General features: G+C 55.0%; 3 protein-coding genes across 4 annotated transcripts; 1 reads left to right on the top strand and 2 right to left on the bottom strand.

Moving 5' to 3' along the window:
* Nucleotides 1-282: 282 nt before the first annotated feature.
* On the top strand, nt 283-32,465 carry CEP72 (centrosomal protein 72). Its single transcript, XM_060295380.1, is given in 15 exon segments — nt 283-361; nt 4,822-4,949; nt 5,484-5,676; nt 8,308-8,416; nt 15,756-15,802; nt 15,805-15,922; nt 17,279-17,412; nt 20,330-20,378; nt 20,530-20,617; nt 21,508-21,634; nt 22,768-22,832; nt 22,834-22,965; nt 29,595-29,721; nt 30,876-30,987; nt 32,118-32,465. Coding segments are annotated over 15 exon segments (1,722 nt in total). The 3' UTR covers nt 32,332-32,465.
* Nucleotides 32,466-37,723: 5,258 nt separating this feature from the next.
* On the bottom strand, nt 37,724-63,907 carry TPPP (tubulin polymerization promoting protein). Of its 2 annotated transcripts, none has more exons than XM_030856495.2 (4): nt 63,784-63,907; nt 48,193-48,510; nt 41,873-42,026; nt 37,724-41,735 (listed from the first exon to the last, which is right to left on the bottom strand). In XM_030856495.2, exons 2-4 carry the CDS (start codon nt 48,507-48,509, stop codon nt 41,541-41,543), a joined length of 666 nt encoding a protein of 221 aa, XP_030712355.1. In that variant the 5' UTR covers nt 48,510; nt 63,784-63,907; the 3' UTR covers nt 37,724-41,540. The 2 variants fall into 2 exon arrangements, with proteins under 2 accessions (XP_030712355.1, XP_030712354.2); XM_030856494.2 differs by having other exon boundaries at nt 48,193-48,513; nt 63,784-63,904.
* A 13,476-nt stretch (nt 63,908-77,383) lies between these two features.
* Nucleotides 77,384-113,904, bottom strand: LOC115853169 (probable palmitoyltransferase ZDHHC11B). Its single transcript, XM_070045075.1, has 15 exons — nt 113,816-113,904; nt 112,636-112,706; nt 111,097-111,183; nt 110,782-110,886; nt 110,569-110,585; nt 108,815-109,036; nt 103,591-103,769; nt 103,099-103,200; nt 101,987-102,111; nt 100,831-100,986; nt 98,138-98,250; nt 97,229-97,260; nt 82,012-82,075; nt 80,068-80,102; nt 77,384-77,429 (listed from the first exon to the last, which is right to left on the bottom strand). The coding sequence occupies exons 1-15, from the start codon at nt 113,902-113,904 to the stop codon at nt 77,384-77,386; spliced, it is 1,443 nt and encodes a 480-aa protein (XP_069901176.1).
* Nucleotides 113,905-116,388: the final 2,484 nt, after the last annotated feature.

The following is a 116,388-nucleotide window of genomic DNA, read 5'->3' on the forward strand; positions in this document are numbered from 1 at the left end:
GTGGGGCAGGTGCCCAGGTGATGCGAGGTCTCCAAGTGCGTCGAGTTCCCAGGTAAGCCCTGGGGCGGCACCGACTTCCCCTAACGTTTCCTCCCGGCAGCTTCGTCCACTTGCTCACACCCCCCACCCCGCAGAGGTCCTTGGCCACGCCCCTCCCCGCCCCCTCGGCCTCGATCCGCCCCCTGGCCCCGCCCCCCGGTCCCACCCTGGATCCTGGCCCCGCGCCTCGGCCGTCGGCAGCCACAGCACGCAGGCGCGGACAGGTGTGCGCCGTTTGAAAGAATGGCGCCGGCGGGGCGGCTGCTTCTGTGTGAAGAGAAGATCCGGGGGAAGACCGGGCTGGCGCCTCACCGCGGCCTGGGTGCGCGGCGGGCGGCGGGCGGCGGACGGGTGGGCGGCGCTGGCCGGGGGCGCGAGCTTCCCGCCGAGGTGTCGGCGGACCGGTCGGGCCAGAGGTGCCGAAACGCGACCGCGGTTCCCGAACGGTCGCAGGCCTGGGGGGACGAGGGTGAGGGGTGGGGAGCCCGGAGCAGCGGGGGGGTGTGAGGGGCAGGCCTGGGGGGCCCGAAGTGGGGGAGGGTGGGGGAGGGGCAGGGGTTCCGCGCTGAGGCCCCGGAGAGGTGGGGGCCAAGCTCGCCCTCGCAGACCGCCCGCGGGGAGCTCTTCGGAGCCGGTTTGCTGAGCCCTTGCGCCAGTGCTTTTCGCCTTGACCGATAAGGTCACTTGGGCTTTCTTTCCCCGTTAATAAGGTGCGTTAGGCGGATTTTCTGAAAAAGCTTGGCGCGCCTTCGTGTCTGGAGGAGGAGCGTGCCCTCCTTTAGTAGGACTCCAGGGCGTCCCGGCCCCTGCTCCTCCTGTGCTGAGCACCTGTGGGCCCATGTCCTGAGGGATACGGCTCGCTAGTTTTCTGTTTTCCTGTTTTTGTCTAGTTTTGTCGTCCGCGTAATGCCCAACTCATGAAGTAGTTGGTAAATTGCCCCCTCTTCTGTTTTCCAGAAGAGATTGTGTGAAATTGGTGCCGCTTCTTCTTTGTTTGATGGAGTTTTCCAGTGACCTTATGGGCCTGGAAATTTCTGTATTTGAAGCTTTTAAATGACAAATTCAGTTTCTCAAGTCATTATAGAACTGTTTGTATCATCACCTTCATCTTAGGTGAGTTATAGTTGTTTGGGGTTTTGCGAAACTGGTTCAGTTCATCTAAGTTGTTAAATTTATGTGTGTAGAGTTTGTGGTATTTCCTTATTAGCCTGTTAATGTCTCTGGGGTCTGTAGTGATACCCTTCTTCCGGTCCATGTTATTGGTCATCTCTGTCTTCTCTTTCTTGGTCTTTCTGGAGGTTTATGGATTTCATTAATCTTTTCAATGAGCCAACTTTTGTTTTTTCTCCATTGGTTTTCTGGTTTCAAATTTCATTGATTCTGTATAATTTTCTTCTTTCTGCTGCTTTGCATTTATTTTGCTCTTCTTTTTCTTGATTCTTGAGATGAAAGTTTAGATTTCTGATTTGAGACCTTTTTTAATGTAATATAAACATTTTAGTGCTATAAGTTTCCCTCTAAGCACAACTTTAGCTGAATCCACAAGTTTTGTTATGTTGTATTTTCATTTAGTTCACTGTGTTTGTGTATTTCCCTTGACTTCCTCTTTGACCTATGGATTGTTCAGAAGTGTGTTCTTTTCATTTTTGTGTGATTGGAGGTTTTCCTAGTTTGTTTGGTATTTTTTTCTTTTTGTTATTGATTCTGGTGTGATTCCATTATGGTCAGAAAACATACTCTGTATGATCTTAATTGTTTTAAATTTGAAGTTTGTTTTATGGCCCAAGATCTGGTCTATAATGTTCCAAGTGCACTTGGAAAGAATGTGTACTGTGTCATTGACTGGAGTGTTATATAAATGTCAATTTGATCTTGTTGACTTGTGACGTTGTTCAGTTCTTTTGTATCCTTGCTGATTTTCTGTCTAGTGATTCTCTTAATTACCAGAAGAGGGGTATTGAGACCCCTGACTCTAATTGTGGATGTATCTGTTTCTCTTTTCACTTAGAGATCCTAAATATGTATGCACCAAAGCTGTGCTATTTGGTGCATACATACTTACAATTTTTATGTCTTCTTGTTGGGGTGACCCTTGTAGCATATGTAGTATTATTCCTCCTTATCCCTGATAATTTTCTACAGTGAGATATCCACTTTATCTGATATTAGTGTAGCCACTCCAGCTTTCTTTGGTTTGGTGTTTGCAGGGTATGTCTTTACCCATCTATGTGCTATTTCACCTTTAAACCTACCTATATCATAATATTTGAAATGAGTTTCTTGTAGACAGTGTATACTGTATATCATTTTCAATCTACAGTACCAATCCCTATCTTTTATAGTGTATTTAGACCATTTACATTTAATGTGTTAATACAGCAGAGCTTAAGTGAGACATTTATTTTTTTTTCTGTTTGTTCCCTTTGTTTTTCTTCTTTTGTTTCCAATTTCCTGCCTTCCTGTGGTTTACTTGAGTATTTTTAGTATTCCATTTTGATTTACCTATTATATTTCTGAGCATATCTCTTTGTATAGCTTTTTTAGTGGTTGCTCTACAAATTACAGTATACAGTATGTGATTTAGCACAGTCTACTTGTGTGAACGGTTTATCACGTCAGGTCAATATAGAAATTTTACCACCATTTAGGTTTCATTATCTTCCCACTTTATAATTTAGTTGTCTAGACATTTCCCCTGCATACCTGAGAACCACAGTAATGATATGACGTTTTCTTTTTATAGTCAGCCAACAGTTTAAATAGCTTAGGAGGAAACACTGACCCACATGTTTACCTGTTTCATTATTCCTTCTTCATTCCTGATGTCCCAGGTTTCCTTCTTTTATCTTTCCTTAATGTTTGAAGATCTTTCTTTAGCAGTTATCTTAGGGAGGTGTGCTGGTGACAGATTCTCTTAGTGTTTCTTCATTTGAGAATATCTATATTTCACCTTTAGTCCTGAAGGCTGTTTTGGGTGGATATAGATTTCTGAGTTTAAAGTTCTTTTCTTTCAGCAATGGAAAAATGTGAGAGCACTTCCTTTGTTTCAGCACCATGGTTTCTGAGGAGTAACGCCCTGCCATGGGAGTTGTTTCTCCTTCTGGGTAATGCCTCTCTCTCTGTTGCTCTCAAGATTCTTTCATTGTCTTTAGTGTTCAGAAGTTTGATTCTGATGTGTCAGTTTTTGCCTTTATTCTGTTTGGGGTTTTCTCAACTTCTTAAATGTGTAGGTTTATGTGTTTTGCCAAATTTGGGAAGTTTTCAGCCATTATTTCTTTAACTTAAAATTTTTTATTTTTAGCCATACTGTTTTTCTTTTCTTCTTTAAACTCTGATTGGATCTCCACTGGGACCCCAATGACATGAATGTTAGATTGCTTTTTCTTCTTCCACAGGCCCCTGAGGCTCTGTTCATTTTTTTAAAGTCTGTTTTCTTTCTGGTGGTCAGATAGGACAATTTTGTTCAGTTTATCTTTGCATTTTCTCTCTTTGAATTTTTTCCTCTGTCATCTCCATTCTGTTATTGAGCTGCTCCCATGGTTTTTTGTTTGTTTCTTTCAGTTATTATATTTTTCATTTCTGAAGTTTGTTTGTTTCTTCTTTACATCTTCTGTTTCTTTGCCAAGAACCGCTATTTTCTTCATTCATGTTCATAATTGCTCATTGAAGTATCTGTATATCAGTTGCTTTAAAATCCTTGTTAGATAATTCTAATTTCTGTCATCTCATTATTGGTATCTATTGATTGTTTTCCCTCATTCAGATTGAGATTATCCTAGTTCTTGATCATTTTTGATTGGTCATTTTGATTGGGACTCTGCTTCCTATTTAAATCTTGTTACTCAGTACTGGCACTGCCTGGGTGCTGCCTTGTTGCTGAGGTGGTGGCCAGGCCCCTGTCACACACGTAGCATCTGCAGATGCCTCCTTACAGCCAGTCCAGGGCAGTAGTCACGTCCACTCACACTGCCCTGGTGCTGGCCACCGTGCGAGGCCAGGTATGCGAGGTACATTGTGTTTTCTTGGCGTTGGGCTGGAGTGGGGCTGAGGTTGTCGGGAGTCTGTCCTGCAAGGCCACCCCCCGGCCCTTTGACCACGGACAGCAGGCTTACCCGTATCTTTTGGTAGGTGTCCTTGGGTGTTTCTGGGTGGCCAGTTTCTCTTGCACTCAGATCGGGATGCACAGGAGACAGAACAAAACCAACCCTCAGTGCTCGACCATTTTCTTCAGGTCCCTAGACAGTCCCCACGCTTCAGAGTCGCCACGCTTCAGAGTCGCTTCCCGTGTTCTTGTCCAGGGTTTCTAGGTCTAATAAATGGGGAGGAATAGGGTGAAATATGTCTCCTCTGTCTTGTCTGGAACTGGAAGCCCAAAAACCAGTTTCATATGTAATCAAGATGTGTTTTAAAACAAAAGTTCCTGGGAAGATACTGGTGTATCCAGACACAGTGTCTTTTTCATTACAGAAGCTTACTTTTGTAGTGATGTTTGTCTAACAGCTGCTTACCGGGTGTGCCACGTAGAGGTGTTCGGTGCACCTCGTGTGCAGCTGGCCCTCACCTGTAACAGCACGGGTGGTCAGGTCAGCTACCGAGTGGGTTTCAGATTGCGATCCCTGCACAGAGGCCCACAGGCAATGGGGCTGAGCAGTCAGGTGTGGAAGTGGGAACCCCCTTAGGAGGGTTTCCTGGTGAGAGGGTTTTGGAGGGAGAATAAATTATTGCAGTAATTTATTTTCAATAAAATAATAAACTTAAAATCTCTTAATTTTCTATTCTTAGCTGAACTTCGGTCATTATCTCTTCCTGGAACTTACCAAGAAAAGATTACTCACCTAGGAAATTCTTTGATGAATTTAACAGATCTAAATTCTCTAGATCTCTCACGAAACTCCTTGGTTAGTCTAGAGGTAAGTTTTAGGTTTGTTTCTAGAAAGAAAATGTATTGCTGTCAATAGCAGTGGGTAGTACATTTATGGTAAATAAGGCAGTCTGTTTTATGACTCTGCTTCTAGTACTTGTAAGCCATACACTTCACGGTGATTGTAAGTCTTGCGCTGATTTTCTTGTGTTTGCTGTGAGCTGGATTTCTTATGCATCACGTTATGTCTTCGAACTACTTTAACGAGAAGTCATAGCTCTCTGATGAAGATGGTGTATCTGTAAGGGAAATAAGATAAGGCCCGAAAGAGGAATGTGTGCACGCCAGTCACCCTTCGTCCTTTATCAGCTGGCGTTCTCGTCGTCCACACAGCGGGCGTCGGCTGTCCTCTCCCCGCGGTCGGCACGCGCGGCCGTCTCACCGTGGGGGCGCAGGACTCCCAGCTGAGCAATACCTTCCCCCCCTTGCTCTCCCGGTGATGCTGCGTGTGCGTTTCGAGCGCGTCTGGGAGGTTGGGGGCTGGTTCGTGTTAATGGCTGTCTTGGCGTGTTTGTCCTGGCAGGGCATGGAGTACCTGGCGGCGCTGCAGCGTCTCAGCGTCTACCACAGCCGCATCTCCTCGCTGGCGGAGGTCTTCCGGCTCCACTGCTTAACGGAGCTCGCGGAAGTGGAGTTCCGGCTGCACCCTGTGGTGGAGAGCAAGTCTGACTACCGCCTCTTCGTGGTGCGCATGCTCCCGCGGCTGCGGCCGCTGGGTGGGCCGGCCGCACTCCGGGCCTCGCTTGGTGCTGCCCGATGGGTGTCTCGTGTTCTTGGGGTGATGGCGCTGTTGACCCTTCGGGAAAGGGAAGCTGATTTCCTCCTCTCACAGGAGAGCTGCCTGGAGGGTGGCAGGGAGCCCCTTCCTTGCGGCCACAGATGGCTGCTGGGCCACGGGCACAGGCATGGGCTGGCTCTGCTTTCTGGCTGTTCCTGGTGCCCTGTTTCCTGGCATGGTCTCCTGGGCATCGTCTCAGGCTCAGCTGGACACCTGGGTTCAACCTGGTTTTACGTCCACCTGGGAGGACACGGGCGAGAAGTTCATCGTGCCACGCCCTCCCCAGGTGACAGGCACGAGAGTGTGAGGTCCTGTTGGCAGGTGCAGTCACCACCTTGGCTCAGTGGCCCGTAGCCTTAAAAGAACCGGATCTCTCAGGCTCGCAGGCCGAGCGACCAGGGTGCCCACCGCCGTGCCCAGTCAGGAGGGTTGTGCTTGGGGAAGCCACAGCGTCTTCCCACCCACTGTCCCTGCTCTCAGGAGCCACTTTGCTGTGAGCAGTGTGGCCAGGGCACTGCTAATGCCGCCCCCATGTCGCGCTTCCCGGGGAGAGAGCTGGAGCGTGAGCCCGAGGGCATGCTGGCGTGGAAACCCTGGGGAAGGAGGGGCTTAGAGTCTCAGACCTGGGTCCTCCTGTGTGAAGTGCTGATTAGTGGTGCAGCGGTGTCTGATTGGAGGAGGGTGGTCCTTCTGTGCCCCCAGTGATCATGGCGTGTTCTCCGTCCTGAGGGCCCTTGACTGCCTGGGGAGGCTGGGGGGCTTTCAGGGCGTCTCCACCTCCCAGGCACTGAGCTACCCAAACCAAAATGAGACCCACATCATGGCAGCATCTGTCAGGTAAATGCTGGGCTCCATGGTGGGCAGGCCATGGCTCTTGTCCTTTCAGGGTCTACCAGGGCCTGTAGACACCCCACCGGCGGCACCTTTCAGCCGCACACAGCTTGTCTCATGAGCACCCCCGCTGCGCGCGTGCGTCGGCTTACCTCCTGGACCCCGGTCCTGGCGGGCCGCGAGCTCTGGGGAGCCTGGCCGCACCCTTAGGCTGTGCCTGCCTGGGCCTAGGGGCACTGACCCTCAGAGGCATGCTGTTTAGTTTCAAGCCTACTTAGAATTTCAGCATTTAATGTTAATTTTTAGATATTTGGGAGGATTAAGTGCTTGTGTTCTAACTTTTATTTGACTATTATGTGTCCTGTGAACAATTGAATTTGACTCTTTTTCAGAAGCGTGACAATCCTTATGGAAAGTTTTTGCAGTCTTCAGTCTTAAATCATTTGTTTCCGTTTGTGATGAAAGTTGTAAATTCAGTCTTAGACTGCTCGTATAGAGAAGGGGTTGTGAGAGCCTTCCCACGCGTGAAAGGTGCTTTCAGACGTGAGGCGGGAGCATAACTGGGGCCAGTCAGTGCGGGAGTGGGGGACGCTCGGAGGCCCTCTCTCCCAGCAGGGTGCCGCCAGAGTGATCTGCGGCGCCCTGGGCCGGGGTCTGGGAGAGTGCCGCAGTGAGGAGAGCATGCGGTCTGGGGGGCAAGGTGGGTTTGCGTCTGATTTTAGTCATATTGAGTTTGAATTTAGAGTGGAACCGTCCAGAGAAGGATGCTCAGAGTAAGGGACGTGGAACTGACGCGGAAGCGAACTTCAGGCTGGGCAAGTAGTCACGTGTTGTCGGCACGACGGCAGCGTCCAGGCCCTGAGACGGGAGGCCCCAGGCTGGTGTGTGGCGGATGGCGTCCCTGAGAGGACAGAGGGGCTGCTGTGCGGTGGCCACACCTGTGGAAGTGGGTACTGGGCACCTCCTTGTTCCCTCGTTGCTCACTGAGCTGGTGCACCTCCCGGGGTGCCGTGGGCTCAGTGCTCTCTAGGAGCTCTGTGGCAGCCATCCCGAGGGCCGAGCTCCGGCGTTCGGGAGGGGAGCCCCCCTCGGGTGCTTCTGAGGAGGTGCAGTTGTGGACGAGTGGGGTCTTCTTGGGCCCAGGGCACCCGCGGGGACAGTTTAAACTTGGCTCTGTCTCCTGTTCTGGTCCCAGGGATCTGAGGGTGTAAACCCTGGGCGCCAACACATGGCCAGGGCGTCTCCTCTCCAGTGTGTTCAGGCTCCTCGCCCGTGGACACTTGCTAGGGGTGTCAGTGTGGTTGGGAACCTCGCCCAGCACCCAGGATGTGCGTTAAGAGGAGATGAGAAGGACGAGACTGCGTGAGAACTTGCGTGTGTGTTTCCTTTCCTGCCTCCGGGGCATCTGAGGTGCAAGCCTGGTGCGAGCTGCCGGCCCTCTGGGAATCAGTGCTCAGCATTGCTGGGAAACCAGATGTAGCCCCCGGAGCCCAGCCTTGCTTTCCTGGGTCTGCCCAGTGATCTGGGGGATGCCGTGGTGGGGTCAGCCCTAAGGGGAGGGAAGGTCCCCAGAACAAGGGACGGCAGTCCTGGTCACGCGCACGCCATGTGTGGCTGGCTGGGCGAGGGGGCACCTTTAGTCCTGAGGGGAGGCCGGCAGGCACACCGCGGGGTTTGGTTTTGGGCCCTGCCACCTGCCTCGTGGCCTGCTAGTTCCTCTGCGGCATCTCCTCCCTAGATGACCGCCCTGTGAGGGAGAGTGAGCGGAGAGCATCCCGGCTGCATTTGGCTTCGGAGGAATCGCTGGACTCAAAGCAGAGCTTCCCAGCCGTTTTCAGAGTCGAAAGGTATGAACAGGAGTGGTATTAACTAAAGTGCTGATTGCCACCTAGAGGACAGACATCCAGGGGAGCGTGGGGAAGAACGCTGGATACCAGCTGGGGATCAAGGAGACTGTGGGACAGCCTCTCTTCCTGTCGTCCACATTTTCTATATGGTATTTCAAAAACATTTAAAATGGTTATTAAAGTGACGGACGTAAAATACGTAGCACAAAAGGCCTGCGGTGAGAGGCAGCAGTCCTTTCTCTCTACTCCTGGCCCGCTCCTCAGAGGCAGCCTCTTTCCCTTCTGTAGTTGGCTCTGCTTCCAGGTTCTGTTTCAGTTACTTTCTGATCTCTGAACAACGCAGATCTTGGCCATTTCTGGGTGTGAGCACTTTGAGCAGATCTGACAGCTGCCGGAGCCTCCTCTCCCCACCCTGGTGGTGGTAGTGCTTGGCTCTGCTCCTTCCCGCGTTCTCTTTCAGTGCTCTGTGACCAGGGCTCCCGCTCTGCTTTGGCTGGGCTGTGGGAGCCTGTGCCCGGCTTCTCACCACCTCCCAGCTCCTGCCGTCTGCATCTTTATGTCTAACTTTAGATTGTCAGGGTGGGTAGTGTTCAAATGTGCTCTGAAAGCATACAGTCTTCATGTGTGTGGTTGATTCTAAAGGGTAGAAGTCAGTCAGTGGTGTTTACCTTGCTTGTGATGTACGAGGATTATATACTCCTTCTTGTACACCATCTTGATTTGTTTGAGGCTTTTAATAGTTTTCTTTCTCTTGCACTGTATGCCTTAGCTCATCTGTAAATTTCTCTAATGTAGAGGTCGGCCGACTTTATTTGTAAAGGGCTGGGGAGAATATTTTCAGCTCTGCGGACCATATGATCTGTGCTTCAGTTTCTAAACCCTGCCTTTGTAGTATGAAAGCAGCTATAGGTGATACATAAACTAATGATTGTGTTCCAATAAAACTTTATTTACAAACACAGGCAGTGGGTCAGATTTGACCTGTGGGCCATACTTGGCCAACTTCTGTTCTAAGATCAGTTTCGAGTCTCTAGAATCTCCTCTTCCCTCGGATGCCTCCCTTGGAGCTCCCCTCCCCTCACTTCCCTATTTCAGATCAGACTACTTGCTGGGTAGACAGCTGCACGTGGACCCTGCGGAATGGTCTGTGTATCGTGTACCCCAGATTCGTATGCTGAAATCCTAACCCCCAGCATGATGGGTTTAGGAGATAGGGCCCACGAGAGGTGATTAGGTCCTGAAGGTGGAGCCCTCATGAATGGAATTGGTGTTCTCTTATGAAAGAGACCGCACAGAGCTTTCTAGCCCCGTCCACATTTGCCTGAGTTTTGTGAGTCACGTGGTGTCAGTCCTCTGACTTTGGCCTCCTTTAATATTGAGTTGCCAGTTCTGGGTCTTTTTCCTTTCCGTATAAATTTTAGAATTAGTTTGTCAGTATCCACAAACTACCTTGCTGGGATTTTGATTGGGATTGCATTGAATTACAGATTGAGTTGGGAAGAAACTGACATCTTGACACTATTGAGTCTTATCCATGAACGTGGAATATCTCTCCGTTTATTCAGTTCTTCTTTGATTTCATTTATCAGAGGTTGGTGATTTTCCTGATATAGATGTTGTACATATTTTGTTAGATTTATACCTTAGCATGTTGTTCTTTTGAGGCTAGTTTAGGTTTTTTAATTTCAAATTCCAGTTGTTCATTGCAGGTATTTGACTTGTGTACAGCTGATGGTGACAAAGTACCACGAACAGGGTGGCTTAAAATAACAGAAACTTACAGTCTTACAGTTCTTAGGCTACAAGTCTGAAATCAAGGTGTTGGCAGGGTTGCTTCCTTCTGGAGGCTCTGGGAGAGAATCCATTCTATGACTCCAGCTCCGGGTACTTTGCTGGCAATCGTCAGTGTTCCTTGGCTTGTAGATGCCTCCCTCCAATCCTTTTCTTCCTATGGCTGTCTTCTCTCTGTGACTTTTCACAGAACTCCACATTGTGCTCGCCTGTCCTGTGTCCAAATTTCCCCTTTTTATGAGGACACCAGTCGTATTGGTTAGGGCTCCCCATAATTTCCTCATTTTAACTCGATTACCTCTGTAAAGACCCTATTTCCAAATAAGGTCGCATTCTGAAGTATGAGGTGTTGGGACTTTGGCATCTCTTTTTTAGGGGACACAATGTGACCCGTACATCTTGAAGTTTACAATCTTGCTATAGTCACTTATTAGTTCCTGGAGTTTTTGTTTGTTTCTTGGTCGATTCTTTGAGATTTTCTACATAGATGGTTGGTATGTCATCTGTGAACAAAGACAGTTTTATATCTTCCTTCCCAATCTGCATACCTTTTATTCCCTTTTCCTGTCTTATTGTGCTAGCTTGGACTTCCGGCACAATGTTAAAAAGCCGTGGGTAGAGGGGACATCCTTGCCTTGTTCCTGATCTCAGCAGGATAGCAGCTGGTTTCTCCCACCAGGTGTGCTGTTAGCTGTGGGCTTTCATAGGTGTTCTTTATCAGGTCGAGGAGGTTCCCTTTGATTCCTAGTTTACTGACCACTTTTATCATGAATGGGTATTGGATTTTGTCAAATGCTTTTTCTGCATCTATTGATATGGTCATAATGACTTTTCTTCTTGAGCCCGTTGATGTGATGGATTACATTGATTTTTTTCAAGTATTGAACCAGCTATGCATACCTGGAGTAAATCCCACTTGGCTGTGGTGTGGACTCAATTTGCTGATACTTTGTTGAGGATTTTTGCATTCGTGTTCATGGGAGATAACTGGTCTATAGTTTCCTTGTATTGTCTTTGCTGGTTCTGGTATTAAGATAATGCTGTCCTCATAGAATGAGTTAGGGCGTATTCCCTCTGTTTCTGCTTCTGTCTTATGGAAAAGATTGTAGAGACTTGGTATAATTTCTTCCTTAAATTCACCAATGAACCCATCTGGACCTGGTGTTTTAGGAGGCTATCAATTATTGATTCAAGTCTGTAATAAATACCAGTCTGTTCAGATTATCCATTTTTCCTGGTGTCGGTTTTGGTAGATTGTGTCTTTCCAGGAACCATTCCATTTCATCTAGGTTATCACATTTGTGGGTATAGAGTGTCATAGTGTTCCTCTGTTATCTTCTTGTTGTCCATGGAACAGTTCCTGCTGTGCTCCTTCTTTTAATTCTGATATTAGTAATTTGCGTCATTTTTTCCTTAGGTAACCTGGTGGCATAGAGGTTTTTCCGTTTTGTTGATCTTTTTAAAGAACTAGCTTTTGGATTGGTTGATTTTTATTTTTTATTTTTTCCCCGTTTTCAGTTTCATTGATTTTTGCCCTAATTTTTATCATTTCTTGTCTTCCTCCTGCTTTGGATTTAATTTGTTATTGTCTTAGTTCCCTAAGCTAGAAGCTTAGATTATTGATTTCGGAGCTCACTTCGTTCCAATATATACATTCAGTGTTACAGATGCCCTTCTACGCGTTGCTTTCACTGCATCCCACAAATTTTGATAAGATGTATTTTCTTTTTAATTTAGTTCAAAATATTTTTATTTTGAAATATTTTAGTTCAAAGTACTTCTGAGATTTCTTTGACTTGTGTTATTTGGAAATACGTTGTTTAATCTCCAAGTTTTTTGAGATTTCCCAGTTATCTTTCTGTTATTTATTTTATTACTAGTTTAATTCCACTGTGTCCTGAGAACAAATATCATAGGATTTGTTTTCTTTTAAGTATGTAAAAGTGTGTTTTAGGGCCCAGAACGACTCTGTCTTGGTGAATGTTCCATGTGAGCTTGGGGGGAATGTGTACCCTGTTGTTTGGATGAGGTGGATGTCACTGCATCCAGGTGATGCGTGCTGCTGAGTCCAGCTGTGTCCTTAGTGAGTTTCTGACTGCTGGACCTACCCCTTTCTGAAGGAGAGGTGTGGAAGTGGGTCCATCCATTTCTCCTTGAGTTCTATCAGTTTTTGCACCACATAGTCTGATGCTGTCTTATTAGGCGCAGACACGTCAGGGGCTCTTATGTCTTCTTGGAGAACCGGCCAGTTGTCCTCACGTCACGCCCCTCTTTATCCCAGATCACTCTCCCTGCTCCGAAGTCAGCTCTGTCTGAAAGTGGTGTAGCTACTTTGCTGTCTGTTGATTGGTGTCAGCATGGTCTGTTTTTCTCTGTCCATTTACTTTTAATCCATGCGTCTTTATATTTAAAGTGGGTTTCTTTAGGTAACATGTAGTTGGGCCTTTTATTTTGATCCACGCTGACAATCTCTGCCTTTCACTTGGTACATTTAGACCATTGATGTTTAAAGTGGTTATTGATACAGTTGGATTAATAGCTGCATGTTTGCTGTTTCTACTTGTTGCCCTTCTTCTGATCGCTTCCTTCCTTTTGTGATTTTAAATGATCACTTTATGATTCCATTTTCTGTCCTTGGCATGTCAGTTATGCTTTCACTTTTAGTGGCTGCTCTGGAGGGCACAGGACAGGCAGACCTCGCTTTTTATGCTTTGCTTTATTGTGCTTTGCGGATATCGTGTTTCTACAGGCTGCGGGCTGTGGCAGCCCCGCGTCAGGCAAATCTCTTGGTGCTGTTCTTCCAGTGGTATTAGCTCACTTCATGTCTCTGTGTGGCATTTTGGTAATTCCTGCAATATTTCACGCTTTTTCATCTTTTTATATTGTGGTGATCTGTGATCAGTGATCTCTGATGTTGCTGGTATGACTTGCTGCAGGCTCAGATGATGGTGAGCATTTTTTAGCAATAAAACATTTTTAAGTTAAGGTATGTACATCGTTTGTTAACATAATGCTATTGCTCACTTAATAGACTACAGTACAGTGGAAACATAACTCTTAGATGCACTGGGAAACCAAGAAAATGGTGTGACTTGTTCTATTGCAATATTTGCTTTATTGTGGTGGTCTAGAGCTGAGCCCTCAATATCTCCAGGGTCTGCCTATGTACATTGACAAGTGCTCCAAGACCACTTCAGACACTCTACCACTTCACAGGTCGTGCAAGTCCCTTATAATAACAAAATATTCCTAATTCCTCCCTCCTGTCCCTTGTATCATTGCTGTCATTCATTTCATTTATACCCAAACTATAACCCTGCGTGTAATACCTGAGCATAACGTATTGAGTACATTGTTGCTATTATCGCAAACAAACTGTTGCCTGTTAGATTGTAAGAAAAATAGAAGTTTTTATTCTGCCTTCACTTATTCCTTCTCTGATTTGAGTTTCTGACCTGTGTCATCCTCTTTCTCTCTAAAGAACTTCTTTTAATGTTTCTTACCAGGCAGGTCTACTGGCAACAAATTCCCTCAGTTTTTATTTATCTGAGAAAGTCTTTATTTCTCCTTCACTTTTTTTTTTTTTTTTTTTTTTTTTGCGGTACGCAGGCCTCTCACTGTTGTGGCCTCTCCCGTTGCGGAGCACAGGCTCCGGACGTGCAGGCTCAGTGGCCATGGCTCACGGTCCCAGCTGCTCCGCGGCATGTGGGATCTTCCTGGACCGGGGCACGAACCACGTCCCCTGCATTGGCAGGCGGACTCTCAAGCACTGCGCCACCAGGGAAGCCCTCTCCTTCACTTTTGAAGGATAATTTTGCAGGATACAGAAGTCTAGGTTGGTAGTTTTTTTGTCTCCATACTGAGTCTTTCACTATTTTTGCTTGCATGGTTTTTCCCTCTGGCCTATTTCAAGATTTTTTTCTTTGTCTTAGGTTTTCTCCAGTAGAATATATTCCTCGCTGTAATTTTTTTGGCATTTACTCTGCCACTGTTCTCTGAACTTCCCGGTTCTGTGATTTGGTGTCTGACATTAATTTAAGGAAATTTTAAGTCATCTTCAAATATTTTTTTGGTTCCCCTCTCCTCCTTCTGGTGTTCTCAGATGTGTGTGTTACACCTTTTGTAGTTGTCCCACGATTCTTGGGTATTCTGTTCTGGTTTTTTTTCAGTCTTCTTTAATCTTCGCTTTTCAGTTCTGGAGGTTTCTATTGAGATCCTTTCCTCAGCCATGCCCAGTCTAGAGCTCATCAGAGGTGTTCTTTTCTGTTACAGTGTTTTTGACTCTAGCGCTTCTGTTTGCTTCTTTCTTAGAGTTTCCATCTGTTTACATCCCCATCCGTTCTTTCATGTTGTCTCTTTTTCCGTCCGATCTTTTAGCATTGTCACTCACAGTTGTTTTAAATCGGAGTCTGATTTCATCCGGCATTTCTGCCATATCTGAGTCTAGCTCTGATGCTTCTCTTTTTCAATGTTGTTTTGGCTATTTGGAGTCCCTTGAGATTCCAGACGCATTTTAGGATGGGTTTTTCTGTTTCTGCAAAAGACGTCATTGGGATTTTGATAGGATTGCACTGATTCTGTAGATTGCTTTGGGTAGTATTGACATTTTAACAGTGTTAAGTCTTCCGATCAGTGAACGTGGGGTGTGTTTCCATTTATTTATCTCATCTTTAATTTCTTTCAGCAGTGCTTTGCAGTTTACCTGTCCTTGATTATCCGCAGACTAAGCTACCACAGAGTTTAGGTGATCTGGTGCAATGTCCTATTATCCAGAGGTGACAATGGATACCCAGAGAGGCTGCATGTGTCCACTGTCAGGTTTCTGTGGTCAGACCCCGAAGGAGAACCAAGTCCCCTTCTTTCTGCAGGGATCTGGAACACTTTCAGTATGAGAAAATAAGGAATATCATTCATTGATCTCTCAAAGTATGATAAGGTATCATAAAATCAATATTCATAGTATGTGATTGAGTTCTATTTTGAAGAGTGATTTCTTAAGCTGCCTTTGTTGGAAATGAGGTGTGTACCTCTGTATGGAGGGACGTCCTATTCTAAAACCTCACATTTCAGTTGGTAGGGAAATGTTTTCACTTAATGTGAAAATAGAAAGTCGGAACACCACATCCTTGAACTTGCTTTTTTGTTGGTTTGTTTTTTGTTTTTTGGCCGCGCTACATGGCATGGGGGAATCTAGTTCCCTGACCAGGGATCGAACCCTCGCCCCTGCACTGGGAGCAGGGAGTCTTCGCCACTGATCCCCAGGGGAGTCCTCCTTGAACTTTCTTGATCGCACGTATGGCACTGTGGACGTGCTAGGAGATCCTAGCCCAGGGGAGCTTCTTGGGACTTCTGTCCTTGAATGAATCCTGGTGTGGCGACCAGCTGTCCTGGCTGAGCCGCTCCAGCTTCACTGTGGTAGAGACACCAGCTCCTCCTCCTCGGAGACCTTGTGGCCGTGCTCGCGGTATAGGCGTCTCCCTCCCGGGGTCTGTACGGCTGGAGTGCTCTGTGGGCTGCAGCACAGCACTGGGTTTGCTTTTCTTTGCAGACTGCATCACTCCGGAGCCAAGTGAGCTGCCCCCTCGGCCAAGAAGTGCTTGTCATGGACGTGGATGATGAGGCGGCCCTGAACCTCATTGCCGAGTGTGGGTGGGGCTTGAGCAGCCCTCCTGGGAGCACGAGTTCCAGCCAGCAGGAGCAAGAGGCCAGCTTCCAGCGCTCCAAGGTAGGCTGCTGCTCCAGGGAGAGGGCCAGCGCTTGCAGCCTTTCTGGGAGGTTGATGCCTTCTTAGAGAACTTACCTTTAAATGCAGAATCTTCATGAAATCTTGTGCACTTGTAAATATCAGTAATTTGGATCATGGAATTACAAAAGGAGAAGTCAGTGTATTTGAGGTGGATGTAGTCATGTTGCAGGGCTGTTTATACAGGTCCCTCCTCAGATCAGTTACAGGGATAGGGAAGAAGTGAGATGTCTAAGCAGACAGGGAGGAAGCGTCCTGTGCTGGAGGGAGTGAGTCCCTGCCGGCCACGAGGGGACTCCCGGCTCCAGCTGCACGTTGGTGAGAACGTGCACGTGAACTTCATGCCCTTTGCTGGGGCTCTTCCGCCAGGACGTGTGTGTGAGCTTCAGCTCCGTTGCTGCTGCTTCTGAGTTGTGGGTTCCTAAGAGCTTTCCATGAGGACGCGGCGGGCTGGGGCTTCCCTGCTGCAGGACCACCTCTGCCTTGGCGTCCCCGCCAGCTCCTGGGACTGTCAGTCTCTCTAACGCTGGCTCCCGTCCTGGGTGTATGGTGGTATCTCTTGTTGGTTTTAATTAGCATCTCCTGAAAACAAGTCACCACAGCCTCTCCATGGGCTCACATCTTCCGTGGCGTTTCTCTTCCTGTCTGTTCCCCTCCCCTTTTCTTTTCTTGGTGTTGAGGCATAAGACTTCTTCATGGTGTTTGAACACAAGCCCTTTCTCAGGTATAGTACTGCAAGTTTCTGCCCACCCTGTGGCTTGCCTGTTTTCTAAGCAGTGCTCCCTAGAGCAGTGTTATTTCAGTGAAATGCCGTTCTTCGTGTTTCCCTTCGTGGTCGTGCATTTCGGTGTGCTGCCCCTGCTTGTGGAGGGTTCCTCCCACGGACTGGTCCACGTGCTGGGGGTCAGTGCTTAGGTCTGAGAGCCGCTCTTTTGAGTGAATTTCGGGGTGTGGCGTGAGATAGTGGGTCAGGCTGCCTGCCTGTCCCCCCACGTATGTCCAGTTGTGCCAGTGCCATTTGTTGAGAAGACTGTCTTTCTCTTCATTTAATAACCTTGGCGCCCTTGTTAATTCAGCGGGCCGGAGTCTCTGGGTTCTGTTGACCGTCGTGTCTGTCTTGATTCCTCGGCCGAACAGTTTCTCCTGAGTGCGGCTGGGTCACCCTCCCCTGGGGCGCTGTGGGCGGTGACCGCTGCAGGTTCCCAGCAGGGTGGGCTGGTGTGTGTTATCCACTCGGCCTTCTTTTCCCGTTCACCCCACGGAAGGAGTAGACTTGACAGATACGGTACACTGTTGGGAGCCTGAAATAGAGCTTTTAGAATGTTTTTTAATGCAGCAGAGTCGCGGCACCTATTGAGTCCTGAGTCAGCACAGCAGCAGCGTGGGGACTCCCTGAGGAAGGGCCCCGAGAAGCGGAGGGGCAGCTCCAGCGGGGCTGGGCGGAGCCGAGGATGCAGGGCTGGTGCGTGGCGAGCCCCCCCCCCCGCGGCGCTTTGCCCCTCGTCCAGGCGGCCCCGGCCCCACTGCTTGCCCTCGTTCCTCTTCATTGTGTGTGCGCGCGACGCCCTAAGGTGTCTTAGGAAAGAATCTTCTCTATGAATGGAAGTTGACACTTGTAGAACACCTGTGGTTTAGGTTCCTGGTCTGTGAGTACACACTCTCACTCACACACAGTTTCTTCCGGATACATACATGGGCCCAGTTATGACAGTGGCTACTGTTACAGTTTAAAAAATGAAAGACAAGGGAAATTAAATAAGTTAATTGAGTGTTGTTTGCACGAATATGGAAAAGGCGTCAGAAACGTCCCAGTGTGAGCGAACCTAGCCCCTGCCTGAGGCTCGTGCAGGTGAGCTCGTGGGGACTTTGGTGGGTCGTGATGGTGGCTGCCCAGTGCCCCGTGGCCACTGCAGAGCAGGCCGTGGCATCGAGGCACCAGCCGCATTTACTCCACGTCCTGAGACCTCCTGCGTGTGTCCCTACACACGCATCTACACATGTATGTGTGCGTGGGGATGCGTGGATGCGTGTTCGGGTCCCGGATCCTGTCCGGCGCACGTGGCGTATCTTAGCGTCGTGTCTCAGACGCCTGTGAGCTGGAAGTGTTTCTGCGTCCTCCCATGGTCTACGTCCTGGAGGGTTTTGAAGCATTCAGACTGTGCTTCTGTGGGCCGGCCCCCAGTCCCAGTGTGGCTTGCTCTGCTGGCCCCTGGTGGCCAGGCTCAGCTGTGCTGTGTGGGTGTGGGCTCGTGTGGAGGCCCTGGGCTGGAGGTGGGGGACAGAAGAGCACAGGTTGCAGGTCAAGGTGAGGGAGCGCAGTGCCGCATGGTGGGGGGAGGCCAGGTCCCCGGGCTGGGGGCAGGGGACGGCATGGAGTGGCCGGTGGGCATTTGAGTTGTGGGGGGTGGGCAGTGGGTCCGTCTGAGTGGATACGGCAGACCAGTCCCAGCAAGGGGCAGAGGTGGCCAGCTGGTGCTGGTTGGGTGGACTTGGTGACGTATGCTGATGGACAGGGAACTGCGGGGGAGGGCTGTCCGGGTGGTCTCTGGCTTGGGCCGCCAGATGACAGTGGTGTCCGTCCGCTCAGGTCACGAGCACTTGCTGGGGACGCCCTGGGTATGGCCCTGTTCACGGAGCCCTGAGGGGAGGCCTGGCCAGAGGGCAGCCTTGTGGGGCAGATTTGAGCCTGGGTGCCTGCAGAGTCCACGTGCAGGAGGGTCCAGGGCGGTCAGGCTGAGGGGCCTCAAGAGGAGAGCCTGCCCTGGGAGGAGGGCCCTGGGCTGTGGGGTGCTGGGCCCCGAGGTGCCCGGGAAGTGGCTCAGTGGCTGGGGAGGGAGGGTCTCAGATCCGACGCGTCGACAGTGTCTCCGGTAGGAACAAGTTGTTAAACCCACTGTAACTTCCAGATCTTAGGTTGTCACCCACTTGACTCATCTTTGTTATGTATAGTTCTGGTGAGAGGACATACAGTAATCAGTCGATTCATTTGTTAAAGTTACTACTTCAGTTCTGTTACTCCTTGGTGGATTTTCCGTATTTGCGTGTGCGCGTGCATCCGTACACAGGCACACACATGCCTGCACACACGCTCACACACGCATGCATGTGCACACAGCTGTTTAACTTGCAGTGCCGGCCCCTGAGCCCAGGGCGCCTGGTGGTGAGGGCTCTGCCCCCTTCTCTGTTGCAGACCCCACGGACCCCACCCTGGCTCAGCCCCTCCTTCTCAGAAGACAAGTTTATTGACGCAAAAGGGGTTAAATCCCTTTTGCCTGCTCGGAAGAGCACAGGAAGCGAAGGGCGCGTGGCAGGATGCTCCGGGCCCCTGCAGACCAGGAGTGTCTGAGCTGCTTGGAGGAGGGCCGGAGCTGGGGCCCTGTTCCCGCTCGGCGGCCTGGGGGCCCGAGCAGCAGAGGCCGCACAGCGTGCGTGAGCTGAGCCAGGTGTGGAGGCCATGGGGCCGCCGTCCTCTGTCAGGCCGCGTCTTCCTTCCTCAGCGCTAACATGACCCCGAGGTGAGCGCAGCTCTTAGGTGAACTGCTCCGCGGCGCTGTCACCGCCCCGTTCTCTTAGAAGCGCGCTCCCAGGCTGCTCGCCTCTCCCCGTGGTGCAAAGGGCCTTGAGGTGGAAGTGTCCTCCCGGGGGCGCTGGCTTACGCGGCCTCCTCGTCCCGCTGGCTGGAGCCACCCACGGCGCCCTCGGGAGCGGGGGTCCTGGGCGTGCGTCCTTTGGCTCTCCGAAGACACGTCCTCGTTTGGGAGTGCAGGTTCTCGCCCAGAGTCGCCCAGAGTCACCCAGGGCGGTTGTGGACGGTGCTTCGTCGCCCTTGTCACTGGCCCCACTGGAGATGGAGACATTCTCAAAGTTTGGGGCACGAGTGAAGACCACCCAGCAGACAGTGGGTGGCTTGCCCTCCGGGCTCGCGGGGCAGGGGGCTGGCCCTGCCACGTCACTCCCAGGCGGGCGCGGGGGGAGAGCGTCCCAGCGGAGAAGGGGCGCAGGTGCCCTGACAGGGGCTGCGGCCCGGGGAGGCCGGGGGCTGGGGCTGGAAGGGGGCGTCCCACGAGGTTGGTGAGGGGAGCGCCTGGCCCCCTGTGGTTGGTCCTGAGCTGGAGACATAGAATCAGGGACGCTGGGCCCGTTGTAGGTGGTGGGTGGCTTCCAGCCGCAGGCCGCGGGGCCGAGCTCTGCTTTCACAGCTCGTCTGGCCGCTGTCTGTTCGCCTCTTTAGTCTCTCACTGGATTGAGTGAAGGAAGGAAAACGAGGACTTGCTTGAGTTGGGAATGTGCTTGGGCCTTGCCTGTCCCCAGATGGGTGTCACCCCGGGCGGAGCCTCACCTGACGGGCTGGCCCTTGCTGTGGGGTTGGGACCTTGCAGGAGGGGCGCTGCCTGCGGGGCCCCCTCCTCTGAGCACTCTGACCCTGTGGTGAGATTGTCCTCTTGGAGAGGGCACGACCCTTCTGCCGGGTGGAAGGCAGAAGCCTGACCACGCTGGGGACCGCGGCTCCATCACCCACGCCTGCGGCTGAGCGTCCAGGTGCAGCTCCCGGCAGAGGTATGTGTGCTGATGCCCACAGGTGCTCTCTGCCTCGGCTCTTTGGGACCAGCAGCCGGCCTCAGTGTTCCCACGCCAACTGGTCCCCGGAGACGGCCACCCCGCCCTTGGTGTGACCTCGGGCAGAGCAGTGTCCCCTCTGCGGGCATGTGTTTCCCGGTGCTCCTGGGGCTCCCGTGGGTGCTCAGTGATGCCAGGAGTGAAGGGCTGTCCCGGCTCAAGTGGCCCAGGTCGCTCCCACCCTCCCTGCAGGGTCTCGCTGGCTGTTCCAGACGGCCTCGAGGAGGAAAGCCCTTTATCTGTGTAACAGTGGGGAGCGCCGGGCTGTGAAGGGCGGCGGGGCTCGTCGCCAGCTCTGGCACTGCTGGCATTTACTCCCCAAATCCCCGGACCCAGGAATTGTTCCCTAGGCGCTCAGAAAGTGGGCAGGAGCCACCCCGCTTTCTGCAGTAATCCCTTAAAATTGGTAAAACAATTTCTAAACGGAAAAAAGAGAGCGTTGCCGTGAATGCCAGTGACTCTGCGGTCCTGGCGTGGTTGGGCCCGGGGTGGAGCCTCGGCAGCCTTGTGCCTGCGCCGTCCCGGCCAGCCCTCCCTCTAGTCCCGCGTGGGCTGCGCTGCACTTAGGGCCTCCGGGGCTCCAGTGACCGTTCAGGCCGAGACTATTCTCCTCCCTCCCAGAATCGCTGGGGCTGGTTCAGGAGGGCCCAGGACAGCCGTCCCTGGGAACCGACCGGTCTCCTGACTGTTACACTAGGGTGACAGTTTCGCCGTTCCTCCCGGTGTGAGATGTTGTCCCCCGCCCCACACATGTGGACACACGTGCGGGGCGGGGAGGTGGATCCCATGAGCCACGCTTGCAGGCTTGTGGTGTGTGAACCGCCATCGTGCTTGTAGGCGGTGGGATGGGCCATCAGCGTGGCGCGCACGCCTAGTGCTGCATCGTACCCACTGGTTTCAGGCAGGGAAGAAGCCACGCTCGTGGTTTGTTTCCGTGCAGGTGTGTCCCAAGTTGCACTTGGCCGTGCCGCCCGGGACGAAGGCCACCCTGGAGGTGGCGCTCCTCGACCTGGTGGGCAGGCACTGTAGTGGCTGCAGCCCCCTGCACGGCAGCGAGGTGTTCCTCGGCGAGCTGGCCTAGGGCTCTGCGGGCAGATGCTTGCGCCCCACTGCGGGGCGCTGGTCCCCGTGTCTCACTGGACCGCCTCACCGGCGTCACTGCCTCACTGTGCTGCGGGGAGCGTCCTGATGGTCCTGTTCACAGCGTCTGGGTTCTCGGGAGGTGGCAGACATGGAGGACTCCACGCGGCCTGTGGCTGTCGTTTCCCACCTGCTGGCGCTCCAGGCTTCCTGGAGGTATGTCATCAGCCAGTGGTGTTGGCATCGCTCTTCCTGGATGTCGCTTCTCCTTGCTCTGTTTTAATGTGGGGATTTGGAGAGACAAATGCTGCTGCTGTCTTCTCCGAATCCTCTGAGCATTTGACTGAATGCAGGGCCCTGGATTTGCTGACCTTTTGGTGGCAATGACTTGAGGCCCAGGAAGATGTGGCCCCTCCCCAGAGGGGACTTGGGTTTTCTTCTGCCTGGTGCCTGGGTACAGGGGCACACAGGGGACCCCACATCCAGAGTTGGGGTGTGAGACGGGGACATGCTGTGTCCCCAGGGCCACGTTCTCTTTCCCCACAGCCTGATTGCAGCCTCACGTGCCCCAGGGGGAGCAGGGACCTGCCAGCTCTCTCCTTCCAGCAGACCCCGATCTGCCTGCATCTCCCAGCTTAGCTGCACCATAGGCTCCCGAGCCTTCCACTCAGTGTCTTGGCCCCTCAGCTTCTCCTTCTGGAATCAGGGCGCCCTGAGAAGCTGGCGCCCCTGGATCCTGACCACATAAACCTACACCCTGTCAGGGCTAGAAGCAGGACTGTCTGCTTTCCCAGTCGTGGAGCAGGGCCAGACCTGGAGCGGCAGTCGGTGCTGTGTGAGAGCGCGTTAAGGCAGACCTCCTAATGGTGGCCTTTCCCTGAGGCCCCTTCTCTAGGTCTCTAAGACTGTTGCTCTTTGCCTGTTGGTCCTCATCCACGGCGGGGGATAAAGAGGCCTGATGAGGTCATTTCAATGGCATACGTGTCCCTTTTCCAGTCTCCATGCCGGCCAGTGTTTTTGAGCCATGTAGCCCGTGTTACTCAAAATGCATTGAACATGTTTTGTTTACACTCATCCTTTCAACATAAATGGTGTAATAATGTTTGATTCTTACTTCTAGCTCAGGCAAGACACATTTTGTCATCTGTCCAAGAGTTTACAGCCACTCAGGACAGTTCAACAACATGTGAGTGAAGAAATTAGCTCCCTGACTATGGAAAATAAGTCTTTGCAGAGTCGCCTTGCTGAGCTACAGCAGCAGTATAGCGTGAAGATGAGTGAGGTGGTGTCGGAACTCAGCGACACTCGGAAGGAGATGGTGAGTTAGTTCCGTTTGTTCACAGATGGAGCAAAATGTAGGTTTTTTGTTTTTTTTTTTTTTTTTTTTTTTTTGCGGTACGCGGGCCTCTCACTGTTGCGGCCTCTCCCGTTGCGGAGCACAGGCTGCGGACGCACAGGCTCAGCGGCCATGGCCCATGGGCCCAGCCGCTCCGCGGCATGTGGGATCCTCTCAGACCGGGGCACGAACCCGTGTCCCCTGCATTGGCAGGTGGACTCTAAACCACTGCGCCACCAGGGAAGCCCCAAAATGTAGTTTTGACATCACAGAATGAGAGTAGCTTCTCAACGCTGCTTCCCCTTACAGCTGTCGGGCACAACACCGGGGCCCCTTCCTGCCCTTCGCAGGACGCGAACCCCCTCCCCCACCAGGCTCTCCTCACCCCCAGGGACTCCAGCTGCCCTTCAGGGACGCAGCGTGACTCTGTCACTCCAGGACCCCTCATGACAGTGATTGCAGATGGCAGCATTGCCACTTGTCCCAGCTCTGCCTCTCCTGGGCAGCTGCGTTCTGTTCTGAGAGAGGCCGAGTGGGAGAGAAAAAGAGAGAGTGAGGCTGGGCTGGAGGTGGAGTTTCTGTGGCCCCAGTGTTCCCTGGCCCAGGCTCCCCAGAACACTGGTGAGAGAGGTTCCAGTTACCTGGCTGTCCTGTCTGCACTAGCCAGCTATGAGACCGAGGTGTCCTGTTGGACCTGTGGGAACTCCGCCACCAGGTGGCACTGAAGGGCAGCCAGAGCCAGCACAGTGTGGGCCTGGCAGTGGAGCCCACTTCCTGGCTGAGGCTGCCCTCGTCCTTTGTAACCTCGCCATGAGACCATCACTCATAAATGCCTACACTAAAAAGGAAAAAAGATCTCAAAATCTCAAATAAAGCAGCTAACTTTACAGCTAGAGGAACTAGGAAGAAGAACACACTGAATCCAGAGAAAGCAGAAGGAAGGAAATAATAAAGATCATAGCAGAAAGAAATAAGAGTAGAAAAGCAACAGGAAAACAATGAACAAAACGGAGTTGGGTTTTGAAAATATACAAAACCAATAAACTCTTAGCTAGACTAAGAAAGAGAGGAGATTAAAAATCAGAAATGAAAGAGGAGGCATTACAACGGATGCCTCAGAAATGAAAAGAGTCAAAGAATGGTTATATACAAGCACGTTGGAGAACCTAGGAGAAACGGATAAATTCCTAGAAACATACAACCTACCAAGACTGTATCAAGAAGAAACAAAACCTAAGAGACCAATAACAAATGAGATGGAACAGTAATCAACCTCTTAATAAAGGAAAGTCCAGGACCAGATGGCCTCATGGTGGAATTCTATCAAACATTCAAAGCATTAATACTTATCCTTCTTAAACTTTTCCAGAAAAATAGAAGTAGAGGGAATACTTTAAAACTAATTTCATAAGGCCAGCATTGCCCAGATACCAAAGCCAAAGACACTGCAAGAAAAGAAAACTACAGGCTACTGTCTGATGCACATAGATGTAAAAATCCTCAACAGAAGACTGGTATACCAAATTCAGCAACACATCACCACCAAGAGGGATTGTCCCCTGGAATGCAAGGTTGGTTCAACATACACAAATTAATACTCTACATTAACTCATGGAGAGAGAAAGACCACACAGTCATCCCAAGTGATGGAGACAGAGCATCTGACAGAGTTCAGCATCCATGCATGATAAGAAAAAAACTCAACAAAATAGGTGTAAAAGAAAATTTCCTCAACACAATGAAGGCCATCTGTGAGAAGCCCTTGGCTCACCTCACGATCAGTGGGGGAGACTGAATGCTTTTCCTCTGAGACCCAGTATGAGACCAGGGTGTCCAGTCTGCAGCTTCTCTTCCACTGGAAGTACAGCTGACCCTTGAACACATGGGTTTGAACTACATGGGTTCATTTATACGTGGATTTTTTAAATAGTAAAATACTATAGTACTACACAATTGGAAGTTGGTTGAATCCATGGACACAGAACTGCAGATTTGGAGGGCTAACTGTAAATTATATGCAGATCTTCAGCTGCAAGGAGAGTCGGCTCCCCAGCCCCCCGACCCCCCGTGGTTCAGGGATCAACTGTACTAGCAAGAGCAAGCAGGTGAGAAAAAGAAACAAAAGGCATCCAGATTGGAAAGGAAGGAGTAAAGTTACCTCTGTTTGTAGATGATGTGATTATTCATGTAGAAAACATTAAAGACTTCACAAGAGAAAAGCAGAACAAATAAATTCAGTGAAGTTGCAGGATACAAAGTCAGCACAACAGAAATCATTCTTATTTCTTTGTACCAATGATTGTTCCCAAGCCATTCCATTTATAGCATCAAAAAGAATAAAATACTTAGGAATAAATTTAACCAAGAAGGCTAAAGATCTTAACACTGAAAACTATAAAACATTGATAAAAGAAGTTGAAGAAGACAAATGAGCGGAAGGATATCCCATGTTCATGGGTGGAAGGTTGTTAGTGTTAAAATGTCCATACTGCCCAAAGACATCTACAGTCGCAGTGTAAGCCCTATAAAAATTCCAATGGCATTTTTCACAGAAATAGAAAAAACGATTCTAAAATTTGTATAATTATTTTTCTTTTAATTTGTATTCTTCTTTTTGTAGTTCCACAAAAGACCCCAAATCACCAAAGTGATCTTGAGAAAGAACAGAGTTTCAGGCATCACGCTTCCTGATTTAAAATTATATCACAAAGCTATAGTAATCATAACAGTATGGTGCTGGCACAGAAACAGACATAGATTACTGGAACAGAATAGAGAACCCAAAAATAAACCCACACATATATGTCAGCTAATTTTTGACAAGGGCACCAAGAATACACCATGGTGAAAGGATGATCTCTTCAGTAAATGGTGTTGGGAAAACTGGATGTTCACAGGCAAAAGAATGAACTTGGACCCTTATCTTACAGCACACACAAAATTCAACTCAGAGTGGATTAAAAATTTAAATATAAGACTTGAAACTAAAACTCCTAGAAGGGGCTTCCCTGGTGGTCCAGTGGTTAGGACTCCACGCTTCCACTGCAGGGGGCATGGGTTTGATCCCTGGTAGGGGAACTAAAATCCCACATGCCGCGTAGTGCGGCCAAAAAAAAAAAAAACCTAGAAGAAAACAGAGGAAGAAAGCTCCTTGACATGGCCTTGGCAGTGATTTTTTGGATGTAACACCAAAAGCAAAGGCAACAAAAGCAAAAGTAAACTAGTGGGACTACCTCAAACTAAAAGTTTCTGCAGAGCAAAGGAAAGCATCACCAAAATGAAAAGGTAGCCTATGGATTGCGAGAAAATATTTGCAAACCATTTATCCGATGAGGGGTTAATATACAACTCAATAGAAGAAAAAAAGAAACCCAACTAAAAAATGGGCAGAGGACCTAAAAAGAAGACATACAGATGGTCAACAGACATGTGAAAATGATGCTCAGTATTACTAATCATCAGGGAAATGCAAATCAAAACCAGAGTGAGCTATCGCTTCACACCTGCAGAACGGCTGTCATCAAAAAGACAAGAGATAACAAGTGGAGGATGTGGAGAGAAGGGAACCCTCGTGCACTGTTGGCGGGAATGTACGCTGGTGCAGCCGCTGTGGAGAACAGTATGGAGGGTCCTCAGAAAGCCCACAGTAGAACTAGCATGTGATCCAGCAATCCCGCTTCTGCGTGTTTATCCAAAGGAAGTGAAATCAGGATCTGGAGGAGAGGCGTGTACTGCCATGTTCGCTGCAGTATTAGTCACAGTAACCAACCTAAGCGCCCTTCAGCGGATGAGTGGGGAAAGGAGACGTGGTGTATGTGTACAGCGGGACATTATTCAGCTTTAAAAAGAAGGGAATCCTGCCGTAGACCTCGAGGGCGTTATGCTAAGTGAAATAAGTCAGACGTGGAAAGAAAAGAAACTCCATGATCTCATATATGGAATCTAAGAGTTGAGTTCATAGAGGCAGAGAGTAGAGCGGTGGTCACCGGTGGTGGGGAGGTGGGGGGAGTGGGGAGAGGGTGGCCCAGGGCACAGAGTGGCAGCTCTGCGGGTGCCTAAGCCCAGGGCTCTAAAGCGTGCCTGGTGGCCACAGTGGATGAGACCGCATGGAGGCTGGAAATCTGCTGAGAGCGCAGGTCTCCAGTGTTCTCATCACCCAGAAAATGGTGACTGTGTGAAGAGAAGATGTGTGTACTACCTCGACTGTGGCCGTCACTATGTACACGCACATCAGACCATCGAAGGGGCACCTTAAACATGACAATTTTTACTTAAGGACCATCGTGCATTCAGCATGGTGAGGTCTTTACCTCACTGATCATTATGGTTCAGTTTAACTGTGTGGAAACTATTTAAGTGTTCTTTCATTTTATTTTTATTTATTTATTTTATAGCCAAAATAAGTAAATTTGACCCATATAGATAATTGTTCTTTTTGGTCAAGCTCGTATGTTGTCAGGGTTGAGTGTGGGGGCCATGGAGTTAGGCTGCCCGGTGTGAATCTGGTGACCCCTGTGCCGTGTGATGGGCCCACGCCTGTGCCCTGGTCCCTCGGGGGCTGCTGAGGTGACACCTGTGTGCTCAGTGGTGTCGGCGTTCCCAGCGCGTGGTCCTAGCGGTGTTGCTGTCCCGCGTGGGCGCACCTCCTGGCCGTTCTCTGCCTTGCCCTCCACACGCTGCCGCCACCTGGCACCCTGCCTGCCATTGACGGCTGTTAGTGCCCTGAGCGTGGGATGCTTCCTCTCGTGCTTTCCCCCTTGTGCCTGCTCTCTCTCTCTCACTCTGCTTTGACCGACACGAGCATAGCCACCAGCAGATTTCTCCCATTAGTGTTGCTATGGTGTATCTTTCTTTTTCCGTCCTTTTAATTTATTGGTGTGCTTATATTTAAAGTGGGTTCCCTGTAGGCAGCGTACACTTGGGTCTTGCGTTTTTAATCTAACTAACAACCTCTCCCTTTTATTTGCAGTAGACTTTTTAAAAAAATTCAATTGATTTGAACTAAAAAGCAGTAACGGTTCACCCCCTTCTCCCACCCCTAAGCTCTGCCTCTGGCAGGCACCAAGTTCTCTGTATCTGTGGGCTTCACTTCGTTTGTTTTAGATTCCACGTGTGACTGATATCACATGGTATTCGTCTTTCTCGTTGTAACATACAGCGCATCTTCTTTATCCATTCATCATCTATTGATGGGCGCTGAGGTCGCTCCACAGCTTGGCTATTGTAAGTAATGCTGCTGTGAGCATGGGGGGTGCACATATCTTTTCAAATTAGTGTTTTGTTTGCTTCAGATAAATGCCCCGAAGTGGGATTGCTGGATCTGCTAGCTCTGATTTTAATTTTTGAGGAACCTCCATACTGTTCTCCGTAGTGGCTGCACCAGTTCACATTCCCACCAACTGCGCACGAGGGTTCCCTTTTCTGCACACCCTTGGCAACACTTGTTATCGCTTGTCCTTTTGATGAAGCCGTGCTGGCAGGTGTGGTGACACCTCGCTGTGGTTTGATCTGCATTTCCCTGATGACTAGCGATGCTGAGCATCTTTTTATGCGCCTGTTGGCATCTAGATGTCTTCTTTGAAAAAATGTCTGTTCAGGTCCTCTGCCCATGTTTAAATCAGATTGTTTTTTCACTGTTGTGTGAATTCTTTATATATTTTGGATATTAACCCCTTATCAGACAAATGGTTTGCAAATATTTTCTCCCAATCCGCAGGCTGCCTTTTCATTTTGTTGATGGTTTCCTTTGCTGTGTAGAAGCTTTTTGGCTTCTGTCCCGTGGTTAAGAGGGTGGGCTGTAGGGATGGCAGCAGGTACTGAACCCCCTGTGTTAGGTTGTCTAGTGCTGCGTAACAAGTCACCCCCAGTCACACCTCAGACAGCACACGCTTACCCTGTGTGGTCTCTGTGGTCAGAGCCCAGGGTAGCTGAGCCGTGTGTCTTAGGGCCTCCTGAAGTTGTTGTCAGGCTGTCACTCGGGGCTGGGGTCTCCTCTGAAGGCTTAGCAGGGTGCAGGTCCTCCACGCCCATTCCAGGCAGCCCCGCAAGTGCTCGCGATGCGGCAGCTGGTGCGGAGGGTGCCACGTGGTGGCTTCTGTGTGTTGTGTGTGGTGGGGACGGGTCTCCTCCCCGGGCGTGAGCACCCTCTGTGCTCAGTCCCCCCGTTTGTAAAATGGGAGTGGAAGTAGCCACAGGGTTGCTGGGAGACAAGTGTCTGAAGTGTCTGGTGCTTACCGTCTTGTCAAGACAGAGATCCTACACACAGCTTCATTTTTAGAGGCATAAGTGAAAAATAGTGAAGTGGTACCGGCATCCTCTGGGTGTCTGCGCGCAAATGGCTCTCGCATCCAGGAAGGGCTGCAGCCCCAGCCTGCGTGGTCACCGGGCAGTGCGTCGTCCCCATGGGCACAGCAGGCCTGTCAACCCGGAAACAGAGGACCGTGGGTTTGGGGGTTTGGGCAGATGAGTAGTGGCACCCCTTCTCCTTACACTGTGCAGTTTGGGACCATTTGGATCCAGACAGACGGGCCCCAGATGCCATCTTTGTAGCGATGCAGCGTCTGCACAGAGTTTGACTCGCCTGTTTGGCACGCGTTGCTCTGTGTCTGCAGGATCACCTGAGGCAGCATCTGGGCAGAACTCTGGAGGAAAGCAGTAGCTTGAAGTCTCTTCTGTTCAGCGTGAAAAAAGAAGTGAGAAACGCCGACGCTCCATCCACACTGAACTTGCAGATCACTGGTGAGTTCACGGTTTACTTGTACGTGTAAGAGTCAGGATTTCACAGGATTCAGACTCAGCAAGTGCAGTGAAGCGGGGTCGGAGCCCCCAGCCCTGCCAGGGCGGGCACGCATGCCCGGGACCGTCTCCCTGAGCTGCTGAAAGGCCACGGGGCCCTCCCCGGGGCGTCCTCCTCCTTGGTTACGGCTCCTTCCAGACCCAGGGCATTTTTGTTTCCCTCTTCACTGTCTTGGATCCTGTTTTGCCAGTTTTGCAAAAGTGCCCTTGGGATTTCGAGGTGGGGTGCAGCCTGCTCTGGGGTAATGTGAGGTGACGTGGGGTCCCACAGGGGCTTCAGCCTGAGTGTCTGCTCCAGTCTGACCTCTCGGGGGTCTGAAACTTCTTCCTAAAAGACCGGGTGGTAAGCATCTCAGGGCGTGAGCACAGTCACAGCCGAGACCCTCCAGGGCCCGCTGCCCGGTAACCGTCCCCGCAGCCCTTCACCCCAGTCCTGTCGGCTGCCGGGGTCTTCTTCCTGAACGCCCAGCTGTCCAGCAGCAGATCAGCCTACGACTTCTGGCTGGCGCCAGGCCCACCTCCACCTGTCGGCTCCACGCCGCACGGACCCCTCAGGGGTGCCCGGAGGGCAGAGTCCCGGGGCTTCATCCCCAACAGCAGGGGCCGGCGCTGGGCCCTGGGTGGGATGATTGCAGGTGGAGAGGGGGCTGCTTTGTTCACCCTGATGACCTTTTCCCGTGTTTCCCAGGTGCGCTTTAAACTCTAGAATCATTTTAGTTTCCAGAACGTGGGAGTGTTGGGACTTCCCTCGTGGCGCAGTGGTTAAGAATCCGCCTGCCAGTGCAGGGGATACGGGTTCGAGCCCTGGTCCGGGAAGATCCCACATGCCACGGAGCAACTAAGCCCGTGCGCCACAACTACTGAGCCTATGCTCTAGAGCCCACGAGCCACAGCTACTGAGCCTGCGTGCCTAGAGCCCGTGCTCCGCAACAAGAGAAGCCACCGCAGTGAGAAGCCCACGCGCCGCAACTAGGGAAAGCCCGCGCACAGCAATGAAGACCGAACGCAGCCAAAACTAAATAAATAAATAAACAAATAAAATTTTTTAAAATGTGGGAGCGCATTTCACTGAATAGCGCTACTTCTTTTCCCATCAGGATTTCAGACAAGTGTGAAGCGGCTCTCTGGGGAGATTGTGGAACTAAAGCAGCGTCTGGAGCACTACGACAGGATCCAGGAACTCACCCAGATGCTGCAGGAGAGCCGTAGGTGCCTGCCCGGGGCAGCGGGCCACTGGTCCTGAGCCCACGTGTGTCGCTGGGTTGACTCGGAGCTTATGTGAGCTTCTGCGTCTTACTGAGCAGCGAGGTCCTTCCTGCTGCAGCTTCCTGGGAGGTGTTAAGGGGGGACGAGGGGCGAGGGAGAGGAGGTGCCGTGTCCTGGAGGCCTGCGCGTGCCCCCTCGGCGTGGTGGTTCTCGGCTGTTCTCGCAGAAACAGATTCCACCTTTGCCCCCAGCTCAGACTTTGTGAAGAGACCTGCGTGCTGGCAAGCGGGTGGGGCTGCGGAGGGGAAGCCGAGGCAGTGGGGGGCAGGCCTGAGGGCAGCACTCCCGCCCCACCCTCCCTTTTCCTCTGCTCTCCCCCCGCCCCCTTCTCACTGTCGGACGAGGTCACCACAGCGGCCAGGCTGTGACCTTGTGGGGATTGGAGGCCACAGGCCCCTGGGCCCATCCCAGCACAAGCCCCGTGGGGGAAGGCAGGAAGGCCACAGGCGGGTGGGCTCCGTGGGCTCGGTGTGGGCAAGGCAGGGCCGCAGCGCCTCTCGGAGCAGCAGGCGGTTAGGTGCTGAGCCTCCGCCTGGCCCGTGGCTCTCCCAGTGTCCCGGCAAACGGGGTTTGTCACTGGCGTGGCCAGCTTTGTGGAGAACGCGGCCCCGCGCTATCTGTGGCTCGCGGCGCCACGGAGGTCCCTCAGTCAGTGCCAACCGGGTGAGCTGGCAGCCTGGAGACGGGGTCGGCAGCGTGCAGCCCCACTTCCCTGCTGAGATTCCTCCAGAGTTAAAAACGGCCACAGCATTAAAGAACCCAGGCCTTTCCCATTGTGCCGTGTCCGTGTCAGAGGTGCAGTTGCCCGCGAATTAGACATGTTTCCATCCTTGGACCTTTTCTAGAACTGGAACATTGTTTTCTTGCCGTGAAGATGGAGCGTTCTTGTCAGAGTGTCGAGGGGCCTCCCCTCCCCACCCCTTCAGCTCCCGCGCCGCGCCAGCGGGGCTCCTGCTGGGCCGGGGCTGGGGAGACAGCCCCGCCAGGCGAGGGGCAGCAGCAGGGCCAGCGCGAGGGCCCCCCGGGCGGGGACGGGGCCCGGGGCTGAGCGCCGTCCCCTGCCTCGTCTCCAGGTACCTGGTCAGCACCAACGAGCACCTCCTTCGGGAGCTGGGCCAGGTGCGGGCGCAGCACGAGGCCGAGGTGGAGCCGCTGCACTGGAGCCACAGGGAGCTCAAGAAGACGGCGGCCCTGCGCCCCAGCGCCCGCCCGCGTCCACGCCCTGAGCGCTCCTCTCTGTGGGTGTCTGTCTTCAGGGCCTGTGGTGCAGCCGGGGGGGGGGTCTGAAGTGTCCTAAAAAGACAGGCTCATCCAAGCCCCTTACATGTCTTGAGACAAACAGGTCAGTAGTTTTTCACCAAATATCTTGAGACAAAGAAAATACTGTAATTTTCTGCCTAACGTGCAAGAAAGCAGCTCTGTAGGACGGTTAAAGAAAATGATTGATTGTGTAACAAGCAGCCCTTATTTAATAAACTAATACATTGTTCTAAAAAGTGGCTCTTCGATTATAACTGAGTTTTGCGTTGGGTTCTTTTATGAAATAAGCCGTGCACCACGGTTGATGAGCACGAACTGCAAGATCTGAGACTAAATACAAGTAACACCTAGAGCTGTGAAGAATAACGTTTGTGGCATTAACTTTCCACAGGGGAAGTACCGCCCAAGCCCCGCTCTCCTTGGTTTGCAGTTCATTTCTGAAAATTATGTCCTAACAGGGCGTAAAATTAGATTTTTAGATTGGAAACGTTGTATCTCAGGTAATACTTGCTTTCTTTGGTGAAGCGAAGTGATTGTTGAGAGTGCCGTGCGGTGGACTTAGGGAGCAGAGCTGCAGGTCGAGAGCAGGGGCTGGCGCGGGCCCTGGGGCTCAGGAGGCGGCCCTCGCCTTCAGGTCGCGTTGCGTTTTCGTAACCACAGGGAAGTCGGTATGGGGGTGCGTGTTTCATCATGAGATTTTTTTTTTATTTAAAGATTTTGGCATGAATCCGTTTTCAGCTTGTAGAAGGTTGTCGCCATGCTGTTACTATATGTTTCTCGTTTGGGTTACGTTGAGCTTTGTATTTTTCATCAAATGTGGGAAGTTTGGGCCACGATTTCCTGTTATTTCTCCCTTGACCCGAGCCGCCTTTCCAATCCCCTCCCCCCGGCACTCCAGTGACGCCACGTCAGCCCCTGGGTCTGGCCCCCCCTTTCCCTAATCTTGGGTCTTTTCCTCCTTAGTGTTCTAGGAGCTTCGGTTGGGTGGTCTCTGTTGTCCCGTCACAGAGTTTACTGCTGTTTCCTCCATGCGCCTGATCTGTTGTTGGGCTTGTAGACTGAATTTTTAATCTTAGAAATTGTATATTCCTTCGTACTAAAATTCCACTTGGTCCTTTTTTATAAAAAGGAAAGAAAATCTTTTTTATAAAGGTTTTATTTCCCATTATGTTCATGTTTCATTTAACTCCTTAACCATATTCTGAGTAGCGTTACTACAGATCATCTGGAACTGTTTGCGAAGTGGTGACACCAGCTAACGCTGCTGCTGGCAGGTACGTGGGGACACCTGCTGGCCCTCGCGCCCCACACTTTCCATCAAGCTTCTAGAAGTCCGCCTCCTAGGGAGTCCTGCACCTGCTGCCCCGTCGGCCAGGGTGAGCACCTGCCTTTCCAAGGTGCCTGGTCCAGGATTTTCCCTATTTTCCTACCGGATAGTCTGTCTCTTAACTTGTAGGAGTTATTTGTAGTGCTGGATACTAGTACTTTGTGCATTATGTTTGCAAATAGCTTTTTCTTGTCTTTCCACATTTTAATGGTGTGTTTTGATGAAGAGAAAATTTAAACTTTAAAGTTTTTTGTTGTTGTTGATGTGGACCATTTTTAACGTCTTTATTGAATTTGTTACAGTATTGCTTCTGGTTTTTTGGCTGTGAGGCATGTGGGATCTTAGCTCCCCGACCAGGGATCAAACTTGCACCCCCTGCTTTGGAAGGCAAAGTCTTAACCGCTGGACTGCCAGGGAAGTCCCAATTTAAACTTTAATAGGATGAAATGTATCAGTCTTTTTCATGATGATTTTTCTGTCTGTTTTGAGTATTAGATACACATTCTACCTGGAATTGACTTCTGTGCGTGTTGTGAGGGTTAAGGACCCGGTTCCGGGGTTTTCACATGTAGCATCATCCATTCACAAGACTCGTTGGTCACAAATGATTCATGTGTCTGTTCCCTCCACTGGTGTCCAGTCCGTCCCTGTGCAGCACGACACTCCGTAGGTCAAGACCTCCCACCCCATGTCAGGGTGTTTGGGCTACTTCTGACCCTTTGAATTGCATGAGCTTCAGAACTAGCTGGTTAAGTTGGGATTTTGTCTGGGATTGCATTGGTCGGTTTGGGAAGAGCTGACATAGGTAATATTGGGTCTTACAAGCCATGACTGTAGTATGTGTGTCCACTTATTAGACCTCCTTTAATGTACGTTAATTATAGTTCTGTGATTTTCTCCATGGAGGTCTTATGCATCTTTTGTTATGTTTCTTCCTAGGTTTTCCTTATTTTGTGATGCCATATCTAAAAGATGTGTTTTTGAAATGTGTGTGTTTGTGTTATATGGAAATAGAACTGATTTCTTGTACATTAATTTTACACCCAGCGATCTTGTTAGACTCGTGATAATTCGCCTGTAGCTGCCTAGACTTCCCAGCACCGTCACGCCTGCTGTGAGTGACGGCTCTTCTTTCCTCCGCTCCAGTCCTTTGCTCTGGGCTTTTATGTTTTCTTCTCGGTGTTGTTCTGAGTTTTGCTCCTCTGTGCTGGGGCGCGTCTAGTGGAATTGTGGATTGTGCGTGCTAGTGGAGTGGGCATCGGTCCTGCTCTGGCGCTAAATCAAAGGCGAACCTTTACCACTTCACCACTGAACTTGCGCCACTAAATTCGGGTTTCTGGTGGCCTTGCTCCTTCTGTTGTTAATTTGCTAAGAATTTGTCATCATGAGTGGATGAATAAGACACTCTGCTGCCACTACTGAGATGACCATGTGACTTTTCTCCCTTGTCCTATTAATATGGTTATAACTACAGTAACTTTCTGGGAGAAGCACGACTTAGTGATGATGGGCTTTCCTTCCATACACGTTGTTGTACGTGGTTTGTGGGTGTTTTGTGTAGGATTTCGTGTTCCAGGTGTGCCACTTAATGTCCCCCTGGGCAGTCAGATTCTCTGGGCCTCAATGTCCTGGCTGGCAGTGCCTGCCTCGCAGGCCATCGTGAGGGCTGAGTGACTTGTGAGTACGGTCCCGGACAGGTCGCACACACGGCCGGCACAGCGTGAGTGTGGCTCTGAGAAGAACGTGGTACGTCCGTGTCCAGGGTGACATTTGTCCTTGCGATGCTGTTCTTGTTGGGGTTTGCGTCATCACTATCCTCTGTTCCCAGCAGAATTTGTATAAGATTGTAACTGTTTCTTCCCTGAATGTTTGAAAATTTTTAATTTATTTTTTAGTTGATTTACAATGTTATGTTAGTTTTTGCTGTACCACAAAGTGGTTCAGATAGATATATATATAGAGAGAGATATATCTGTATATCTATAGATATATCTATATATATGTATACTTTTTCATATTCTTTTCCATTATGGTTTATCACAGGATATTGAGTAGAGTTCCCTGTGCTACACAATAGGACCTTGTTATTTATTTTATATATAGGTAATGTTTATCTGTTAATCCCAAACTCCAAATTTATCCCTCCCCTCTACCTTTCCCCTTTGGTAACCATAAGTTTGTTTTTGGTGTCTGTGAGTCTGTTTCTGTTTTGCAAAGAGGTTCATTTGTATCATTTTTTAAAATTCCACATATAAGTGATATCATATTTGTCTTTCTCTGACTAACTTCACTTAGTATGACAATCTCTAGGTCCATCCATGTTGCTGCAAATGGCATTATTTTAATCTTTTTATGGCTGAGTATTCCATTGTGTATATGTACCACATCTTCTTTATCCATTTGTTGGACACTCAGGTTGCTTCCATGTCCTGGCTATTGTATATAGAGCTGCAGTGAACACTGTGGTACATGACTCTTTTTGAATTATGGTTTTCTCAGGGTATATACCCAGTAGTGGGATTGCTGGGTCACATGGTAGTTCTATTTTTAGTTTTTTAAGGAACCTCCATACCATTCTCCATAGTGGCTGTTCCAGTTCACATCTTGTGAGGAGATTTTTGACTTGATTCAGTTGAATTATGGTCCGGCAATGCAGCAGAGTGGGTTCTCAGGGGCCGTCCGTGTGCCTCCCCTGTAGCTGGTTTGGGGCCATGTGACCAACTCTGCAAGTGAAGGAGGCGTGTCTTCAGGGCCCAGCAGAGAAGAGCTGGTGGCCGCCTGAGTGGCACCCCTCCCCCCCGGGCCCCAGCTGGCCTCCGTGTGAGTGAGATGCACACCTTGTTGCCCAGCCCCTGGACTTCCGGCTTCTCCATCGCCATTGGTACTCACCTGGCCAGCACTGTGCGGGCTTCCCAGTTCTTCTTAAGTTAGTTTTCATAAGTTACGTTATCTCTAGGAATTTGTTCTTATGGCCTAATTTTTAGGTTTTTTGGCATGACACTCAGTCTTTTAATGACATTTTAATAGTTTCAGCATTTGAAGTTGTGTCCCTGTGGCAGAGATGTAGGGGCAGGTGTGTCCCTTCACGCAAGACCTTGCTGTTCAGGGGACGGGATGCAGCTGCCGTGGCGTCAGGCTCTGTCCCAGCTCCTGAGCTCAGGACCCTCATCCAGGCAGCCCCAGTCAGTGACCGAGTGACCCCAGCAGGGCCCGGGGATGCCTCCAACAGGCCGCTGACCGGGATCCTGGGCCAGCTTGGCGGTGGTCCGGAGGCCTCCGCTCCTGCGTCCTCCTGTGTGCCTCGGGGGTTGCACCCACCGTGGACTGCTGACTGCCTCCGAGCTGCTGCGCAGCCCCACTCATTCTCCTTGGTCATTCCTCATCCTGGCGGTTGAGCTGTTACCACTTCTGTGTTTCTCTTGCTTTATCACCTAATGTAATTGATACATTTTAGTTTAAATCTGCCATCTCATTTTGTGCTATTTGTTCTACTTGGATGATTTCTTTTCCTGTCTAGTGTTGCGGTTTTTAGATAATTTTCTGTCATTCACATTTTCACCTCTACAAGTTTGGAGGCTGTGTGCCCTGTTCCTGGTGTGGTATCACAGCACGTTTGTGTTATTTGATCAGCACTCCTGACATCATACACGAGCCATGAGCACGTGACTCCCTGTGCACCCCTTCTGGCTTGCATGTCATGCTTTTCAGGTGCCTTAATGAAATATTTTGTTTAAATGAAATAGTCCCTATTTACCTGTAGTTATTTATCGTTTGCCCACTTCTCTCTCACATCTCACTCTCCGTCTCTAATCACTCTCTGCGTTTACAATTTCCTTTCTCACCTGCTGGCACGAGTCTCCCCATCATGGTCTAAAAACGTCCTTATTTTATGTCACTTTTGATGGCGTCATCCCCGTTTTCAGGGCTGATGTGGGCGTCCGTGATGTGGTTTGTGTCCAGATCCCACTCCCGGCCTCGCACCTGGAGGGCGGCTGGCGCTCCCGTAAGCTGCAGCCTCCCCTGGGTGTGTCCGTGTTACCGTAGTGCCCACGCGACTGCCCGTGCACACAGCGCATTTAAGGACCACAGAGCCACGATTCAACACCTTTATTTGTCACTTTACCAATCTGCCACAGTGTTAACAACAGGGAACACACGAGGAGGTTTGCAGACAGACAGGGGCTGTTTCACCACAGGTTTGCAAGCCAGGCCTTGCCCCGCGACTGACAGGTGACACCACGCCTCGGCCCTACAGACGCCCCCAGAGTTCCTGGTGAGTGTGGTTCTGAGTCAGAGCACCCGTGACGTCCACACTGCTTGTCCCATCACACTGCAAAGTGATGCCCTCATCGCTCCCTAACAGTAAGAAAACAGTGCAAAAATAGATCGCATCTATATATACATTTATTTCCCTATCCTGAAAAAAACTTAGTACAAACCAGTAGCATATGATCCCTTTCAAGTTTGAGTTATGTGCATCTCCTTTGTTGTTTGGCTTGGTTCGGGGAAGAGAGAAAGTTAACTAAAGCATCTCAAAGTGCAGGGCGACCACCTCCCAGGAGTGCCCGGGGCCACCACCGGCCACACACTCCACTCCCACGGACAAAGGCCACACCCGAGCCACGGGATTTCACGGAGGGCTCAGTAGTCAGTCAGCGGAGGGAAGCTACTGAGGGTCCGAGTTCCAAGGACATTCTAGCCTTGTGGTGACTTCACAGTACAGCTGAATTGTCAACCTGAGTGGACGGAACAGGTGACAGTGGTGTCCCCACCTGCGTGCACTGTGGGACGGGGTGTGCCAGCTCGCGCGGGAACATTCCCGGAGGAGGGAGCCTGCTGGGTCCTCAGGGGTGGGGACAGCAGCAGCAGCCTCCCCTAAAGGTCCAGGCAGTGGCTGTCGCAGGGTTCGTGGGCCGTGGCGTCTGTGACCGATCTCCCTGCCGCCGGCGTAGCCGCAGAAGCAGCCACGGGGGGTGCGCGGCAGGGCCGTGTGCCGTTGAGGCTTGATCCGCGGCAGCCGGTGGCTGAGCAGGCCCAGGCTTCGGGTGTGTGAGCCTCTGTCCGCTGGGCGCTTCAGAGGGACGCCTCGGCCTGCCCTGAGCTCTCGGCCACTGGGGCGTGGACGCAGCGCAGCTTAGGCGGTGCCGCTGGAGCTCCCCGTGCCTCTTCCTGACTGTAACTTTCATTGGCCTCAAACCTTAAGACTGAGGATACTCGAGGTGTAAAAATACTCCAGTATAAATATAGATCTCTTCCTGTATTTTAAACGTGCGTAATTTGAACTTCAGTTCTGGTGAACTGACCACCGCCTAGGTGCTCATCCTACAGCATTAAATAGAAATAAATAAGTTCTGTGGCACGATGTCCTCCAACGCTCGCTCTGCTGTCCCGGCGCTCGGCGCCGTCAGCGTGGTGCACCCCGACCATGGGCCCCTGCTTCCTGCTGGGCTTGCTGTGCAGTTTCCTTCGTTCACGGAGACACGCGTAGTTTCTAGTTAACCACAGTTAGTAGAAGCGAATGGGTGTTGCATAGAACATGCAGCGAAGGCGCACACCTGCCTGTTTGTCCACAGCACCCAGAGCCTGAGGGAGGCACGTGTGTCTGTGCAGAGCTTGGAGCCCGAGCGCCGTGCTGTGTTTGGGCTACACACAGATGCCGTGACGGAGCCGACGGGGAGGGGGCCACCGCTTCCTCCTGCCCTGAGCGGGGAGATGTGTTTCCAGAGCTACCCTTTGGGAAGGAGGCCTCAGGCGGGCTGGGGACACCTGAGACCCAGCCAGACGCCTCGGCCTCCGCAGCTCGGGAGCCCGCGAGCGCGGGGCCGGCCACGGGGGCAGCTGTGTGCGCTAGACTTTCCTTAACCCAAGGGGGAGGTGCCGCCGTAGCCATCGGGAAGATGGGTTTCCTGCTGCGGGTGGCGTCGGCCCCGCAGCCCGGCCCCAGGGCGAGGGGGGCAGCGTGAGGAAGCGTCCCAGGACGCCACTGGTGTGGTTTCTTCTGCTCAGTCCGCCTCCCGTCTGCTCCTGGGCAGGCCAGCCCCTGACCGGCTGGGAGGGCTGGACCCCAGTGTCCTGCCGCGGGACGGCTGTCAGGCAGGCGGAGACCCGCGGCGGCTGGGCAGAGGATGGGTCTGGGGAGGAGTCCTGTCCCGAGTCCACGGAGAGGAACCGGCTGGCGCTGGAACACGGGCTTTGCCATCTGTGATCAGCTTAGTGCCCACAAACACTCTGCACGTTCAGAGTTCTCTGCAGACGCGATTCCCCAGGTGACTCTTGCCTCTGGAGGGAGGAGAGGAGCCCGGGGCGGGGCCGGCCTCCTGCCTGCCTTCCCTCAGCCCTCGGGCCTGTTTCCTGGTGGCGGATTGGGGGCCTGGCCGGGCAGCTTCGGATCCCCAAGTCTTAGAAACTTCCTAGACGGCAGTGATTCACATCTTCGCAGTGAGCCCCGGATGCCTGTGCTCCGTCACTTCCTGGGTGATCGCGCGGTGAGGTGCCTCAAGACGGAGCTGCCCGCAGAGGCCACCGCCATCCCGGGGGAGCCCCCCGTGCGAGGGGCCGTGTCGGCTGGGAGCAATGGCCTGAGCCCCTCTGTGTGGGTGGGCAGGTGTCCCAGGTCCAGCTGTGACCAACGTGCCTGCCGTGGCAGTGCTGGCCTTTCTCACGGCCACCTGTGCCGTGGGCCAGGCCGTGTGTCCTCACCGGCCTGCTGCGCTGGACACAGGACAGATAGTGGCAGGGCGGTTGGGTTCCCGGGAAGCAATCCCTGGGGGCTGCCATGGGCTTTCCCCGGGACCGAAACCAGGACCACAGGGTCCAGAGGGTTACACGCCGGGCTGTGGCCATGTCCATGCAAAGGGACACACCGCCAAAGGCCCACTGTGACAGCAGGAGCCCCACCCCCACCCCGGCGTCTCAGAGAAACCAAACCCCGCAGATGCTACCGGCCTCGGGCCCTCCCCTGGCCTGGTCCTGCCCTGCGGTTTCTGCACTCCTGAGCGGGGAGGACAGGGCAGGCCGCTCACGGAGGCTCCAGAGAGGCCAGAGGAACAAGGAGAGAGCCGTCGCACTACCCGCAGCCTCTAGCCCAGGGCCCCCGGGGTCTTCCCGGGTCGGGGCGGGGACACAGGGGCCGCTGGGAGGGAGTCACAGAGACGGGATATTCTAAGTCTTCCCTGAGCCGTTCTGAGAATAAACACGCATCACTGTTTCCTATTTCTTCTTCTCAGAGAAGTGAAATGAACTGCCCTTAGTTTCCATTTTAAAATCTTGTGACGTCACACTTGGAGTCACTTTGGTCGACAGAGGCTTCTTCCTTTGCATGGCAGCCCTCAGCTCGGCGCCCGCCCTCAACGCAGACCTGGCGGTCGGTTTGTGCGTCTGAGCGCATGTGCGTGCGTGCGTGCGCGGTGTGTGCGCCGTGTGTGCGCGTGCATGCGTGGGTGTGTTTGTGTGCTGGGTGTGCAAGCGTGCACTGTGATGCCCGCCTCCCACACCTCCGTGGTGCTCTCCGGGCCCCACGGTGCCCTGTCTGGGGCTCCCTCTGCTTTATCGGTGCTGCTGGTTGGTGCCTTGGCGCTTGCGGGTCAACACTGCCCCGACAGGGTCTGCCCACCAGCTCCTTTAAAACGCCCCCTTTGCTGCAAACCAGTGGCCAGTGTGGTCTGGCCCCGAGAGACACTTTGGAAAGGGCCATCTGCCCACTTCCTGGCGGGCACGAGGCAGGTGTGTTAGGAAAGGTGAGTCGGGGCCAAAGCTGGGGTGGAGGGGAGTGCGGGCCCGGGTGGGAGGGAGGCAGGCCTGGAGCCTCCGCGGCCGCCCAGCCCCGGGTCCGAGTCCTGCCTGCAAAGCACAGGAATGTAACGAAGTGTGAGGTGGTGGGGGACCGGACGACGGGAGAAGGCCCCGCCGGCTACTTGCCCCCCTGCACCTTCTGGTCGTAGGTGCCGGCGTGCTTGTAGCCCGGCACATAGCCCGACTCGTCCACCAGGTCCACGCGGCCCGCCCTGCCCTTGCCCCTGCCCGACGGGTCGAAGCGCTCCTTGTGGGAGCCCGTGAACTTGGTGGTGTCCGTGAGCCGCGACACGGTGGGCGAGGAGATGGCTTTCTGCAAGAGAGCGGGGAACGAGGTTAGGGAAGCCGCCAGGGCGAGTCCAGCCCAGGGGCCCAGACCGCGGACGGGGGCCGCCGGCGCCCGGGAACCACGCTTCTGCCTCCTTCCCGAGACCCGCCCGCCACACTCACCGTCACCCCCGAGATGATGGGGGCCTTGCCCTCGATGAGCCGGTGCACCTCTCGGACGGCCTCCTCGCTGCTCTTGTCTTTGAATCTCTTCTTGGCCAGCTCCTCCAGTGCCTCCTTGAACTGCTCGAATGAGATGGTCCTGCAGGACTTGCCCCTGCAGGGAGAGGGGGGCTCAGGGGGCGCCCACCGGGCCCAGGCACGGGGAGGAGGCGCTGAGCAGTCACTGGGCTGGGACCCGCGCCCCACCCAGGGCCCCGCTGACATCGGGGGACCCCTCACCCCACCTCTTTGCCACAGCCCAGAGCGAGTCTGCCATTAAAACACAGAACGTGCCCCTGCCCCGCCCTGGTCTGCAGCGTTGCACCCAATAGTCGGTTGCCATCGGCAATGGCAGCAAATATAAATCGTCTTGGAACAAAGTTGAAAGGAAGCACATCCTTTATGAACGACTGACATCAAAACACATCCTGGTCTGGTTCTAAAGCGGGCGAGCGTGTGGCCTCCGTCAGAGGGAAAGTCAGGGTGAAAAGCACGTCAGATCCCATGGCACAGAGGCAGCCGCAGTCCTGGCTGCGGCCACCGGCCTGCGCGGGGTCGCCAGGGGGTGGGGGGCACGGTCCCCACTCGGGGACAGGACTGGGGGCCGCCTCCCTGGGGCACAGCCGGGACCCGGGAGCAGCTCCTCCCCCGGAGGCATCCCACGGCTGCCCGGGACCTGGTAGGTCATTCTCGCAATTTCTTTCTCCTCCCTCCCTCCCTCCCTCCCTCCCTGTCTGGCTGCGTTGCTTCACGCGGGCTTTCTCTAGTTGCGGTGGTGAGCGGGGGCTTCTCATTGCAATGGCCTCCCCCATTGTGGAGCACGGGCTCCAGGCGCGTGGACTCAGTAGTTGTGGCGCACGGGCTCAGCTGCTCCGCGGCATGTGGGATCTTCCCGGACCATGGCTCGAACCCATGTCCCCTGCGTTAGCAGGCGGATTCCCAACCACTGTGCCACCAGGGAAGTCCATTCTCACAATTTCAAAATGGCTCTAGACTGGCTCTTGCTCTCTACGAATTTTAACTGAAAAACACTTCTGCCACTTTGGATCTTCCCCAGCTAATCCATCCGGTGAGGCTGTCAATGTTCTACAGTAAGAGGAGGTGGGGGGAGGTGCCCGGGGACCAACAGAAAGGCTGCCTGCAGAAGCCAAGGGGTCGAGACAGTGCAGCCGACGGCACCCAGGGGACCGGCTGGAGAGGCGAGGGCAGAGTGGGAGGGGGCTGCCCCCACGTCAGCACCGGCCGCAAAGCCACAGGGACGGCCGCAGAGCGGCCACAGGACAGTCAGAAACAGGCCACGTGTAAGGGTTTTTGACAAGGTTGCATAAGCCAATGAGTGCAGGTGGAACTGTCCTTTCAGCGGCCGGAGGCTCTGCACAGAGGAAAGGGCCTGGCCTGTGCCCCACGCCGTCTACGAGGTTAACTCAACTGGCCCACAGTCCTGCATTTCTCATAGACCCCGAACCATCCAACTTCTGGATAAGTATCCCAGTGAAACTCTTCGTGACCCTGGCTTAGGCAAAGATTTTCTCAGGAACGACCCCCCAGAAACAGCCAATAAAAGAAAAACAATGAACTGGACTTGACCAAAAATTTTAAAACCATGCTCTTCAAAAGATACTGTTAAGAGAAGTAAAAGGCAAGTCACAGATGGAGAAATCTGATAAAGGACTTGTATCGGAAATACACAAAGAACTCATACCTCAACAACAACAAGAAAAAAACCCAACGTAAAAAGTTGGGCAAGGGCTTCCCTGGTGGCGCAGTGGTTGAGAGTCCACCTGCCGATGCAGGGGACACAGGTTCGTGCCCTGGTCCAGGAAGATCCCACATGCCGCGGAGCGGCTGGGCCCGTGAGCCATGGCCGCTGAGCCTGCGCGTCCTGAGCCTGTGCTCGGCAACGGGAGAGGCCACAGCAGTGAGAGGCCCGCGTACTCCAAAAAAAAAAACAAAAGTTGGGCAAAATATTTGAACCGGACACTTTGTCAAAGATCTACAAGTGCAAACCAGCCCGTGAAGGACGCTCCACGCCACTGGGCACCGGGGAAATCAGGTTAAACCGGGATGTGGCCCTGCCGCACACCCACTGGGACAGTGGAAGTAAGCCAGATAAAAGGACACCACGGTGTGGAAGGGTGCAGGCGGCAGCATCCCCCAGAGGTGGGCTGGCAGCCCACGCACAACCCCGCGACCCCTCCTGGGTCTCACTCGCACGTAAACCTGTGCGTGTGTATTGCTCTCCTATTCGTGGGTTCTGTTCAGTCACCAGGACTCCAACAGCCCAGCGGTAAGCGATAAACATGCCTCAGGACGTCCCCTGTGCATGCCGGGACTCACAGGCACTTGACACGTGAGCCTGCGGACACGGGACGTGCTGACCAGCCAGCCCAGGGTCGGGAGACAGCGGAGGGAGGACACAGCCGCAGGGGCCATGGGGAGGACGACCGAGTCGTGCACCAGCGAGGCCACGTGGCGGGTGGTGAGCGGAGCCCGAGAGGCCTGGACGGCTGTCGGGAGGGGCACCTGCACCGCAGGCCTCATCAGAGCCCCCGTGTCCGGCGGTGGGTTCCACCCCTCAAAGCCTGGCTGCGACGCCACGGCGGCTCTGAGGTCCGTGGGCTGGGCCGGGGGGATCCCTTGGCCCAGCTGTCCCGGGCAGCGTGGTCCTGGCCTTGTCGGGGCGGGGAGCCTGGCATCCCTGCTGGTTGCTGACCCGCGACGGCCGCGGGGCCCCGCTTGTTTGTCCTGGGTTGTCCAAGGCGCTCCTGTCTCTATTCACGGACGCCAGGCCTGACTGCCAGCCTGGTGACCGGCCGCTGGGGCACCAGGCACCACCAGTGTGAGTCACTCGGGCTGGGGGCGGGGGCGTGGCCGACGGGGCCTCCATCAGAGGCCGCATTCACATGGAGTGGGCGTGCGGGCCCAGGGCGCTGACCTGCCTGCTCCACCTGGCGGGGCCGGGTGTCCCCGCGTGTCCCCACCGTGACCGCCAGGCAGGGTCTCAGAGCCCGGGCTGGGCTGGCAGGGAGCTTTCCCCAGGGGGCCCCGTGGCCCCCGCTGGAAGCAGTCCCTGGGGAGTTCTCGAATGACACTGCCAGCCTCTTCCCTGGAGACACGTGATCACTTTACACGGCTCCCCACACACAGGGAGCCTGTTCTCCAGAGCGCACAGAACTGGAGGGGGTCCCCCTACCAGACCCCCCCTCCTCCTGGCTCAGCGCTGGGGCCAACCAGTGCCCTGCTCAGAAGGCTGTTGTTCTGCTAGAAAGCTGGCCCAGCAGTAATGGGGTCACTGGTCACACACGAGGCCCCGTGGCTTGTGCTTCCCAGGCCCTGTGTCCCCAGACCTCCAGGCCCAACACAGGGCAGGCAGAGGGCTGAGCCCGGCCACTCCCGAAGTTCACCAGGGGCACTCGATGCCAGGGATCTGGGCGGGGTGGGGGGTAGGGTGGGCAGCGCAGCCCTCCGAGGACAGAGGTCTGTGTCTCCAGGGCCAGCGTCATGAAGGCAGCTGGACTTTGGCTAACATGTCCTAGGACGGAGCAAGGGGCCCCCTCTGGACCACAGATAACATGCCACTTGGGGGCTGGAGAAAGCTGACTCCCAGGCTCCCCTGAGCAGCAGAAGCTGGGACCTGGGTGACCTGTCCAGAGAGCAGGAAGTGGGATCTGGAGGGGGAGACTCAGGCACCAACGAGGGTCAGAGGAGGGAGCCTCCGGGATATTCCCATCAGACCCTGGGCCAGCGGGGCTGTGCGGGTTGCCACGGGAGCGCTGTCTGGAGGACCTGGATGCCGTGTGAGGATGCAGTGTGATGTGGCAGCTGCCCACACGTCTGGTACCAGGCCTTGGGAGCGGGCAGACGCCAGCCCCCTGCTCCTGGGCCCCAGGGACCACGCTGCTGGCAACCTGGAAGGAGGCTGCTGACACCCATGTCTGGAGGCCTCCAGGCCGGCCGCCTGAAGGGCAGCTGTGACCCCAACAGTCAGCTACTCCCCAAGCAGGAAAGAGCGTCCTAAGTTCCTCCTGACTTCGCGAGGGCCTAACGCAGGCTGGAGGCTCAGGGATGGGTTCTGGGGACAGATGCACTTGAGGTCATTGAAACCACTTCTGGGTGTTTGGGGAAGGTCATCAAAAGGCCTGTGTGCACTGGCGTCCAACACCGATATCAGCGGTTTGAGGAGCCAGCATGGGCGGAATTGCCCGATTCCTGCCCCCCAAGCCTTGGCCCTCTGTAGACACGCCAGGCAGGCCCCAAGGAGGCCAGGGCAGAAGCCGCTGGATGCCCTGCACAGCTTCGGGCGGCCGGGAGAGGCCCCCACGGAGGACACTGTGAGACCCCCAACGCCACAGCTGGAAGCACGTGCTGGGACCAGGGCCCCGAATGCCGCAGCCTCACCCACCAGGCTGCGGGGAGGGGCAGGGCAGGGGCGGGCGTCAGGCCCTGAGCGGGCGCTGGGCCCCGCTGGCGTGCCCGGGACCGCACAGCGCACCCGGCTCTGCCCGCCGCTCCCGAGGCATCCCGCCCGGCCTGGGTCTCTGCACCGATGCGCCGAGCTCTGCGCTTCAGAAGGTTCCCTCCGCAGCCCGTGCGGCAAGAATGGGCCGCGTCCCCGCCCCGGCGTGCGTGCTCCTAACCTGCAGCCCAGACAGGGCTCCAGAGTCACGGGAAACGCCACCATTGGCCAGGAAGCCGGCGAGTGGGGGCCAGGAAGGCCAGCAGAGCCCCCCTCCGCCTCTGGCCTTCCCGCCTGGGCACACACGCAGGGGACCCTGCGGCCCACAGACCCCCGGCGGGACTTATGGGAACGGGGTCCTGAGTTAATTCCTCCCGCCCCGGGGCCGGGGGGCGGGGCCGGGGGCAGCCCTGGTCCCGGAGACAGCAGTCTTCAATCAAGGCCTGGGGAAGAGCTGCGAGAAGCCTGTTTAAAACTTAACACATAGTAACACGCAAACAAACAAGCGCTCCCATGACGACGGGCCTAAACAGAGGCTGCAGATACCGCGCTGGCGGCAGGGCTGCGGCGCCATGGCAACCGCCCCAAACAGAAACAGCCGTCGCCGTCGGCGACCCGTGCGCTTCCGCGCCCACGGCTCCCGGCTCCCGGAGCTGAGGCGCTTCTGCCGCGGCTGCCACCTGCAGCGGCCGCGGTCCCACGACCCGCGCGCCCCACGCTCCTCAGACCCGGTCCCCCAGCGGTGGCTCCCAGCCTGTCCTGCAGGACCCCCACGACCCGACTCAGGGCACCACCCCCCCAGGCCCCTCCAGGGAGCACTGTCTCCCTCTCCGTTCCCAAGGGAAAGGTCCCCCGCTGCACAGCTGGGAGGTCCGGGGGACCCTCCCCCAGAACAGGCTCTCCCAAGTGGGACACAGGTCACAGGGACCCCACAGGGAGTTCAGTTCAGGTCCAGGAGGGCAGAGGGGGAGTAGCCACAGGCTGGTGTTCACTCTGTCTTGACCACGACCCCTGGCCGGGCCGGGGCCGCAGCCGCCCACTTCCCGCGCCGGCCCGCGCCCAGCGAGCCGAGGCAGAGACCCTGGGGCCCAGAGCAGCCGGGCCCTGAGGTGGGGCCCCCGTAGTGCCTGGGCGCCAGGGGCCAAGCCTCCTCCCTGAGTGTCTGAGCAGCGTCCGCCCTCCAGAGCGGGACCGGGACCAGACGGGGCTCCCTCTCCCGGGGCGCAGGAGGGCCCGTGTGCCTCCACGCACGGGGTCTCCAGGGCCTGTCCAGGGCGTCTGTCCTCCGGGTGAGCCGCGACCAGCAGAGTGGAGCCCTGAGTTCTACCTGTGTGTGCATGCACGTGCACGTGTGTGCGAGTCTGCGGTGCCTCGGGGCGCTGTTGCTGCTCTCAAGGTGCGGTCACAGGGTGTGAAGGGCGGGAGAAGGGGGAGGGGGCGAGTCGATGCCCGGGCCACACGCCCGAGCCCGTGTGCACGCGCGTGCAGACACACACGGACAAGCACACGGTGCGCACCGTTCGTCACCCCCGCTCTTCACACGCGAACGCCCCCAGAGCTGAGGGGAGCGGCGCCACAGACGCCCACCTCCCGGCCCGTGCCCTGCCCCCAGCAGCCCCCCACGGGCCGGGCCCTGCCACCTGAGACCCCTGAGGCTGCGGCAGCGTCCCTGACCTGGGCTCCCGGCCCCACTGGGGCGTGTTCTGGTTCAAACTCCCGGGCATCTTCTTCCGGGCGGGGACGGCGTCCTGAAGCGTCGCCTCCTGGCCGCCCGAGAGAACGCGGGGCCCCGCTCCCACCCCCCTGGTCCCAGGCGCACACGTACTTGATCTTGCTGAAGACGATGTCCACGTCGGTGATGGTCACGTTCCTGCCGTCGATCACCTGGCAGTCCCTGCACAGCTTGGACCAGTTCTTGCCATGCATCTCCTTCCCGGTGGCCCTGGTGTCCCCGTGCACCGCAAACCTCCGGAAGGCCTCCTCCAGGGCGCTGAGCTCCGGGCCCGCGGCGGCTGCCCCCTCACTGGCACCCTCCGACTCCAGTGACAGCCTCTTGGCTGCCTTGTCCTTCGCGGGGTCCCCTGGGGACTTGGGGGGCGTCTTGTTGGCGGGCTTGGGGGGCTTGGGCCTGCTGTCAGCCATGCTACTGGGAGGAAGCAGCGAGAGGTCACCTGCTTTGGCGGGCGGCTGCCCAAGGCCCCCGCTGCCCGCGGACAGGGGCTGTGGCCTGCCAGGGACAAAGCGTCCATCTGCTGCAGGACACGGCGAGGCCCCTCCAGCCCCGGCGCCCTGGCCGCCAAGTCCCCGACAGTCAAAGCCTCCAGCACAGGGAGGCATGAGCCAGCCTCCTGGGGGCTCCCCGAGTGACACATTCCCGGGCATCGGTGGGGTGACACCATCCTCGGGGAAGGGATCCAGAACGGTCACACTGCTGCGCCCACCTCAGGGCCCGGCCTGCTGACCAGGGTGCCCCCCACCCAGGGGGCCGAACAGACGTCTAGTAGGAGAGGGAAGCCCCAGGCGAGAGCAGGGGTCTGCGGAGACTCCGAGGGCCGGGGGGCTGCGGCCCGGGCCCAGGGTAGGGGGGCTCATGGTGGGGGGGTGGCTGATGGCGTCAGGAGCCCAGTGAATGCCCAAAGCTGGGCCCGGGTCCCCACGGGGCTGAGAAGACCCCTCCACCTCCAGCAGCTCTGGGGAGCCGGGAGCTGAGCACCAACACCCAGCCCCAGAGTCATGGCTAGTGGTCAGCGGGGGGAAGTGGGCAACCTGGCATTGTGGGGGTCCCGAGCAGGGCCCTGCTGAACTCAGGACCTACAAGTTCCCCAAACAGAAAGGGCAGTGCAGCTCAAGAGGCTCAGTGGCTGGTGAGGACGGTCCAGGACCCCGGGGCTCAGGGCAGGGGGACACGACTGGGGATGTGGTGATGAGCTCCAGGAGCCAGCTCTCCATCCTGAGCTCCACGTTTGTAGCTTAATAAAGTAACTTGAAAAGTACTTTAACAAAAACAACAGGAGTGAGACCCTACACGCAGATGGGAAGCTCTCCAAGGTGACTTCCTGTTGTGGGGAGAAGCAGGACGGTGGGGGGAGCAGCCGATGTTGGAGCCATCGAGGACGAACAGTACCCACGTGTGGGCCTGCACCTCGTGACCAGGCGTCGCTGTGGCTGGCTGTGGACGCGGCAAGCCGGAGGCCCCGCGGGCTCCGGCCCTGCTCCCTCCACGTGACGCTTGTCAGCAGCTGGTCCCCGGGGTGGGACCCGGGCCAGGGGTAGGAGGAACAGGTGGGTGGGCAGGTGAGGTGGAGGAACTGTGTGAGTGTCACCTGGCCAGGCCCTGCTGAGGCATGGCTGACCCCGCGGGCTCCGGAGTTGGGAACTGATGAGGGATTCACGGTGGGTGTGGGGATGGACTGCATTACCGATTTGCATTTTCAAATGAGGGTTTGGAGAGAGCAGGGCAGCTGCAAGGTGGGCTCACAGACCAGAGTGGAAGGAGATGCAGGACGGGCGGACCTGGGGATGCCTGCCCCAGAGTGTCCACCAGGCTCCAGGGACCATCCCACCACGGGGGCCCAGCTGTCTTCAGACACCACGTGATCCCCTGGCCCACCAGCCCCTCACAGGCTGTCCGCGCCCCAAAAAGGCGCCACGAGGCCTGTGTCTCCAGAATGATTCTCCCTGGCAAGGCCCTTAAGACGCGACTATCTGAAGAAAAGCCTATAGGAAAGGTGACCCAGGACAGACCTATCTGCCACAGCCACAGCTTCCGCGCTATCAGCACACAGTGCCCCCAGCCAGGAGAGCTGGGAATCCCTGTTAGCAATGTGCCTGCAACAGGGCCAGGTGTGCCTGTGAGCTGGGCCGGGTGTGCCTGTGAGCTGGGCCAGGTGTGCCTGTGAGATGGCCAGGTGTGCCTGTGAGCTGGGCCAGGTGTGCCTGTGAGCTGGGCCAGGTGTGCCTGTGAGCTGGGCCAGATGTGCATGTGAGATGGGCCAGGTGTGCCTGTGAGCTGGGCCGGGTGTGCCTGTGAGATGGGCCGGGTGTGCCTGTGAGCTGGGCCAGGTGTGCCTGTGAGATGGCCAGGTGTGCCTGTGAGCTGGGCCGGGTGTGTCTGTGAGCTGGGCCGGGTGTGCCTGTGAGCTGGGCCGGGTGTGCCTGTGAGCTGGGCCGGGTGTGCCTGTGAGATGGCCTGGGTGTGCCTGTGAGCTGGGCCGGGTGTGCCTGTGAGCTGGGCCGGGTATGCCTGAGCTGGGCCAGGTGTGTCTGTGAGCTGGGCCGGGTGTGCCTGTGAGATAGTCCGGGTGTGCCTGTGAGCTGGGCCGGGTGTGACTGTGAGATAGTCTGTATGTGCCTGTGAGCTGGGCCGGGTGTGCCTGTGAGATGGGCCAGGTGTGTCTGTGAGCTGGGCCAGGTGTGTCTGTGAGCTGGGCCGGGTGTGCCTGTGAGCTGGGCCAGGTGTGCCTGTGAGCAGGGCCAGGTGTGCCTGTGAGCTGGGCCAGGTGTGCCTGTGAGATAGTCCGGGTGTGCCTGTGAGCTGGGCCGGGTGTGCCTGTGAGCTGGGCCGGGTGTGCCTGTGAGATGGCCTGGGTGTGCCTGTGAGATGGGCCAGGTGGGTCTGTGAGCTGGGCCAGGTGTGCCTGTGAGCTGGGCCAGGTGGGTCTGTGAGCTGGGCCAGGTGTGCCTGTGAGCTGGGCCAGGTGTGCCTGTGAGATGGCCAGGTGTGCCTGTGAGCTGGGCCAGGTGTGCCTGTGAGATGGCCAGGTGTGCCTGTGAGATGGCCAGGTGTGCCTGTGAGCTGGGCCGGGTGTGCATGTGACCTGGGCCGGGTGTGCCTGTGAGATAGTCCGGGTGTGCCTGTGAGATGGCCCAGGTGTGCCTGTGAGCTGGGCCAGGTGTGCCTGTGAGATGGCCAGGTGTGCCTGTGAGCTGGGCCAGGTGTGCCTGTGAGCAGGGCCAGGTGTGCCTGTGAGCTGGGCCAGGTGTGCCTGTGAGCTGGGCCAGATGTGCATGTGAGATGGGCCAGGTGTGCCTGTGAGCTGGGCCGGGTGTGCCTGTGAGATGGGCCGGGTGTGCCTGTGAGCTGGGCCAGATGTGCATGTGAGATGGGCCGGGTGTGCCTGTGAGCTGGGCCGGGTGTGCCTGTGAGCAGGGCCAGGTGTGCCTGCAACAGGGCCAGGTGTGCCTGTGAGCTGGGCCAGATGTGCATGTGAGATGGGCCGGGTGTGCCTGTGAGATGGCCCAGGTGTGCCTGTGAGCAGGGCCGGGTGTGCCTGCAACAGGGCCAGGTGTGCCTGTGAGCTGGGCCAGATGTGCATGTGAGATGGGCCGGGTGTGCCTGTGAGATGGCCCAGGTGTGCCTGTGAGCAGGGCCGGGTGTGCCTGCAACAGGGCCAGATGTGCCTGTGAGCTGGGCCAGATGTGCATGTGAGATGGGCCGGGTGTGCCTGTGAGCAGGGCCGGGTGTGCCTGTGAGCTGGGCCAGATGTGCATGTGAGATGGGCCGGGTGTGCCTGTGAGCTGGGCCGGGTGTGCCTGTGAGATGGCCAGGTGTGCCTGTGAGCAGGGCCAGGTATGCCTGTGAGCTGGGCCGGGTGTGCCTGTGAGCAGGGCCAGGTGTGCATGTGAGCTGGGCCAGGTGTGCATGTGAGCTGGGCCAGGTGGGTCTGTGAGCTGGGCCAGGTGGGTCTGTGAGCTGGGCCAGGTGTGCCTGTGAGCTGGGCCGGGTGTGCTTGTGAGCTGGGCCGGGTGTGCCTGTGAGCTGGGCCGGGTGTGCCTGTGAGCTGGGCCGGGTGTGCCTGTGAGCTGGGCCGGGTGTGCCTGTGAGATGGCCAGGTGTGCCTGTGAGCTGGGCCAGGTGTGCCTGTGAGCAGGGCCGGGTGTGCCTGTGAGCTGGGCCGGGTGTGCCTGTGAGCAGGGCCGGGTGTGCATGTGGGCAGGGCCGGGTGTGCCTGTGAGCTGGGCCGGGTGTGCCTGTGAGCAGGGCCGGGTGTGCCTGTGAGCTGGGCCGGGTGTGCCTGTGAGCTGGGCCGGGGGTGCATGTGAGCTGGGCCGGGTGTGCCTGTGAGATGGCCCGGGTGTGCCTGTGAGCTGGGCCAGGTGTGCCTGTGAGCAGGGCCAGGTGTGCCTGTGAGCTGGGCCGGGTGTGCCTGTGAGCAGGGCCGGGTGTGCATGTGGGCAGGGCCAGGTGTGCCTGTGAGCTGGGCCGGGTGTGCCTGTGAGCAGGGCCGGGTGTGCCTGTGAGCTGGGCCGGGTGTGCCTGTGAGCTGGGCCGGGGGTGCCTGAGCTGGGCCGGGTGTGTCTGTGAGCTGGGCCGGGTGTGCCTGTGAGCTGGGCCGGGTGTGCCTGTGAGCAGGGCCAGGTGTGCCTGTGAGCTGGGCCAGGTGTGCCTGTGAGATAGTCCGGGTGTGCCTGTGAGCTGGGCCGGGTGTGCCTGTGAGATGGCCTGGGTGTGCCTGTGAGATGGGCCAGGTGGGTCTGTGAGCTGGGCCAGGTGTGCCTGTGAGATGGCCTGGGTGTGCCTGTGAGATGGGCCAGGTGGGTCTGTGAGCTGGGCCAGGTGTGCCTGTGAGCTGGGCCAGGTGGGTCTGTGAGCTGGGCCAGGTGTGCCTGTGAGCTGGGCCAGGTGTGCCTGTGAGATGGCCAGGTGTGCCTGTGAGCTGGGCCAGGTGGGTCTGTGAGCTGGGCCAGGTGTGCCTGTGAGCTGGGCCAGGTGTGCCTGTGAGATGGCCAGGTGTGCCTGTGAGCTGGGCCAGGTGTGCCTGTGAGATGGCCAGGTGTGCCTGTGAGCAGGGCCAGGTGTGCATGTGAGCTGGCCCACGTGTGTCTGTGAGCTGGGCCGGGTGTGCATGTGGGCAGGGCCGGGTGTGTATGTGCGCTGAGCCGGGTGTGCATGTGAGCTGGCCCACGTGTGCATGTGAGCTGGGCCAGGTGTAAATGTAAGCTGGGCCCGCTGTTGTTTTAAAGGCAACAGCAACTCTGCCTCTCCTGGTTCCCCTTCCTTGAGCAGAACACAGGTCTGCACTGAGACTAGAGGTGGAGTGTGTGTTCCTGCTTCCGTAGGTGTGAACGCACCTCCAACCCCTGCTCCCCCAAACCAGCTCTCAGCCCCTCGTTCCCAATGCCCCTCCTCATACTGCCCATAATCTACACCGTACCTGCAGACACTTCCTGCGATCGGACCAGGCCTCAAGCATCTTGCCCCTTGGGATCCAGGTGCCTTCCAGCCCCCGGGGCCCCTTCCACCTCCTGGGTCCTCTGGGCCCGAAGCCCTGGGCGGGTGTTGAGTGCACCAGGATGGCCAAGGCTCGCTGGAGGGCGGCCTGGGGTGGGGGCTCGGGGGTGGCGTGCTTCTGGGGGGCAGGATGTGGGCCACAGGATGCGCATGTCGGGGAGCTGGGACCCGCACAGGGGACTCCCCACCTCCCAGGCCCTGAGGGGGCGCTGCTCAGGCCTCAGGCCCCGTCCCGCCGGCCTCCTTGACGCCAAACCTCCCGGAACTCAGAACCCTGCTCCACCTCACGCCGAGCGAGCTGGGCCGGCGGCACGGGGGAAACGCGGGACACGGCCCGGCCACGGCGCCCGGACCCCACCACGGGCTCTGCCGGGTCACCGGGCATCGCACCCCAAGTCTGGGACCTCCCCGCAACACAGCCGCCCCACTGGCGAGCCCCCTACTTGAAGGGTCGGGGAGCCGGGGGGTCCAGAGGCCTCAGCGCGCTGTGGCTGCCGGGGCGCCCTGGGGGTGTCGCTGATGATGCGCTAGAGCTCGACTGGGGTTCTTGTCACCGACCTCGTCCTAGAGGCTGCTCAGGACCAGGAGACCGGCCCGCAGGTGGGAAACGGCTCCCGGGACAGCGGACGCCGCAAGGAATCTTCTGGAGCCGCGAGCCGCGGTGGGAGCCCTGGGCTCTCGAGCTCCTCAGGCGTCCCTGGCCCTCGGCCCCGTCGGCCCGCCCCACGTGCCGCCCTCCTGCGCTCTCAGGGCCGGCGTGATGCCAGCGCCCTCCAGATGTCTACACCAAGCTGGGCCCAGGGGCGGCACCCTCCACCAGGGCCGAGAGCCCAAGTCCCTGAGCCGTGGCTGCGCCCGCTGATGTGATACCGAGGCGTGGGGTCCAGCTGAGACCCTGCTTCCGCGCAAGAACCACACGGGCCCTGGAAATGCCAGGTTCCCGAGCATCTGACAAACTAGCCCTCCTTGGACCTCGACGGAGCGCCTGACGCTGACCGGGCTGACAGTCTGCTGAGCGCACCTGACCTCGGCTGTGCAGGGGCCTGGCCACAGAACGCCGCTCGCCTGATGCCGCCGGACGCGCGGAGGCAGCCCAGAGGCTCTGCGCCAAGTGCGGGAAGGAGAGGAGGAGAGAGTGCAGGGGAAGCAGGCGCCTCCCAGGGCAGCCCAGCCCCTTCGGACGGCTCAGCCCACCAGGCCCGGTCCCAGGACTGATGCGGACGGAAGGGGCGAGGGCATAACTGCAGCAGCCCCCGGGTAAGTCCCAGGCACAGCTGCTCCGGGGCCGCACAGGAGGCCAGGGCGCCTGGTCAGCCGGTCCCGGGGAGAACCTCCTTGACCCCTGCCGGGTGGGCGCGCTGTGCCCGCGCAACCAAGATGAGGTGGGCGGGTGAGGGTTAGGACAGAAGATGCAGAAGACCAAGCGGCCAGAAGCCGGGGGGGATGGACGCCGTCGCCTCCCCCTCCTCCCCTCCGTCCACCAGGGCTCAGGCCCCCAGGTCGGGGTCCAGCTTCGCCCTCGGCGCAGCCCCTGGAAGAGGCACAGCCTCCGAGTGAAGAGCGCGCGCGGGAACAGAGGCGTCGGGCCTGCACACCCCTGGGCCGCCGGCCCGCAGCTCTGCCTCTTTATTCCAGAGTCCCTTCGAACACAACACAGCCCTTCGGCAACTGTTCACGTTTTAATCATAATACGGCCACCGCTCCTCGGCTGCCCAGCACGCGATGTGAATGACCACTCGTCCCAGGCAGCGGGAGCCTCCCAGGCGGGCACAAAGCGGTCTCTGAGTGCCTGCCCCGCAGAGCAGACGGCCCAGGAGTCTCAGGCGTGGATGCAGCCCTGCCGCCTCGGCGCTGCCTTTCACGGTCCCTGCAGGGGCCCCGACAGGACGGGACGAGCGGCCACACCGTCCAAGCAGGATGCCACTCAGGTCCCGGGTCACACGCTTCAGGCCGTAGGCCCGGAAAGGCCCGCGGGGTTGGGACCTCCTGCACCGAGGCTAGGCCATCCCTCGGGGCAGCCTGGGAACCACAGTCACAGCCACACTGTCCCCTGCGCCCAAGTCAAACGCGGTTTCTCTGGGACGAGAGGGGAGAAGGTGGGTAGCTGAGCGGGTGCCCTCCTGGGGGCCGTGGCCATCCTGTGTCCCGCACCGTCCTGCAGTGAGATCACCGTGGGAGCCGCACCCTCGGGCCTGGGGGCTCCTGCTGGTCGGGCTGGCGGGGGAGGGGACGGGGGTGGGGGGAGTAAGGGGCCAGGACAGGTTTGCCACCCCAGCCCCTCAGAAGAACCGATGCGGACAGCAGGAACTTCTCTGGGTCACCACGAAGCTGGGGCTTCTCGGGGGACTCACTCCGTTGGGACCCTTGGCCTCCCAGGAACCATATCATGGGCCCCCCAGTCCCCCGGTCCCAGGGCCGGTCTCTACTGTTGGTCAGAATGTTTCTCACAAAATCCAAGAACACGGCATCTGCAGCCCACCTGGGGTCAGGCGGGCCCTGTGCAGGGCACGTGTAGTGGGTGAATGGTGGCCCCGAGCCAGGTGTGTCCACGTCCTCGCAAGGTGGAGGAACCTTGTTTGGAAGAAGGGTCTCTGCAGACACCATCAAACTAAGGATCTCGAGATGGGTCCACTCTGGACCAGGGTGGCCCTAAGTCCACTGACAGGTGTCCTTACAAGGGAAGGAAGAGGAGACACACAGACACAGAGAAGCCACGTGAAGACGGAGGCCAAGACGGGAGGGACGTCGCCACAAGCCCAGGGATGCCCGGAGCCCCGGGAGCTGGAAGAGGCAGGAGGGACCCTCCCTGGTGCCTCTGGAGGGAGCGCGGCCCCGCGACACCTCAATCTCGGACTGGGAGTCTGGACTCAGAACTGGAAGAGGACACATTTCTGTAGTTTTCATTGAAAAGTCTGTGGTCCTTTGTCACAGCAGCCCCAGGACCCGCACACAGCAGGGACACCAGAAGGGGGTCCCTGCCCCGGAGAAAAACGCCTGCAAAGGCCCAGAGGTGCGAAGCCTGGGCGGCGGCACAGAACCCAGAGGCGAGAGCGGGCAGAGGGCCCTCCCCTTAGACAGGGTCTGGCCTCGAGCTGGCGCGCACGTGAGACCCTCAACAGGAAGTCTGTTAGCTCCAGGAACGTGGAGCTGCCCGCGGATGGCCTGGCCTCTCCCCGACGGCAGGCGCCCTGCGGTCACCACGTGCCCGCACGGCAGGTCCTGGCGCCAGGCCTCTCAGGAGCCCACAGCGTGGAGGGCAGGCCGGGGCCCGGGGAAGCCAACCGCAGGGCCAGGAAGAGCAGAGGGGCCTGCGGGGAAGGGCCGCTGCCTGGGTCTGACGGCTGGCAGGTGGGGGACAGCGTCGCCTGCGGGCCGCGAAGCCTCTCCTACCCCCAAGCAGCCGAAGAGGACAGCAGCCGGCACAGGTGTGAGGCGCAAAGCCAGAGGCAGCCCGAGGGTCTCCGAAGTGGTCTGCAGCCCAGCCCTCACTCCCCGCCCCCACCGGGAGGCTTCCCACCAACCACGGGGACTGAAAAGCCCCAGGCCCCCCACCCAGGAGGGCAGGGTACCCTGAACAGACCAGCCCCGCCCTGGGGGTGGGCGGACGGGCGCCCGGGAGTCAGGGGCGGTCAGGCCGGCTCCTCTCAAGCCCCAGCGTGGATGCGGGGATCTGGATCGCTGGTGCCCCAAACACCGGCAGGACACACACAAGCACTCCTGAGGAGGAGACGGCCACTGGAGACGGAAAAACACAATACACACATGATAAAAAAAAACACCAGGCCCAAGAGGGGGAACAAGTGCCAAGAACTTGCAGAAACAACAGGAAGCAGAAACGACGAGAGGTTCCAGTTACTGGAGCTCGATCAGACATTGAGCTCAAAGTAACTACGTGCACCGTGTGCAAAGAAGAAAAGGACAAGATGAGGAATTCCCGCAAAGAACGGGAGCTGTAAGGATGCAGGAGGCAGATCTGAAAAAAGAACACCTTAGAAATTCTAGCCCTAGAAAGCACAGTAACTAAAACTCAGAACTCAGTGGACGGGTTTCACAGCAGAGCAGATTAAAGAACTCGTGGATCAGAAATACCCAAAAGAAAACAGCCAGACGTGGCGGAAATGTGTGTGTGCGCATGTGCACACCTACGTGCGTGTGCACGGTGCGCACACACGGGAGAATCGTATGTGGGTACACCATCACATGTGAGGTAAGCTGACATCTAAGAAGTTAGGAAAAAACCTCAGCAAATCAAGGACCAAGGCGTTAGAAACAATGAAGATAAGAGTAAAAATTAAGAAATTAGAAAACGAATCTATAATACGGAGGACCAACGACATCGAAAGTTAATGCCTTGCAAACACTGATAAAATTGATAAATACTGGGGACGTTAATCAAGTAAAAAAGGGAAAGTCAAAAGTATCCAATATCAGAATGGAAAATGAGGACATCCCTACAAGCTCTACAGATATTAAGGGATTAAAATATAATAAGAGAATATTATAAACAATTTTAGACCAACATGTTTGATCGTTTAAATGAAACAAATTCCTAAAAAGAAAACAAAAGCCATTTTACCAAACAGTAACAAGGAATATGTTCTTATCATTGCTCTTGTATTTATTACTAATCCTTATAATTATCGAGGGTTTGAATTCTTATTTAAAACCCTTCTCACAAAGAAAACCCCAGGCCTGGATGACTTCACCAGCAGATTCTTCCTTACATTGAAAGAAGAAAGTGTCAGTCTTACCAAATTCTTCCAGAGAAGAGTAAAGATGAAACACGCCACCCCGACTCATTCTGGCTAAAATAATCCTGGTACGAAAACCTGACAAGGGCGTTACAAGAAAAGAAAAATCTATGCCAATCTCACTTACAAACACAGATACGAAAACCCTGAACAACATGTCAACAAACTGAATCCAGTAATAGATAAAAAGGATCAATACCTTATAATCAGGTTTGGTTTACGCCAGGAGTGCAAGGTTCGTTTAACAGTAACTTAATAGAATTCATCACATAACACAATACAAAGCGAAAATCATATTATCCGCTTAATAAATGCAGCCAAAGCATTTGATGGATTTCAGCATTTACTCACCGTAAAAATTCTTAGCAAGTTAGAAAAGGAAATAAATGCCTTAATTTGATAATGGGCACCTACGGAAAGCTACAGTCATCACACTTGGAATATTGAAAAGTTTTCTTTTCAAACTGGAGTAAGAGAGAGACGCGTGCCTGCTATCACCGCTTCTACTCACTGCGTCAGTGTGCTAAGATAAGGAAAGGAAATAAATATGATATAAACATAGGAAGGGAGAAACAAAACTGGCATTATTTGCATGGCTATGACTGCGTACATACGAAACCCAAAGGGATCCCAGGAAAACTATTAGAATCAACGCGAGTTTAGCAAGGGTTCTGGATACGTGGTCAACATGCAAAAACGTAGCAGCAAAACCAGACGATAAAAGGTATTTAGAAATATACATTTAAAAAAAAGTGAGGAAGTATGAATTACCTAGGAATAAATTTAACAAAAGATGTGCAAGACCGTTGACGCAGAGACCGTGAAGCGTTATTCAAAGAACAGCGGCATTATGGACATGGATTAAGTCTGAAATACAAAGATGCCCATTTCCCCTAAATTCATGCACAGTTTTCATTTAATCCAAATAAAAATTCTAACACTGTTCCTGTCTGGGTAGCGAGACAAGCTGAATGTAAAATGCACACGAGAAGGCGAAGAACCATGAATTCACCAGCGATCTTGAAGGGAGAACAGGGGCAGGATTTGCCCAGCGGTTTCGAGACTCGATGGAAAGTTCTGGAAAGGAAGCCAGTGTGGCGTGTGGTCCTGGTACAAGGACAGAAAATAAACCACCGGGCAGAAGAGAGCCGCCAGTCCACCCGCACAGGTGCAGAGACAGTGTGGACAACAAAGGTGGTCCTGCAGGAAAAGCGGGGAAGAAAACTTTTTCAACAAAAGAAGACGGGCTGACTGAACAGACACACGGAGAAAAATGGAAATTAATTCAGGTACAGATTGAAGCAGGAATGGCAAAATCATGAAGCCTCAGGAAGGGGATGCTTGAGAGTATCTGATGTCCTGGGTGGGAAAGACTCTCTACACAGGACACAAAACCCACTACCCCTAAAGGAAAAGACTCTTAAATGGTACCAGATTAAAACTCAGAACTTCCATTCATCGGAAGATACAGCACTAAGGAGTGAAAAGGCAGCTGTGGGCAGAGAAGGTGTCTCTTACATTGCCGTCTCCAGAATCTAGAAGGAGCCCTGCAGATCCACCAGAAAAAGGCAGCTCTAGAGAAACGGGCGAGGGACTCGAGCAGGCCCGGCACATCCAGACACCCAGGCACCGGCGGGGACGCCCGGCTTCGTTGCCTTGGCCTGAAACGCAGGCGCTGGCACGCACCCTCCAGACGGCCACCCGCCAGGAGGCCACTGCGCCCTGCCCGCTGCCGGCGGCTGTGGAGTGCGGCCGCCAAGGGGCTTCAACTCCGGGGAGCCGCCGGTCCCATCGGCTAAGACGGGGCGCCGAGGGCCCAGCAGAAACATTCGCGCGTGTTCCCCGAGGAACACGCAGGGGGGCTCCAGGCAGCCACGCCAGAGGATGGAAATAACCCCAAGGCCCGTGGCCCACACGAGGGATCAGCGGACGGTGACGGGTTCACGGAGCGGAGCGTGCGCCGGCTCCACGCGGTACTGCCCGAAACACGCCAGCATGGCAGAGCACGTGCTCTGAGGTAGGAAGGCGGGGGCAACAGGGTCAGGTAGGAAGACCACAGCAAAAGCAGAGCCCCTCCCCAGGAACGGGCGGGGCGGCGGCCACAACCCCTGGCAGGAGGAAGAAGGCGCGGCCTCGGGACCTCCGGAGGCCTGGGGGCCGAGCAGCCAGCAGGGCCAGGGCGGGGGAGACGAGGCCCAGATGAGCTGCGGCAACCGCCTTCCCAGGCTCCGAGGCCCACGGCCCCCCGCACCCAGAGGCAGTGGGAGTGTGAGGCCTGAACGAGGCCCCCGGAGGATGCTGGCTTTTGTGACATTCCCGCTGGAGCGAGAGCTTCCCGGGGCTGACCTGGCCGGGCTCACCTGGCACCTGATGCCTGTTGAACAAATGGGTACAACAGGGTTACAGGATGAGACCTTGGGAATGTGGCCCAACGAGGGGAGACGGTGCTGGGACAGCGGGACACGGGACATGCTGGGGACACAGGGGGACACTGTGCCGTGGGACGCAAGGCGATGGGCAGGAAAGGGGTCCAGGTGTTCTTAACTTTTAGGCTTGAGAAAAGGTAAGGACCAGTCCTTCCTTTTCACAAACCTGATTAAGGAAAGGAAAAGTGGGCACGAACGTGCTCTTCGGAGGGTGAGCTCACGCTCCCCCTGCTAATGGGGGGTCGCAGGACACACTTGGGCTTGGTCCCGAAGTCAGAACACCACCATTTCCTCACACCCCGTGAAAGACTTTCTACATTTCTTCACCAAAGAAGGTCCTACATTTGGACATTTAGGCATTACATTACAATTGAGCTTCCCTGCATGTCACTGCACGCCCCGCACAGTTAAAGGGGAAATCTGCAAGCTCAAAACAGCCTTGCTTCCCTGTCAGCAAACGAGATTTGGAGACAGCGTGCCCGTCCCTGTGGGGAGCTGCCCCTCCCCCACAGGCCCTTCTCGGGGGCTGCAGATCACAGAAGCCGCACCCTCCCCTGTCACCCCAGCAGGGCCAATCAAAGCCGCTTCCAGGAGCTGCCATGCGGATGCGGCTGAGGACGCTCCCCCTCCGAAGAGGCTCTGCTGAGCTGGGGCTCGCGGTGGGTCGCTGTGGGCTCTGGGGGTGCCGGCTTTGGGGACTCCATGGGTTGTGACACCGTGGTTACCTCCCCACCCAGAGAGGAGGCTGGTCTCCCCAGGAGGGGCTGAAGAGTGCAGCGAGCCCACACGGGGCGCTGGAGACCACGTCTGAGCCCCAGATGCCGCTGGGCCCCCCCCAGGCAGCTCCCCACCTTCCTGCCCAGGAAACACCTGCTGCTGAAGCAGTAGGGTTGGGCGCGTGTCAATTCTCCTGCCTAATCCCAGCATCTGTCTGGTCCAGGGTTTTGGGCTCAGGTGGCCTCTGCACGGTGCCCAGCACCCTCGGTCTGGAGTGGTTTCCAGATGGTGCCAGGCTGGGCCCAGAACACGGACCTCCTGACCCAGGGAGGCCCTGATACTTCAAGGTGCAGTGGGGGCTGTGCCTCATGGCCCCAGTAGCCCCAGATGGCGTCTCCCGTACGTGCTCCTCTGGCCTCACAGCAACATCACCAGCTATAAATAGCCCTGGCGCTAAGCCAGCAGGCCTCTCCCTGAGGAAGCTTCTAATTCTCAGCCTCTTCTGCAGGGAGCGGCTCCACTGCCCACCAGGGAGGGAAGCCACGAGGACGTGGCCCCGGAGGACAGTTTGGCTGCTCAAAGGTTTTCTCTTAATCCTCAACCAGTGATGAGTGATTTTAATTTTCTTTACGAAATTCTCGGGTGATCTGCACATCTCCCACAATGAGCATCTATAACCTTGTATATCCTTAAGACAGCTTATTTATTGCAGCTTCAAAGGGTTCACGAAGATCTCAGCCAAACAACGCCGAGGAGATAAGAATTCGGCCAACACAGCTTCCTCTAATCTCCACCACTTCGTCATTCCAAAAAGATGGAGAAGAATTTTTTAACGTAGTACATACATTAGGGCACCTTTCTGAGTCACAGATCCTTCCGGAAGTCGTGGAGGCCCTTCCCCAGGAAAACACACGAACCCTTGCGTGGCACACATTTTGCAGATGCCCCCAGGAAATTCACCAGCACCCCTTCCCCCATCGCTCATCACTGAGCCCTGGGATTCCAACCATGTGGTGGGAACAGGGGCTGGTGCCAGAGGAGGCATCATGGAGTCCAGTTTAAGGCACTCGCAAGGCGCCTGTCCCAAGGCCCCGCCCCTCCCCCCTTTCCTGCCCGCTCCAAGCTCTCCCTCCCCAGCCCCATCGCTCCATCCCGGATGTGGTCCTAGTGCACTTGGAGCTCGGGTCAGGGTTTACTGATCACCTCCTAGGCGGCAGGGGCTGGCCCAGGCCCTGGGGAGGCCACCCCCAACACACCCTCCCTGAGAGACTGGCCACAGGGAGTCCTGGGAGGTGGTGGTGGGGGCCATGGGAGCTAGGTCTTTTATCGTTTATAAACGTCAGATGAATTAGCCAGTAAATACACAGACGGATGACAGCATAGCCAGCTTAGCCTAAAAAGTGTCCCATCATCAGAGAGCACAAAACGCCTATCAACACAGCAGTCACAGAGAAGGTTTTCTTCCCACCTCATTTCAAGGCTTCATTTACATAACTGAAACCGCAGAATAAAGGGCTTCTCTGGATCCTCCTTCAAGGGCGGGGCACTGGTCCCCAGGGGCGTGTGGAAAACATACACTGGCAGCCAACCTCTTTATCTTGATTGCCGGGTTGTGTGCCCACATGCGATAAGAAAACAGAACACCCCTCCGGGGATGCTTCTGGATTTGCAAAGTGTAGGCCTGACCCTCTCACCTGCACCGATATGGCGACGTTAATGCCGGACCGAGAGGGGCGGCCGAGTTCTCGCCAGAGGATCACGTACATTCTCGGCCCGTGGACACAAACGGCCCTTTCTGTGGCCCTGGGTCTCCTAAAATTCGTGCTGTATGACAGTGGCTTCATTTCAAACCCTCTAAGCCCTAATGTCCCGCCGTCTCGCTGGCAGCCGCCACCCCAGGCCTGGGCGTGTGAACGGTGTTTATGTAGCAGGACACGGAGAGGGAAGGGGCTGCAAGGGGCTTCCACTGTCGCGTTACGCACCGACGCGAAGAAAGGCCAAAGCGCCTCATTTAGGGCCCAATTATAAACCTGTCCTTTTCATCTCCGGTCGCTCCAGCCCGCGCCCCCGCGTCCCCAAACCCGCGCCCGGACGCAACCACGGGGGCCCGAGCGCCGCGCGGATAGCCGGCAGCTCCGGGGCGCGGGGCGCACGGACGCACTGGGCCTCGGGGAAGGGGCGCGGGCGGGCGCCGGGAATGGGTAGCGCGCCCCGGCCTGCGGGCGCAGGTGGCAGGAGGAGCAGGGAGGCCTGCGCGCCGCGCCCCGGGACGGAGCCCCGCGGCCCCTTACCTCGGAGATGCGGCGACTGCAGCGGCGGCGCCTCCGCGACTCGCGCGCGAGCGACCCGGTACCCTGCCTGCGCTCGCGCCGCAGCTCCCAGCCCGCCGGCTCCGCCCCCGGCCTCAGACCCGCCCCCAGACTCGCCGGCGCGCCTCCTGGCTCCCAGTTTCCGCGCCCGGTCCGCCCCACGCCCTGCCCTCCCCGCGCTCCCATTGGAGAACCCGTCCCAGGACCCGCCCCCAAGCCCCCACTGGCCCCCTCTCGGACCCGCCCCCCAGGCCCGCCCCGCACTCTTTTGGCGGCTCCGCCCCGCCCCCTCCCTCCCGGGCTGCCTGGTGCAGTGAGGCCGTCAGAGCGCGGACCCTGCCTTACAAGGCGGGTCGGCGCTGGCCCCAGGGCCACACGGCTCCGCGGGGCGGGGTGTCGCCCGTGCGGTCCCACCTGGCCCTCCGGGACCCCGGACGCGGGTCGACGGATGGGCGCGAGGACGGGCCTCCCGGCTGGGGCGGCCGGGCGCTGGCCTCTCTGCGGAGACGCTCGGGCCAACGCTGGGGTCCGGGGTGGCCGGGCTCGGGCCCCACGGAGGGGAGCAGGGTGGGGCGGGGAGTGGGGCCGCCCCGCGAGAGTTTGGGGGACAGTGGGAGGGTGAGGCGAGCGCCTGGCTTGGGTGGGTCAGAGGCGGGGAGGCGGGTCCGTGCCGGGCCCTGGGCGCGGTGCGCAGCTGGGACGCCTTCCCGGGGGCAAGCGGCGGCGCCCCAACCCGGGCCCCCACTCCAGCTGGAGGCGGGCCATCTTCCTGCGTCCGACCGGGGCCTCCGCGGGTTACCTGGGTGAAAGCAGCAGACCTCAGAGCCTCTTCCAGGGTCTCTTCCTCTCTCTTCTCGGTACACCTGCTGCCTCCTCTCCACCAGGCAGGCTCTGCGACAGGAGGGGTGGGTTCGGAGACAGGGCGCGTCCCCGCCTTCACCAGGAGGTTGCTCAGCCGAAGGTTCTGGGGCCGGGGTGACAGGGAGGTTCTAGTACTGAGACTTGGGGTGCAGGGGCCTCCCTCTCTATCCTCCAGGACCCCCTCCAGTGGAGTGAGCCGCCCCAAGCTGTCCAGATGCCCGGGCTCCGGGGGGAAGTGTGGCCTCTAGCGTCACTGCTGTAGTACCTGGAGCTGGCCAAGGAGCCCACCGCAGGCCCTGTCCTCCCCTCTTGGCTGCAAAGTCCCCCACCCTGAGCCTTATACATACACACCTCCATGGCCCATCTGGCCACAGACCTCACTCCTCCCCCCCCACCCCAGGCTCTGTCCTCCGTCCTGGCTGCAGAGACCCCACACCTGACCCCAGGCTCTGCCCAGCTCTCAGGTCTCTTCTGAATCGGAATTGCGGGGAGCAGCTTCCAACTTCACCTGGGATTCCGGCCGGGCCAGGCAGCAGAGGAAGCCGGGGTGCTGAGCCAGAGAAGGGGTGACAGGTGCTGCTGTCCAACAGATCGCCCGCCCCTGGGAGAGAGGATGCGGTTTTCTCGACCCTTCGGGAACCAGGGACAGGCAGGCTGAGCCCGCCCGTCCCCACCGTGGTCCTGGGCTGAGGTGCCTTCCTCTCAACCCCTCTGGTTTCTGCTCCTGCTGAAAACCGGCCGAACATGGGCTTCTATTTCTCGTTTCTCTGAAAAGTTTCACGCTCTGGACACCAGATAAGTCCAGAATCTTAGAGTCGGAAGAACAGGGAAAGCAGGGGGCCCCCCGAGGCGCCCCCCGTGACCTGCGGTCCTGACTCTTTAGGTTGAAGCTGGGCTGCACCTTCTCTGTCCCCCACAGCCCCGAGCACCGCTGAAGTTACTGTTAACGGTGCAAATGAAAGAACGAAAAGCACTCCTCATTATCATGTTCCCAGCGTCGTATCAGCCAAAAGGCGAGCATTCAGTCCACTTTTCGAAACCCGTGCAAGGGCTGTGGCATAAATGTGTGGGTTTGCCGGTGGCGGAGCTGCTCTGGGAGGCGAGCGCCAGACTCCGGGGGCAGAGATGTGTGAGGGACAGTCATCGCAGAGGCGGGCCTGGGGGGCGGGACGGGCGCCCAGCACTGCCGCCCCCACGAAGGGGTGGCTAGGGCCACGGCCCACGCAGTCACGCGCCACGGCGCAGGCGGCCAGAAGTCAGCCAGCGGGGTTGCCGGCGGTACCATTCCTGGAGGCTACCACTGGTCGTCTGTGAATGAGATTGTGTTTTGAGTTCACAGCATAGAGTCAGTCCTGGCCACACTCAAAAGATGGCCTGAAATAGTGACATGGGCTCTTACCAAGCTGGGGGAGTCCCCTTCGCGATAGGATGGGACGGCAGGTTCCATCCTGGTGTGGGAGTCGGAGGAGCCTTCTTCCAGCGCTGGCTGCTGGACCAGCGCACCCTTTGTGGGGGATGACGCTGCCCCTGGCCCTTGGTCCACTGACGGGACCTGGATGACCTCCGTCTACACTCCAGTTAGCAAACCCCAGCTCGGGTTGGCACATGCACGTCTGCACGGTGGCCACACGGAGGCTGCCCGTGAGCGGGATCGTCTGTACTTGTAAGACACTGTGCTGGTTTTTCAGGGCCACAGGGCAAAGGACCGCATGCTGGCGGCTTAACCAACAGAAGCCTGCACAGTCCAAAGTCAAGGTGTCGGCAGCCGTGCTCCCTGCAGGGGCCTGGGGACCCTCCCTGCCTCTCCAGCTTCGGGGCCCTCCAGGCATCCCTGGGCTTGTGGCCCCATCACCCTGACCTCGGCCTGTGTCTTCACGTGGCCTCCTACCCCGTGTCTGTTTCCTCCCTGTGTCTCCTAAGGACAATCTCGTGGATTTAGGGCCCACGAGGGTAATCCGAGGTGCCCTCCTGTAGAGGCCCCTAGTTATATCTACAGAGACCACCTTCTGTGCTCCCCCCAGGACGGTGCTCAGCTCACTGGCCTGGCTTCCTGGCGCGTTCTCTTTCCCATGCCTCGTCCACCCTAGCTCCCACTGGCTACCTCAGGCTCTGGTCCCTGGACCCCCGCCCCGAGGACCACCCAGACGGGAGGCAGAGGGCGTCTGTGGGCGGGAAGGGGCTGGAGCCCCAGGCTATACCTAACTCCACATACTAGGCACGAGAGCTTTCCTTATTTTACAACCCGAAGTCCGTCCTCTTGGCGGAAATGCATTCCTGACCACGTGCTCGGAGGCCCGGGCAGCTTCCATCCTCAGCCGTGCAGTGCTCCCCACGTGGGGAGCTGCTCGTGGGCCGCAGGCACGTGCAGGCTCTCACCAGGCGGCAGGGCGACACCGGCGGGCACAAGGCGGCCCGTCCATCTCGCCGGGGGACAGAGCTGTGGCGACTCCCGCTGCGCGCTGCTCAACCAGGGAAGAGTCGCCCTTCATCGAAGCCTAGACCCAATGGAGCCAAAATACCCCGGGCAGCCAAGGAAGGAGGGACGACCTCCAGCCAGCTCTGCCCGGGGTGGGGCGCCTCAGCCCGCTGGGGACCGCTCTGTCCGCTCGCTGCTGGTCGGTGCCCAGCAGGGCCCCCTCCTCGGGGTGAGGTGCATGGGGTGGACTGACAGATGGCTCCTGGGGAGGAATGTCCTCACCACCGCCCAGCACGGTGACCGTGGACGCCCAGTGCCCGCTCTGTGGCCCACGCTGGCCCTGCCCTGCCGCGCATCCCGCCTGGAGTGGATGTCCGATCGGGGCCGCCGACGTCAGGTGCGGGATCCAGTCAAAATGAAAACGTGGGGCCCTCGTTCCAGATTGTGAAGAACCTCTCGGTGCTGGCGGCCGAGCCCTGGACCAGCACGGGATCCTCCTGGGGGTCCTAGGCGTGCACAGCCCTGATCGCTCTCCCGATTTTCAGGCGATGCCCCTGGGACTCAGAGAAGCTGACGGGACACACAGCAGGCTTGGGGCAGGGCTGGCGTCCACCACCAGCACGTGCTTGATACTCACCTTGGAAACCTGCTTTTGTGGCTCATAGACTTACCCTTGCTGTCATAAACCTGGGCATTTAAGAAAGCCATATAAATTTCTGATGGTTTAAGGTGATTCCCTAATTTTTATTCTAATAAGACTTTCAGGACCTGGGGTCTGTTATTAACTTTGCTTCTAAGACAGTCTCGAGAGGCATCAGCTCACCAGCTCGGGGTGGAGGCCTGGTGCTTCCCCTTGGCTCTGGGGACCCCTCCTGCCCACGCATCCTTCCCCACCTCTGGTCATGCCAAACCTGCGGTGCTAACCCTGGCAACATGGCGCGTGGGCTCTGAGCACAGCAACGGACTCTGAGTTCTTCCCCGGGGCTGTTGGTCATGGGTGCTGTGATCACAGTGGCCGAGGTGGTGCCCCTGTGTCCATCCGAGGCAGCCAACCTTGACTTTTCCTTTTTCCCAACGTTGCATGAGGCTGGGGGCATATGGTGCCGGCACAGGCGTGCACACGGTTTCCTGAATGTACCATCAAGTTCGGTTGACGCCTGTGCACTCCGGGCGCGAGGGCCAGAGGACAGTAGGACAGTCGGACACCCCGAAGTCACGGCGGACAGCGTTATAAACTGCAGGGCTTGAGGTGGGTGTGTGAACAAGGCGGCTTTCTGTGGTCCCTTCAAGAGGACGTGGACGTGCATCCACGTCGTAGAGGTTATAAAAATAGAAACAGTTTAACAGAAATCAAAGCCATTTTGATAAGCTTGTTCTTCCAGCGTCTGTGGAAATCCATCATAAGACGTCCACTGCAGGGGAGTTACTGGCTCTGCCTGACACCGTGTCTCGTCGTCTGGAAAGGATCCCGGGACGGAGGCACCACGCCTCCCCGGAAACCACGCCGGGGTCAGCTGCCCCGTGGGAGCAGAATCTGCCCTTCAGCCCAGTCCTAGCCTTTCCCGCTTATTTAAACTAATAATCTGTTCTTCTGTGCTGCCTTCTTAGCACATGGAGATCTCAGCACGATTCCTAATCTGTTAAGGTAGTAGCTACCGGGTCAGCTACCCTCTCCCTGTGTTCTCTGAACACACGCCCTTGAGCAGCGCCGGCCCCATTTCCTGCTGTTCAGGGGGCGCGTCACTGCTGGGGGTTAGGGTCTGCGACCCCTCGGCCCTGGCGCGTCTTCACCAGTGACGACAGCAGCTGTCTGAGCCTGTGTGGGTTCAGTCGGCTCTGCTCCCGTGACTGCATTTCCTGAGTGTGCAGAGGAAAATGGGTGTGTGTGCAGCAGTAACCAATATGCATCAGATTATCACTGAACACACTTCTGCTTCCAGGCAAGAGGAGTAACAGGAACTAGATTTACCTTCTCACATGAAACAACCCCAAACTGGATGAAATATATGAAGCAATGGTTTGCAAGGCACTGGACAGCAGGTGACAAAGGACAGTGACCCCGAGTGACAGGAGCCCCAGCTGACGTCCTACATAGCGTCCAGGTGCAGGGAGAGGACCCAGGTGGAGCCGGCAGCCTCCCCAGGTGAGGGGACAAAGCAGAGAGACTGGGGGGTCCAAAGTGGACAGAGTAGCACAGAGAGAGCTGCACAGCCCCCTAGAGTGTGCAGCTGAGCGCTGATCCCCTCACATAGGTGAGGACACCGGCAGGGCTGGGAGTGGACCACTGCAAATGTCAGAGGCGGCAGAGCCTGACACCCACACAAGGTCATGAGTGACGCGTGCACCGGCCAACAAGAAGACTTCACAGTTCTCGGGCGTTTGGGGTGCCTGGAAAGAAGGAGATCGCTCTGGAGAGGGGATGGTAGACCATAGCCTGAGCTCTGCCCTGGTCTTGCCTACAAATCTTAGCAGCAAGGCAGAGAGACCAAACTGCATCTCAGACCAAACTTCAAGCAAATTTGCTGTATAAGAATACAGAAATATCTAGCACCCAAAAGGTACACTTAACAACCTCTGGCATTCAATGAAAACTATTAGGTGTGCAAAGAAGCAAAAAAAAAATAAGACCCATAATGAGAAGATAGATGAATCCATACCTAGAACTGACACAGGGCAATAAAACAGTATTATAACTTATTCCATGTGTTCTAAGACTATAGCAACACTACCGATTAAATTCATGGAGGTAAAAACTACGATGCATGAGATAAAATACACAAGGTGTTACTGGCAGGTTAGACCATGGAGAAGTGTAGCAACGCCAACTACCCAAAATGAAACAGAGATAAAAGAAAATTAAAAAATAAACCATCCCAGGGACTTCCCTGGCCGTCTACTAGTTAGGACTCTGTGCGTCCGTTGCAGGGGGCACGGGTTTGATCCCTGGTTGGGGAGTTAAGATCCCACGTGCTGTGTGGCACGGCCACCAAAAAATAAAAAATCATCAGTGGCCTGTGGGACAGCTTGACGCAGCCTCATGTATGTTTAGTTGAAGCTCTTGAAAAAGGGGAGAAAATATTGGGGTTGGAGTGCAGAAAAGATGTTAGAGAAAAAATGAATGCCAAAATGTTTCCAAATTTGATGTAAACTAAACCCAAAGGTGCAAGAAGCTCGATGAAGCCCAAGAGGGAGGCTCGGCGTGTCCAGCACTCCCACTGCTCAACTCCGTGGTCACGGGGAACCCTTAAGGCAGCAGGAGACGGCACTACACAGGGTGGGGGTGGGGACAGAGGTGAGGACGCTCACCCACCCACGCCCGTGACCAGAGGGTTGCTCGGGCTTTGTTTTGGGAACTAATCCCTGTGTGCCTGAGCAGAACCCACATGTTCCAGAAAACGAGTCCAGGGTCCTGAAGATGCCCCCTAAATCGGGCTTGTTCATCATGTTGTCCTATCTGTATTTTTACTTCCTTTCCAATGTGGTGGCCTGACACAGCCGAGAGGGGTGTGTTGGAAGCACTTCTCCATTTTTCCCGTGGCTTCTGCCAATGTTTGCATTACGTGTTTTCCTTTGATGGTGGTAAACTCAGCTTTTATTTATCTAAGAATGTGTTTTTGCTCTTTTTCCTAAGTACGCATTGTTGGGTACATGCTTCTAGGTTGACGCCCATTTCTGTCACACGTTGTGGACATCACTTCCCTCCTTTTGTTGTTACTGTCCAGAAGTCTCCTGTTCTCTGTAGGCGATCCGTTCTCTCTCTGGTTGCTTTCAAGGTCAGAATGTCTGGTGTTCTGCCTTTCTCTCCAAGATGTCTACGTGTGGGTTTCTTTTTTATTTATGCAGCTTGTTATACATTATGCCTCCTGTACCTGTACTTTCACGTCCTTTGTTAGTTCAGGGGAACCCTAATACCATTCCTTATAACACTTCCCTCCCTGAGTTCTTGTCTTCCTGTCCTCTAGCCTCTGAGACCCCATCTTTCCTCTGTCTCTGCCAACTTTCTCTTCTTTCTGTCCATCTCTCATCCTCTCTGCTGCGTCTGCATTCTAATTTCTTCAGATGATTTTCCTGTTTAATAACTCTTCCTTCAACTATGTTTAATCTGATCTTTCATTTACCTGTTATGTTTATTTTAACATGTATATTTATTTCTAAAAAGTCTATTTGCATCTTTTACATATCTTCCTGATCATGAAGAAAGTTTTCTTTTTGCTTATTTCTGTGATTTTCATATATTTAAATATTTCATGCACCCTACTGAGTATTCCAGCTTTCTAATTCCAAATCTCAAGTTTCTGGGGCCTAAATCCACTTTTACTGTTTCTGTTGACTTCCACTCACAACGGTGTGTTTTCTCTGATCTTCGATTGTGAGCTGATTTTGATTGATCTTAAACCCTGAAATCTAGAAATCTAAGAAACCTAGGATCTCAACTTCGGCCGCCTTATTTCAGTTGATTTCTGCTGGAGCCCCTGATTTAGTCCTGGAATCTTGCACCCAGCCCTGCTCTTGGTTCAAGGCCTAGTTTCAAAGAAGCCCACCCTTCTGTGTGCTCACTACTTATCTCCCAGCTCCCTTTCTCTAGTTTCTTGAGAGTTTTCTCACTTTCTTCAATGCAGGATGAAATAAAAATGCATTTTTAAGCAAGTGCTTACTGTTCTGTAGTACAGTCTGGGAGCCCTTTCTTCATGTCTCGTGTCCTAGGTCCTCAGTCCATATTCATGACTCAGAGGGCCACAGCCCTAACGCCTATCATGTAGTCCCGGCATGCTTTTGGTCAGTACTTTCTAGCCACCCAGCTTCTGAACCTGTTCTCTATTTGGGGGATCTTCTGGGTCTTCTTGGTGAGCTTGGGTGGGAGGCAGAGACCACCTCCCCTCTGGAAGCCAGAGGCTCATCTTTCCTTAAGGTTGAGGTCAGATGAGCGGCTGGGTTCCCTCGGTCCCATGAGCCCATGTGGACTTGGAGAGCCCCGTGCCATGGGGCCAGGGCAGCTGCCACCTGGTGCTATAATCCAACTGCAAGTGATCGGGGTGACAGCAGTGCCACTAGCAGGTCCTGCAGACTTTGGGGGCTGGGGGCAGGAGCCCAGAGGGACACCCAAGCCCTGTGGAGGAGGGCAGAGAGGGCTGGAGGTGGCAGGGAAACAGGGACAGGGAGGGGCCGCTCCAGGTTTCCCGCAGGTGGGAGGGCGCAGCAGCCTTCAGCTTGGAGGCAGGGCCCCCTGACTGTGTTGACGGGGATGAGAAGTGTGTGCAGGCGGGGGGGGGGGGAGTGTAGGCCCACCCTGGAGAGGCTCGAGGGCGTGTGGGGGTCTTCTAGGTGGTCCCCAAGGGAGCACACGTTCCGTCAGGAGGAGGGGGCTGGAAACGGACTCTGTGGCTGAAGAACATGGGCATGTGAGCAGGTGAGGCCAAGGGGCTCCTTGCGTCACGTGCGACACACGCGTGTGCTCTCCTGATGGGGGACCACACGGGCGGCCTGGAGGCTAACCCTCTAGGAGGGGACCTCACCGTGTGGCTCACGCGGAGGAAATGGGAGTCCAGTAGCCTGCCCAGGGCCTCTGACCGTGTTGGCGGGGATGAGCACGGCCAGCACAGGTGTGACCACGGCCGTGCGGGTGAGGCAGGCTGTGCCCTGGACGGTCACCGCCTGCAGTGGGCCCGATTCAGGGGAGTGACAGAGACAAGGCTGGGGCGGCTGCCCCCGGGCCTGGGCTTGGGAGCCAGTTCTGGAGGCCCAGACCAGGCCTGGTTCACACCGGACTTCAGACCTCAGCACTAGTGTGGCGGGCAGGCCAGGGATCGGCTGCCAGCCCTCCACAGAAGCAGCCACGTGAAACCCAGGGACTTGAAATTTACCAAGACTGATTTCAAGGTTGTTGCCATTAAAATTAACTTTTATTTTTTCTTATAAAACTTACTAAGGAATTCTGAAGAATTTTCTTAAAAGCTACTTAAATTCATACAGTTAAAAACATTAATAGTCAACAGAGTAAAAACGCGGGACCTGCGCCATCCTGAATCCTCTTCCTTCCTGGAGGAACACTTAGACGTGCTTAGAAGAGCATGCGAGTCTTCAGAATATGGCTTCTAGAGCGAGTGAAGGGCAGAGATCACAAAGCCCTGCCCACGCAGCCAGCAGCAGAGGGGCTCCTGTGCTCCCTCTTCCCTCCCGACTCTCACGGAGGGTGTGGGGTCTGACGGCGGACGGCGGGGTCTGACGGTGGACCACAGGGCCCAGGTCTCCTCCTAGAATTGGAAATGAGGCCAGGCTGTGTGAGCAGCTCTGGAGGGAGGGGCGTCCTGGGGCCCTGGGGGACACGCTTGCTCTATTCAGGCTGAGCAGCCCGGTCCTCGGGCTCCGGGTCCTCAGACACTATGATCATGGTGACCTTGGCGGAGCTGCCGGGCTCAGTGGCCTCCTCGGGGCTGCAGCCCTCCTCCACGCTGGCGACAGGGGTCACCTTCATCCCATACTCTTCTTCCTCGATGACGGGCAGGCCCTTGGGCACCTGGGTGTACGGCGCCATTGCCCACACATGGGGCATCTCCTGGCAACTCTCGGAGATGTTGATGACCGTGGACTCCAAGCTCCAGGGCTTCTGGCTACTGGGGAAGACGTCCCAGTGCTTCTGGAACCACGTGTCCTTCCTTTGGCCACGCAGAGAGGACAGGAGATCATGGGTTTCCGGGACCGACTCCACAGGCAGCCTACTGGCAGAGAAGGAGCCCTGCAAGGGGCTCTCAGTCGGCGCAGGTCCCTGGGCTCCTGCAGAAAAAGGAGACATTCCCGTGAGCACCTCGGAGGGGTGTGTGCAGGGGTGGGGGGCTCCGAGCCCAGGCACACGGCCCCGCACACGGCACACGGCGCCCCACACAGCGCAGAGCCGGCCGCTGCAGCAAAGACCAGGCTCGGCTCTGTGCACCTCCTGTCCTGCCCTTTTGCATTTCTGTAAGTTTTATTTCATTCTTCCTCAAATGCGTTTGGTAATTAAAGAACAGTTTTCTGTTCTCTTCAGATATTTTAAACTTTGCCTTTTATTCCTCTAAACAAAATAAATCCTCAGAGTTATTTGGTGTTTTCGTCTGATGAGTCCCGAGGCCTCTGTTTCTGCTAGTTTCTGTGCATTCTCACGCCAGTGCTTTGTCCCCGCGTGAAGTCGGTCACTCTTACCGAGAGCTGCTCACGTTCCCTGCAGTCCTCTTCGTGGTTCTCTGATGAAGGAGCAGCAAGCAATGAAGGGCGAGCCTCAGAGGGTCTCCGCCTGGCGCCCAGGATGACCCTGACCCTCTACGTCACTTCTCAGCTTGGGGGTTCCGGGGACCAGCCCCCTTTTGCAAAGTTAGGGACAGCCTGGCGTTCCGAATAGTCAGCAATGATTTTTCTCTTTTCCTCACACCCCCAGGGTTTGAGGCTGATTATTCCTGTGTCCTTTGGGGCTAGAAAGTTGGGGTCCTCTGGCTCACCTCCACATTTTGGGGTCCCAGTTTTTTTTTGTTTTTTTGTTGTTGTTGTTTTTTTCGGTACGTGGGTCTCTCACTGTTGTGGCCTCTCCCGTTGAGGAGCACAGGCTCCGGATGCGCAGGCTGAGCGGCCACGGCTTACGGGCCCAGCTGCTCCGCGGAATGTGGGATCTTCCCGGACCGGGGCACGAACCCGTGTCCGTTGTATCGGCAGGCGGACTCTCAACCACTGCGCCACCAGGGAAGCCCATGGGGTCCCAGTTTTATGGGACAACTTAACCCATAAAGTGAAGTTGGCTCTGAACTTGGCCTTCTGTTTCTACCTCCTGTACGTCTGTGAAGACAAGGTCACCAGGGTTGGCAGGTGCCCTGGGCTTCTCTCTGGGGGTCTCCCTGCCTCAGTCCCAGCCGAGAGCCCCTCACCGCCTGGCTGGTTCATCACCACCTTTAGGAGGACCTCCACGCGTGGGCGCACCCTCACACCTACGGTGCTTGCTGTGGGGAGCACCCTCTGTCCTCAGAATCAACCTGCACACCCGGGCTCATGGAACAGCCTCTCTCTTCCCCCCTCCCTGCTTCATTGATGCCACGTTTGTGTTTGCGAGCCTTCAAATCCAGCTTACGTGGAATGACGTAACATCAGTTAACCCTCCAGCCTCTGTCTCCCCTCCAGGAGTCGGAGTCTCCGAGTCCTACATCGGGCGTGCTGAAGAGTTAATGGCTCAAGGAGGTGTCCCGTGTGCTCTACCGGGACGCACACTCATGAGACCATATCGTCATGAACGTTAGCTGGTGAAAGGCTGAGTGGTGAATATTTTTTTAAACTCTGGAAGGATGAAGACTCACAAACAGTGAAGACGCTGCGTGAAATCACTCGAGACCCCGGCAGGTGGGATGTGGTGGAGCACATTGGACCTTCTGTTCCCGTCGCCATCCAGACTCTCTGGTGGGAACTTGCCCCGTGTGGCCACCACAGGGTCGGCCACCAGCACTGTTCGGGGTGCACAGCTCGGATTGGTGGCCACAGACGGATGCCCAGAGCCAGGCCTCAGTCGGGGCAGACGTTCGCTGCTGGTGCTTCGGCCGGTGTCCGGCCCCACCCCTTGGACTACTTTTTGGCACAGAGTGGAGCAGGGCAAACACAGGGGACGTCGGGGGCTGTCTGCGGACACGTCACAGAGACAAGCGTCCCAGTCCTGAGTTTCCATGCTGATTTCTCTCTCCTTTTTTTTTTTCCTTAGAAAATATTTAACTCTGTAGAAAATCACACTTGGGCAGAGCTCAACATGACCCAAATAGCCCAATAGCTTACCTGAAGCTGAGCCTTGGTTTTCAGCCACGTCTCCCTCCATATGCTGCCTTACGTCTCGTTGATCCTTTGCATCCTACAGAAAGAGAAGTGATACGGAATACACGATGCAGTATTTGTTAAACTGCCAAAGGGGACAAAATGTAGCGACAAGAGGATGTTTTAGAGACAGACAAGCCTGCCTCTCCCCTGGATGAGCTCTGAGACGTGGGCCGTCGGTCACCTCTAGAGCCTCAGAGCATTCATCTCTCTGTGTGGCTACAACCACCACTGCTTCTGGTGGAGAATGTTGGCTTTTCCTCCGGCATGTACATCAGGATAAAGACAAGTGTGCTTTGCCTAATGTGTGTGAGGGTCTCATGGAAGCCAAGGAGACCTGTGTGGGCTCCCAGCACGACAAACAGGGGGTGCCTGGGGCACACACAGGTCACCGCAAACCTGGCAACTTCTCCATATAACTCGCTGCTCCGTGGTGCTGGGGCCTGGCTACCAGGGAGCCCCTAGTGTTTCACACCCACATCTGAATGCAGGCATTTTTTTCCCCTGCCCCGCTGCTAACCTGGCCCAGCAGACTGATGACTTTATTGTCCCACGTCTGCCAGCTAGCCAACAGGAAGGGTGACCACAGTTCTTGCCAGACTTGCTAAAGGGTCAGGGATGGTGATCATTTCAACTTTCAGCGCTGAATGTGGCATGAACCAGAGACTGGGATTATGCAAAATTGTTCTTTGAACATTTGGAAAGACTTACAAGTAAACATGTCACTAGGAGACTTCTAAACCAAAACAGCATATCTAAAATATGCTGGAGTCTCCCTTCCCTGATCCAACACTTTAAAATTACAGTCAATAGATAAACAGATACATAAAGGGGTAAAGACATAACTTCAGGGGAAAACAAGAAGGGAAACCCTTGCTGGGCCAGAAAAGACGACTCCCAAAGAGGTGGAAGCAAATGGACACAGAAGGACATGGTCAGAGGAGTGTGCTGTGGAAGGTGGGAGAGACCCTCATGGAACCCACCGTGAGGCGGGCAGGGCGCTGCTGTGGTTGTGGGGGGACTACCCCCAAGGGATAACTTGCTGGGGCCACTGAAGGCCGAGCAGCCAGGCGAACGATCGCTGCTACAAACCTTCCTGAGTCCACAGGCAACAACGGGGTGTCTGCCCCCAGACGAAAGCACTGGAGCAGTGATCTCGGTAGAGACGGGGCAGCGTGAGAAAAAATACGCAGAGGAAGTGCTACCCAGGAAGCAAAGGTGAGGTGAGGTGTTGCCAAACCGTCTAAAAATTACTGGAACTAAGGGGAAACAGAATATTACTTTGGAATGAAAATAAAAACCGGACAAAGCAGGTAGGTGAGACAGTGGACGACCGTGGAACGGAGATTTGTGGGGAAGGATGTGGCTGGTGACTGTGTTGAAGAAGGTTGTGTATCAAAAGTGCAGCAATGGTTTGCCAGGGAAAAGGGCTGCAGTCGCGAGTTTAGAGGTTCTCCTCCACTGAGGTAACCCTCATGCTGAAAGGAGCTGTCAGTCGCCCATCTCACACTTGGAGACCGAGCAGATGCTGTAACGTCTGTGGGGGAGGGGAGACTGCCAGCCCCTGTTCTTTAGTCCTGCTGCGGCTTCAGGCAGAACAACCTTCATTCCCGGAGCAGCTGGCTGATGCACTCCACAAGTTTGGGGCTGTGTGCTCTGCTCGGTCTGGCCTTGCCCTGAGGGGCAGGCACAGGTGCCTGCCTTGGTTTTGGCCCCCTTGGCAGCAAGAGCTTCCGTCAGTGCCACCTTCTGGAAGACTTAAAGAGACAGAACCTTTCCCCTCTATTTGCAGCCAGACATTTAAGGAAGTCTTTGTCAGGTCACTAGCTGACCACAGAGATAACGCAAGAGAAATTTCAGTGACAAGAAGTACACACTTGGCAAAAATAGTTTGGAAAAGTCACAAACACATAGTTCCAGCCTTCAACAGGCAAAAATCTATAATCCCTGAGGAGCAAATCTGACTTCCAGAGTTACCACATTATAATACTCAGAATATCCAGTTCTCAACAAAAAATTATAAAACATACAAAGAAACAGGAAGCCTAGACTTTCAAATTAATAGTCAAGGATATTAAATCGGCTGTCTCAAAAATGCTCAGTGAGGCAGAGGACATCATGGACAAAGAATTAAAGGAGATCAGGAAAATGGTGTATGAACAGATAAGAATATCAATAAAGAGGTAGAAATTAGAAAAAGAAACTAAACGAATTCTGGAGCTGAAAAATACGAAAACCGAAATAAAAAATTCACTGGAGGTGAATCAGCATATTTGAGCAGGCAGGAAAAAGGATCAGAAAATTGATGAAACTGAAATTATCCAGTCTGAGGACCGTAAAGCAAAAAGAATGAAGGAAAGTGGACAGAGGCTGGTGGACCTGTGGGACACCATCAAAGGTATCGACATACTGGGGAGTCCCAGGAGGAGGGGAGAAGGGAAGAGAACAGAAAAATACCTGAAGAAATAATGACTGAAAGCTTCCCAAAGATGAAAAACATGCATCTACAAATCCAAGAAGCTTAACAAACTTCAAGCAAGATAAACTAAAACAATCCACACTGAGACATTACAGCCAAATTCTCAGAAGCTAAAGAGAGAATTTTGAAAGCAGCAAGAGAGAAGCAACTGATCACAGACAAGGGATCCTCAGTGTGATAAACAGTGATTTCTCATCAGATTCCATGGACGCCAGGAGTCATTGGGGTGACATAATGTCATGAAGGAAAAAAAACCCTGCCAACCAAGAATTCTATACACAACGAAAGTATCTTTTAAGAATGATGGAGAAATTAAGACATTTTCAGGTAAACAAATGCTGAGGGAATCTATCACCAATAGACTTAACACAGTTTACACAGCCGCTCCAAATTCTTCAGGCTAAAATGAAAAGATACTAGACAGTCTTTCAAAGCTGCTTGTGGACATCAGGACTCCCACAAGGGCTGCTGGTGGTGCCTCCGTTTTGGGGTCCGTCTGCTTCTATCACACACACACCATCCCGCGGCCAGGAACAGCCTTGGCCCCCCTTTCTCTGCTGCTCTGCACTCAGCTGGGCTGCCCTGAGCAGCCGGCACTCCCGGGTCACAGGCAAAGCCGCCATCCTAACCTCAGTCTGGGGAGCCTGACTTCTACACAGAGCCTCACTCTGCACTTGGGGCTCAGAGGTCGGCCCCCCGGGCTCACCTCGAGTTTCAGGGAGCTCTCTGGGCGGATGGTCCTGAGGGAGGTCACACTTGGGCACCTGGACAGTGGCGGCAGGAACTTCCTCCACTTCACTCTGCTGGGGTCGTGGGAAACAGAATCAATGGGGAGGCGGGGGGTGGCATGTGGGGGACACGGAAGGCGGCCACATGCAGTGGCCTGGAGAGGGCTGGAGAGGTGCGTGAGCATGTGTGTGCGTGCGTGCGTGTGTGTGTGTGTTTGGTGGGTGAGATTCAAGTAAATGACTTGTTCCTTTTAATTTTTATTTTAAATTGTATTAAATGACACCAGATGAAAGTGATAGAGCTTGGAGGGTAAGGGTGCAATCTCCAAATGCTTACAACATAGGAAATGTTTTATAAAAGTCGCTTTTTACTTAAAGCTCTCCCTGTTGCTGAGGAAGTGAATGAAGAGTGAGTAATTTACTTACTGTCAAGTTGTGAGTGTGTTCATTGTTACACGCTATTCTAAGATATAAGACTCTCGTGGCCACACACAGTTTTGCCAGGGGACAGAGCATACGCTTTAACACGTGTGCTTGAAACTGGGTCAGGGCCTTTGTAAAGGGCCACTTCCTGCCCTTGAGGCAGGAAGGTGGGCAGTGGGCTGGCCCGTGCTCCTGGAAGGCGAACAGACTCAGCGCCCACTGGACTCAGGCCTGCGTCAGGAGGACGCTGTTGGAAACCATCGGAAGGGCGTCCTACGTGTTCACAGAGAGAGAAATCAAACGAGCGTGACTCGTATGTGTCCACTAGCTCAGGTGTCAGTTGTAAAGAAGGTGACAGGGAGAACTCAGGACTTTCCAGGCTGGGGGACAGCCGTGAGTGACAGTGTCAGAGAGTTACCTGAATAATTGTATTTTCTGTTATGTCTTCCCCCAAACACCCCATCACAGATGCACCACTCTCCTCAGGAATCTGCGTAACGAGGAGTGTACAGCCCTTTGTCAGGTAGAAAAGCTCACGGACTCACCCCACTGTGGATGAACTCAGGTTGGCATCCAGTTCCTGTGGGGGGAAAGGAGTAAATGATGATTCCTCAAGTTAAGAAAGAAGCCCTCGACATGGAACTTACCTTACACAAAATCAAGCCCATCATAAGTGGACTTCGAGTAAGGCTACCTCAGGGGATCCCAGGTCCAGGGAAGGATCCCTGGTGGGCGGCGCCCTACCCCAGTCCCCGGGTTCTGGCCTGAATTGCACCCCCTCCACTTCTATGCTGAAGTCCTAGCCCCTCGTGACTGTGACTGTATTTGGAAACGGGGCCTTTAGAGCGGCAATTAATGTGGCAGGAGGTCATTGGGGTGCGTCGTATAGTCCACTGTGCCTGGTCTCCTCACGTGAGGAGGAGATTAGGAAGAAGGCCGTGTGATGGCCAAGGAGAGAGGCTCAGAAGAGCCAACCTTGACTGCGGCCTGACTGCAGACTTCTAGCCTCCAGAATTGTAAGAAAAGAAACGTGTAGTTTGGGCCGCCTGGCCCCTGCGGCCCAAGCAGAGAAATACACTGTCCATGTGCACGTGTTTTCACTCCTGTTTGGTGAGGACAGGAGTGGGGCGGCTGGGCCACGTGAAAGCATGTATTTGACCCCAGGTGCTGCCGGCCTGGCCTGTCTTCCACATCTCACCCGCAGGGCACAGACCTCCACCTCCCCTGCCTCTTCACCACGCTTGGTATCAGTAAACTTTTTGCTTATAGCCACGCTGGCGGGTATGTGGTGATCCCTTACTGCAGTTCTAATTTGCATTTCCTCCGTGCCCAGTGATACTGAGCCTCTTTTCACGGGCTTATTTGCTGTCCATGGATCCCTTTTGGTAAAGAGTTTGTTCAAATCTAACCCTGACCCTAACCCTAAACTTTGATGATGTCCAATGTATCATTTTTGTTCTTTTTGTTCCTTTTTTAACCTAAAAAAAATAAATATTTCATGTATTTTTACTCAAAAATCATGCAACCACAGATAACACTTTGGAAAATAGAAAAAGAGAACTAAAAGTTACCCAGAGTTCAATCATTCTAATGCATTTTCTGTCAATCTTTTCTTCCCTATTTATAGGATTTGGTTTTTGCTTTATACAGTTGCAAACATGCCATATATGTAATTTTATATACTGCTTTTCCCCACTTATTACATCAGAAGCATTTAACTTCATTATTTCATCTTCAAAGCCAGAATTTTCAATTGGCCCATCATCTGTCAGGACTGGGTATCCAGCCCATTTTACTTAATCATTCACCTGAATTTGGATTTTTAGATTATTTCAGATTTTTCATCATTATAAACAATGCTATGGTGAACATCTTTGCAATAGAGCTTTGTCCACGTTTATGATTGGATCTTCAAGTTAATGCTAAGAAACAGTTGCATGCTCCCACGTGCTGGGTGCTGTGCTAGTGGAGCATCTCTGCAATCATCACCAATAAACTTAGACGTTTGCACAGGAGTAGACATGCACAGGGCTCCCTGCCCAGGTAACCGGCAGAACTGGGTTGAACCCAGGAAGCCTTAGAGTCTATTTTCATTCTCAGGAGTGCAATTCCTGGGACCAAAAGTTTATTAATAGGTTTACCCAAAGGGAAGACCTTCTAAAATAAACCTTATGATCTAACGTGCATCCTGGTGACTGTACTTGGAATTTGCTGAGAGAGTAGATCTCAAGGTTCTCTCTCACACACACAAGGTGACGACATGAGATGCGATCATCTCACGATGTACACACATGCCATTGTTCTCTTTCACAGACAGTGATTTTGGCATCGTATAAAAGAAAACTTGACCTAACACAAGATCTGGATGCCCGTCTGGATGTAAGAATGGACGTAGGAACATACCGTTAGAGTAGCAGCCCCGGAAACACTACAAATGTTTAAAACAATCGAGTCCCTGAGTCCGGCCCCTGGCCCCGCGCCGCGCTTACCTGCAGCCCTGAGGAGCTCTCGCCTGGGATGTTGATGGTGGAGTCCTGTTCTGTGAGCTTCATGCTGGCGGGACATACAGAAGGAAGAAAGGACACGTATCAGCAAATGTGGACTTCTGGGGGCTCAGAATGGGCTGTGAGAGGCTGCGCGATCATACAAGGCTCAGAGAGGGAGCAGCTCTGCTGAGCCCTGGAGTCTGGCCTCTGACACCGAGAGAGAACAAACGCCTCCTCTTTAAGCCCCTTAGTTTGTGAGGATCTGTTGCACTAGACCTAAAACGAACACAGAAGTATCGTGCTGAATTCTCCACGTGGGCCCAGGGTAATCATCTGAGCCTCTAAAACCGGAGAAGCCAGGAAGCATAATTCAGAGAGGTTTGAACGTAAGAAGGACGTAAACTGCCGTTGCTGACTTGCTATTCGGGGGAGGAGAAAAGGTGAGAAGTGAATTCTGTCACTGTCCCCAGTGGGCTTGGAAGGGGCTTCTCCCCCAGGACCTCCAGGGATGAACGAAACCTGGGGACACACGGTTGCTGTCTGTGGGGTGCAGAGAAGAGACCCAGTTTCATTCGACCAGGTTTCTGCCCCAAGGAAACCATGAGATAGTAAGTGTCGATGCGTGTCTTCACGTGTAAGATCTGATTCCTTGCTCATATTCTCATCCCATCCATTTAACGTTCCAGAACAGATAAACAGTCCAGAAGAAATACTCTTTAGAAAATGGTACGATAACCACTGCTAGAGCAAGAGACACTGTAAGGTCCTCCGTGAGGTTTCCCGTTACAACTTGCCCACAGAACACCGTCACATCCACGGGCACGTATGGGGCGCACTTCTTCCTCTGGCGGGTGTCACATGACTTAGATATTTCCCCTGGTCTCTGTGAACCGAGGTCCGACCTGCTCTAACAGGGTCAGCCGCGGGGTGAGGCTGGGAACGGCCATCACAAGTGCCGATTTCCTCAACTGGATCCAAACTACTACGTTACCCTAGAAACATTTTCTGCCACAAAAAAGACTACTGGGAATGTATTTCCCATCGCATCTAGAGGATTTGTACCTTACACTGTACTTGTATTGCATTTTACCCTTCATTAACCCTTTCATTAAATAATGCTAGCTCCTTTTCCAGTTGGAGGAGTAGAGGCTGGATTGGAAAAGAAAAGAATTCGGTAAAGACGGTAAAGACGAATATGATACATGCCCAAAAGGTAGAAGAAAATGTCTCGATTTTTTTCTTTTAACAGAAGAAACTTCACAATACGTGAGGCGCCTAAGGAATTATATATGATCATTATTTTATAAAATAAAACATTATGGATACAATGCACAGAAAAATTATTAGAAGGGAAGACTTAAAAGGTACAAACCAAAATTCCAGCAGGAGCTACTGGCGGGTGGGGGACTCTGAGTGTCTTTTGTTTTTATACTGGGGATTCTGTATTTCCAAATTTTCTATAATAAATATGCATTGATTTGGAAATCTGAAAAAAATTTTGTTTGAGGTGAAAGTTTACCATCCTGGCTCCAGTTAAGTTGCTATCATTCTTACCAGAAAAGGATAAAAGAGAAACGTTCTCCGATTTTACTTAAAGGGTCCTGGTTAGATGGTGCTGTGAAGTGAAATTCATAATGACTTGGATTTACATGAGAGTCTCGCCAGTCAGATTTCTCAGGAAGTCAATTTAGAAGAAAACTTATTGGGTTGTTTGAAAGCGAACGATCTTTTTACACTAAATCATATTTACTGGCTGACTGTTAGACTAAGCAAAAATCTAAGTAACTCTCAGCATGTGAGAAACTGCCTAGTGGTGCATTTCTTCTAAGCTCCCCTTTCCTGGTCCAGGGAACCTCTCTGCCCTGCTGGATGCAGGATGGAGAGAGAGTCCCCGTCCGCAGCTCCCAGCACGTCCCTCCGGAAGGGCAGGGGCTGCACTTCTGGCCCCCTTTCCACTGAGGAGAGATGAATCTAGGCTTCCCTGCGCTGCCACATGGAGCAGTGATGCTGGGAAGAAGCAATGGTCCCTCCCAAGTGAAGCCATATTGAAGGCAACACCAACCCCAAACCCAGGTGTCTTGGAACGGGACAAAATCCTTTCAAAGTTTATCTGGAAAAATAAATGTGTAAGAATTGTCAAAAATTTTGAAAAATGAAAACATCTTGATAGGAATTTGTCTAACCGGGAATAATGGGATGCTGCAGTAGAAGGAGATAAATGAGGCAGAAGCAGGCGTCCAGGATGAGTGCAGATGGGTCCAGACACTAAAGAGAGAGCGTCTCACTTCCACTACTTAACAAATGAGGTGGCAACCAACAGGTGTATCGTTGGGATGAAATGACTTTGTTACCTGTCTCACTGTTTCCAAAAATCAAGATGGCCTGAGAATCAAAATGTAAAGAAAGCAAATAAAAACTATGAAAATATTAGAAAGACTATTGGAGGATATCTGTAGAAACTGAGAGTAAGGAAGGCTTTTCAAAGCAAGACAAAAGAAAATTTTGACAAATTCAGCTTCAGAAAAATTTGTGACCTCTACATTGCAAAAGACACAATAAAGAAATTTTTTTAAATGACAGACTGGATGAAATATATTTGAAACACACAGAACAAAGAATTAGTCAATATCTTCAGTAGGCAAAGAGCTCTTAAAATTGCTAAGAAATATACAAATACCCCAGTATAAAAATGGTGAAAATATGTGAAAACCTAACGCAATGCACACAAGAGAAATTATATAATGGTCAAAACAGATGAAATGATGTACATTCCCACTGGTATTAAGAGGACTGCACATAGAAACAATTACTTGTTTTATTTGGATAAAACTAAATATACTGTTAGTGCCTTGTATTGAAAACTTCGAGGAAATTGATGCAAGTGTGAATTACTCTAACTTTGGGGAAAGTAATGTGAAGATCTATGAAGATTGAAAGTGCACAGCCAAGCCCTTTGCCCTACGGATGTCCTACAGAAATAAAACCGACTGTACCTAACAACACTGGCACAAAGACGCTTCCAGTAAACTGTCCGAAAAAGCCAAGGCTGGACATAACCTCCGGGTCTGCCGGGGGGCAGCTGACGAACTCACGGTCCATCCATGGAAGAGGATGACTTTCCTGACGAGAAGGAATCACGTCCATGTGCAGTGTCACAAAAGCCATCCACGATCCACCATTGGGGGTGTAAAATAGGGGGCTGCAGACTGACAGGCACGGCGTGATCTGATCGTTCCCTGTAAGCTTTTGTGTACGGATAGAAAGCAAAGGTGGCGGCTGCTCAGATATCAGCCTTGAGGCGGTGCTGGGGGTTTTCCATGGTCCCTATGTTGATGCAAGAGCACGTGTTACAGATATAATAATGCAGAAGCCGTGAGGTATTAATCTCAACCGACTCTCAACTTTACATGGATAACAAGCCCAGCTTCCTGGCATGAAGCAGGGCGTGGTGGGCCGTCACCTGGTGGGCCTGGCGATAGCACAGATGACCAAGCCAAAGGGGATTTTTCTCAACACTTGAAATCTAAGGAATTTGCCCTGCTGGGTTTCAGATTTGCTCGGGACTGGTGACCCTTTTTTCCTTCTGATTTCTTCCTGCTGGAATGGGTATGTCTCGCCTATGCCTGTCCCGTCAATGTATTTTGGAAGCAAATAACTTGCCTGGTTTCACAGGTTCACAGATGGAGTGGTATTTTGTCCAGGATGAATCAGTCATACCCTGAGTCTCAGCCGTCTCTGATTTGGATGATTTAGGTGGTGAGATTTGGGACTTAGAGCTGATGCTTGAACTGGGGGAAGTTGTGATGTGGTGACAGAAGAGCATGGACTTTGGAGGGCTAGAAGGCAGACTGTTGTGGGTTAAATTGTGTCCCTTCAAAAAAGGTGAGCAGCTGACCCTTGAACAACATGGCTTTGCACAGTACGGGTTCACTTATACGTGCGTTTTCTCCGATATACAGTTGGCCCTCCGGATCTATGGGTCTCACGTCCGAGAATTCACCCAAGCTTGGACTGAAATTTCTCTCGGTGGTTTGTTGAATCCTCGGATCCAGAGCCCACAGATGTGGACGGCTACCCATGGGACTCGAGCATTCATGGATTTTGGTAAACGGAGGGGTTCCTGGAACAAACCCCAACGGATACTGAGGGATGACTGCATTGGAGCCGTAATTCCCAGGACGTCAGAATGTGACCTTATTTGGAGACAGGGTGTTTCAGAAGCCATCAACTTAAAGTGAGGTCATGGGGGCTTCCCTGGTGGCACAGTGGTTAAGAATCCGCCTGCCAATGCAAGGGATACGGGTTCGAGCCCTGGTCCGGGAAGATCCCACCTGCCGCAGAGCAACTAAGCCCGTGTGCTGCAACCAGTGAGCCTGTGCTCTAGATCCTGTGAGCCACAACTACAGAAGCCCAAGTGCCACAACTACTGAAGCCTGAGCACCTAGAGCCCGTGCTCCACAACAAGAGAAGCCACCGCAATGAGAAGTCCACACACAGCAATGAAGAGTAGCCCCCGCTCGCAGCAACTAGAGAAAGCCACTGAGCGGCAACAAAGACCCAACGCAGCCAAAAATAAATTATAAAATAAAATAAAAAATGTTGGATTAGGGTGGGTACTAATCCAATACCCGTGGTGGCCTTGTAGAAAGGGGAAATTCGTGCACAGAGACAGGCACAGAGGGAAGATGATGTGAAGAGACACAGGGAGAAGATCACCACCGAAAGCCAAGGAGCCAGGCCTGGAACAGATCCCACCACCCTCAGATCCCAGCCCACCCTGCCAACACTTGATTTCAGACTTCCAGCCTCCAGAACAGTGAGACATGCTTCTAATGCTTAAGCCGCTTGTTCTGTGGTACTTTGCTGTGGCAGCCGTAGTAAGTGAAAACACCCACCATAACACTGTGAGTAAATTCCCCGTTTCTCCACCTTCTGTGAGAAGACGACTTTTCATGGCTGCATACAATTTCATCACGGAGACAGGGTGTACTCTTAAAGTGTGTTCGTACCCTGGGTGATGACCTTTGTAATGGGCCATGTTCTGCTTTTGTGATTTTGAGGTGAAAATGTCATGTGCGTGTGTGCAGTGCTCCTGGGGCAGAGTGTCACCTACCTTAGCATCTAACTGACTCAACACCGACTCCACATGAGTCAGCCTGACTTTCGGGAGCTTAATTGAAACCTAGTGTTAGGAGAGGCTGTCAAAAGGACATTCAGACTCAACGGAGCCCATGTGCTCCAGCTGGCACAGAAAATAAAGAGACTTGCCTTATTTTTGTGTATTAGTTCAGATGTTAGTTGTACAGAAGGGCGAGAAGAATTATTGTAGTTTTTGCAAGTAAGGTAAGTAAAAATGAGATACGTGAATGGCTATAATTGTTAGTAATCTTAGTGAAACAATTTTAGTTTACATTGTGTTACACATTATTTAAAAATATTCCATCACAGATGAGTTATTTTTCAAAGTAATTTGAGTTAAGAAGAGAATACAGCTATTTTTCAGATAGATACAACAACTCTAGTAAGCATCTAACCTACCTCTGTACAGATGAACTCAGGCTGGCAACTGGTTGCTGTGAGAATAAATAAAAATCAATACAATTGTAAAGGAAGAAATTGTCGATGTTGAGGTTACTTGTTCAGAAAATTCAAGTCTGTCAGAGTTGATTTCAAGCAATGGTGTCTCAGGGGCTTCTGAGGCCTGGGAAAGGATCTCGTTGGTGGGATAGTATCTTTCCTCCCAACCCATGTTACATGTACAGAGGTGGCTTCATTTCTCCTAGTCAGGAATGGAATGGGACTGCTGGGTCAAATGATAAGAATGTATTTAAGTTTTAGAGAAACTTCCAAACTACTTTCCAAAGTGGTGTCACTTTAAATTCCCATGTATTAAGACATCCAACTCCTCTACAGGTTCACCAACACTTGGTATTGTCAGCCTTTTTAATTTTAGCCACTCTGATGCCTGTGTAGTGGGGTCTTACTTTAATTTCATTCCCCTAATGCCTAACGATGTTGACCATCTTTTCATGTGCATATTTGCCACCCATATATCTTCTTTTGGGCGGTGTGTTCAAGTCTTTTGCCCATTTAAAAAACTGGGTCATTTTTCTTATAATTGAGTTTTGAAAATTCTTTATATATTCTGGATACAAGTATATGGTTTGGAAGTATTTATTCCAGTCTGTGGCTTAGATCTTTATTTTTGTTGTAGTGACTTCTGAAGGGCAAATATTTTAAATTTTGATGATGTCCAATTTTTCATATTTTTCTTTAATAGTGCTTTGGTGTCATATTAAAGAAAACTTTGCCTAACTCAAGATCACAAAGATTTTATTCTGTTTGCTTCCTAAAGTGTTGTAGTTTAGCCCTGAAATTTAGGTCCAAGATTGATTTTCAGTTATTTTTTTGTATGCTGTGGAGTAGGACATTAAGTTCTTTTTTTTTTTTCCCTTGTGGTTATCCAACTGTTCCAGTATCGTTTACTGAAAACACATTCTCCCCATTGAATTGCCTCGGCACATTTGCTTAAAATCCATTTACCATCAATGTAAAGGTCTTATTTCTGGAGTTTCTATTCTGTTTCATTGATCTCTATGTCTATCCTTATGCTGGCAACCATACAGTAGCTTTGTAGTGAAATTTGAAGTCAGATTGTCTAAATCCTCCAATTTGGTTCTTCTTTTTCTAAATGATTTTGGCCACTCTAAGTCCTCCGAATTTCCACATACAGCGTGCTATTTCCTTAAAGAAAAAATCTTGCTGGGAATTCAATGGGGATCATGTATGTTTGTAGATCAATTGGGGGGAAAGTTTCTATCATGACAATATTGAGTGTTCCAATCCATAAATATTGTAAATCTTTCCATTTATTTGGATTGTGTCTAATTTCTCTCAGCAATAGTTTGTAGCTTCACATATACAGATTTTTGTGCTTGTTTTGTTATTTTATTAGTTTTTGATTCTACCGTGAATGGAATAGTTTTCTTAAGACCATTTTCAGAATTTTCACTGCTAGTATACGGAAATGGAATTCAGTTTTTAACACTGATTTTATATCCTACCACCTTGCTAAGCTATCTTATTATTTCTACCAGTGTTTCTGCAGATTAGTTAACATCATGTTTCCGGCAAATAAACACCGTTTCATTTTCAAATCTATACGCCTTTAACTTATATTTCTTGCTTCACTGCACTGGCTGGAACTTCAGTAAGATGTCAAATAGAAGTCTGGAATGGACATTCTTGTCTTGGTCCCAGTCTTAAGGGGAAAGCCTTCAGTATATTAAGTATGAATTAGCTGTAAGTTTCACCAGTGCTCTTCATCAGATTTAGGGTGTTTTCCCCCCTAGGTTGGGAAATTGTTTTATCATAACTAGATGTGTTACTAGCAAATGCTTTTTCTGATTGATTGATGTGCTTGTATGTTTATTGTATTTTATTTTATTAATATGTTTACTACATTAATACGATTTCAGATGTTAAACCAACCTTGCATTCCTGGACTAAACCTCACTTAGTCACAGTTCTGTATATATGTGACTGCATTTGGTTTGCTAATATTTTGTTAATGATTTTTGCTTCTGTATTCACGAGTGATATTGGCTTATGATACTCTTTTTTTTTTAATGATACTCTTTTTTTGATGACATTATCTGGCTTTAGTATTATGTACTAGCCTCACAGAAATGAGTTGGGAAGTATTTTTTCCTCCTCTATTTTCTGAAAGTTTGTGCATAATTGATTTGGGGTTTTTTTCCCCTTAAAATAACAGAATTCATCAATGAGGCCATTAGGGCCTAGGATTTTCTTTGTGGAGAATTTAAAATTACTAGTTCAGTGTCTTTTTTTTCTTTCTTTCTTTTCTTTTTTTTTAAATGTTGAGCCTTCTTTTAATTTATTTATTTTTATTTTTGGCTGTGTTGGGTCTTCGTTTCTGTGCGAGGGCTTTCTCTAGTTGTGGCAAGCGGGGGCCACTCTTCATTGCGGTGCGCGGGCCTCTCACTGTCGTGGCCTCTCTTGTTGCGGAGCACAGGCTCCAGATGCGCAGGCTCAGTAGTTGTGGCTCACGGGCCTAGTTGCTCCACCGCATGTGGGATCTTCCCGGACCAGGGCTTGAACCCATGTCCCCTGCATTGGCAGGCAGACTCTCAACCATTGCGCCACCAGGGAAGCCCCCTAGTTCAGTGTCTTTACTTGTTATATGACCATCTGAATGTTCCATTTCTTCTTGAATCGGTTTTGGTAATTTGTACCAACTAAGTAGAATGGTAAATCCCTTCCTTAAATAATAAAGCACATTTCAACCTTAGAACACTTACAATTAAGTATAGAAAAGTGTAAGAGACCCAAACCCATAATGTTATATTTTTGCATTAGAAAGTCACCTGTGCATTGGTAATTTGGTATTTCATGTTCTTAAATGCCAAAGATAATGTGTTCTCCAGTGCAGGAGAGAGAAAGGTTTCAAATCTCAGAGTCTTAGAAGATCTGCCTGCTCTTACGCGTTGAGCTTGGCCTCGTTCTCTCCTGTTGGCCACCAAATGGATATAATAATGTGTCCAGGAGACTCTTAGTGAGATTTAACATAACGATCAATGACAAGTGTCCGTCAGAGTGGTGACCACATGGTCAGGACTGGCAGCAGGTGTCAAATGGGACTGTCACAGGCAAACTGGAACATAGGGTCACCCTGGCTTCAATGACAGCAAAGAAAAACCCACGGACGCCTGCTCCTGGCTTGCAGTGAAGTTCACCTTTGGTGGTTGAGTCTGGGGGGGTGGGCAGGATGATAGTTTCCACGAAACGTGCTTCCGAACCTCTAGTAGAAGTTGCTAGCGCAAGTGCAAGCAAGGAAAAGGAGTGATGACAACCTCACTGCTGCTAAAGGTGGGTGCGGACCCTCTTGCTATTTCTAAATTATGACAAGGATCCCCCTTCTCTGACGCCCTTCAGAGTTTGTGGTGAGACGAAGCTCCTCCACAGAGAAAATAAAGTCACCAGCAACCTTCAGAAACTGGCAGAGTAGCAATGCCTGCTCACAAGTAGCCCACCAGACACCCCCAGAGCATCCGACCTCTGGGGGGGCCTACAATGAGCCAGCCCTGCAGGCTTGATCCTGTGAAGTTATGGAAATGATATAGCACGCTCACACATCACACACACGTCACACACACGCATCACACATGCGTCATACACATCACACATCATACACACACACCACACACATCACACTCACATCACACACACACATCACACACACATCACACACACATCACACACACACATCACACACACACATCACACACACATCACACTCACACATCACACACACATCACACACACACATCATACACATCACACACACATCACACACACACACATCACACACACATCACACACACACATAACACACACATCACACACACATCACACACACACATCATACACATAACACACACATCACACACACACATCACACACACACATCACACACATCACACACATAACCCAAACACATCACACTCACACATTACACACACACATCATACACATCACACACACATCACACACATCACACACACATCACACACACACACATAACACACACATCACACACACACATCACACACACACATCATACACATAACACACACATCACACACACATCACACACACATAACCCAAACACATCACACACATCACACTCACATCACACACACACATCACACATCACACACACACATCACACACACATCACACACACATCACACACATCACACACATCACACACACATCACACTCACACATCACACACACATCACACACACACATCACACACACACATCACACACACACCACACACACATCACACTCACACATCACACACACATCACACACACACATCATACACATCACACACACATCACACACACATCACACACACATCACACACACACATAACACACACATCACACACACATCACACACACATCATACACATAACACACACATCACACACACATCACACACACACATCACACACACATCACACACACATAACCCAAACACATCACACTCACACATTACACACACACATCATACACATAACACACACATCACACACACATCACACACACATAACACACACATCACACACACATCACACACACACATCATACACATAACACACACATCACACACACATCACACACACATAACCCAAACACATCACACACATCACACTCACACATCACACACACACATCACACACACATCACACACACATCACACACATCACACACACATCACACACACACATCACACATGCATCATACTCACACATCACACACACATCACACACATCACACACACACATAACACACACATCACACACACACATCATACACATAACACACACATCACACACACACATCACACACACATAACCCAAACACATCACACACATCACACTCACACATTACACACACACATCACACATGCATCATACTCACACATCACACACACACATCACACACATCACACACACATCACACACACACATCACACTCACACATCACACACACATCACACACACACATCATACACATCACACACACATCACACACACACATCACACACACATCACACACACACATCACACACACACATAACACACACATCACACACACATCACACACACACATCATACACATAACACACACATCACACACACACACATCACACACACACAACCCAAACACATCACACACATCACACTCACACATTACACACACACATCACACACACACATCATACACACACAACCCAAACATCACACACACACATCACACACGCCACACACACATCACACTCACACATCACACACACACATCATACACATCACACACACACACATCATACACATCACACACACATCACACACACATCACACACACATAACCCAAACACATCACACACATCACACTCACACATTACACACACAAATCACACATGCATCATACTCACACATCACACACACACATCACACACATCACACACACATCACACACGCCACACACACATCACACTCACACATCACACACACACATCACACATGCATCACACTCACACATCACACACACATCACACACATCACACAAACACATCACACTCACACATCACACTCACATATCACACACACGTCACACACACGCATCACACTCACACATCACACACACACATAACACAAACATCACACACATCACACACACACATCACACGTGCATCACATCACACCCACACACATCATACACACACATAACACAAACATCACACACACACATCACACGTGCATCATACACATCACACACACACATCATACACACATAACACATCACACACATCACACACACATCACACATGCATCACACTCACACATCACACACACATCATACACACAAACACATCACACACATCACACTCACACATCACACACACACATCACACACACACATCATACACACACACATCATACACACACATAACCCAAACACATCACAATCACACACATCACACTCACATATCACACACACATAACACAAACACATCACACACATCACACACACACATCATACACACACATAACACAAACATCACACACATCACACACACATCACACATGCATCATACTCACACATCACACACACACATAACACAAACACATCACACAAACATCACACACATCACACAAACATCACACACATCACACACACATCACACGTGCACCATACTCACACATCACACACACACATCACACTCACACATCACACACATCACACTCACACATCACACACACACATCATACACACACATAACCCAAACACATCACACTCACACATCACTCACACATCACACACACACATCACACACATCACACACGCATCACACACACAGACTCACACACACAATGCGAGCCCCACAGTTAGTTTGTCCCCCACTTTCTCTTCTATTCCTCACCTACCTTTGTCCCCATGTGAGGGGCACCCCTGGGAACCACATCAATGCTTCAATTCATCAAACAAGCAATTCCAAATACTGCTCTGCCCTCACTCTTGGAGGGCCTTAGACCCACCTTCGGCTCTGACCCCCGTGGTGAGTCTCACGCTGGTGGCCGTGGGCTTACCGTTGATGACGACGTGTCCTCTGGCTTTACGGTGGCGGAGCACAGACTCAGGTGCATGGAAGTTGGCAGGAACTCCTTGGGCTTCTTGCTGCTAGGATGGGGCAGGGGGAGGGAAGACGGAGGTCAGCGAGGAGGGAGCTGGCTGGGGGCAGGAGCGCATGCGGGGCGGGTAAGGCTGCAAAGCCTCACACCAGCGTCAACGCTGCCGTTTCCTCCTTAGAGCAGCAGCCCTGGGAGGCCATGGGAACGCTCGATGTAAAACAGCCTGCAGGGGCTGTGCGTGTAAAGGACCACGACTGCTTGCCGGTGGGATGCCAGGAAGGCGGGCTTCGCCCCACTGAGCCCCCCTGGACAGCTACACTTGCCAGTTTGTGAGCAGCAGCGGTGCAGGAGCTCTTTACTAGCGCACAGTGACGCGCTTCCAGGCCACAACATTGCCACTCTGTGGCACTTTCCCGCAGAGGCTCCAGGGAACGAATAGGGAGGCTTGTCTTTGATGCCCAGGTAGGTCAGTGTCATCACACGGACCTCCACAAACTGAGGAACATGGAAGAGGGAAGTCGGGGAGGTTTGAAGCACGAGGAGGACTCGGCCCTCCGCTACCGACTTAGAGATGGAGCGTGAGGACGGGACGGGCTCTGTCAACATTCCAGACCCACCGTCTGCAGAGGACGCTGCCCCAGCAGCCCTGGCGGCTCCGTGTGAAATGCCAAGCAGAGCCCGATGCGCCCGCAGGCGTGTGACTGCGGGAACCGAGAGTTCACGCGTCGTCTTTGCCACTAAGTCTGTGGGGATTTGCTGTGTAGCAATGGGAACTGGCAGAGGCCACGCCTCTAAAATCAGACAGGAAGTGTCTGCCTGTGTGTGGTCCTGCCCCCACTTGTATGTTCATCCTAGCTGGGCAATTTCTATCGCTATAATCCATTCTATGTACTGTTCCACGGCAGGCAGACAGTCCGGAAGAGAAGAAGCACTCCCAGTAAACTGGTCTGATAACTGCTACTAGAGACACACTTTACAAAGTCCCACAGTGTTTTCCACCAAAACACGCCTGTGAGACACTTCAGTGTCTTGTGATTTAAACATATTCCCGGGTTTCTAGGACCTACTCCAGCAAACTTTCCCCCAAATCGGGCTGTGTCTACTCGTCAACTGTTAGGTTGACTCCCAGGTCACCCCAGGAACATTTCTGCAGCAAAAAAAGGTCATTGGTGTTTTATTGCCCATTGGGTCTGGAGGGCTTGTAAACTTGTATTTTGTTGTATCACACTTCTCGCACAATCAACCCTTTCAATAAAGGGATGCAGAAGTAAAGATCAGATTGAAAATAAAGAATAGTATTCCAAAAATGAGGAAGACAGTACATTCCAAAGATGGCATGATTTACATTCATAAAAATCATCATTTTTTCTGTTAACAATGTTCACAACATATGGAGTTTTTAAAAAAGACTTCTAAAGAGTTCTACAATATGATTATAATTTTAGAAAAAAACCCATCATGGGCTTCCCTGGTGGTGCAGTGGTTGAGAGTCCGCCTGCCGATGCAGGGGACACGGGTTCGTGCCCCGGTCCGGGAAGGTCCCACATGCCGCGGAGCGGCTGGGCCCGTGAGCCATGGCCGCTAAGCCCGCGCGTCCGGAGCCTGTGCTCCGCAACGGGAGAGGCCACAACAGTGAGAGGCCCGCGTACCGCAAAAAAAAAAAGAAAAAGAAAAAACCCATCATGTATATAATGCACTCAAAAAATATTTAAAAGGAAGAACCTAAAAGATGCTAATCAAATGCCAACAGTGGCGCTTGGCGGAGGGGGCAAGAAGGGATGTTCGTATTTACACTGGGAAGTTTTGCAGTTTCCAAATTTTCTATAATGAATATGCATTGATAAGGCAATTTGAAAAAAAACTAGGTTTTTGTCTTGTTTAGGTTTGGTTTTAGAGTTAAGCTTACCATGCTGATTCCAGTTAGGTTTCTACCATTCTTGCCAGAAAGCAATAAAAGAAAAAATATTCTTAGATTTTTTTTTAAAGAACCATAGACACTTGAAAGTGAAATTCAAAATGACTTAGATTTTCACAATACTAGTGCCAATCAGGTTTCTAATAAATTTAGAAGAAAAAAAATAGTGGGCTATTTGAAAAGGAATGTTCTTTCACACTAAACTATAATGCCCTGATTATTAAACTAAGCAAAACTCTGCAGCAATTCTCAGCTTTGGGGGAATTGACTAATGGTGCCCTTCTCCTTTTCTGAGTCTCTCTGCCAGTTGAGCTGCGGCAAGGGAGACGTGAAGCCCTCCAGGACCCCGGGGCCAGTCTTCCCTGCCAGGGACACTGGAGCTTCCCCTGCAGGTTTCCGGGAAGAAGGAGCCTACTAGGGTGTGCCCGGCACTACCAGCCCACCTCCCCACCCGCAGACTGGCTTCCTGGTTTGCTCCCCACACAGACGCTGAGCTGTGAAGGTGGGGAGGCAGCCTTTGTCCCACCCACATAAAGTGCACACCTAACGTAACTCCAGTTCAAACTCCAGGTTTCTTGGAACTGCACAAATGATCTTCAAGTTTATATGGAAAAATAAATACAGGAAAGAATTGTCAAAATAATGAAAAACAAAAATCTTAAGAGAGGCATTCACCTACTAGATATCAAAAGGCAGCTAAATGAAGTCCTATCGTTAAAACAGCACAGTGTCCTGAGTACACTCAGCAGAGGGACAGACTGGTGTCCAGAAGCAGACAAGCCCAGAGTCTGCAGAAGCTCGGGGTATCAGGAAAACGGCCTTTCGATTTGATGAGGAAAAGTGGACCATTTCATTAATGAGGTGGCAACCAACAGCTATGCTGTAATAAAATACCTTGGCTATTTCAGTAAATACAAAAATAAATAGAAGATGGTTTCAAAACCAAGTGTAAAGAAAGCAAGTAAAAACCACGAAAATATTAGGAAAGCATATGGAGGACGTTCCTTGGGCTAAGAAAGACATTTTAAAGCAAGCCGTTAAGAGGAGAATATAGCTGCTCTAGGCAGATGACGACTTACCCCTGCGCAGGTGATCTCAGGTAGTTATCCAGCTGTTGCGGGACATAGAGGAAAGTCATAAAACGAAAGCAAGTTGTTGACACTTTCAGTCGATTTGGAGCAGTGGTACCTCAGAGTCTCCTGGGTCCTGGGAAGGGACCTCACAGGAGGGGAGGGGGGCACCCTTCCCCGCACCCTTACACATGTGTGCGCGTTTCCACTTCTCTTTGGCAAGAGACAGGGAGTGGGGTGACTGGGTCACTGAGACGTATGTATTTCACTTTTTAAGAAAATGCCAAACCTCTTCACAAAGTGCTGTAGTTTCACATCCCCACCAGCAATGTGTGAGCTCGCCACCTACAGCCTCGCCGACACCTGCGGCTGGGCTCTTTGATTATGGCCACTCTAATGGACACGTGTGATGTCTCACTGTGGTTTTGTGTTTCCTTAACGATGAATTATGTTGACCCTCTTTCATCTGCCACCCATAGATGCCCTTTGGTGCAGTGTGTTCAAATCTTTTGCCCATTTAAAAATCTGGGTCGATTTTCTTATAATTGAGTTTTGAAAGTTCTATACATTTTCTGGGTGCAAGTATATGATTTGCAAATAATTATTTGTGTCTGTGGCTTATATTTTCATTTTCTTAATGGTGTCCTTTGAAGAGTGAATGTTAACTTTGATGAGCAGCAGCTGCAGAAACGGGCGGCCTGAAAGGAGTCGCCTCACTTGTGGAGAGTGAGCTCGGAAATGACACAACACACACACGCACACTACATGCCAAACTCACTCACATGCACATACAGCCCCCCACACATGCCAGCACAGAAGCGAAGGACTGTGGCTAAGTGGTCCTAGCTGCAAGGTGACCTTGGGTCTTGCCGCAGCCCTGCATCCACCGGGATGGTGAAGCAGAGAGACGTCCAGTACCTGTAACAACCCTTTTCTTGGTGGGGTCACATCTCTCTTCACCGCCGGGGGCTTCGAGCGCTGCAGTTTGTTGTTTTGCATTATGTACTCAAACATGCTCAACCTCTTGGCCCCTAGAAAGGAGGAAGGAGGCAAGGGGCAGAGTCACCCTCCATCAGCTGCAGAGCGCCCGCCCTCCGTGGTCCGGGGCGTTGGGGGCTGGTTCCCAGGCCACTCCAAGCCCGGCTGGCCTTGGGCCGCGGCCAGCAGTGGCCTACCAGCCCTGTCCCGGGCAGGGGAGCCCTGCGTCCCTCACAGGCCCGTAAAGCCAAGGTGGACGGGGGAGTGCTGAGCCCAGCTCCGTTTTAATTAAGGTGAGACACCAGCTCTCACACGTGGCGGAAGGACCCCAGGTTGTTAGAAGAAACTCTCAAACATGTTTGTCAATAGAAAAGCACTATTAACGAAAGCATGCTCTGTGCCCGCTTCACTCGTGTGCCTTCGCGGAGGGGCCAAACGTTCCCTGAAAACTAACAAACGTGAGAACAGAGGGTTGACCATCATTTCTGAAAAGTGAAAAGGGCCACCCACAGAAGCCTATTTGCCGCTCGAGGAGCAGACGGAGGGCTGCCTGCCCTTACAAGGCCCCACAAGGCCCTACAAGGGCCCACAAGGCCCCACAAGGCCCCCGCAAGGGCCCACGAGGTGCCATGAGGCCCCACAAGGGCCCACTAGGGCCCACGAGGCCCCACGAGGCCCCACAAGGGCCCACTAGGGCCCACGAGGCCTCACGAGGCCCCACGAGGCCCCCGCAAGGGCCCACGAGGTGCCATGAGGGCCCACGAGGCCCCACGAGGGCCCACTAGGGCCCACGAGGCCCCACAAGGCCCCACAAGGGCCCACAAGGGCCCTGCAAGGCCCCCGCAAGGGCCCACGAGGCCCCACGAGGCCCCACGAGGGCCCACTAGGGCCCACGAGGCCCCACGAGGCCCCACAAGGGCCCACTAGGGCCCACGAGGGCCCACAAGGGCCCCGCAAGGCCCCCGCAAGGGCCCACGAGGCCCCACGAGGCCCCACGAGGGCCCACTAGGGCCCACGAGGCCCCACGAGGGCCCACGAGGCCCGCTCGGCTGCTGCCCCGCGGGGGCCCGAGGCTCAGGACGCCTTCCCCGCCCCCTTCCCTGGGGGCTCCTACGAGGGCTTTCGCTTCGTTTGCCTTATCTTTCTTGATTAACTGCACACGTTCCCTCAGAACCTGTGTCACACTTTGAGGATGTAAACTTGACCCTGTTTGTATTCTCATGAAAATATTCATTCTTCTGTGTGGGTTTGCACAACCACCACCAAATCCAGACTGTGAGATGCCCGGCATGCCTCTGGCGCCCTCCCTCTTCTGACTGCACTTGGCGTGAGGTGTGGTGATCGGACCGCAGTGATGAAGCGGAGGAGGGGACACGGACGCAGAGCCCCACGCACCCCGCGGCCTGGGAGCTGCGGCCGGAGCCCAGCGCGCTGGGGAAGGTCCACCTGTGTCCACCGCCTTGCAGTGCCCACCCGCCGGCTCGGGCAGCCGGAGGATCCTCTTCCTCAGCACCTTCCACGGCGCTTTCTCTCCCACTTGCGGCGCCCGGCTCTTCCTTGAGCCTCCAGCCTGAGGGTTTCACTCGATCGCATGCTGAGCGCTCGCCACTGCGCTGAGCCTGGACTGAATGCTGACTCGCCACTGCGCTGAGTCTGACCCCGCAGAAACTGAGAGGTCGCAAGAGTGTTAAGCAGATGCGTTCTAGGGTACTTTTACTGTAACTAACAATAGCTAAATCCCGACGTTTTCCTGGAAATCCATTCTTGGAGGTTCAAAGACCCTAAAATAAACCCACTCGGTCCTGAGTCCAGCATGTCTCCCCCTGTACAGGCCTCCTGTGTGTCCTCACCCTCGGTGACGGTGGCATCACTAGCCCCTGGACACTCCTGTCCTTACATGTCTAGCCGGCCACCAAGTCCTGTGGGCTTGACTTCTCCAGGCCCCTCCTCGCTCCTGCGGACTCACCGCATCCCCAACAGCTGCAGAAGCGCACAGAGCAGCGCTTGGGCGCGCTCCGCCTGGACAGACGCAGCGGCCCCCGACACGCACCCCGGCCCCGAGCCCAGGGCCCTGCGGGCCCCGCCGTGCACGCAGGAGCTGGGGGAGCCCTCTGGGGCTTGCCCCTCGCCTTCCTCGGGGCCGCAGAGGCTGGTGATGCTTGTGACTTCCAAACAAAGGCTTCACAGGGTGCAGGACAGGCCTCCTCCCCTCATTTTAAAGGCAGATGGAGCCTGCCCCGGGCAGCTGCCGTGTGGACACGAGAAAACCACCCGTTCTCCCTCAAGCGAGTTTGGTGAGTGGAGACCCCGTCGCCGAGTTCAATGCTCTTCATTGTTAGGATTTCTGGTTTTTGCTTTTCTAAATCTCCCTGTTCTTTCCCACAGTGTCCTGTTCCTGCCTCATAGATTCTATTCCTTTCTATCTCTGAACACCTTAACTGACCACTTTTTGAACCTCCTTTATCTTTTCCGCGGGCCTTGGAATAGGACTCAGCCCTCTGCCCCTCGTGGGGTGTTTCTTCTCTTCCTGTCCCTTGTCCTTTGTGCTCTGAGCTTGTTTCTGGCGGAGGCTGCCTGCCCGGGGACCCACGTGAACACAGGGCCAAGGTTGGCCAACACGGGGGGGAACGCACTCAAGTAGAGGTGTAAAAGGAGCAGGTGACCGAGCAGCAGCAGGCTGATGAGCTCAAGCAGCAGCGTCAGCGCCCCGATGCCCAGGAAGACCGGCGTGCTCGTCCTCACGGGGAAAAGCGGAAGGAGCAGGAGCCACGTGTTCTGGTCGGAGATACCTGTGGAGAGGGGGAGAGGCACACGCGTCCAGCTCCTGCGGACAAGGTAGCACCTCTCATCAGGTGAGTACCTGGGGACAGAGCTTGGCAGTGGGGGAGGGAACACCAGCCCGAGGGAGTGACTCCCTGCCCAGGTGAGCCCCTCCCTGCCCAGGTGAGCCCCTCCCTGCCCAGGTGAGCACCTCCCTGCCCAGGTGAGCACCTCCCCTGCCCAGGTGAGCCCGTCCCTGCCCAGGTGAGCCCCTCCCTGCCCAGGTGAGCCCCTCCCCCGCCCAGGTGAGCCCCTCCCCCGCCCAGGTGAGCACCTCCCCTGCCCAGGTGAGCCCCTCCCTGCCCAGGTGAGCCCCTCCCCTGCCCAGGTGAGCCCCTCCCTGCCCAGGTGAGCCCCTCCCCTGCCAAGGTGAGCCCCCCCCCCCCGCCCAGGTGAGCCCCTCCCCCGCCCAGGTGAGCCCCTCCCTGCCCAGGTGAGCACCTCCCCCGCCCAGGTGAGCCCCTCCCTGCCCAGATGAGCCCCTCCCTGCCCAGGTGAGCCCTTCCTCCTTGCCCAGGTGTGCTCTGCCTGAGCTATGTACCCTTGCAGGCCCTCCTGACTGCGGTGGGTATCATGACCCACTTTATGGATCTGAAAGGTAAGGCTGGGAGAGGGTAACTAGGTGCCCAGGTCACAGAGCCTGACCCCAGCGTCCACTGCGCTGCCCCGCTGGGCCCTCCCCACTCTAACTAGAGCTGGAAGGTCAGAGCCACCACCTGGGGCATTTCCAGGATACAGTCCTCTGTGACCCAAGGGGACCTGACACCACAGCCATGCAGCTTCCAACAATTAAGTGAAGAAAAACAGAGAAGGGTCGTGTGCCGGCCAGTGAAGACCGAATCCCAGCTCAAGCGTCTTCACCCCACAACTCAGCCTGGACAGGTGCTCGACCCCGGGCTGCCCTACGTGGCCCCCCAAAGGGAAGGTGGCGGGAGGGGAGGCCCGGCCCGGGCGCAGGGCAGCGCATACTCCTATAGTGTGGGTCGGTGCGCAGCCCGGCGGGGTTGATGAAGTACTGGGTGAAGATGTACAGCAGCGTGGCGACCATGCACAGCAGTCCGGCCGCAGCTGAGGCCACGGAGGCGAAGAAGTACCTGTGGGAGGAGAGCCTGCTCGGGCGGCTGCACAGCCCGGGCCCGGGAGCCAGGCGGCACGCGTGCCGGGGCCCAGGGCAGCATGCGCGACCCGGGGTCGCCCCTGCTGAGGGTGTGCCCCGGCCACCGTCCCGCGGCCCTTCCCCCTCTGGCTCCCGGCCTTTGGGCTGCTCTCTCCTGCTCTCGGGGTGACTGCACAGACCCACGGCTCCACAACACGCACCTGAGATCTCACTCGGTCCTACAGGAGGCCTGAGGAGGGCCCTAACCCTAACGCTAGCAAGAGGGAGACGGAGGCTCAGACACAGGGTGCGACTGGTCCAAGCCGGCCCCTCCCGGGCGCCCTGGTTCAGACCCGGCTCCCTCCCAGCCACCGCCAAGGGCGTGGCGGCCGGGGTACTGATGCCAGCGCCGAGGGGCGGAGCCACACTGCCTTCGAAAGGCACACCCGTCAGGGCCGCGTGCTTCGGTTTTAGACCCAAATCACTGCTGCGCTCTGCACACAAAAGACACGGAGAACGGTCTTCCCGTCAGAACAAATAAAGCCTGGGTGGCAACTCCTGGAATACGGTTCCACTAAAACGCCCTCCTTTAGTCTTTCCGCTGTTATACCTTTAACATTTTCAGTGTTAAACAGTGTCTGTAGTTCACCTGAAGTCCCCTTACGCCTGCCCTGAGGTCCTCCCCCAACGCCCCGGATAACCCCGCACAGGCCCCCCCACCCCCCGTCCTGCCGACCCTGCCCGGTGGACATGGGGAGGCGCCCGCCAGGAGAGCCCTCTCAGCCAGCTCTGCGCGCTCGGCGCCGCCGTCGGGACCTGCGGCCCGCCCTGTGCTCTGCACGGCAGGGCCACACCTCTCACCCATCCCCATGGCAGGTGGACCTTGAGGTGCTCGGCCAGTTAGGAGGCCCCTTAAGGGGGCACGTCCCGGAGGAGGGGGGAGCGCCGCCCCAGGCCCGACGTCCCGGGTGGGGAGAACCCTCACCAGTAATTCCTGCTCCCCACGCAGTTGTTAAGCCACTTGCAGTGATGGTCGAAGCCTGAGACACACTTGTTGCAGGTGCTACAATGCTTGGCTTTCACAGTCCTGGAAAGAAGGTTGGGAGGGGGCAGCCTGTCAGAGCCCCTGTCTGCCTACAGGGCCAACCCCACACGGTGGGTGCCTGCCCGGGCGGGCGCGGCGGCCACAAGGCGCCAGGGCCTGAGGCCCGGAGGCTGAGTCAGATCCCTCCTGGCCGCCTACTGACACCCCTGGGGCCCTGAGCAGCCCCGGGCTGTGATCCGGTCGGGGGCAGAGGCCTGTGTGAGACCTAAGGCTACAGCGCTCCTGCCCCGGCCTGGCGGGGGCTGTGTGTCGGGGCCCCTGCTTCTCTGCAAAAGGGGCGGCGCCCGTCGGCTGCTGGGGACCAGGTGCGCCTGAGCCCAGCCCACCCCCGCGGAACGGCGCGGGGGGCCCCTCACACGGCCGGGCACTCACACGGTGACCTCGCACAGGTAACAATACTGCCTCTGGATGACATGTGCGTGTTTGGACCGGTCGAAGGTTGGCACCGTCCGTGAGTAGTTCTTCTTGAGGCGGACGTTGGCGTCGGCCGGATCGATGGAAAGAACAATCAGGTGGACCAAGAGGTGGAAGAGGCAAATCCCGCCGGTCACCTGGGGTGAGTCAAGGGACAGCTTGGCCTGCGCGGCACGCGTGAGGGGCCTCTGCTCCGGGCGGCCAGGTGTCCAGGCCCCAGGCAGCCACGGGAGCCTGTGCCTGGCCGGGAACGGGAGCGGCCCCTCTGGCACCGGCGTGCCCAGCATAACCCACCCGAGTCCTTTGTCCTTGAGGGACAGAGCAGGGCCCGCTGGAGGCCGTGGCCCCGCAACCCCAGCGGAGCTTCGCTGGGACGGCGGGAGAGGCCTGTGTGCGTCTGCGGGCACCAAGCCTGGGGCCGAAGCCGGGTGGTGGAGCTCCTTGGGGCAGGGAGGCCACACTGAGCACGTGCGCCACCAGGAGAAGGAGGGAGGGCTCCAATACCCCCAGGGAGCCTTTGTGGTGAGTGGGCCGGGGCCGTCTGTCTGTCTGTCTCTGTCTCGTTCTCTCCCCTAGCCAGGAACCCCCAGGCCCACGCCCTCCAGGGCTCGCAGGGTAAAATCAGTTCCTCACATCCCACCCTCTCCACCTCCTCTTCAGGGACTGACACACTGTCCCCATGGAAACCAAACAGAGGGGAGGAAGTGTCGGCCTGGCCTCCCCATCAGCCCTGCCCTGCTTCCCAGAAAGGTTCTGAGCCGGGAGGGTTCGGGTTCACAGGTCCAGCTCCTGCGAGGGCGGCCTGGACGTGGTGGGGAGATGCCTCTCTCCGCCCACCCACAGGGTCTCGTGGCAAGGCCACATGTGCACAGGGTCTACGGTGCCTGTACGGAGGCCCACCGGCAGTGCAGACTCTGAGCAAGGAGGCCCCTCTTCTGGGGTCCTTCCCAGGCTGCACCGCCGTCGGGGTCCACGGCCTGCTGGCCCTGCCTGTAATGCTCAGCCTCAGTGGAGCCGCCCTGGGGCTCTGCGGCGTGTGCTCACAGGCGCGCTCCTGCCTGGACCAAGCATCCCCGCTGCACGGCGAGCCTCAGTGGGGGGCTGGTCTGGCCAAAGCTGCTTGGTCTCCCTTGTCCTCCAGCCTCCAGTGCACACCCAGGGCCCTGGGTGCCAGGCGTGGGGCAACAGAGGCCCGGCCCAGCCGGGGGCGCAGAGACCACGGTGAGGGCGAGAGCGCCGAGGACCAGCCAGGCCGGGGGACCTACACAGGGAACGGGACTGACCGGATCCCTCAGTGCCACACAGGGACGCCCTTCCTGTGGCCTGGACCTCCCTGCCCCTGCCGTCCAGCAGACTGAGCCACGCTCCTGTGCAGGGTGTGGGGCAGTGGGCAGGTGGTCAGCGGCCAGCCTGCACGGTCCCGTCTGGAGATGCCAGCATGGTCCGGGCTCGCTGGTGCCCCTACGCCCGCTTCCCGAGGCCTGAGGCACAGCTGACGCAGCACTGTGTGTGTGGCTGCTGAGGCGACGGGAGCGTGTCCTGAGCGCAGGACACAGGCGGGGGCACGGCCCGGGACAGGAGATGTGGCAGGAAGTCGCACTGCGGCCCAGGTGCGGCCCTGCTCTGCGGAGCTAGAGTAGGACTGTCCCCATCAGACGCCGGGGGGCGGGGGCCAGGAGGGCAGCTGGGAGGCTGGAGCCCAGTGTGGCCCGTGGGTTCTGTCTGCACGTCCACACTCGGCTCCACACGAGACCGCCGCCAGGGAGAGCGGGGGGACGGCAGCCCACGCTCAGACCCTCAGCCTCAGTGTGGAGGTGCCCGGGGGCCCAACCCAAGCCTGACAGGCAGCCCTGCGGAGCCCCTAAACCTGCAGGTGCCCGGGGGATCCCGAGACCCAGACGCGGTGGGCCAAGCTGCCACGGCCCCTCAGACGTCACGCGTCTGCCACAGGTACACGCGTGGGCCCACCTGCCTGCCCGCGTCTGGTTTGCCAGAGACGACCCGGCCATTCCCGCTGTCGTTCACACACTCAGTGGCCGTCACTGAGCCCCCAGAAGAGAAGGTGCTACAGGCGGGGTGGCGCGCCCTCAAGCTGCCAGCTTTCACTTTCGATGTAATTTTATCTCAGGAGCGTCTTAGGTTCAAGTAAATAATAAAAAGAGCCCGGTCTGCCTTCTCACTTCCCCTGCAAAGCAGGGCCCCCGAGCTGTTCTGAGGACGCAGCGGTCCCCTAGCAACTATCTTTGTTCAGTAAACAAACAGCACCGGGCGCCAGCCCAGGATGCCCGCCCTGTCACACGGCTGCCTCGCCGGTCCTGCAGCGGGAGGGCGGGGCCCCCGCGGAGCCGCCCCACCGCTGCCTGGGTCCCAGAGGAGCCCCACCCCGCCCAGTGCTTTCCGCACGCCGAGGGCGGCCAGGATCCTGCGCGGTGACCCCCACGCTGCTCCTGCAGCCTTGCTGACGCTTCCCTGTCTCCACCGGGCCCACGGAATGCCACACGGCTTCCTGAAATCGCGCGGCCCTGACCCGGGACCCTGCCCTCCCTGCTCCTGGGTCCCTGCAGGCGCCGAGTGACGCTGGCGCTCCCTAGTGGCCAGAGCATGGCGCCCAAGTGCTGCTGCCGTGGCCTGAGGAACATCGCTGGGGCAGTGGCGGGTCTGGGGGGCAGGAAACTGGACCAGAAAACATGTCCTGAAGGTCGTCTGAGCTCTGAACAGACTGGGACGCCATCCTGCATCCACCGCTTGGGACAGGCAGGAGGGGGCCACACAGACTCGGTGCTGAGCACCCAGAGGCAAGGGGCCCACCAGGGGGCCAGGACTCTGGGAAGAAATGGCGTCCATGTGGGACGGGGTGCACTCGACCCCGGGGCTCCTTGCTGTGCGCAAAGCAGCTAAGCGCTCACGGTGGCTACTGGACAAAGCACCCGGGGACACTCAAAAAGCCTCCAAGGGCCAAGACTCAGCTAAGTTTTGGGTCAAAAGAGAATGAAGACACAGCATCATAGCCAGCACATAAGCAAAGACCCACAGGTGAGGCTGAACCGTGTCCCCAAAAGATGGTGAAGTCCTAACCCCAGGAACTGTGGCTGATTTTACTTGAAGGTGGGGTCTTTGCAGATGATCAAGTTAAGATGAGGTCCTCATGGTGGGTCCTGATCTCACAGGACTGGTGTCCTCAGAAGAGGAGACGATCAAGCCTCAGACACGCACAGCGGGACAACCCTGTGAGGACGCGGAGGTGGTGGCATCTAAAGCCAAGGGATGCCTGAGGCCCCAGAGCTGGGACAGGTCCTGGGAACTTCAGAGGCAGCACGGCCCTGCCCAACCAGCTTGGACCTCTGGCCTCATCTTTGTGCCTCTGTGCCCGTGTGTGTGACAGAGCGGGTGCCCATGTGTGTGGCTGGTTTGTGACTTGTGCAGTGTTTGCATATTTGTGTGTGTGTATCTGTGTGTTTGTAGGCCTGTGTGTGCTTGCACCTACGGGGAAACTTATAGCTTCAGATACGACGAAAAGAAAAAAGGTCTAAAATCAATGGCCTAAGTTTCCACCTCAAGAAGGTAGAAAAAACAGAACTTCCCTGGTGGTCCAGCGGGTAAGACTCTGCGTTTGATCCCTGGTCGGAGAGCTAGATCCCGCATGCCGCAACTAAGAGTTCACTTGTTGCAACTGAAAGATCCCACGTGCCACAATGAAGATCCCACGTGCCACAGCAAAGACCTGCCACAGCCAAAATAAATAAATAAATAGATAAAAATCAATCTTAAAAGAAAAAAAGAAGGTAGAAAAAGAGGAAATTAAAGCCACAATACATTGAAAATAAATAGTAAAAATAAAAGTCCAAAAGCTGACTCTTTGAATAATCGATAAAAGCGATAAACCCTAGGAAGACTGATGCCACTGCTGAGCGGTATCACGACAGATCCCACAGATAACAGGAAATAGTGCGAATAATTTTATTCCAAGAAATTTGACGAGTTAGACAAAATACTAAAATTTCTTGAAAAACATGACTTGCCAAAACAGACAGAAGATGAAACAGAAAAGCTGAAGAGCTCTTTTCCTATTAAGGAAATTGATCATTGCAAACGTTATCACAAAGAAATCTACCTCTATGACCTCGAGGGGCAAAAAACGGGCCTCACCTGAGTGAGAGGCACTCCAGGCAGATGCCCTGGTTTTTCTGACTGACTGAGGCTCAGGGGGGCCTTTGGGGCTCAGGGGGGTGCCCCACCTCTGCAAAATGACAAGTGTCAATCTTGGTAACTTCCCATGGGATATTTTAGGTGAGATAAGAAGAATGGTGGTGTGGAGACAAAAGTCTTCGTCAGATGCAAGGTGGGGCATTCCAGTGAAATTTCATGACGTCTGGGATTTTTAAAGATACTCAGTGTATGTGTGTGAGATATGAAACAACACTGGCAAAATCTTAACTGTTGCAGCTGAGTACCTGGTAGTTGGGGTCCATCACACTGTTCTCTCCACTTCTTCAAAACTGAAAGACGCCATGATAAGGAGTTGGGAGGCCCCGGGAGACAGAGGGCCCACTCTTAGAAGCTGGTTCCAACACCCACTTCGCAGCAGCCCAGCCTGTCCACTGGCTGTAACGTGTGGCGACCCTCAGTGTGAGGGCCGGGGCTCCTGGCGGAGTCCCGCGCCACCCTGACGCACACCCTGACGCACACCCGGACGCACACCCCAGTACTCAGAGCAGACGCCTCTCGCCCAGAACACAGCCACCCCAGGTTATCACAGACGTCAATGCCTCGGCTCCACATACCTGACACTCGCGGGGGCACACGAGCTCTTCAAGTCCTTATTAAAACCCATCATTCCTCTTGGACAACACAGACTGACCGCTTAGCCATGGTTGGGAAAGTGCGTGGCCCGTCTGCGGCTCCCCCACTCCTGGGGTCTCTGTCCACCCGGGACCCTCCCACCCCTGCTGCCGGCTGGGCACCCTCTCCCTGCCCCAGCACTGGTGGGCACTTGCAGCCCAGACCCCGAGCCAGCGGCTGCCTGGAGGACAGCTGTGGGGTTTCCAGCACTGTGACAGTGGGAGCCGGGGCAGAGGAGAGGTCTGACTGCCTCCAAGGGCGGCCCGGAGCCAGGCCTGCTGGAGGCCCCTCTGGGAGCCCCGCCCCCCCTTAGATGACAGCAATGCCCCCAGTCAAAGGATACACTGTAGGCAATGTATCTCCACTCGTGTGGCAGGAGGGGAATGAAGATGCCAAAGGTGGTGAAGACCAGAATGAGGAACACGATCCAGGCCACGATCTGCAAGCAGTGGACGGGCTGCGACCAGCCGCTCACCCTGGACCGCCGGGGGGGCACAGTCTTTGTGCTCCTCCTGGACGCGGTTCCTGGCAGGAGGAGCCTCGAGATCCTGGCCCAGAACGCCATCTGCAAGACAGGACGGGGCATGGCAGGCCACGGGCTCCTGCCCTCGTGGCCCGGGGACTCTGGGGGCGGGACCCACGGCCCAGCATCGCCCGGGGCCCCGGTGACATCACAGCTGCGGAAAACAGCTCTTGGGGGTGTGTGGCCCCCTGGATGAGGAACGAAGGGCACCCCCCTGCCCCCCACCATGACCGCAGGGCGGGCAGCTACCAGCCCCTCATGGCCTGGGGGCCACTTGCAGCAATGAGTCCGGGGGCTGGTTTACAGATGCACACGCCTCATCAGAAGACTCATGGGATATGGGGGACCCAGTGAGGAAAAGGTCCTCATCCCCGGGGAAACCGAGAGGGGAGCAGGAAAAGCCAGCTTTAGCTGGTGGGATCATGTGACACTTTCATCCACCAGAAATCCTGCAGGTTTCCCCTGTGGCAGGAGAGGCCACATTTCCAGAGTCCTGTGTTTTTCCTTCCACAGGGACAGGCCCTCCAGGGGTGGGAGGGAACCGTGGCCCTTCCGGCCAGTCAGGTGGGCAGGGCCACTGGGAAAGGGAGGGACGTGGCCAGGGTGGCTGTCGGGTGTTTGGGGGTGTTGGAGGGGGGAAGGATGTTAACAGCTGTTACAGGTGGAACTTTGAGGTCAGAAGGCCCTGTGCACAGCCTTCACTGTCTTCAGAAAGCAGCACACAGAATATATAGCTGATATTAATGTGTTACTGTGGGAAGAGACAGAAACGTTGAAAAATATTCTGAGACTGTTTTTTTCTGTGAGCTGTGACTTCCCCTTGGGGACTGTCCTAAGAGCAGGTTTCAGCTGCTGGCCGCAGCTTTTGGTCATCTGCTCTGGCCCTCTGGATGTGACGCCACGTGGACATCGGGACGCAGCAGCCCTGAGTTTGCGTGGGTTTCACGAGCATCTAATAGCACATTTGTACAACACGACCAAGGCACCAGGGGTTCAGAACCCAGAAAGGCAGGCTTGGTATTGAAACATGATTCCCAGATGAAAGCATTCAGATGGAAGGGCCAACTAACAGAAAAGATGTTGCCAAAAATCAAACTCCAGTCACGTGGAAGGTCACATCAAGGGATTACTGCACATCTTGAAACAGAGACGTAGAGACGTGTGGAAGGGATAATTGTGAGAGCAAATTTAAGTGACACAGACACAATGTCTGTCTGTCAGGGTTTCCAGAAGAGGAAAAGGAAGAGGGTGTAAGAGAAGAAACAAAGAAAAAAAGTGAAGCAATGTCCGTACTGCAAGGAGATTTAAGACTTTAGCCCTAAATTATACTCCAAGAACCAGACAGCGGAAAAAAGAATACATCTACAGTGGTGAAAGGGAGAACTTTGAGGACACAGAGTCCTACAGGTGTCCCGGAAGAAGAAACAATGAGATCATCTATGACACGATGTAACTGGCATTTATAAAGTTCAAGTGCTGAGTCTTCTGTCCTGAGATGGACCAGCCAGCCTGTCACTGAAGGTGACACAGGGCAAGCCCCCGGGAGGCGTCGAGACTCGAGCGCACCCACTCACCTTCTCCCAGAGATATTCTGAGAAGATTTACTCCATCAGATCTGAGAGTCACCCTGACACCCCGGGCACCTCAAGTTCAGAATGCAGGGCCGAGCAGGTGGGTCTTCAGTGAAAGCCGGGGCCCACGGCGCTGGCCGCGCCGACACCCGCCAGCCCGTCAGCAGGCCCGCCATGTGGTGGTGTGAGGTGACACCCGGGACCCCCGACCCTGACCCAGGGCCTCCTGCACGCAGACCTGGCAACCGTGGCCGAAGTCCTTCCTCGCCAGGCCCCGCGCTGGGACGTCGGGATCAGCTGGGTTGTTCCGACCAAGAGGACCTGGGGGAGGAGAGAGCAGACGGGGTGGAGGGGCCGCGCCCACGCTCGTCCTGCGCCTCTCCTCGTGAGCCACACCCTGTGGCCGAGGGGACACGCGGGGTGACGAGAGCCACGCAGGGCCGCAAGCGCTCGTCATCCGTGGAACGTTCACGCGGGGCCGAGCCCTCTGCCCCAAGACGGGACTGTCCCCGCCTTCCTGTCCGGCTCCACCTCCCACCGCGGCCGTGGCTCGTCCTGCCGGCTCCTCTCCACTCAGCACCCCGCCAGGCGCCAGGTCCCCCGCCGCCATGGCCACCGCTGCACGGCGGAACTGGAACCCCTCAGGCCCAGCGACCGGCGCGGCCACAGGCTCTCCTGCCCTGCCCGTCCTGAGACACGGCTCCACGCTGCTGCTGCACGCTGACACACATCACACGCCCCCCCCACACACACACACGCACACAACACATGCCACACACACATCACACACACACATACACGCACGCACACCACACACACGTGCACACCACACACACACGCACACCACACACCACACATACACACACATAAACACACACCACACACATACACGCACACCACACACCACACATACACACACATGCACGCACACCACACACGCACACACCACCTACACGCACATGCATGCACGCACACACCACACATACACACACACCACACACACACATATGCACACAGGCACACAGCACACACCACACACACATCACACACCACACACACACACACATACACGCACGCACAGCACGCACCACACACACACCACACACCACACACACACACATGCACGCACACCACACACGTGCACACCACACACACATGCACACCACACATACACACACCACACACACGCACACCACACACATACACACACACGCACCTACACACACATGCACGCACGCACACACCACACACACATACATGCACATCACACATACACACACCACACACACACGCACACATGCACACACCACACACCACACACACACCACACACCACACACGCCACACAGAGACATACAGACACAGCACGTAGCACACACACACACACACACACACGCACACATGCACACAACACACACCACACACACACCACACGCCACACAGAGACATACAGACAGCACACGCAGCACTCACCACAGCTGCACACCCTCAGGTCTCTGGGCTCGCTCCTCACTGCTCGGTGTCTCCCAGGCTGTGTCCTGGGCCGGGGCCCTGGGGCCATCTTCTGCCCCTGCCCACCCTGGTAACAGCCGCCTTCTCCCTCCGTGCCCTGTCCTGGCGCCACCTCCCCTGGGCCATTCTGGCTTCACTACAGGGCAGACCGCTGGTGTTGGGCTCAGGAAATTAGCCCTGTTTGGGGCATGATGGTGCCTGGGTCCACTTTTTGTCCCATGTTGGTTCCTGCATCTTGTTTTCCATCTTCCCTGGGGCTCCAGTCTGTGTTTGGTGCTGGGATGACCCGTAAGGTCATTGTCACCTCCAGGCCCCCGACACGACCATGGCCACGATTCATAGGCCGTGGTCGCCATGGAAGCAGGGGGGTCCCAGGTCTCCTGACTCACCTGCCCGCAGTGCAGAGCCCCTCCCACCCCGTCTCCAGTCTGTTCCCACCCCATCCACACTGTCCCCACCCTGTCCCCACCCCGTCCCCACTCTCCCCAGAACAGGGCATCGGGCTGGCTGCACGCTGCGTCCTGAGCCAACCACGACCTCTGTGAGCACGTTTTCTGACCGTCCCTCAGCACAGATCCTGGCAGCTTCTGGACCCGTGTCTCACCCGCGTCCCGCGTGGTCCTGGACTCCCTGCAGACGGAGGGGCAGAGCAGACGGAGGGGCGAAGCACCCGCCTTCCCCGCAGTCGGACGCGCAGCCAGAACACACTCTCCTCACTCCTCTCACGATTCGCAGGTCCTGGATGAGCCGGGAGCGCAAGGTGCCTCTCGCTCAGCCCAAGCCCACGTGAGGCGAGCCGGGTCTCCCGGCAACACTAAATGGACTCCCAAGACGTGTCACAAAGCCGGGGCCCCGCCCCCGGTACGCATCACCAGCTCTAGGGGAGGGGCAGGGCGGCGCAGGGGCAGGCCCAAGAGACCCTCAGGAGGGACTCTCACCACCCGTGCCTGAGCTGGAGAACTTCAGCCCTCGGTGAAAAGGCGGTGGGCTCGTGCCCCCGACCCGCTGCTTCAGCAACTCACGCCGGGGGAGGCCGGGGCGTCCATTACAACCTCGTCCTCACACTTGACCCAGGAGCCGAGACTCCAGGCTCTGTCCAGGGTGTGGGCGCCTCTGTCTGGGCTGCGCTCCCCCAGCCTGACGCCCCGGGTGCCCCCTTGAAGGCCACGGAAGGGCCACAGCAGGGGCAAGTAGGGGAGCACAGGGCATGTGGACACAGTGCCGAGTGGGCAGCTCGCGCCACAAGGACGGCCAGCCCACTGGCTCAGGGCCCCTCCTCCCCCACCGCCTCTCGCCACATCGTCTCGATTCCTAAGCTCCAGAAAGCCCTGGTTCCTGAGTGTGGTGTCCGAGGACTCCTATCTGAAGGCCCCGAGTGCGGCCAATCACCAATCGCGATCCTTCCTCGGTGGGGACAGGGAGGGTGGACAGGGACATGTCCCCTCTCCGTCCACAGAGGCAGCCTCTCGCAGGCTCCAGCCGCCCGCGCCCCACGCACCTTCCTGGGGAGCCCTACTGCCGGGGCCTGCGGGGACGGCTGGGTCTGGTGCAGATGGACAGAGGCACGAGTGGAGGAGCCGGCAGGTTACGAGGTCCCCTGGGTGGGGCTGGGGGCCGGTTAGGAGAGGGGGGCTCCTCCGCGGGTCAGGGACCCTCTGCTGGGCCGGCAGCAGAGGTCGAGGCTGACTCTGCTGTTGGTCAGCCCTGTGCCCCAGCCTGACCGGCCCCTCCCCGCTCACCTGGTGTCCATTCCCTCAAACTGCAGTGCTGCCTTTGGCCCGACGGCACTGTCCTGGGAGCAAAGCACCACCGGGATGAGGATGCCCATGCTGGAAGTCCCAGCTGACCACAGCCGGCAGGGGCGTGGGGGGCCACGGGCCTCCCGGGATCGCCCTCCTGGGGCCCCGGGGAATGAGGGCCCCTGTGCGCGGTACACGCCGTGAGCGGGCCCGGGCTGGCACCTCCACCCAGAACGCACTTCCCAGGGAGGCAGGCACCCAGGACGGGACCAGGCGGCCCCAGGGCAAACCATCAGGCCGCCCGAGCAGGGTGTGACCACGAGAATCCAGCCCGCCGTGCAGCAGAGGCCGCGGGCTGCGGCGCCGTCCGAGCCGTGAGCTCTGGTGACTGAAGGCACAGCTCAGCCCCGCAGACAGCGTGGCGCTTACTCCGTGCACTCCCCTCCCAAGGTCCGGGCCCTGGGAGCCCCGCGGCAGCCACAGCTCCTGCCTGCAGCAGGCATCGCCCAGGCTGCTGGTCAGCGAGTCCTCACGGCTCTTCAGAGTGCTTTCTGGTTAAGAGAAACGTCCCCACAGCCTCCTGCACAGAACACGCTTCTCCAGAAACACACGTGAGGCCGGTGACCAGTGCAAGGGAGCCCGCACCCTCGGGGTTTGGGGGGCTCATGCCCTCAACACCAAGTGCCTCCCAAGTCCAGCCGGCCCCAGGGCATCGCCCGTGACTCTGAAGGAGGCCACCTGGGACTCCCCCTCCGCGCTCACCTCCCAGGGCTCCCCAAGTCTGCAGTCGTGAGGGCCTCCCGACTGGCCCAGGGCCCGGTGAACTCAGCTGCTCACACTTTGGAGAAATGACCCTCCCTCAGGGGCATCGCTGCTCCATGGAACAGCTGTAAAAGCTACAACCTCGGCCCGCTCGCCACGCGAACACGCACAGCCACGATCCTCGGCCGGGGCAGCCAGGCCTCTCCACACCTAAACCCACCTCGGCCCGCCCCTGTCCCCAGACTGCTGCGTCGGCCCCTCCCTGACCCAGACCCCCCACCTGGTCTTCACGGAGGGACGGATCAACAGGCCTGGAGTTCGGGGCGCTCACGCCTCTCGGGATAAGTAGCGCTCTGTAAGCCTGCCTGTGCGCACCCGGGACAGGAAAGCGGCCCTCACTGGGAGGGTCTCCAGCCCAGGTGGGGGCCCAGGTGGGCGCGGAGGGGGAGTGGCCACACCGGAGACGGCGGCGGGCGGAGCGCGGGGCAGGCGCGGGCGCTAGCACAGTGCCCACCGGCGCACGCACGCGCCCCTCACAGGCCTTGTTCTGAGGGAAGCTTCCAGTAGAAAAGCGCCGTAGACAACGGACGCTGGCCATGCTGCACCGCTGCCCAGGCAGCCTCCCGGAAGCAGCCTTTTGTTTTCTCTCTCCGGGGAGTCAACAGTCCCCCATGAGGCCTGCAGCCAGCATCTGGCCAGGGTTGCCCTGAGGGCCGCCCACCCCCGCCCCAGCCAGCTGGGCAGTTACTCTGACCAGGAGCGCCTGCGGGTCTCGGCTGGGATCCCGCCGGCTTCCTTAGGCAGAGGGCCTGGCACGGAGGCCACAGGCCCCCCGGTTTCACGGCCGCGACACCCCCGGGAGTGGCCTGAGCCCCGGCAGGGTCTGTGGTGAGGGCAGGTCACCTGCAGGGCCTCACTAACACCTACTACAACATGGATGAGCCTTGAAAGCTGTGCTGAGAAAAGCCAGGCCCAAAAGGCCGCAGCGTGCACGACTCCACCTGAACACAACGTCCAGGGCAGGGACGTCCGCGGAGACCGAAAGCAGAGTGGTTTCCAAGGGCGGGAGGAGGGGGACCTGGGGGTGGCGGCCAATCGGTACAGGCTTCCTTTCGGGGTGATGGAATGCTCCGGAATTTGAGAGATGGTGGTTTACGAAAACATGGGGGCCTTGGTCGGAGGGCCCTCCTTCCCAGCAGGCGTGCAGCTCCGAGCGGCAAGGCGGGCTCCCCTGTACTCCGTGGGCTCCAGACTCCGTCCGGCGAGTGCGGGTCCCTGGGACACCCTGCCGCGTGCACCAAGGCACGGGTCCGGCCTCCTGTGTTCACAGCTGACACGGCCATTGTGGTGGAGACCACGCCCTCAGGGGAGTCTGGGCTCCAGGGACTCATACTGTGTCTCGGCGGCCTTGCCCTCGTGTGCTATATACCCCATGTCACGCTGGCGTCTACTGGAGCACTCCGGCTGCGGGCCAGGGAGAGGCCACGCCCGCGGGGCTGCACCGTGGGGACCCCGCCTGGGATGCGCAGGGGTCCCGGCCTCCTGAGCCCTGCTGGGGGCAGAGCCCACCGCCATCCCAAGGGTGGAAATCCAGATCCTGCCCCTCCCGGCCTCCCCACAGCTGGGGCGGTGGCTGAGGTGGGGGCTGGGGGGGCCTGCAGGGCAGTGGAGGGCCAGCCACAGGGTTCGGGCCCGGCTCTGCGGCCGGGCTGCAGCCCCGCGTAGGTAGGGAGGACGGCTGCCCTCCAGCCAGCCCCGGGCGTCTGCTCCGTACCAGCCCTGCTGATAAACTCATCTGCTCACAGCAGCCA

The sequence above is a fragment of the Globicephala melas genome, chromosome 3 (genome assembly GCF_963455315.2).
Source record: "Globicephala melas chromosome 3, mGloMel1.2, whole genome shotgun sequence".
NCBI lineage: Eukaryota > Metazoa > Chordata > Mammalia > Artiodactyla > Delphinidae > Globicephala > Globicephala melas.

Bases quoted from the DNA above. Each gene is read 5' to 3' on its own strand.
- TPPP (XM_030856495.2), bottom strand. From the start codon at position 48,509: ATGGCTGACAGCAGGCCCAAGCCCCCCAAGCCCGCCAACAAGACGCCC. The intron at 42,027-48,192 runs GTACGTGTGCGC...CTCTCCCTGCAG, and splicing joins ATCGTCTTCAGCAAGATCAA to GGGCAAGTCCTGCAGGACCA. The intron at 41,736-41,872 runs GTGAGTGTGGCG...GCTCTCTTGCAG, and splicing joins CCATCATCTCGGGGGTGACG to AAAGCCATCTCCTCGCCCAC.
- LOC115853169 (XM_070045075.1), bottom strand. From the start codon at position 113,904: ATGGGCATCCTCATCCCGGTGGTGCTTTGCTCCCAGGACAGTGCCGTC. The intron at 103,770-108,814 runs GTATCCTTTGAC...GACTCACCCCAG, and splicing joins GGAGATACATTGCCTACAGT to GTGACCGGCGGGATTTGCCT. The intron at 100,987-101,986 runs GTATGCGCTGCC...CCCTCTCCACAG, and splicing joins CACCGACCCACACTATAGGA to GTATCTCCGACCAGAACACG.